The sequence below is a fragment of the Synchiropus splendidus genome, chromosome 2 (genome assembly GCF_027744825.2).
Source record: "Synchiropus splendidus isolate RoL2022-P1 chromosome 2, RoL_Sspl_1.0, whole genome shotgun sequence".
In the NCBI taxonomy this organism is placed as follows: domain Eukaryota; kingdom Metazoa; phylum Chordata; class Actinopteri; order Syngnathiformes; family Callionymidae; genus Synchiropus; species Synchiropus splendidus.
The window spans coordinates 26,882,261-27,020,547 of NC_071335.1; the positions used below are offsets into that span (position 1 = coordinate 26,882,261).

A 138,287-nucleotide genomic window follows, 5' to 3' on the forward strand; every position below is an offset into this window, starting at 1 on the left:
TGGGAGCGTTTTCCTGACACGCCCCTGAGAGACATGCGGAATCAAAACAACTACTTCATGTGGATGAAAGTCTTGTTGTGTCTTGGATATGTTGACCTGAGTTCGTCGTGCCTCAGTCCCCAGCAACCACCGCCGTCGCCTCAAGAGTGGAACTTGACCACTTGTTGGCAGCACATTGCTCCTCAAACTAAGAGTGATAGACGACGGTAAGCAGCACAAGAAGATGAATTGTACCAGGAAATATCAATTGCTTAAGTGATGTCCAGCTCAATTACTTGAAAGGACTTAAAACAGAAAGAGAATTCCTGACTCCGGGGGTTGAACAAGCGGCGTCTGAAAGTGGCATGAAATCACGATTCTTGCCGGAAGCAACACAAACACGAGCGGTTCAAAAACTAGATGCTTTAATACTGTTCTGAGACAAACATTCAAAGCAAAACAATCTCACAAGGTTGACGGCAACATGCTTGTTGGAGACATTCCTGCTCCTTCACTGCCCGAACTTCAGGTGCAATCATTCCAGTTCATCTTGTGGAAGCGTCGGCTGCTTTAGGACAGTTCCAGAGTCTAGTGCACGGCTTCAATTATCAAACAGGAACATTGAAAGTTGAAAACAAAAAACACACCCACACACACTCTCACACACACACGGAGCTGAACTGAAGTCACCCAGTATTATTAGATAAAGATAATTGACTCATTAAAATCTCTTCAGCGTTTCATCCAAGAACAACGGCGGGTTTTGTGGAGCAGCGATGAGCTGCTCTTTGACCATTGTATTTCCTCGCCCCAGCTGAGATTTATAAAGACGAAAACAATGAATTACAAGTGTGTGACCGAAGGGGGGGGAGATAAACACTGCAGTTCATTTCACAGTCTGGTTGGCTGCTAATGACCAGTGACCGCACAAACCAGTTAGTTGCTGATGAGGATTCTTCATTCTGGATGGACCGAAACCCTCTGACAGAGCATGGGAAGGAAGGGGCCGCTCCAAACAGGGGGCCGAGGGGACTTTGTGTCTACAGGGTTCCGACACGGCAAATGACTAAAGGGACAAACAAGATTAGTAAAATTTAGCTTGTATTTCTAGGAGGAACATAGTTTTACTATTAATATCTGTTAGAATAAATACACATTTTAGGGGCGTTTCACCTCCATGAACACTGTAACATGTAGGGACTGTTTTATGTTGAAGCATCAAAGGGTGCTCAGCCATTACATCCCAGTTTTGTCATTCTTTATTTCAAGATGCAGCAACCTGTTGCTGAAAAAGAGGAGACACCCTGGAATCGCTGTGGGCCTCCTTCACATGTCTTAGGTTGGTTTAAATTCGGGAGCCTTCAGGATCATTTCTGAGCTGGGGCCCCAGGGGCAGACGCTACATTTAGGGGCCACCCCTCTCAACAGAGACCACAGCAGGTGTGTCAAACTGAAACCCATATAGTGCCAAACTGTGTTTGTTCCAACCAAATAAGCAGCACCAGACTGACAATCTTGAGAGCCTCAGAGTCCTGGCTGGTTAAACTGTGCGCTCCTGATCAGTTAGAACCAAAACCTGCTTTCAGTTCGAGACCCCTGTACCAGAAACTAGGGCTGCAGGAGGTGGGAGTGTATGTTCCAGGCTTGGTACAAATGGAAATAGGCACATAGATTCAAAGATTCTTGCTGCAGCAAGTCCCAAAATTCTGAACAACTGGATCCATAATACCGGATTTTTAGCTGGGGCCAGTTCACTAGACCAATAGTGAATCGTTCACAATCACAAATGCCGCACATAAAAACATGTCACAATTTCATACCACACAACATTGTCCAGATAAAACACTTGCAATTCAGTCCGTTCATCATTCACAGCAAATTCATCTCCCGTCAGGTCGGAGGCTTCTGGGTGCACAGGTGGATCTGTAAACAACTGAAGACTTTAAGCCATCGTCTGACCCTCCAAGTTCACTTCCTGTCTTTCACCATGAAGCTGCAGGCGGGTCTTAATTCCTCATGACCACAGAACGGATCACCTCCTGCCCAGATCCAGCAACAGGATAAACGCTTGGGAAACTGAATAATCGCTCGGGTCAATGCAAAAAGGCACTTCCGTTTCAGTCCGCTACTAAGACTTGAGAGTCAATTGCACTTGAAGTCAAAGCCCTCGGCTCGGGCTGCCTTCTGTAACCAGCATTGTCCCATGGCAGCTTTGGACCCCGGTACGATTTAAGTGCGTGCAGTTTGTACACCAGTCCAAACAGACAAGAACCTTCCTGCCAGAGTCAGTTTTAGTTCATCTCAGAAATAAGACGGTTTTATTGAAGCTATGTTGTTGTTTGAGGAGGAGTGTCCTTGCATCAGGGGCACCTCATAGTCCAAAGTCCCCCCATTCTGCTGCACTGATGGGCTTTGCTTCAGGTTCTGAGAGCTGTCGATCTCAGGGTGTTTCTGCTGCAGGGAGCCATTCCCACTGTTCTCCAGGCTAACTTTAATTCCATCCAGTTCCACAGGTTCCTGATCGGCGGAACCGAGCTCCACCTCCATGTCCACCCCTCTTTGCTTTTTCCTACGCAGACAAACAACTACACCCACCACCAGAGACAGACCCAAGACCATAGTCAGACCTGCCACTATAGGTATGAGGGTGTAGAGAAGCTGGCTTTTGGTCTCAACAGTTTTCTCTGCTGAAGTATGCGGCGCCGCGGAGGTGCGCGCCTCAGTACAGGACCCTGCTTCTAGAGAGCTGTTCGTCCGGGAGTTCGTTCTTTCACCCAAAGGACTTGCACAAACTGAGTAGGTGCAGTTGGGTTTCAAACCACGCAGCGTGTACTCTGGGTAGGACGCTGGTACGTTGAGAATGTTGGGCCGGCGATCTGGCCCCGAGAGGTTCCGGTAGGTCAGTCTGATGCCACGGATGTTTGGCCTTGCCTCGATGAAGCGGTGCAGGTCAAGAAGAATGGATGTGGAGGTGACTTGGCGTGAGCTGATGGAGTCCAGCAAGGCGGGCACAACTGAGTTCACCATTTCACCGTCTGTCACGGACGGGGCCAGTAGTTCTGGGACCTCTTCGATATTTTCGCAGTAGGTTCCTGAGGTTCCCGTGGGACACACACAACTCAACTCCCCCAGCAAGTCAAAGTGGCACGTCCCACCATTAAGGCAGATGTTTGGCGGACAGATGTGCTGCTCATTTTCTCCACTGGTTGAGCTTGGTACGACGGGATTGTCGGCATGTGGCAAGTAGCTGTCTGTCTCCGACAAAATGGTTCCCTCGGTAGCAGGGGGAGGGGGAGGGATGGCGTTGGTGTGGGTAGCTTCAGGAGGTGGGGTGGGCACTCCGGAGTGGGGAGTGCTTCTGTTGGGGGAGTCGATCACCATCGTTGTACTACGTGGACATCCGAAATCTTCGTACTCCAGCTCAAACAGCTTCTTCCCAGCGTTAACAAGGGGAAAGTGGCAGCGTGTCTCCTCAGGTCGAAGGAGATCGACGCCGCTCTCTTTTAGCCAGGCAGGGAACCAGGCTAAAGGACACATGCAGTTGAAGGGGTTTTCAGCAGCCGTCAGTGTAGCCAGCTTGGGGAACGCCTCGAAAAAGTTCTGAGGAAATTCCTGCAGATGAATTCCTCTGATATCCAAATGTTGCAGCCCCGTCAGCTTCTGGAAATCTTCTTTCCTGAACTCACCAAATGGGTTTCCCTTCACGTTCAGTTTAATCAGACCTTTGAGAGAGTCCTGCTTCAGGGCCTGTGGGACTTCGCTCAACTGATTCATGGAAATGTCTAGTTCGTGGAGGTTCCCAAGGGAGGCAATGAGCTCCTCATCCAGGAAGGAAAGTGCAAGAGATGCCAACTTTAGGGATTCCAAGTGGGGAGTTTGGAGATCAGATGGTCCTATCAGAGGGATGTTGTTGTGACTGAGGTCCAATAGAAGAAGGCTGGGAAGACGGAGGGACGGCAAGGACGTCAGCTGGTTTTTCTCCAGTTTGAGCTCTAGAAGTTGCTCCAAACCGTTGAAGGCGTCCACATGGATGCTGTGGATGCGATTCGAAGAGAGATAGAGCCGCTCCAGCTGGACCAACCCCGAGAAGCTGTCTTTGGAAATGTGAGTAATGTGGTTGGTCGACAGGTCCAAGTTCTTCAGACTTGAGAGCATCTCAAATACCCCGTCAGGGACCTCCCCCAACTCATTCTGACTCATGTCCAACATCTGTAAATCCTTCAGGTGTCTGAAGTCACTTGGGGTTAAAGTACGGATGCCATTGTTGAAGACGTACAGCTCCTGGGTGCTGGCAGGAACGGCGGGAACCGCGCTGTCCCGTCGGTTAATGCAGAATATTGACATGCTGTCCATGCAGGTGCAGTCATCTGGGCACTGAGAAGACAGGACCAAGCCCGACAGCAGGAACACCAGTAGAAGATAAACCAGCATCGTGGCGGCGGGATGGAGCGCCTGAAAGAGAAAGAGAACATAGCTTTATTGTTTGCTTGCTAAAGTGGTTCCATAAACTTCGGCGACGTTTCCCATCCTGCATCTGAGGTTGCTCATCGACGTGGGCAGAAACTGAACGTGGGCGTCCACAAACACAACAGAGTCTGATGGTTGTTGACTCATAATGTGTCCACCTCCTCGATCCTGAGCCAAAAATCTGCCACGTCCCGGCAGGAAAAAACACAACAGCTTCAGCAGTCACATAACTTGAGTGTGGCAAAACCAGTTCTCTCGCATGAATCATAATTAAATTTGACTTCACAGGACTCACTCGATCCTCAGCTATTTGTAAGACTGAAGACACCAGCACCTGATGAAAGACTAGCTTGGCCTGTCGGAGTGACGAGAAGCAGGTCAGCGTGGGCCCCGGACCTGTGGAGCAACACTCCACTCCACTCACACAGGCAGCTACAACACAGCTGGATTCTCTTACCCACAAGGCACCGCAGCCAACACGCACTGCCAGAGGGATCGAAAGAAGAACATAAACCTTAGGCCCCTGCGGTGCGAGGAGCAGCGAGATGCAGCCAGAAAATGAAGGAGACACTTGTTGAGTGTCAAAAGGTGTATTTCACAATTTCATCTAAATGATTCTGTTCTATTACATTATTTGCTTCCTTTCAGCTCAAAATCAAGTTTGGCAGCAACATCGAGGAGACTGAGGGAGCAGCTTCCTAGTCGTCTGTTATGGATAGCATTTTTCAGTAGGTTGGATTTTTTGTTGTTGTTGATCAAAAACCGTTTTACACTCTTAATTTATATCGTACTTTGACAGGACAGTTCAGAGTCGATCATTTTTCCACAGTTGCAGACTGCAAATGTACTCAGGTTACTTCCACGAAAGAGTCGTAGAACAGACAGGAAACCAAGATGGGGTTCGGGCGCACGTCACCAGAACACTGTTCAGTCACGTCATTGAATCTTTGGCTGGACACGGTTCAGCTTCCACAGATGTCAATGAACTAAAGGTTTCTCTTAAAAGCAGGGCTGTTGACACAATCCAATTTTTTTAAACTCCCGATTAATGACAAACGTAATTAAAAGAAAGATGTTATGAACAGCAGAAGAGACTAAGTTACGTTACAGATAGAACAGATTTTAAAATGTGTAATCGATTGACATCACTAGTTAAAAGGTTTTTGTTCCTGGCCAGGAAACGTCTACGAGACGACCGGACCTTAAAAGGAAAGCGTCAAGTCGTGGCGCTGCCTCACCAGAAAGTGCCCTTTGTTTTGATGCTTCCACACAGTGTTTTCCCAGGTTGACTCCACTTTAAAATCCAGATTACACCAGAAGAGGAACAGAGCCGAATCAACCGTATGCACAAAAACCTTTCTGGGCTCCTTTCACAAAGGTCATAAATCGTGCCGCTCCTCTGGGAGATGATTTCATTATCCAGGCGGAAAACAAAACCTCAAGTCAACTCCTGCTCTGCTGGACTTCTTCAGGGTGGAGGATCGTCTTACTTCAAGTGTTGAAAAACTTTGGCGGCAGATCTCTGGTTAAAGACTTAATTCTCTTAAAGAGTCTTGGCAGGAAAACACACTTGCTAATGTCATCACCATACTTGTACTTTTATTTGTTTCATAAACACGTTTCCTTCCTGCTGTAGAGGCGGTTAAACCCTGTTAGAAGTAGGAGCCACCTCGTTCCTCTAGATGTCAACAAGATGGCCGACCTGCCATTGTCTGCGCCTCGGTCTCGCGCCAACACACAACACTCTCTCATAGCAAACACACTTTGATTTGAAGGAGGTCATGTGACAAGGAGTCCCCCGTCAGTCTCTTACGAGCTAGTGAGTCTCCAGTGTGACCATCAGAACTTCAGCACAGCAGGAATGAGAACTGCAAAGTCCATTGTCCTTTGACTGACCATAAACGCTGACCATAAACGCGTCTGTGGCGCCTGAATGACAGGTGATGAGCAGCGATGAGGAGCATGTGGTCTTCAGGTGAGCTGCTCTGTCAAGATCGCTCTGCCGTGATGCTTCATCTTCAAGATGCATATTGAAGATGATAAACTCTCCGACATGTGAGATCGCCTCAGATTCTGGGGGTGTGAGGTTTCACATGAAAATATATGGCAATTCAATGAAAATGTTATTCAAGAAAAAGGTGAACAAATTATTCATGAAAAAGGAACATCTTTATTTATTATCGAAGTGAACTAGCAATAAAAAGCAAAGCAATAGAAGCAATAAAACAATGTCCAATTTCATATTTCATTATTTATTATGAAGTCTTCATTAATTATTGATTTCATTTTCAATAAAATATAATCATCATCATTATTATTATTGATGTTGCTGTTGGTGGTGGTTTAGTATGAATATATATATATATATATATATATATATATATATAAAACTATACTATTATTTACATATACTATAATATACATAAAACTACATAAATATTTCACTTCCATAGAGACTTACAAATAAAATACATACATATTAAAAATACATAAATGTGGTACATATATATATATATATATATATATATATATATATATATATATATATATATATATATATATATATATATATATATATATATATATGTACCACATAATATACATACTTACCATACCATAAATGAACTCCTTATTCATATGTATGTTAGCAACATATAAATATATAAAGTAGTAGAAGTATAGTAACATATATAGTAGTGGTTTGCTGCTTTTTAAGTACTAGTAGTAGTAGTAGAAATTAAATCATAATTTCTCAGTTAATGCAAAATCCAGTCAGTCAAGCAAGTTCCCTGTGTGGTCTTCCTGCAGAGAAGATCCAGGTTGACATGGTGGGCTCCCACCTCCATGCTGCTTACTACAGTAGCGATGCTGCTTACTACAGTACAAATCTCTGGTCAAATACTTGGTCTTTGATTCATGCCAATCCCGTCTTCACCTGGAATGCACCCAGCAGCCCGGTATTCTCCGGTTCTGTGTGGTGCTTATCTGAGCACACACTGTAAAGAAGACGTGCGGCGATAAAAAGTGAAACCCGGCGAACACACAGACCTGCTGCTCCGACAGGTCGCTTTAATCCCTGTGACAACAGCATCAGCGTCTTTCATCGCTTGGAAATAAACATGTCACCTGTGCTGAAGGTGCGGCGGGAGGTTGTTGGACGTCCCTCAAACCTGCCCCCCTCTTCTCCTCCTTTCAACGACTGTCAAGCCTCTCGGAGAAACACATTTCATGGAGGCGATGGAATCTCTCCTTCAGTGGGAGAATAAACAAGCATCTTTCCACAGGTGTAGCAGTTGGTTTGAGACGCGTCACTGGGACCTGTCAGCTCCTGCCCTGCGTGATCCTCCTGCAGCGTTTTACAACTCTCAAATCCACCTCCACTGAAATCAGAGTCCCGACGGCTGAAACCAGTTCTGCACCAGTTGATCATCTCATGCTGCCAAACGGCACCCAGACCTGAGCCGAGTTCTCTCTGTGACTCGAAGTTAGGACTGCAAACTCAAAACCAAAGACACTTTTATTATTGTCAGCATGGATCCTCACTTCTGTAAAATACAATCCAATCATTTCCATATCTACTCATGATCCTATTTACTTTTTAAAATTGTGAGGCTTTTATAACAAATGTGTTAAAATGTTGTCTTTTAGTCGCTTTACACAGTTTGGCCCCTAAAATTTGACACTAACTCTGCAGTTTTTCCTGTTTCAAAAGCTGCAGCTGCATCATGCAGACGTATACAAATACAAATATCTGTTTCTTTTTTTTTGTTTTGTTTGTTTTTGTTTATTAGAACAAAACACAAAATTTAACAGTTTCAATGAGTCAGTTCAAATAACTAAGAACTGAACCAAAAAATATAAAAACCATCTCATCATAAATGTAATATTTTGCAGCCTGTACAATGCATGAGGTGCACAAAAACTTTTTTCCCACTCCTGTAATGTCCATCATTAATTCCACTCAAGTGTAATCTCAACATTCATTTTCCCTCAGAATTTGCACAAAAAAATTTAATTTAATACAAGAATTTCAGTTTTTAATCTCAAATATAATCGTAGCTTTTCTCTATTAATAGTTTTTAAATATCATGTTTATTAAATAATAAACAGTACTTTTTTAACATGTCTTTTTTAACCTCATGATGCTTATTACTATATTATTATCCTGTTAACTCCCCAAACTCCTTTATCTTACATGCTTTTTATGTTTTAAAAGCAACTTATATCTTATTTATTTTTAATTCTACTTTTAAGTAACATTTGAGTCGACGTGAACAGAACTTTTAAATACATACATATTTTATCAGAATAATATCAATTCTTTTTGCTAAAAATCTGTATTGGTTTTCATGCATTGTAATGTATTCAACACTGTATTGTGTTGTATTTTTTTAACTGCTTTTTGTCACATATTTTTTCTAATTGCACTTTCATATTCATAAATACCTTTTTGTATCTGGAAGTGCACTGCTTCATAAGTTATAGCTGATCTGGTAAAAAAGTTTTGCAGCCAAACAAAATCATGAAGGTTGGCAGTATTTCATGACTTGAGTTATGAAGACCAGCTTTTGAAATCACACTTTTGTTTGGCTCAAGATGGCCAGAGAGCGACTTGTGACCACCACTGGGACCTTGCTCCGAAAGCGAGGGCCCCTTCATGCCTGCGTAGCCGAGCTGTCACTCAAACTCTCCCTCTGCCTGGAAACAGGTCACCTGGACTCAGCACAAGCGCAGTCAGGACTTGCAGCGCTACGACGGGCCGCGTTTACACGCACACCATAGTCTGACCGCGGCAATATCTCAGACTCTGTGTCTATAAACTAATGCTGACGTAAAGAGGCGTCCTGACTCAACAACCTCTGCTTAACATGAATCGCTCTGTTAAGTAAGCGCAGCTTTGCAACTTCCTGTTTCGCTGACCACCATCTTGAAGGTGGAGGACTGGATGGTGGGTTTACTTCTGCTGCAGCACTCAAACAGCCACGCGGAGAGGTGCAGGTTCGACATCATCACGGGACGAGGGTTGAAACACTCGAGTCATCGGCGCCGCAGATTTATGACCCAGTCAACCCAAAGTGGAAAATGGGCCATTAGTCCCGCTGGTCAGAATCTGCGGTTTCCGAACGGCAGCCGTGATTTAACCTCCACAGCAAAGTCAACACTGGGAACAGATGCAACACAAAGTCAGATCTTCTGAATCAGTCGCTTCATCTGAAGGAGAAGGAGAAGGAAATGTCACAGTGGGGGAATTCCGAATACACCAGAGCGCATTCCTCCGACCGCAACACAAATAACGGTCAGCATTATCACCGAACGATCACAATTTCATAAGGCAACACTGACTCTTAGCAAGCGGAAAACTAGTTCCTCCGTAACAAAACTCCGTAGGAAAACATGGACGCCCTTAGCACACCGTCAGACGGGACTGCGAGCGGGGATTTATTATTCGATCTCTCAGCAGGAAGGAGTTACAGTTCACAGCGAGAAGGTTCTGGATTTGAATCCCGCTTCAGGCGGCTGACTGCAAACCTCGCAGCCCGGAGACACATGGGGTTCCTCCCGCAGCCCAAAAGCATCCATCACTATTGACGGCGGTAAATTGTCCGTCGGCGTGAGTCTACGTGTTTGATGGATGGCCACCTGTCCAGAGTGTCCCCAGACGCTCGTCTCCTGAAGCTGGGATCCACTCCAGCCCACTGTTATCCCACTGTATAAATGAATCTTGGCAAGTAAATTTGCGGTCAGAAAAGGGGAACTTCCATGCTTTGGACTCTGTCCCAGGACTAGGACTGCAACCTCCGACCACCTTCACGATGACTTATCATAGACGTGCAGCTACATGGACACGCCAACACGTCTCATTGTGGAGGTATAAATACATGTACATGTTTAAAGGTTCTATAGTGTTAAATGGTGTTTTAAAACTGTATATTTGAATTGCTCAAAATGTCACATGAAATGTTCGTGTCCTTTGATGTGTGAAATGGTTCCACATATTCAATGTTTTGGGTCCCACAATCTCAGCCATGTTTCCATTCACAATGGATAGTACCAAGAAAGTGATGACATCATGACTAACTAACCAAAGAAACTGTCAGCGACCAATTTAATGGTCCAATACGGGCCACTAAGTTGACTAGTTGGTGCAGCTTTCCCCAGAAATTTGCCCGTTTTGCTCAAAAATGTAGGTGAACTAGCATTGGCCTTGGATTGGAGCCCACATGGAGAGGTGGGTTTTCTTCCAGACTCATGGCTCAAACACACAGCAGGGGGTAAAATTTCGCTGAGTCTACTCGCCTCAAGACGCAGGAAAATAAGTCAACATTTGGAGGTACAAAAAAACACATACTACAGTAATGCTGAGCAGCGTCAAATGGAGAATTGCTTCCCCTGGACCACGGACACGCTGAGGCGGTGTCCTCTTTCTTCTCAAATAACTGGTCCACGCATCCTGCCCCCAGCAGGTCAGAGTGTGCACTGAAAAGATGGGATGCAACCGCGAAGGAAGAGGAGCGGCGTGGAAGACTGTTCCAGTTACCAAGCCAGAAAACAAGATGGCGACACCAACGAAAACTATTCTCGCGTTTGACTTTGAATAAGAGCAACTTCTACATCCACGCGTTTTTGCAACTACAAAAATGAATTTAATGGTCGTTGAAACCACTTTGAAGCAGCTGCTGAACAACTCTGCTCACATACACACAAACGTTCGCCACCTTCACCTCTCAGACTGCACCCATCCAAATGTCTCTGAGTCTCCGCCCTCGTGAGGAGCTCCGTAACAAAACAACAAGCGCTCACTACACGCTGGAAACCACTCACGGAACATCGTCATAAAACAGATGCACATGTTTCATCCTCATTTTTTATGGAGCATCTACATGTATCTATTTATTTATTTGGCGCGTGTGTGTTCTTTGGACTTGAAATACTCATTTTGTTGAAAATATGGGGAGCAAAAGTCACCTATAGACTTCCGCCTCATGGGACCTAAGTCAACAGCAACAGGAGTCAATGGAGAGATGAAAGTTGTTTTCTGATCTAGCTTGAACTATGCCATAGATCTCACACACGATGTCTGTGAATTTCAAAGGCACTGTGAGAAAACTGATTTTCAAAAGTTACTACAGTTTTTGTGTGATTTGAACTGTGGTAGTGAACTACAATGCTCATCGCAGGCTCTCACTCGGTAGTCGGGCGGAGACAGCCAGCAGGCAGGACGAGCTTTACTGGGTCACAGTGAGTGTTTTACCATGTCAGCTACTGTTTGCTAGCTCCTACCTTTGATAGTTTAATACCTTTAGCATCTGCCTCAGCAACGGAGCAGTCGGATTCTGCTGTGACGTCAAACATAAATTACACAAAAAATGTATTTATTTATTTATATTTATCATTCAAACTGAGGTACAGAACATGTGTGATCCAGGGCATGAGGAAAAGTGGACCAGAAAATAGCTTTGATCCCCCAAAAGACTACCAATGACTTTTTTTTTTTCCAATCTTAGGTCTCCTATTGCAGCCTGGAGTATTTTTTAGGCTAAAAACTGACACTATTTTTCACAAGATAAAAGGCAAAGGTCCTTATTTCCTGTCATGTTCTTCCATGACCAAAAACTTTCACCACAATAAAAAAAATACGTGGCAAAATCAGGCATTTTTGGCCACAACGATCAAACTAAAAAAATGATAAAGACACTTTCCCGAGCAGTGGAAGGTCTGGGGACCTAAACTAAGGACAAAACTATACAGATGATTTTTGCAGTCAGCAGAAAAACAGGTTTAAGTGCATCCCATAATCTTCATGAAACAGTCGTCACTAAGAAGATTTGACTCGTAAGCAGCCAATGCTACGCTGCTACTTCTCTTCTCTTGACTGGCTGATGGTGTACAACCGTGGCAACTTGACTCCCAGAAACACACACACTTGCATTCATCCACATGTGCTTGGGGGAAACAGGCCGAACGACCTCTGCTGACTGACCCCTGCTGCTGGATCACCCCATTAACCCAACGTTCAACCGAAGAAGTGAGGATGGATTTATCGCTGAGAGAACTTTGAAGGAGGCTGGCGCACATGAACACACACCTCTCACACACACACACACAGCCCTTTAACTGGATTACATCCTGAAAAACACACGTGTAATGGTGAGTGCACCTCGTGTGGAGGAGGGAGGAACAGCGCTGCGCTCGGTCGGCGTGTAAGTTTACTTTGTCACTTATCTATTTACTTAAACTCCTCACGCGTCCTCTTGAGTCAACACACACACAAACACTGGCTCTTGTTCCTATTTGAAAGGGGATCAATGAGCGCAGACTGAACTGTGTGTTTGCACGACCTCGGCTGGTTCACGACCCAGAGACAAAGGCTGCATTTTTAAATCGCTGAGAGGGCGTTTTTTTTTTTTTTGTTTGTTTTCAACATTGGAGTCAGGACATTTACTGTCACAAGATGCTTCGGATGAATGAGTGCGTTTCGAAAATAGCTCCTTCTGGGGTCAGATGGAAGCCACTGGGCCGCAAAAATGTGAAATGATTGGCATCAGTCATCAATCATGACTCAACACGCTCCTTAAAAGTTACTTCAAATGCATCTAGTTATTCCAGAAAAGAGTCAACTGATGGTGTTTCTGCACGACATTTATTGTTTTAAAACGTTCTTTGGTGGACAGGACGTGAAACCCAGCTGATCCTAGCCACTCACTTTCCACCACAGGAAGTCATATTCGCTGCATCATTTCTGTCTCTTCATTCTCACTGAGGAGGCTGAGGTCGATCCCAGCTACATGGGGCGAGAGTGTTGGTCGCACACGTACAGTGCTCTCCTCAGAACTATAGCAGCATAGGGGCTCCCTCCACTGGGGGTTTTCAACAAGCCTTTTAAGGTAGACTCTTAAGGAGGACCAAGAAAGATGCACAACACGCTCTGTCACCCGTCCACTTTTGCCTCCACCGAACTCAGACATACCTTCCCCTTACCAGACTCTGGTTAGGGGAAGGTTACCGCAGAACCGCCCCCAACAACGGTGGTTAAAAACTCCCATGGAGAACCCTGATGAAGATGAACAACCATGCAACACAGTGGTATTGTATCAATTCACCACTGAGCACTTTAGGGATGAGGGAGGAAACCAGAGTGCCCAGATGCTGAAGCACCAACCATCATATCACCACAATGTAGTGCGCTCCTTTTCTAGGCAAAAACCTGCCTCATACAGTTGGTGCTCCAGGATTCAATAGTGAAATTTGGGTCTAAGGACCTACTGATATTAAACTTGATAACAAGAGCAAAGTGTCATGTTCCATTGCCCTGCGTTTACTGAGAGTGTTCTGTGTCCCGCTGGGTCACAGCTCCCTATATATCAACCAGCCTACGCTCTCAGGCACGCTAACTGTCGCTCCTTTACTTTCTTCCCACTCCAGCTTTCTACGCAGATTTGTCTAGCGCCACCACAGTTTATAACAGTTTGATCAGTGGGAAAATAAATAAATACATCCGAATAATGACACGCAGCAGTGAAGTCTAGTGATGTTCGATTCCACAGATTTCCGCATAATATTCAGGCTGGTATCGGTGATACCGATACCGATATCATAGCTTCCTTGAATGCAAGGATGAGTCTGAAAAAAAAACATTAATTTTTAATGCCTTTAATTATTAAAAACCACTATAAATGTAATTCAACATGAACATGAAAACACTGAATATGTGTTTTATATTGTCACTGTCGACCCCTCACTCACAGGTTTTTGTTCAGGAACAATCGCATATTTACTGCCTCACATTTTAGTCTGTTCTGAAATTGCTTGTAAAATATTTAAACAAATAATGCCACAATAATAGTTTAGTTATTATTCATCGTCTTCCTGTTAGGAATGTACATTACCTCAAAATAAAAGTATTGAAAGTATCAATATTTAGTTTGAGAATCGATTTTAGAGACCCAAGATCTGGTTTCGGAGGTATCGATACTTCAGGATCGATCATCACTGGTCAAGTCCAAGCGTCTGCTGTTGCTTGGGGTCGCTGTGTTTACACGTGCGCAGGCCTGGCTGCACAGCGAGTGGTGAAACCGATAAAGACAAATGTGCAGCCCTGGCCGCAGCACGCTCCGCTGCACACCAGCCGCTGACACACGACCCCCCCCCCCCCCAAAAAAAAGAAAAAGGTGCCTGGGGGCTCGTGGAAATGTTTGGAATGGGGGAAAAGAATGATGTTGTTGTGACACCCTGACTCTCACACACACTGCCCTGATTCGGTGTTAAGCTGAAGCCAGCGATGAAAACGGTGGAACTCTGAAATGATCTTCTCTTAATCTGAGCGCTGCTGGAATCAAGGGCAACAATACGTGGAGACAATGTGAGGCTGGAGCTGAAGGAGCCGGGGGGAGGTTTTGCACATGATAGTGAGGCGTGCAAATCACTAAATGTGTATCTGCTGTGAGATCAAACCCCAGATACGGTCAAGCTAGTGTCGTCACATTAGCGGCTAATGGGGTGAAAACATGGAGGTATGCATGTACACAGATGCGGCGCAGGCACAAAAGCCTTTTCCCACAGACGCTTGCCGAGACACAACCAAGCGTGCAGAAGCTTCGGCCTGCTGCAGAAATGCTCCGATAGAAAGATCCATCCTTGCTTTGTTGCAGCGAAGGCACCACACATGTTATAGTGGGGCATCGAGTGCATTCTTAAAGAATCAGAAAAACTTTATTGCCAATGTCAGTGAGGATCCCAGTAAGTAGGGAAGTGCTTTTAGTACATCGAAAGAAAAAAATAAATCAATAAATAAAATAAAGTAAAATAATAATGAAGTTATTCATAAATGAATAACCAACAACAAAGAGGAAAACAGGATCAAATGAAGTGAAGAGTTCCTTTCCATATTGTTCACACTCCGCAGAGGAAGGAAGAGCGTGTGGCCCAACAGCTCGATTCGCTGTATCCAGATTCACGGCCCGCAGGCCATTTGTGGCCTGAAGGATGCAGTTTGGTGGCCAATTACAGCATGGGTGTGGTCCCAACAGGACACATTGTTCTTCAGGTGCATCTAACGCTTAGGTTGATTTCAACACAGCTGTACTTTGAAGACAAATGCAGAAGAACCTCACTGTGAATGTCATTGAACTACATGCTAAAGGTGAAACAGAATCACCAATGATGGGCAGCGAAGACCAGCCAGAAGACCCCTCTCTCCCTCCGGTCTGCAGCCCAGCCTCAACAAGACTTTGCCTCTAATGACTCCCAGTCAGTTGAGTTTGGGCCGACACATCTAGAGCGTCCATAGTCACAGCGGTTCAACCCAAAAACATCAACAAGTCAAGCCACGCTATTAGTCACGTGTAACCAAAGAATTTGAGTTTTTCAAGAAACGATTTGGTCACGGTGAGTTTCAACTCGAGAGAGCTGAGAGAGAAAGAAGCTGTTCCCACATTAAACACACAAAAACTCTTCCATCTCAATGTGATCGGAGGCGTTGAAAAGGAGAGGAATTCATCTCATCATTTCCCTCCATTTTCCAATGTCTTTTCAGACTGCTAACTCCAGGTGTTATGCGGGTACAAATAAGCAGGTTAGCCAGGTGAAAGTCAAGATGGTTCCCTGTTCCCACTGGCTGACCTCTTGGCAAAATGGATCAAGAATGGTGCCTGTGAGCCACCTAGAAGCAACTTGCCACAGCTCTAGTCCTGCGCGGAGGAGTGCTGTGAGGATGGAGGCTTATGCTGCATGAACTCCGAATGGGCAGTAACTTTAGCGCTGAAAACACTCCTCACGATGCGATGACTCCCATAAACACTAGTGCATGGCGAATGTTGTGCTTGCGTGTTACGCACTATAACATACACGACTATAATACCAGACTGTGAGGGCGCCCCACACTGCGAGTGATGCAAAGCGACTTGGAAGGACTTGGAAAAAGTGTGCACTGCCCCCCCACAGACATTTTCCGCGGCTTGTTTTTTTGTTGTCGATATGTCAGTGTGAATCTCAATGACACTGTTATCTCATCTTCAATCATAGTTTATGGGGACCATTAAAGAGGCCTCCTAGTCGACCCCTCCCATACTTCCTGTTTCACTGTCGGGGGCGACAGGGGAAGACACGCCCTATCTTGAGGGGCGTTGACATTTAAACTTCTACCTAATTCGGGACAAGTAATCTGCTGCCTCAGTCGTACAAGCAGAAAATGTTTCCGTGGTCATGTGACCTCGGGGTGCGCCAACATACTGCAGATTTAAAGTACTGCAGACGCCTACTGGCCATATGAATGGGTGATAAGGAAAAGGCCCACACGATCAACTGAAGCAGAAACCTGGAAGACATCTTCATACAGCATCAGTGGGGTGGAGGAAGTGCCTGAAACCACACAACAAATTATTCCTCACTTACTAATACCAGAGCAAATGAACCTGTCAATCAGCACAAGTCAATATGAACCACTCGACTGCCAGCGCTTGTCGCGGCGAATGCTTCAGTCGCAGAGCGTTCCAGTCTCATCTTGAAAGAGCTCTGATGTTCCCACCAAGTCTTTGAGGTGGTTTCCCATCCGCTGACAGGTTTTCTTCATTACACACACCACAAATTAAAAAGAGAGGGGGAGCCGTGCCGCGCGGCTCAAAGAGAATATTCCTTCACGGTGCTTTAATAAACAAACCAGTAGGATTTTCGACAAATGAAGAGACGCTTTTAGTCGCTGCAAGCTGAGGCCACAATAAAAGTGTTGAGAGATTCACCAGAGCTTTGACAGACAGTGGTTTTATAGGCTTCATGTGTTCATGTCTGTTTGATGTTCTTTATTTTCCCCTAGCTCTGTATAATAACACTCAGCTTTGCACGCCATTTCATATTCAGATTTATTGTTTTAAGAGCAACTTTTCACCCGCAGACCGTAAAGTAAGAAGGGAATCCTGCTGCACTGTCTGTCCTGCAGTGAAACCACGAGGTCACACGAGAGGAGCCGGAATCTCTGTTTTCTCTATTGTTTTGTTCTTAATTATTTCTTTTGCATTTTCCATTTTTGGACTGCAGTCCAATTTTTATTGGCCTTTCAGCTTTAGTTAGAAAGTTGAATCAGACAACTCTCTCTTAAAGATCACGTCCAAAAGTCTTCAGTTCAGCTGCAGCTACCGATTATTTTACTACCGATTTATCGGTTAGCAATTTTTCAGACTAATCGAATCAGATTTTTTTAATGTGTTTTTACTGTATACATCTTTAGACTGTGTTTGTGGACAAACTAGCACTAACTTCTTATGGCTGTTAAGCTGGATAAGAACTGTGTATCGAACAGAACGGAGAGGTTTCAAAGCATGTATGATGTCATCACCCCGCCTCTCGTTCTGCAACAGCTAACTGGAAATATAAACAGAAAACTTCAGTTCCACTTCTTCTGTCATGTTTGTAATCATTTTTTTTTCTTTTTTTTAAAGGGGTTACACTGCCACACACAGGCCTGGCATGTTTACTACATTGTTTTTTTAGTGAGGGCATGTTTCCTACGTCGTACTTTGTCGGAAACATCAGAGAAAAATCGACGTTTTCAGCTCAAGAATTCCGCTAACCCGAACCAATCTTTGTGACTGGCGTTTCGCGATAGGTTATCAAAGCGCTCGCAGGGTCACGTGAGTTCACGTCAAACCGAAGGCGCACAACACATTCCGTTGATCTCACACCCTCCGGCTTCTCGATCATCTTCCCGCTGTCAGACGATTCATTTCACACACGTCGGCTGTAACCGACACTGCCACTTACAGCATGGAACAACTTCCCTTCTCACCTTGGCAGGTATTTTCAGAATAATGCAGGTTCAGACGTCGACCCCTTTGAAATCTTTTGTGAGGCCCTGCAGCCCCTCCGAGGCCTCAGATGAGTGATGTTCAGTGTGGATAAGGGTGTGTGTGTGTGTGTAGCCTCGGGAAACGGGACAAAGAAAAGAAAGACCTGCAGGTGGGTTTTCCCTCATTCTCTTTATCCGAAACACAAGCGGCACCTTTACCTGAGATAACGTATGACAACGGACACATACACGGTCAGACACACGCATGTTTGTATTTCTATCCCGGTGGGGACACTGTCGGGTTTGTCATGAACATGACCCTTTCCCCAGCTTCTCACCCTACACCTAACCATCTAAAGCACATGGCAAACCTGAACCAGGACTCTGAGCCAAAGTGAAACCCCGTTATAATGACCCACTTATTTTGAAGTCTTCGTCCTCAAATTGAGGCTTAACCTTGTGGGGTCCAGCCCATTGTCATATGGTCCCCACAAGGATAGGTTTTTGTTAAGAAAGTAGGATAAACAAGCCCACAAAACCCTCTCTGTCAGCACAAACACCACAACACACGTGTGTGTATCTCTATTCTTGTGGCGACCGCTCATTGCCATCACCCTTTCCCCAGCCTCTCACCCTAAACCTAACCACCTAAAACAAAAGCCCAACTTCAACCAAGACTCTGAACCAATCCTAATTATAGTGACCCAGTTATTTTGAAGTCTTAATCCTCAAATTGAGACTGAGAATTGTGGGGTTCAGCCAAATGATCCCCACAAAGGCATAAGGTCCTCAGAAGTAAGGCTAAAGCAACTAAGAGACAAACACTGCAAGCACATTAACAGCACACTTTTCTACTCACAAACAAATGCAAAATCTGAGCGTCCCACTCCAGACAGACACATACCAACACACACATATATACACTCCTCATCGTAACCCATTAAACAGCACGTGTACACTGACAGACACACAAACAAACACACAATCGTATGAATTTAAACATAGAAATGAAGCAGACGACAGTAGATGACACACACACACACTGGTCCCTCAACACCCTCGACACATACAGCCACATCACTTTTCCTTTGTTTGTCTCCACTCGCTCCACAACAACAACAACCACACTAATAATAGCATCCTCTCTCCTGGTCCCACTCTGGAATGTAACCAGTTTTATGTGCCACGCTCTTTACCTGACCGCTGAACCGCGTTTACCCTGTGAGGATGAGCGGGGGTCGGGACGCACTCCGCGGGTTAGTGATGGATTTGTGATCCCTTAAACCCTCCCCGGGGTCTCGGACTTCTGAGGAAGTGGAAGTTCTCCTCTGCTGAGCGTGTAAAGGCTCGACCTAACAAGAGGCTCGAATTCCTCAGGTGTCGGGGAAGCTTGTAAAAGTGAAACCTGAGTCTCTGGTTTTAGAAAGAAACAAAAATGAGCCACATTTTGTGTGTTTGCCAGCCTTTCTTCACAGTCACCATTTACTCATCACAAGACACCTTTCGCTTGAAAGACGTCGTGTCCATCTGGTGTGACATGCTACCAGGCTGAGGTTGAACATCCAGAACAAACAAACCACCCCATTTTTCATAAAGTTGGACGGTGGATTGTGGAGACGGACTCTCAAATGAGCTCGTACTACAATTTCCTCCTACAAACTTGAGGCAAATCACCTTTTTTTGGATGTTCTGCAGGCAGCTGAGATGAAGCCCTTCCCTGCTACACTGTCCTCGACTAGTCCCCAAATCCCACAAAGTCACAAAATAGCCACTGTTTGTTTTGGACTGTGGGAGGAAACCAGAGCACCGGGGGGAAACAAGCATCAGGAGGACCGGCTGGCTGCTGACCAGTGTTTCACAAAGACAAAGACCAAAAACTACCCTCAAACTAACTGACTAATGACAGTCCATGTCTTGAATGGTGGTTATTACACTCACCTCTTCACCTGGTGCCTCCAACTTCCTTCCACCAACTCCAGCCTCCCTCCTTTTCACTTGTCATGACCCCGGCACTTATTAGACAACCCCGGGGATTATTCCAGGCTGGATACAGGCAGGAGTCCCCCCCCCCCAAGAAAAAGAAATCCTTAATGAAATCTCTGAGACACCAAGTGAGGAATGTTTGCACGCGCCTGCCTCTGCCATCCCTTCTCCTCCTCCTCCTCTGTTTGCTTTTCACAAACGCGTAACTCTGCTCAGCCATACCGACACAGTCTTGATGTCCCACCGACAGTGAAGGCGGCACGTCACTAAGGCAGGTGTCGCCAGCAAACAGCGCAGGGCAACTTGCATATCTGCGGATTGGTCTAAACAAACTTGAGCTCGGTTGTCATCCATGGAATGTTTAGAAGTTGATCGACAGCCAACCTGCGTAACACCGATTCGATGACACTGGGAGCGAAGTATGAATAAAAGTCGCTGACTCAGCACGTCGCCATCTGCAGCATTTTGGTCACATGTCATCTTTCAATAATCTTCTTATGTTGCATTAAATTTTAATAATAAATTTGTCATGATTTCACTTCATGTAACTTTTTTTCTTTTAAATTGAGTTCTAATTTTACAGTTGACTCCTTTCAAAACATGGGCGCCAAACTCAATCACAAAGGACCAACATTTTTAACAAATAATAGTTCTTGTCAGGGAAAACACAGACTCCATCCAAACACTCCAACAAAGCTCAAACACTGATTCCACAGGTCCTGGTGGTATATTTACTGCTCTTGACATTAGCACTGAACTGAGCAGAATATTTTTGTTGCAGGAGAAATAAAGTGGCCAGATTTGGCCCTCGGACCTTGAGTTTGACACAAACTTTTCGTGTGTGTGTGTGTGTTTTACATATAGACTCAAAGAAAAAATAATATTTTACAATATAATTTGAAATAAATTTAAATGGATTTATGAATTTTTCAAAACACTGCAAGACAAAATGTAGTGTTATTCGCAAGTGTTCGACAGCAGGGATCAGAAGATTAGAGCCATGACTGCAGGTCTGCAGAAACATCTGACCGACAGCGACGTCAGATCTCAGACACAGGATCAGGTCCGCGCTCCGTGCGTCCGGCGGTGCGCCGCATTCACACCCGAGAAAGTCGCTTTACAGCCGGTCAGTCCAGGCAGAAAGTTCCGCCTGGACCGCCAACTGTCAGTGACTGAAACGATCCGACTCAACGTCGACTGCTGGCGTTGCACCGTGCGTAAAAGTTAGGCGACTCATCAATCTGTTGGTTCTGAGATTTGAAACTTTCCGAGACTCACCTTTCCAAATCAAGCCTCGCTCCACGCTGGAATACCTGGCTCCCACTAATCCACTGTCTGAGCAAATCCACAACTCCACCGGGGGGATCGAACGACAGAGTGGAGCGCAGGGAATCAGAAGTTGAAGCTCCCGCACTGGAGTGGAGCGCGCAGCCACTAACAATAGCGCTCATTGACGCTGAGGAAGAGGAGGACGAAGAGGGAGGCGCCACGCGGGATCGCGCTGCTCGTGCGCGCCGCTTCACCTGGATGAGAGAGAAGAGATTATTGCCACCACGAATTCACAGAGAATTTTATTTCTTCTTTAAATCATTTTTAATGAGGTTTACGTTACGTTAATTTGCATTAATATTTACAATAATTCGTATTTTAAGAGTTTAGAATTAAGGCATTAAACACAGGTTATTTTGTGTCTATACATAATTTATTTAAATAATATATGTTATATATTTTTATTTGTTTTTAGTCGTTTTATTTAGATGTTGTTTGTATCTTTGATTTTATTATTTTTATTTAATCGAAAAAGAAAAATGACTTGTGTAGTGTACTTCATTTTACCTATCAGAACTTGTGGTGCGTACACTAGTAATGTTTTAGTAATAAGCATTATTGTGTTGTCAAACTTTCATTTTTGTGTCATTGTTGCTGCTCAGTTTTTCACACTGCACTTGCGATCTATTTCCAGCCGGAGTATTTTTGGAGCCTTGGGAACATAGCTGCAGGTGCAGCACTAACAAAATACTTCCGTTTGTCACCTAAACTGAGAACGAGCTTCAGACGGAGACACTAAATTCTACGTTTAGGAACCCGACACTCTCAGTATTTGGGGCTCACCAAGAGTCTTGATTTCCATGGTGGCACACGGACGGACTGGTTTGGGAATTGAGCAGAACGGGTGAGAACAGATGCCTGCATTTACACATGCTCACACACTGTGAGATATTCCAGCATCTAAAGCCAGATGTCCCAGCAAGTGAGGACTTGCCGGCGTATACTGTCCCACATGACTAGGTCACCATAAGGACGAGGTGTTGGCTAATGCTGGACGTCAAAATACACTCTTCTGTTTTCATCTGGAGAGAAAGCTCACTCGCAGGTTGTTCAAATCTATCTATCTATCTATCAGGGTATAGCAAGGCGTTTCAAGCCAACCAAGAGGCATAATGGTCTTGGGTCTGCCCTGGGGCCTCCACCTAGCTGAGCATGCACGGAATACCTCACCAGGCATCATAGCTTGCACACTGTATGCAAACTATTGTTGATGTGAAGTGACAACATGTTCTCGCTCTGAAGGCAAAACATACTGATGTGGACTTTTGCGTCATACATTCACACACTAGGCTTTCAGTTGAATCGAATGCTTTTCCTCCTGATGTCCAATAAGAATGGTTTGGCTAAAGACCCACAGGGTGACGTTATCATTGCTGCTTTAAGTGACGTGGCGTGACAAGGTCACATTAGGTACAACACAGAGTGACATGAAAATATCTCCTGAAGGCAGAGCTTTAAGGAGCGCCCTCCTTGTTTTATGATGGACCCTGGTCTACTCGCACAGGGCGATCTTCTCATACACCTTTGCACAAATGCCACATGAAAATGCTCATTGAAAATGTGACTTTGCAGAAAACACTTCCAGAGAGGTCTGGATCACTCAGTCTCTGACTGCACTGAAGGAAGCTACTGTTCCCATGATAGAACATTAGTGCCGAATGTCCTTTACCAAGTGGTTGAAGATTCTAGGTGCTCCACTCTCTTTGGTGAGTTGGACTTTTGTTCTCATGTGGAACTCAATCGTCAGCTTGAGACTCAGGGTAGAACACTTACTTTTATGCCTTGAAAAGGCGAAACCTGCACCAAGACAAAGCTATGAAAGACAGACAAACCTTTTTGAAATCCCAACCGCAACAAATTTAGTGATTTAAAATGTGAGAAAAAAAAGAAATAAATTGCCAATAATGAGCATTTAAAAGTCAAACAATGCACGTGACAACATGGACCTCCCCCAGTCCTGGGCGCAGGGTTCAAAGCTGACGTGGGATGAGCTGAGTGTTTGTGTGGCGACTGTAAAAGAGGAAGAGACTTTAACAGGAGTGCGGGAAAACAAACAGCGTGACCCTGATCCATCACTCCCTGTTTGCTCTTTACGCTTTACAGTGAAACTGGACAGTGGCGTTTTCTCATGGGAACAAATGAAAACATCAGACAAAGGGAAAGAAGAGATTAAGGCGTATCTTAGTTGTGATGAGTTAATAAAGTGGAGATAGAAGAACACAGCCCGGAAAGATGAGGCTTGAAACGCCCTCAGTTTCCTCCAGTGGTCCGGCATATGCGCCCTTTGGTTTATCAGAACATCAGCTGTCAAGGAAGACAGTTTTTACCCCATGGCAACCTTAATTCTCAGTCGTAGTCTCAGTTACGTGTCTGTACCTTGACCTTTTCTTTGCCTATGTACGTGACAGTCAATGACTTGGCTTGCACTGGCAGTCTTGGTCTTGATGCGAGAAGATGCCCTTTTGCATGGACAATAAAAAGGAAAAGCAACTAGACGTTTTCCATCTACTGTTATTAACAAAGCATTAAAATAAAGGATAAAATCTTGGTCTCGATTTGGGCCTCTGGTTTCTCTCCACCTGGCTCTGAGTGAATACTGTAACAGAGTGAAGGGTTTCCCTTTCACTGCGCCTCTCACTTATGGAGCTTTTCCATTGCCAGATCTAGCAAAACTTAACTTGGTTTGATTTGGCTTGCCTTGTTTGGTTTTCCATTCCAACCCGTAGCATCTCAACCTCAGGAGTCCACAGTAAAATAAAATAAAATTGACGGTATAATGAGAAGTTTGCATTCCATGATTCATTTCTATCTGACTATGGAACTCAAAAAAAGTCGATATACAAACTGGCAAGCTCCTTAAACCAAGTAGAACCAGAGTGAAACGACAGTGTGTCAGTGTGACATTGTGTTCCTGATGCAGTTCTCTCTCCACTCCATGCCTCCGAAACATCTAGTCACTTTCACTTGTCTCCAAACACAGACATAAGCGGGCGTGAAGACGGGCGAATCTAGGGACCATTCACTCGATCCATCTCCAATGAAGTTGGCGCTTGTTTGTCATCATATCCCATGTCATTTGTTAAGAAGGTTGTTGCTTTGACTTGTCTTGTCTTCAATGCCTCCAAATGGTGTTGGAGGTAGGAAGGTTTTGCCAGCGGTGTACGTGCATGAAGGCCCTCCGGATGCTTGTACTGTGGGGTGAGAAGGGTGATTATAGGAAGATGTACCTCACTGAATGGAGTATGTACACCACATGTAGTTTATACTTTGATGGTTGCAGTTTTTTTTAACTGTCGTGCAGTGTTTTTGCTTCTTCTCCATTGGTCCATCCAGGTTTGGGATAGCAGAATGCTCTTCGGTAGTCTTAAAGCTCAAGTGAAAACCACACTCATGCAACACGGTGATGTAATGTCTAGTGTTTTTGTTGCTCTAAACAACAGCAACATTTTGGTTTTGCCCTCTTCAACATCAGAGGAGTGTGTAGACGACCAGGTCACGTGTGGGAGGAGAGTTGATGTGATTCACACAGCCGCGAGCGTCGAGGGCCTGACCCTTCACAGACCTCCCAAACACAGCGGAAGTGACTTGTGTGTCTCTCTCCGACCCGTTCATCTGCTCTATCGGTCGGTGAAAAACCTCACGTCCCAGAAGAACAAACATCTCAGAAACACAGAGGAAGTGTTAATGTGACTGACGCCGTGTTTGTGTCATGCATGTTTTCTGCAGAAACTGTTTTCTCGACTCGAGGTGTTCGAGACTGCAGGAGCAGAGAACAGAGCGAGAGGTGCATGTCTGTGGTGGAGAGGAAAACGTGAAATAACACAGAGGAATTTGGGCCTGGAGTGACTCACCCTGAAGGAGCCGGTCAGACTGCAGCCTTGGTCCTGAGCCAGGAACAGCCACCAGATCACTGCGTGGAATTTTTTCTCTATCTGCTGCTGTGGACAGTGACTTCACAGCCCCAACTCAAATGAGTCTGTCTTTCATTGATGTCACCAGAGTTTGGAATTTGGAGCGTTTTCGGATGGAAAAAGGAGGTTAGTTAGGCAGCGTGTAGCTTGAACATGGACAGGAGGGTTTCACCACAAACTCTTCTTTCTCCTGCTTTTCAGCATGAGAGTTTGTCATCTTGCATATTCTTAACCCACAGATGGCCTCATCTCCTCTCGGCTGAACCACTAAACCTCTTCTCTTGGCATTGACCTATGAAAGTACTGACCATGTCCTGCTCTTTTCCTTGGGTTAAACGCTCTCTTGATCTCTATAGACGTCCTGTTATTACCTTAATCTCAACCCTTGACCTCTAAACCGATTAGTCTGTATTGCCCTTCTTTGTTTTCATCTGAAAAAAACCTGTCTTTCATGCCACTCCCGCACTCCCGACCTCCTACAGTATGGCATCATACTTGACTCCCAAAAATATATATTAAGCAAAACTAAATATCCAGCAAACGTCCCATCCACTAGGGCTTTTAGGATGTTTCGCTCGGGATTTTTCAGTAAAAAACATGCAGAAAACCACCATAATCATGCCCACCTCCAAGATGCCTGTTCTGTTTTCAACTTGCTTCGATGTTTCCACTTCATTTTACCACATGCGACCATAAAATATTTCATCTTCTAAAACATAATTCTGAAGGCATGGCGGCTTTTATTTTGCTGTGGCGGTGCACCACACCCTGTTCATGACTTTGTCAAAATGGCCGCCACATGACCTCCTTGTTGACTTCCAGTCATTGCTACATTAATAGCTGAATTTTTTTTATATAGTTCATTTTATTTTTAAATGAAAATGGATGCCATTATTTCTGCTCTACTTCCCTGAATGTATGCAGTTCATTATAACAGAGACAAACGTGAGTTATAGCCTCTGTATCTCGAGCTCGGTTTGGCCCCTATTATCTGGACGCCATGTCGTTGCCCTGAACTCCTGACAGTCTTCAAACCCAACATTGTGCTTTGGCCTCTACTTCCAACTCCTCTTTAACAGTGTGTTTTATAAACCCTGATGACTACTGCGATGAGGACGAGGGTAAAAGTCACCTGTTTGTGAGTTGCTCCCCTCAGCTGACAGTCGACACCACCGACTGTGCCCTGTACAAATATGTCGCTGCATTCAGGGGTCACAGGGTCGGAGTTTCTGAGAGCTGTAATGTGAGGGTTCAGACACACAACCTTGGGAATGGAAGTTTGTCAACTATCTGCAGATTGTCACTCTGGTGAAGGTCAAAGGGGACAAACAAAGGGGACTAAAAAAACGGGGTGGGGGCAGATGTCTCAGCGTGAAATCTTCAGTCAGGTGGAGGGAGTGTTTACTGAAGTGAGAGGGGAGGAGCTGCATCTGTGGAAGAGGAGGAGAATCGCTCGTAAGAACAAGGTAAACAGCGAGTGAGATTTAATGAGGGACAGTGAATGAAGGGAGGAAAGAAAACAGCAGGTGGGGAGGGGAGGGAGAAAGGTCGTGGGAGGAGAGGGGGCAGTCATGGGAAATCTCTCTGGTCGCTGTTCTTGTTGTCAAACGGTTCAAACCACAAACATGGTAACAAAGTCACAGCCAGATGTGAGTTACTGGTGTCTTTTTACATGATGCTACACCCTGAGTGTTCACACAAATATGTATAGATCTCTATTGAACATGAATTTGGAAGTCACATCTGAGCTGTTGCATGTATTCAGAACAGAGAGTACTCCATAATACTGTTGGAATAAAGCCAAAATCTGGATTTAAAAGTTTGGTATTTATGAGAAAATGAGGCTTGGTTTGTTGCTGAGCATCCAGATTCCATCAGAGCAGGTGCAGGAAACTGTGCATGTAGATCTGCCCATTGTCATTTGACGGAGGAGAAATCAAAACCAGCTGTTATAACCAGGAGCAGATGGAAACTGAGTGATGCATTTAAGGGGAAACAGAGGACATAGTTGAGCATGGCTGCATTGAATAACAATGAAAAGTGGTAAGTCTTTCTTCCACTAATCCGTTGCTTCTCCAGAGTAACCTGGTTCCAGATGCCTCCTCAACCGGCTTGACTCCAGAGTCTCGGTCTGAACTCGAAGCTCGTGATCGCAGGTGAGAGCAGGGGCGACCTTTGCCTTTTAGCTCAGCTCTTTGGACTGACTTCTGGGGCTGAAGGTGCTCAACCACAATGGCCATCCTTCACCTGAGCTCCTCTCCAAAATCTGAGATCCTATATGCACAAAACATTCCAACCATCTCCCTTGTGTTAGGTTTGTCCCACGCGCTGCAGTAGGTTACAACACAGACAACGTGTGGCAGTCAACATATGTTGCGTGTTTAGATGCGTGCATGAATCTACCACAGTCAGAGTCCTCCGGCGGCCAGCGTTCCTTGGTCTCCTCCAAGTCTGCAGTTTCTTTTTAACCAGTTTCATGAGAAATTAGTTCTCGTGGTTTTCCCAACAATATGTTTGGTCATATCTTCTGTGCATTTCAAGTCTGTACGTGATGATGAAATCACACCATTGGGCCTTGTGTTCATTTTAGTGTCTTTCCAAATTCCCTGCGAGGTAAAAGTGGATTCTTGGAAGTTGAACACATATTGTTTATAATAATAGACGTTGGAGAATCGAAACATAAATCGTAGTTTCACAAAAAAAGTGTTTAAAAGCTAATAATTTACTGGTGGAAAAAGATCACTCAGATCTACTTGATCGCATGCTGCTCCCGTCTGGTCATTCAGAGAACTGCAGTCTGATCACCTGCAGTCTGGAAAGCGAAAATACATTACAAATATTCAATTAGTTCTTGGACTATTGCGTTGACAAAACAGTCGGGCAACAGTTTCTTCTCATCTACGTTGATTTTTATTTTTATTGGAATCAAACCTCCTTTGATAGTAACAATGAAAGGTGGAAAAGTCATGTACAAGGCGTAAATAATGAAAATATGTCGTTTTAACTGTAGTTTGCAAAAGGTATAATTATCAATGATGGGAACAATATTGTATACATTTGGTAATAACTAGTGCTGTCATTTTAACGCGTTAATACGATTAATTAATTACGCCGCAATTTAACGTAATGTAACGCAATTAATTATGAGTATCAACGGTTCTTCATTTTGCCTCATTTAGGGGCGTGTTATACTTCTATTATTCATTTTTGAATTGCTATATTGAGCTTAAGTGCCTCTTTGAGACAGCCTTATTTAATTTCTGAATTGTATTTATTTAACTGAAACGCTGTATTTGTATTACATTTTTCAAAACAGCCTTATTTTATTTATTTCACTGAATTGCTGTATTTGTTTTCCATTCTTGAATAATGCACCTGGCCTCACTGGTAACCGTACCGTACTGGTTTAAAAAAAAAGGTGAATGCTTTGACTAAATAAACTGTTTTGTCTTTAGTCCGTGCCATTATTTTGAAGGGCCGTCGAGCGTTTTTCTGCTAGTTTCAGGCAGCTAACAGCTGCTTGTTGCTAGACGACTCGCCGAGTCACTTGGCGACACTGGTGGGAAATAAATCACCATAGCTCCCACAAGACGGCGTCAACACAGGTCCTTATTCCGTCCACTCGGTTTTTACACGCTTTTCCTCTCATTGTTTTTACGTTTTTGTCCAGAACAAGTCGCTGGTGGTCGTAAATCTGTGCAGAAGCGAAGCTAACATGCCCGGTGTTTACTCGCGCTGCTACTCGCAACAGGGAGAAAGATTCAAATGACGAGGAAGCAGCGGATACAGTCAACTTCTCTGCCCTGTGAACCTGAGATAAAAGAGTCCTGGAGATGATGAGCGGGACTTCTGCTGTGCAGACGGATGAGGACTGTGTGGAGCTGGTGAGTGTTTAGCTTTAGCAGGTCACCGACTTCTGATGGCTTTTTTTATTATCGATTATTCTATCGATATCATCGATTTAAACGCGTGAAGTTGTTGTTTTAGCGTCGTAGACACGTGTTCACATTCATAAATCCAAAACACATCACATTGAAATACAAAGAAATATATATACACCTACGTCTGACTGATCATGTATTTGTTTTTCAAAAAGTCCAGAACAATTTGGCTCCTTTTTGATCAACATACTTGAACTGCTTGCGAAGCGATTCTTCATTCACTGAAAACTCTTATACTGCAGTTATTGAGCACCGGTTAATAAGTGGCTGTGACTTGTACACTCTGTCTTGGAAACCTCTTGAATGACAAGTGTCAAAATCAGCTACAGTTGGTTGGGATTTTTTGAAAAGTGACCAGTTAACCAAGTGCGCATATTAATAAACAGTTGCTTGTGTTTATTAAATGCATATTGAAGTACGCAGATTGATCCTTTTGTTTCTTAAACAGGATGAAGATGGCTTTGTTTTCTCTCCTGACATTTCTGAGAAGGTATGACACAGACGGTGATGTGGCTTGCAACTTGTAAATTTCCTTTTAAACAATGTTCCGCATTGGTATCTTCCGACAGTTAACCAGAAGAAATAGGTCATTTGGAAAAGCGTGTCCAAGTAAGATGCCCTGCCTGCTCATATTTACAAATGCACTGTTGGTTTTCCTCTAAAATGCTTGTGTCTGCAGAGTCTCCCTACCTTTCTAGTCTGAATATGAACACCAGGAGAGCAGCAGTGGCAGCCTGGAGGCTCCCGAGGGCGTCTTTAGGGGACACAAGAGGAGACCTCACTGGGGAGATGGGCTTTAGTTGTCTGACATCCCTCAGCAACGGCCATGGTAGGCAGCTGACATCAGACACCGCAGCTTCACAAAAGCCAGCTGAAAACCCTTGGACTGTCCTGTGTTGTTTAGCGAACTCTGACACTTAGATTTTACTGTTTAGATTGGTCCATTGATGGGGAAAAAGTAGTCTGCAGTTTCACTAGTTTGCAAACACTGGTCTCTTCTGCCTTTAAGTGTGACCATGATAACTAACCAGATGCTACTTGAAGCTTTCACAATGGCAGCAAAACACATAGACTGTTCCTCTCATTTGAATACAGTGTACGATTGCTCTTAAATAGCTCTTCTAAGACACTTTAGCAGAGGCACCCAACACTTCTACACCTCTTTTAAGGTTATTGAGTATTGCTGATTTCTTCTCCTTGATCTGTTTCAGATGTGTCACACACCCTGAGGTCAGAGTGTGATGTTGCTCAGGATCTTCTCAGGGACACCTGGAGGAAGAACAGGAAGCACCCCAGCATGGCCTCGAATGGTACGGAGGCATGGTACAGAGAAATCCTGAGACCCTACTAAAAAGATTAATAAGTACTCCTGTTTCAATGAGCTCAACCTCACACCACATTTGCATTTCATTCTAGGAAATATTTCCACCAGAGTTGCATGACACACAACAGCGAATCACAGTTAGCTAACCTAAGGGTTTCAAACCGAGCGATGGCTCCCAGGTGGTCGACATGTCTGAGGTGAAGCTGGGAGCTGAGATTTAAAAGTTAATGAATAATGTTTCAAAATCGATTCTAAAGCACACAGGAAGTGCAGAGACACTTGAACTTCTGAAAGTTGTCTAAAGACTGGGCCATTCCACTGGTCTCGTTGTCCAACAGCATCTAGTACCTGGGAGTCTCTGAGATGCTGTGACTAAGAGCAAGCATGCATACATGGTCAGTTTACCACCGCTCAGTGGGAGGAAACCGAAGTACCCAGTGACAAACACGAGCACAGGGAGAAAATACAAACTGAGAATCCAGAGCTGGAGCTTCAAACCATTGTGCCGCTCTTAGGAGAAGCTACTGAACCTTGTGGTGCACCACAGTGCTAAAGCAGATGCGCTTTGACTCTGAAGGTTCTGTAAGAAGATGGGATGAAAACAACCTCAGTTCTGTGTCCTTGTTGACAACCAACAATGTGATGTGTTCCTCATAATTGAAGTTTGAAAGTGATTGTTGTGATCGTGACAAAAAGACAAAAGAAACATTCTTTTGTTGTCAACCACACAACACAACAAAGACTTTGCTGTTCTCTGACGCCTTTTGTTTGGGATGTGTTTATAAGACTCCTTGTGTCTTCGTGTTCCGCAGGTTTCAGTTCTGGCGCAGCGGACTACAGAGAGAAGGAGGACATGTATGATGAGATCATTCGCCTCAAGAAGGTGAGCGTCAACAAACCTCTATACGGATTAAATCACTCACTTCACATCTGAACTGTACTCATATTGAAATGAAGGTTAAGGAACACAGTCTATGATGAATTCTTTATTGTGTTTAATAAAACCTTGGGACTTAAATGTTTTAAATTTAAACTATCTCGTAAAATATTTTGCTGGCTTGTATTAAAAACCTCAAAATTTAAGTATGACAGCTGAATTCAATGTCAACAAAGGAACAGATGGTGAATCCACGTGGTCGTTTACGTCAGCTGCGCGAGGTACGCGATTAATGTTGAAGTGTTTTCCACAGTATTCTCCACTAGGGGTCGCCAGAGTCAGGCGTCCACCCTAATTTATCTCGCTCTCTTGTCTCCCCAAATCTCATCACGCTTGTTCTGTTGCACATTATTCTCAGGTTTTCCTATTTTGTGTAGGAACTTCTGACAGATGACGCTTTGGACGTTTAAGGGGAAAAAAAGTTAAATCATCTGTTGATGAGTTGTAAACAGATTTGCAAAAACAGATTTTTGGAAGCTGAAATATAGTTCCCAATGCTGTTCAAATTGTGAACAAAAGAGTTTCAAAACAGTTTCCTGGTCATAAATAATAGGAAGTGAGTTAGTGCACATCTGTATCATGTTTCATGGTCTAAAATCTAGTCTAAAGCAGCATAAATTTCACACCAAAGGGATCGGAAAGTGCGCTTGTCTTAAGTACTGTAGTTAAAGGCCAGGATTTCAGTCCTTACCTGATGGACCTCCTTCCACTTAAATCATTGCACCACCCTGAACATGCCCTTTCAAATCACTATAGTAGCTTGAATTCAGGGATCACACTGCACATACTTCATCATAAAATGTCATGTCTTTACTCTGACATCTTCAGCTTTTATATGAAAAGGCATTTTGCAGGAGTAGAGTGACATTTTTTGGATAATTTTTTTGTCTTGAGTACTTCAAATCACTAATCGGTGGTTCTCCTGATACTCAGAGTCTTCACGTGCAGAAATCTGACAACCGAAAAATGCAAGCCAAACTCCGACGGTTGGAAGAGGACAATGCCAAACGAGAGAAACAGCTGGAGGAACTTCTGGATCCCACCAAAGTAGGATTATCCGGCTTGTTTAACACAATGAAGTACGCTAAGTTTTGACTTGTTGCACAGGGATCTGAATACACTCGCAGTTTAGTGGATAAGAAGAAGGAGGGCAGTGTGGTGAGTGCCTCGTCTTGTGGAGTTTCATCCAGGACAAGTTTTAAAGTTGGTCTTGTGTTGCTGAAGATTCTGAACGGACTGAAGCAGAGGATTCTTAAACTGGAGCAGCAGTGCCGAGAGAAAGAAAACGCTCTGAGGTGAGAAGATGAGCCACATCTCACCTCGACCATCAGAGTCAATTGATGTTTAACCCCACAGCAAGCTGCAGAGCGAGCTGAGGACGACTAAACTGGAGGAGCTGAAGATGACTGTGAAGACCTACTTTGAGGAGGTTTGATTCTGTTCAAGACGACAGCAGTTCGTTGACACTGGTGGTGACATGGGAATGGCACTGTCTTTTTCTTTCAGATCCAGAGACTGAAAATCCTGCTGGAGGCAGCCGAGAAAAGGTCTGATATTAAATCAAATCTGGATAGTTTGTCAGGTGCTGTGGCATCATCAGTGACAGGCTTTTAGCTTGGAGTGTGTCTGGGACATAAAGGATGATTTTTTTTTTTCTCAGCAGGATGTCCTAAATGCTCATTTATGTTGTTTATTATTGCCTGTATAACGCCCTACTCATATGTCATCACACTGGTTTCCATGAAAAGGATTTTTCCTGCCCAGCAATTTTGCCAAATATCATCAAAATTTGCAGGTTCTCGACCCTTTTGTTTTTATAAAAAAGTTATTTTTGTACAAATAGAACTTTTCAGCTTGTTTTTTTTTTTTTTTTTTACATAGCAAGTTGTTAAGTCAGTCATTGACATGGTGTGTAGGAAGATGAACGTGCTGGGGGCGGGGCTTTGGACACCCAGTTTCAAACTCCTTGCTAAAAGCCTGATCTGTGAGGTGATGTGTGTGTTAGGTTCTGTAGCAGACCCTCTTTGTGGGAACACTCCATAGTTGTAATACACAACATAAACAAATATATCTCCAGAACGGTGCACTTTTTGTGGGAGCAACCCCCATACTGGGCTCACAGAGAGGTAAATGACTTGCTCTCCTTTCTTTGCTTTCACACTCCGTTTTCTTGTCTCCGGTCTGCAGCAATCGCACTGAAAGCAAATGTTCCCAAAGACAACAGAAAGCACTGAGCTCCACAGTTGTGCGTCTGTCGGAGAACGTGAAACAACTCCAGCAGGAGAACATGGAACTCAGAGAGGAGCTGGACACAGCGAGTCCTGCTGAAGGGAGCAAAGGTTGGTCCACAGAAGGAAGAGCTGATGTTGACATTGGTCCAGGTCATTTACATTATGTTAGCAGGGCAGCAAACTTGACTTGGGGTCTCGAGAATGCGCCCCTTTAAATGCAGAAGAAACTCTGAGGCTATGTTCACATTGTAGGTCAATTCAGGTTTTTTGCCCATATGTGACATGTATCAGGGTTTCTGATGTCATTGTGAACAGTAGAATTTATTTATTTCAAATCCCACCCTGGTCTCTTTGGTACATGGAACTAAATCGGATATGTGTCTGATACGACCGGGTCACATTCAGTCGACAACAAGTCATCAACAAGCGAGAGAGTTATAAAAGGGCAGGCACTCACAAACGTACATAAATGTTATTCTGTACTCTTTATGCCATGAAGTTATGAATGGACTCCTTGTTACATTTATAAAAAGGAAGTTGGCTGCTGGCAGTCTCCTGTAATGACTCCTAACAGAGAGGCAGCTCCCTTCCCACATCCTTGCATCAAACATGTTACTTCTGTTTCTTTTTGTGTCATGTCCGATGTAGCTCATACAAGAATGTAACATCTTCATGAATATTTGAAGCACATTTGCAGCAAAGGCATGATAAACGAGACCTAACAGTGCAGGTGGACAATCCATCCCATAATATGCTTCATGCCCAGGTTACAGAGAGTGGAGTAAACAGCGGGTGCTGCGGCGGCTGCTTGAAGTTGAGAAAGTAAGATCAGAGTAAAGGGCTCCCAACATGAAAGCGCACATGTGACAATAACAGCTTTTCTATCCGCCAATCAGAGACTGGCAGACGCCAGGAGACACGCCCCCTGCTCGGAGAGCAGCAGCCGATTGGACCGGGAGGTTCAGACCTCAACCAATGAGAACCAGGACAGGCTCGCCATGGCAACAGAGGCAGGGGTATCCGTGGGAACGCAGACGGAGGAAGACGATGAGGTTGATGTTTTGAGAGAACGTGTCAGCCAATTGGAGGCGCAGAGGGTGGCGCTTCAGGATCGGCTCTCAGCAAAAGAGTGAGTGAGCCGCAGACTTTGAGATCCACAGGGGAAAATCATTTTAGTGCCTTGTCTTTGTGTTGTTTACAGGCTCAATCTGGGTTGTCTTTTCTTTTTAGTGAGGAACTTCAGCACTTAAGAACTGAGCATGAGGAAGTGGAGAAGGAGAGGGAGAGGTGGAAAACTGAGGAGAAGGCTAAAGAGGAACAACATGAGTATGTTTTAAAACATTTACACATTGAACTTGTCTATTTAGTGGCACATTTGTTCCAGTGTTTTATACGCATTTTAACACAGATGATAATGGTAATAATGTACTGGGCATCAATCGTTGCTCTGAAAAAATCTGAAATGCATCAGGTTTCCAGGTCATGAGAAAGTTCTGGAAATAATGGTGCAGTTCTGCAGTCTGGCTTGGTGGCTGTCGTTGCTAGAAACTGAATTGGAAGACATGTAGCTCACGGCAGTGAGGGAGGGGTCTGTGATCAGAATTTCAAAAATAGCTGCTAATAGAACTGCAGCAGCACCGAAACAATGACAAGTGTTTGAGTAGAATTGTGATGAACAGATAAAATCATCGACGGTCAGTGTCCTTGTGTAAAAAGACATGTTCTTGTTCTCATTCTTCAGCCTGTTCTTCTAGATCCTTTTCTTCTACTGCTCTTTTTGTTCTTCTTCATGTTCCTTCTCCTTTATTTTCTTGCTCGTCTTCCTATTCTTGTTGTCCTCATCTTGCTTTTTCCTTGTTTTTGTTTATGTTTTTATTACTGTTCTTGTTTTCTTCATTTTCTTTTTCTGATCTTGTTCTTCCTGCTTCGCTCCATGCCCCTTTCTGTGTTTCTTCATCTTTCCTTGTTGCTGTTCTTGTTTATTTTCAGGTTCTTATTCTTCTTTGTTTTTCCCCTTCTTCTTCTTGTTCTTCTTCCTGTTCTCATCAGAGGTCACAGCAAGTCAGCCTCTTCCTCCTCGAGCATCACACATCTGCTTCCATGCCCTCCTTCATCCTGAACCTCATTTGTTGTCTTCCTCTTCATCTCCAACATACCAGTGCCACCTCTGCCTCTCCTCTTCACAGACCATCTGACCTCCCAAACTTTGTCTCCCACCTTCTCCATGTCTGTCAGATAAAATCATTTTTGAATAAACAGCGTCGGTATCTTCATCTCTAAGCATACATCGTGTCATGTTTTATGTGCTGAACAAAGTGAAAAACGGACATGATCTTACTCCTCAGTTTTATATCTATAGTCATCACTGTGGTCGTCGGTCACATGTGCCTGTACTCCTCAGACTGGAGCTGGAGCGGTTACATGGAAGGTTACGGACTCTGGAAGAGAACCAGGTGAAACTCTCCCCAACAGTCGCATCACAAGAAGACCAGAGGGGCGCTGAGTGTAGAAGTGTGAAGGAGGACCGAGCACCAGAACCTGCAGGAGATGATGAGGTGCCAGGAACCAACGTGTCTGAGACCAGACAGCAGAGGGAGAGAGACAAAGCAGCAAGGGTCGTCCAGAGGAACTGGAGGAAGCACAGGACGAGGGTGAGTGATCATGTGAATTGTGTGGTGGACATGTTCAAGCGTCCGTCGTTCTTCAGGCGGTCGTGAAGCTGCAGTCGGCCTTCAGAGGTCACCTCTGCAGAGAATCGGCTCTCAGGCTCTTGAGAAGAGACTCACAGAGTCAGGTAGTGGAGGAACTTTCTCAAGTGAACTTCATTCCTACGTTCCAACCACGTGGTTTGTTTGGACGGTTTGTTCTTCCAGGCTGGATCACACCACGGTGATTCATCTGTAGGAGGTCCGGACGTCGTTGCCTTGACGATGATGCAGTCGGCATTCAGGGGACACGTTGCACGCTGCAGACTTGTGGAGAGGTGACTCCGTTCTTCTGGGATTATTCCAGATAGAATTCCCAGATGAAAATGGACCGTGTGTGATCACTGAGTGTGTGTTTGTGTGCGGACAGAATGTCATCACCAGGAGACAGTTTACCAGCTCCGGCACTGACAAAGACTGACGCCACTCTCGGAAGAACAGGTGAGGTCCACTTTCTGGAACTTTCTACCTCAATAAACTGGATTCAGTGTGAGCTAAATCCCTGCAGATTATGCAGCAGGTATGGAGGAGAAAAGTGGAAAGGTTTTTTTTTTTTGCTAACTTCCACTCTGAGTCTCGACCAAATGAAAGTGACATCACCACCTGCTTGGATTAGTGCCAGTCAAGAGTGGTCAGAGGGAGGGGAGTTTGTGGAGGCAGCTCCAGATCTTGAAGGCATTGCAGAAACTGTAGTCGGCCATATTGTTCACGCTTGAATGTGAGAGAAAAATGGACAGTTTTCTGAAGGTTTCTCCTCCCGACTCTGGTTTGATGGACTGACGGTAGCTGGATTTCCATCACTCCTGAAACACCCCTTAATAGAAACGTGTTGAAAACAAAATTATACATAAAAATATGTCTTTCTTTAAATCTGTCTTATTATTATTAATATGGTAACACTGGAAAGAAACGCTTCAAACTTTTGCCAGTCAACATTGTTTTAGGTATGTTTTTACCCAAAAGAATTTAATCTGAAGGAAGAAATATTTGCTAATATATTTTATGTAGACTGAACAAATACCTGTCCTTCATACTCAATTGTAGAGTTACAGAACCATCTGCAGTGATCATAAACCAGTTCTAGTTGATTCAAAGGCGGCCCAAACATCCTGCTGTGATCCAACATACCAAGCTACAGCAGCTCATTCCTCACACTGCACCACCTACGGCAACATGCCATGTTGTATTGGAGTTCCTCCGGTGTCAAACAAGGTCGACCACGGACAATGCACCATCCATCATCTCAGCTCCTTGAAGAGTCTGATGGATCTTTCTTTCGCTTTAATCTAATCCTCGCGCTCCTCAGACCGGCCTCTATTAGATTATCATGTATCAGCGTTGTTTCTGCTGCACCTGACACCAGGAGATTTACAACCTTCTGGACCTGGAGGCCACCCGGTTTCACTGCATCACTTCCTCATTTATTCCCTCAGAGTTTCTAACAGACAGGAGACGACAGGCAGACCGCCGGGTCAGTGGGTTTTACAGCTGGATCATGAGCGCTAACTGAGATTTGCTCCGCGTCTTCATGGTTTATACTGTGATCCAACACCTGCAAGAGGAGTGGAATTCTAAACATAATTCAGCAGACAGATTAGTTGCCTTTCAGGATTAGCATATAACGCTTTTATTTTCCCTCCTCACACCCCATTTTTCCAGGGTTTATTTTAGAAATCTTTCAAAGTTTCTGGCTCAGAAAAGACGAGTGTTTTTCACGACACTTGAACCTTCAGACCATCAAACGCACTTCTGTTGTTTGTGATGATTATTTTGGATGAAACTTTTCATAACTGCTGTGTCTCCTCAACAGTCCGAGCGGAACCATCCTGTTCCCCAGATGAGACGGCCGAGGCTGAGGACTCTGATGATTCTGATGACATCATTGTGTCTCCGTCACGTCCAATGAGTCACTGGTGTTCTAAAACATGGATCCAGCTCACGAAGAAGTGGGTTTGAAGGATGAAGAGTCGATTCCTGACAGATGCACTGTGGAACCACACTGTGATAAAAGTACAACTCCATCTGCTGCAGTTGAGTAATCAGCCATATTTGTAGTTTCCAATAAATGTGGGTCGATCAGCTGTTTGTCCCATTTTTAATTAAACTTTTTTTTAAACTGTTTCCTGTTTTTTTTTGTGTTTTTTTTCCGTATCATAAAGCTTTTTAATGTTAGGCTGAAATCCAGAAACTGCTTTTATTTGAATTTTTTGTGGTTAAATTGCCACCTCAGAATTTTTATTATTTAATTTATTTTATTACTGATATTATTTGTGGCATGAAAATTTTTCTGAGGATGTGCTACTGTCCAAATTTGATCCGACTCAGATGACTTTTGTCTTTCGTCTTTATTTTTTTAACTCTTCAATCCTTTTGGAGGATTGTGTTTTTCTTCCGCGAGACTCCCGCGAGACTTTTTAATGTCTTACTTTGAAAGTTTTAAACATTGTATTCATGCCACAGTGGAAATTAGGTTGTCACAGCTATTATAATAATAATAACCATCGTGATAATCACACTTTCCATCAAAACTACTTCCGGTACAGAGCCACTATTACGTTATTATTATTGCCTTAATACTTTCATTTTGATCCATTAATGTCAGGGAAAAAAATTATCTGTGGCAGAAACTGAAGAATGAGTCCAATATTAAAATGTTACCATTATTAATTCATTATGAAAACATCAGTTGATTAGATGTGTTAAGGACCACACAAACATGCATCATATATATTTCATATATATATTTTTTGAGATTAACATGGTTAGAATTTCCAGCAACTGTGTTTCTACTCCAGTGAGATGTAATTTATTATTGTACATTAATTCATTTATTTTTTCAGGAGGAAAGTGGTGGTCAGTTGAGGGTTTTTTCCTGTGAAAAAAATCAAACATACATTTTATTTCTCAATAAAACAGTAATAAAATAAAGGTAACTAAGGTTGTTAATATAATTCAGTCTTTGGTGATGTTTCTACTATTGTTCCCCTGTTTTTTTTTTCCTGAATGAATCATTTCGTGAGTTACCTTGAAGCTGGATAGTTACCCGCTTCTGCTTACATCACTTCTAGAGTGGGGAGCTACAGCGCATCGTGACGCGGGGCGCAGGCCCACTCTCCAGCCTGCACTGTCGTGACTCCAACATCAGGGGGCGGCCTCCGCGCATTCGCTCCATCCCTCCACACGGTTGCGGAGCTCAGCTGCCGCAAAGCCTCGTCCTCCGGGGCTTCGAAACGACGCCGTGTCGTCGGCTGTGTGTCAGCCGGGGCTTGAGCGGCAGCGTCGGGCAGGAGCGTCCGTCACCAGGCGCTGAAACGGAACCCCTTTCTTCTCCAGCGGACATCTCGGCACATTGCGGGGTTTTGTTTTTAACCCCTTCCTCGCCGCGCCCGAAGCCGTTCGTGTGTGGAGCTGCCGAACCGTCGGACTGAGATGTGACCGCGGTCCCGCCACACTGCAGCGCCGCGGCTAGCTCGCTCATTCCGGCCGCGTTGATGCCGCAGCAGCCGGCCGAGCTGCACCAACCCGCCGCCGCAATTCGGAAAACCAAACCGACCGGACCTGTGCGTCCCGAACCTGCGCCGAAGCCAGTACTTTGACCCGCGTCGCGAGGTAAGCTAACGATGTGGTGTTTAAATCCCCGTCGTCCTGACGACTCCTCGGTCTGCGGTGTTTTTTTGTTTTGTTTTTAACAGGCAGCTGGATAAAGACAGCCAGTCCGAGGTTCGCTGACAAACAATAGGCTGCCGCTATTTTCAATAAGACAGTCGCAACGTCTTGAGCAGTTTGACCTACATGTGCCTGAGATATCAATTTAACCTTCAAGTCAGAATTCAGGGAGAAGCGGGCTCCGACATGCTCCGTGTTCTTCAGCAACATTTCATCCAACACGGATGAGGTCATTTCTGTCGGGTGCCAGCCATGTTCGTGTCAGAGTACGGTGTCATAGATGGGCACATTTGCACAGTGTTGATGGATGGCGAATCATTCTTTGTTGTTAACTCCTGCTGCTTATATGAGCCCATATAACGGGTCATGACTCTGGTTAACTGCCTTCAATCCTGTCTTCCATTTAGCATGGAATTATTGTTGATCTGCTTATTAATGCTATTGTAATGTACAACTGCATGGGCTCCATCATGAATGATAAGAATATCAAATGGGATTCATTTCTCATGTGATGTTTTGAGGCTTTCCTAACGTTTGTAATAGCATTGTAATACCAAATACCATCCAAATAAAACTCGACAACAGCATTTTCAAATGATATACTTGCTTTAATATCTAGAAATGAGCACCAATATCAACTCAAATAGGCCACAGGCTGGGGTACATATATATATATGAGCACTCCACATGGGTCCGTCCACACGAAGACGTGTCCTTGCAACTTTCTGAGATCCAGTTCCAGAGTGCTGGTGGTTCTCACATCTTCACCCAAGCTGCTGCTTTGTGAAGGCGGTGATGTCATAGCCGCCTCTCTAACCTCATTCGAGCTACAAGAACATTGTTGGTTGATCGCACAAATACATCTGTGCACCAGTCGCTTCCAGATTGTTTAGATCATTTCCTTCTTTCTCAATGTGTGTTTCCTCACATGTTTATATTTTGGTCCAGATAACTTGCATCTGGACTCTGAAGTTGAGCGTGAAGATCTGGCATCTCTTTTAGTGGCCTGTGAAGTTTATAAATGAACATCAGAGGAGACGTAGTCAGGCTTTTGTTTTCCTTCAGTGTCCGTTTTTAAACGCCCAGTCACTTGTTTTCGGTCTTGTGTACGTCTGTTGACAGTGTTCGTGATCCAGTTTCTCTTGTCTCTGACTCGCCTTGACTCTCCCTCTTGCTCCTTTTATGAACTAATTCATCTCTTTCATCCTTTCTTGTACTTTCATTCAAACAGCCCAAACTCCATCCTAATATTTTGTGACGTATGGTGTTCAACACAACGGCAATCCCTCGTCTCCTCCCTGTTCTCCTCTTGTGTCCTCATGATTTTGTTCTCTTCAACAAACCGGGATGTTTGTTTTCCGCCTTATAATTATGGTTTTGTCAAGTAAAACAATGAATTTATTTTTACTTGAACGGTCTGAGACAAGGATTCGCTGCGGGCAGGATGAACCAGGTCGCCCCTGGTTTAATCTCATGCTGTTCTTTGCAGGCGAGCCTGGGGGTCGTACGGGAAAGAAATTGTCTGGAATAAATTTCAAATCTGTTGTTTATAATGGCTTATATTAAAGAAAATGGCGTCCTAGATCTCAGCGTCCCTTCAAGTGGGGTGAACTACCACTTTACACAAATTTAATAGCAAGGGTTTTCCATCCTTATCACCCTATGCAGCTGGGATAGGATTCAGGCCAGATGACTTCCACAGACGTAATGTGGTCATAATGTTGTTACCGAGTTTTAAATTGTCTTGCTGATGGTTCTGTGTAAAAAATAGTAGAGTTGCCCAGCTACAACTTTATCTATTCCGATACGATACCGATGACTACTAGCCGATACCAATATTGTTTATGTTTTTTTTCCGGCAGTGTCTCAGTGAGGTGATTCGTCTAAGGGTGAGCGAAAGTGGATACAACAATGGCCGCCGTCGTCAACTACTCCCCACCCTGGTGGGTCAATCTGCTGCACCGGTTGCCTCACTTCAACTTGGAGTTCCAGATCGTCAGCAGCGACTTCCAGCCCGAAGACCCTGAGTACCAGAAGGTAAGTCACGCTCAAGAATCTCACTTTTCGGTGGCGCTGAGCCACGCAGCAAGCCAGCTGACCACGTGGTGACCGCGGCAGCGGGGAGGAGGATTCCCTGTCGGCATCGATCACCGCTGCGAGAGCAGGTAGCGTCCTTGATAGAGACCCTGACCCTCCAGCGGCTTCATCACTCTCTCAGATGGCTTGAGTGCGGAGACTATTAGACGACTCATCGATCGTTCACCGCTCTCCCAACTGGAATTTAGGATGCTGAAAGCCTGCAACATAAACATGATGAATAGCACGGTATAGTGCTGCTGCAGTCATCTTACCTTCTCGACTTCACCTCTCTGGAGAGTCAAACTTTATGGTATCGGTCGTATTTGTTGTCCGCTGGTGTGTTTGTTTAAGGGATTTAATGTTGCTTATTTCATTTGGGGTCCACACTGGGGTGGAGCCCATCAGGTCAGGGGACGTTTCACCACATGGTTGTGTTAGCAATTCTGATCTGACTCTGGGCTTCAGTGCATCATATCGCTGAGTACATGGATGTCTGTTTTTAGACTCCCTGTTTAGTCTGGTTCGTTGTGGTTGTGTGAAAAGCCAACACGACAGTACAGCTGGCTGACATTGTCCTCAACGCAGACGTGGCAACACAGATTGCTTTTCTTCAGTGCGTTGCATCTCCAAATTTTAATGAGTTACAGACTGTGAATCATCACCGTGGCTGCAGTTCATGGCGTTGTGTATTTGTTTAAGGAGACGTTCAGATTTTATTAGAGGTACACTTAAATTAGGGTGCTCACAAATGGCTTGTGGACCGCCGTCCACCATATCTGGGTCTGGAGACCAGAACTGGATCATCGCACCTGATGTTAGCATGCAGCATTGATTCCCACAGTGTGATTCAAATGTCAGTCCAATCTGCTTTTACCTCCTTCTGAGAGATTTGATGCTTCTCATCTCTCACTCTGCCGTCACACTGTGTTGCTCCAGAGGTGAGGATGATTCGAAGACGATCTTCTCAGTCACCTTGTCAACCAGAGTGTTCCACACGTGGATCATACGAGGAGAGAGACGTCAGACATCTGTGTGTCTTGTCGGGGACTACTGAAGTCACATCATGACTAAAGAGGGTTTTGTCCTGGACAGGCCCAGAAGTTGTCTCTTTTGAACCTTCAACTTGGCCCAGCTGCTGGAAACATTCACCCCGAAAGGCTCCTTCAGATGTTGACCGTTGCCAGTATGTTTGTCTAAATGAGGCTCAGTACCAGAACGCCGGAGCCCAAACCGCTCTAGAAATTATGGTCCGACTAGCAACATCTGTTTGTGAGTAAACTGCCATGTAAATTATCGTGATAACATCAAAACTAAGAGTCCACTCCTCACAACTGCTAGTTTGACTTCGGGTCGGGAAAAAGTCAACCCGGAGTCTACAGTCGAGGGTGGTTCCTAAAATAATCTCCTGTATTGAGAAAACGTCTGGAAATAGGTGACTTCCTTTACTGCTTATCAAAGAAACCATGTGACTTAAATAGTTCCGTAAATGAAAATCCTCGGCAGATCCCTAGTCAGTTCCTGGCCATTGTAGAGGTGTAATGTCTCCACCTACCGCGTTGACACCCCTCGGGCACCCTCATACCATGGTGACCTGCACGGACCCTCGCTAGGTAGATGAACCACCTCAACAGGCTCCGTCCAATGTGGAGATCAGCTCTACTCTGAATCCCAGGCAGATGCCAGAGCACCTAACTCTAAGAGAGATGCCTGCTTGAGGAAGCTCATGTTGACTGCTTGTGTCATGGATCCCATTCTTTCAGTCATGACCTAGAGATCATAACCATGGGTCAGGGTTGAGGGCTGGCACCAAAATAGACTGGGAAATAGAGAGCTGTGCCTTCTGGCTCTTTTCGTCTCCACGGTTCTAATCCGCAGCTCCGATTCCCAGATTGAGCTGTTGCCCGCGTACGACAAGACTCTTTAAATACTTCTTTCTTAGGACCATGGTATCTGAATTAGAGTCACCACTCCTCATTCCTGCACTCGAGAGTAAAGTTGTCTAGCGGTCACCGGTAGATGAAGCCCAAAGAAAAGAGCCACATGATCTGCAAAGATTAAAAGGATGACAAAGTATTCTGTAATACTTTGCAATGTCCTAAAAGTGGACCAAACATTTCAAGTTGGCTACGGGAGACGCTACCCCGACCCCGCGTGCCTTAGTGGGCAGCTGGGGTTCGGATAAACTTGTGGCTCCTCCAAAAAAGCCTCAGCTTCGATCTTCCGAGTCAAACCAAGACTCATCACTTCCAATCCCACGTCTCGTGCGCAGCGGTTGCCCCTCAACCAGAGGAGCGGGAGGGTGTGCAAGTTCAAGAGCCGAGCGTGGGAAGGCGCCCACAGCCTTCAACAACAGAGAAGCGGGGAGTGAGAGGAAGAGAAGTGAAAGAGATAAATAGACCGATTGGAGGCGAAGTGAGTGTGAGGGGTCGCTGAGCCATGGGAGGTGCGGCTAAATTGCCAATAGGCCACTTCCTGCATGCTATTCAGAGTGTAACTAGGAGGCTTTGTGTGTGCATGTGTGACCACTGGAATCTTAAGGAAACCCCGTTTTCCAGCGCATCTATCTGCACCTTCCTTTAAATCATAAGTCCCTACTGTCTCTAGGTTCTGTGTCACATACAGTGTGTTCACTTTCTGCGCCACTGCGCATTTAGAACTCCCTGTTTGTGGAGGTGAGGTCACAGGACGCCCTGAGGGTCTGCACTTGTGTGTGTGTGTGTGTGTGTGTGTCATTGTGTTTGTGTGAGGGAACATAGGGGTCCCATTCAGGGTGAAGTCATTAATTCTGGCTAGACGATGAGCGGGAGCGGGTGGAGTGGGGTTGGGGGGAGATGGTGAGAAGAACAAGAAGAAGAAGAAGAAGGAGGCTAAATTGGAGGGAGAGAGGGAGGGAGGGGGAGAGTGGGAAGAACGGGGGGAGTGTTGTGAAAGAAAGCTCTCATTCTTTTACTCTTTCACTGGAAGCCGTCTTTAGATTGGCTCAATGTATCTGTCTCAAAGGCTTTCATGCGTCCACTCACCCAGCTGAGAGAATCACAAACAAGTCGCTCTCACACACACGAAGTCGCAACACACAAAATAAAGAAGCTCTCTGTCTGTAGTTTGTCTCTCCAATATAAAAACGCAGTTCAGCACCATTGTCCTGTTAAGTTCTCCATCATGTTAGCTCTCTGAAGACTTGCTGACTCTGGGCCTTTTTTTTTCTTCGAGAAACAATTTCTTTTCCTGAAATCTGAGCTTCCATCCCCAGTTTCCTCTAGTCGCTGGAACAGACTTGTGCAAGAGTGTTTTTGATGGATGTGCTGCGTCAGCTACCAGCTCCCTGTTAAACAGCTGCGGAACATTACAGTCGTGTCATGTGACCCGCGTACGCGGTTGCAGCTGGGGACAAGTGTGTCGGGAGTTGGGAGTAAAAAACGTTTCCATATGAGTTTTAAAAAGACAGACTTTTCTGGATGGCCTGGTGTCGCTGCGTGATGGCCGTGGTTGCTCTGGATTGCTAGTAGATCCTGCTTTCATTTGATGGCCAGCTCCTTAAAACGTTACTGCTCCTCAAATATCACGTCCTCCATGTGTTCTGTACATAGTCTTTAGCTTTACTTGGATACTTTCTTTAAACTAAGTGGACACACTGTTTCATCGCCAACTCAATAGATCTCAGTTTTGTTCCTTTTGGGGTTTTGGAGCCTTGCAAATCTTTGAGTTGCGTCAACCTGAAAGCACATTTGCTGAAATCACTGGCTTCTAAAAATAGCTGATAAATGTCAGATTTAATGCCGCACGCTCATCATGACTTTTTCTTACCGCCAACGCAGAGCAACTTTGCATTTTTAAAAACAGTTTGATGAAGAGCCAACTGACAGAGGTGTCAGACAAAGGTCCAACTGGCCATTGTGAGTGAGGCCTAGGTGAACTCTCAGATTAGGATTCCCAGGTCTTGACCGGGCCTACACTCCTTTCATCCAACTCTGATGCTAGATCAAGGGTGAGTCAAGTCTGAAGGCGTCCCATTGTTCTGGGTTCTCTATCTACAATGTAGGGCTATGAAATTACCGGTCACAAACTCGTTCATGACTACATCGGAACAACGTGAAAAAAGCCTTGCAATAAACAGTATCTTTATGGACCACAACTTGTGCCACTGCTGGCAAATATTTCATGGACGCACCGCACTCCGCCACTTGGTGCTGCTAAACTCTTTTGGGGGCCAATGCCAAACCTGAGCCGTCTCCTGCTGGTCCAGTCTCCCACACTGTGTGGCTCTCATTCCTGTGGTCTTCTTTTGCTCATGTCCTCCAGTGAGATCTTTATCCTGTTTATTGCAGACAGGCGTTTGTCAGATACCATGCCTCCTCCACGCCCAGCACCTTCCACTGCCCCCTCGAACACCCACAGACTCTGACTCAGTCGCCCAACAAAAGTATCTTCCTGTTCCAGTTTGTGACTTGCAGATTGCTTCTACGTACAGTGGGGATAATAACGGTATGCCAGATGAAAACTTTTTTCAGAAGTCAGTAAAAGTAAGTCGTAGTAAAAAACACTCTATGTCACATAATCAAGCTAATGCGAGGACATTTTGTTCAAGGTTGAGGGACATATTCCCTATTTAAAAAAGGCATCACCTGAATATCTGTCTATGTGATGCCATTCACCAACAGGCAACCTTTGACCCAGTTGTACAAACAGATCGCGACTCGTTCAATTTGAGATACTAAAACAAGTTGAGAGGATCCCAACAGCGAAAGTGCAAGGACGACTCGCTGAGGTGGAAGTGATTGATCCTGTCAGTTTACGTTCACACACACACGAATAAATGGACAGATTGAAAGTGGATCAGTGTGCCTGGCAGAGTAGCGGCCCCTCCCCCAGCCAGCCTGCTGATCTCCAGCTCATGCACACACACACACACACACATATGTACACTCTGTGTACTTATTAGTAGCTAATTGATCCACACTTAATCTGCTTCACGGTTTGTCAGAGGCGCCGGTAATCTTACCGCCGTCGAGCACCACAGTCCGCTGCATCGTCGGCCCAGAATTAAAAGTTGATCTCTGGACATTTTCGACATCAAATCAAATGCAGCTGTGTTTCGCAAGCAACATAAATAAACAGGAAATACAGTACACAGAGGTCTGCACTTGTGAGGACCATCACCTCGCATTTATGGGGCCGTTATAAACAATTCTCCTTGATGTATCCATTCGTTTGTGACCCACAGATTCTGTCTGTGGGACGGCTTCCGTGCAAACATCAAGTGTAACATCCATAATAATATACTTAATGCATGACAGGCAGTGTTTAAGCCCCGTCAGTGATTTCGCTGTTTAAGCACACGAGGTCAAACAGTGCATTAATGGTACAGAATGTGTCTCATCCGTCCGACAATCAAAGCCTCTAAGCCTTTAGATTATCAGAAAGGATGATGCTACTGACTTGAAAGCTACTGGGCTTATCTGTCTGTTGTCTGTGATCAGGATCAAATCCGTCCATTGGTCTTATTTTCATTGTCAATGAAGCTGACAGATTAGTCCTGTCCGGTCTGCGAGTGTCAACGAGCCGTTTTGGTCCTGGAGAAATACCCTCTTCCCTGAAACCCCCTTCAGGGTGTCTGAAAGGTCACTGGTGGAATGCCTCAGCAAGGAGTCTGCCTGGATGAGTCCTGACCTGAAGCCCTGCCTCTTCAAATGACTTGAAAATGGAAACTTTTGACTCTTCCATTGTAACTGCCCAATGACTGAAGACACCGTTGGATCCTGTCAGGGGTCGCCACAGCAAATTAGGCTCCTCCACCTTCAACTATTTTATGCATTCAACCTTGTCAAAACTATCCTTTTCATTACCTTCTCCTTCAACACACAGGATTCTCCCCAGCACTTTAGCCACATGGGGTACGGGGGCCCTACCCTGGGATTTCCCCCTCCATTTTCCCAGCGTAGGGGGATTTTTCAGCACTTTTTTCAGCACTTTTTTTGGTATGTATTCAAGTGTCAACTGCTAAGACAGTTCATCATCTAACTCTTTTTCTTTGGGAGGGCCGATAAGAAGTACTATGCCCTCAGCCATTCTCCTTATCAAACCCCCCTCCCTCCTCCGGTCATAAAACTCTAGCACACCGAACCCTGTAGAAAAATCCTGGGGAGCACCTTGCCAATTATTCTCATTTCTGATCTTGTCCTTACGACGTATTCCCACTGGCCACACTTCCGTTTATGTCTTTGTAGACTGCCGTCTTCAAATTGGCTTTCCTCTTATCCCTCTACAACTTTGTGAGGAGCAATTACAAGCAGCCCAAAGCAAACGGACAATGGCTCCATTACTGTGTCGAGTATGGTGAACGCACTCCCTATACAAAAGGAAGGTGTCTATTGTGTGATATTTTCAGGAAGTTCCTCCATTTGTCCGTGTTTTTACAGCTGCCCTGTTAACTACTGTTACAGCCGTGACTGGGCTGCTCTTTTTTTCTTTAGAGGAGCGTGTCACCAGCCAAAGATGCCGTCCTATATCCCGCATTCTCTGCTTTTGATTTGAACAGCAGCTGGTCTGACACACTGAGCCGAAACCACATGTGCAAGGAAAAGACATCATCTTTCCCTCAAGAGGTCAGATGACCTCACTGCAGGTTACAGAAGACCACATCTATAGAGTCGGGATGGTTGGATGTGACCTCTTGAGATCTGACACACAGCCTTTTGTCAATGATGGTCCAGAGCCAAGTGGCAGAGGACGAGAAAACAGTGATGGTGGGGATGAGAGTTCAGCTTCTTCTGAGTGGCATGGATTCACTCCTTGTTTAGAAAGAATTTAAACAACTAATATGTCTCATTAAAACTGCCATGTCTTGTTCTGTTACGAAAACCCTCTTGGATTGTCACTCTGTCTGTACATTCATCCTATGAGTCATCTGGGGCTTCCAATGTGCCATGACTTCCCCGCAGAACATTGCGCTTCATCTTGTATATGGTGCTGTTATCTGTGAATAATTGTTTGACACAGTTGTATTCTGCGCTCTACTTTTCTGCCATTGAGATCTTGTCCGAGCTCAGTCACAAATGCTGTCAGAATTTGGACGTTCGTAGAGGCCTTCTCAAGCTTGTTTGATGTGGTCAAAGAACCCCAGCCACGATGGTGGGATGTGCCAGATGCTCGGGTGCTGCTTTATGAAGGGTGACCAAGTCAAAGAAGCACAATGGTTCACTTCCCTGACAGTCCATGGTTGAAGGCCAGTTCAAGTCAGGTATTTCCCATTCACTCTGTCCTTCCAGGATGAGAGGAAATCTATAGCCATAGCTGGGAGTTTGTGCAGAGTCTTCCTCAGAAAGCACTAGCCTCATCTAACCCTCTCCCATGTGCCCTTTGGGTATGTTCAATTTAAAATCCTTCTCCACACTGGGATGGTGTCTTCCCCGGGTGTTTTTCTGTCAAGACCAGCATGAATCTTCCTGGTCATGGTCCTCAATGAGCCTTTCTTCTGAGCATTTCGACATCCTGTGGACGGAACACAGAAGCTTACGGAATATAAAGCAGCTGGTCCTGGTTTAAATGTTGGATCCATCTGTCTCAAACGTCTTAGAGCCGTAATTGTATTTGAATACAGAGGAGGTAAAAGTATATTTGTGTTCATATCTTGGTTAAATGTGATGTCACCCTGGTAACAATGCTGCGTGTCTACTGTACGCGTGCAGTTACAGTCGACACAAATTGCTGAAAAAATTCCTGGCAAGCGGCAGGGAAGTAAAAATAGGTCAACAGCGCTAACAACCAGCCGTTTAGAAGCCTGCGAGACTCTCGGGGGCGGAGCCAGATCCTGCTATCATCCGTGTAGGAGACCCCAGACCCTCTCCCGTGCTGTCCTCTTGGCTGCTGCGCCGTCTTTGTCTTCCATTTGATTGTCTGTTTCGATTTCTGGAAGCCTGAAGTGGCCTTGGCGTGTGCCTGCCCATCAATGACTTTTCCAGATGATCCCTGAGGGAAAGATAAACAGAGAAAGCAGCGGGGAAATTGCTGCCTTCGTTTCTCGCAATATGTCTCTTTTAGCTTTCACATCATCGCTTTGTGCGTCGCCAGTCTATTTATTTTCATTCCAAAATCACTCCCCCATTCGTCTCCTTCATCCACTCTGGCCTGATTTGAAACTTCAAAGCACGTGTATGTGTTTTTATGTCTGTGTGTCAAGGGATGTCTAAGTGTGTTGCTGTGTCTGGGAGATCCGACCATGTGTCCTGTCCCTGAATGGTTATGCCGTGTGCACTGGTTACTTAGCTATTGCCTATTTTCTTCCCATCCCCTCATCTCTTCCACATCTTACTCGAGTTTGCGTCGCAGGTGCAACAGTCGTTCAGACTGCCTTCTCCCTGAAATTCTCCTCTAGCTCTTCTTGAGGAACCAAGGTGTTCCAAGCCTCACGGTGTCCAGGGTTTTACACTGGGTCTCCTCCCGGTTGGACACGTCTGGAGTATCCCGCCAGTGAGGCGTCCATGGATGCCTCAACTGGATTTTGTTCATGCGGTTGAGGAGTAGTTTCACACTGAGGCTCTCCCAAATGCCTGAGGTCCTCATCCTATCACTGTGAAGAAAACAAATTTGACATTGCCACCAAACTTCATTGCCATAAATGAAAATAGGAACCAGGCTTTTAGCTAGGGTTTTCTCACAAGGATTCGAGACAGTTGAGGGGAAAAACAGGGCCTCCTGAAGGTGTCCTGCTTGAACGTCCCCAGGCCCCATGGATTCCCTGGTAGGAACATAGATGAGCTTAGTGTCTTTGTCTCTGGGCTCAGCACCATCTGAACAGTGAGAACTGAATGATATCCCGAGGCCACCACATTCACAGCCACTAAACTGACTGGCATGGTGCCACATTTTCGGTCAAGTCAAGCTCACAAGGTACTGGTTATACTGTGTAAATTATTTTCCCCTTAAGAAACAACACCCCGGGTCTCAGTCCCTTGCCTAATTTGATCATGTTTCCGGCCAACGCTACCTACTGTATGTCAAAAAATGCAGTGGGAAAGGAAACATTTGCTTCCATTGCACTGTCACCATGCAAGCTGCCTCACGCTGGGACTGAAAAGTCCACTTGGCTGCTGTCAGGGCGCCTCAGGAGTGAAGTCTCCATGTCCACTTAAATCTCTCCTTTCCATTCATTTGTATGTTTGTTTTCTGAATACATGCATTCGGATGCAGGTGAGCACTTTATTGCATCTTTCTGTGGGAATGAAAATAAAGACCAGTCGGTGCTTAATTTAAGAGGGGAAATAGAATCCAACCTGTCAGTCAACAAACTCTGGAGCCAGTGAGATGTTTCTGCTTTTCACCTGTTGATATTGAACGCTGGTAACAGTGTGAAAGTGCTTCGAAAGTTCAAGTGTGTTGTAACAGGGAGCGTCATGTCTGGCTCTGTGGCTGCATCAGCAGTTCACTTCCTGTTCTCCGAACCCGCTTCCCAAATGTGCTCTTCATTAAGATAAAGAAAAGCTCATGAAAGGTAATAGTGAAATCAATCCATTCTGTAATCTCTCCTTCACAGTCGGTGCTGCTGCTGGGCGCGGTGGCGCTGGTGTGTCTGGGTCTGGACCTGCTCTTCCTCCTCTTCTACTCCTTCTGGCTCTGCTGCCGGCGCCGCAAGAGAGACGACGCGTCACACTCTCACACGCACTCGCAGCAGCCCAGCGCCGACTGCTGCTGCACCGCCTGGTGTGTCATCATCGCCACGCTCGTCTGCAGGTACGAGGCTTCCCGCCGACAGATGCTGAACGCTCCTGATGCTCTGTCGTGCTCACAGATGAGAAGGGAAGATGCGTTTAAGCACCTGTCGGAAAACACAGTCCTCTTTGAGCGTGAAACCAGCTCGGTCTCACTCAACTGTTTGTCTTCCTGTCGTGCTCGCGGTCACTCTGATAACGTTTATTTAAAGTCCTAATCCTGGACTCTGCTCTTGCACAGTCACATACACTCACATTTTTGTTTTTCTGTCCTTGTGGGGACGTTGTGGGTTTTCTCATTGCCATAACCCTTTCCCCAGCCTCTCACCCGAAACCTAACCATCCAAAAGAACCGGCCAACCTTAACCAGGACCCAGTACCAACCTGAAACCCAGTTATCTCACGCTTCCTGAACCTGAAACATCACTTGAGAGTGTGAAATTTATTTGTTTCAGAGACACCAACTGCACATATTGACATTTCATACACCTAACTGTCGCACTTTCATAAGACTCAAAAGGGAAAAACACAGATTTATAATTACTAAAGCACACAATTGATAGATGGATAGATAGATGTAACACTCTACTCAGTCATCTAAAAGTATCAAACCCACTAATACACATCCATACACAACAAACTACAACTCAGTTACTGAGTTTACTTTACTTCAAAATCTTGGAGAAACACACAGAAATATCACACTTTCATCCTCAGTGACAGTCGACACATCTCACATGCGGCGACTGTCACTGCATCTTGTCAAATGCAGACAAGCTTTGATTCCATCGGCATCTGCACGCATTTACAAACACACACACACACACACACACCGTCATATGGTCGATACACAAAACGGTCCTCCTCCTGCCTCCTCTGTTATTTATTATTTGCTGTTTGCTGGCCTAGAAAGGTTGCCATGGAGACAGATGCTGCGACGGGAACCAAATTTTACAAAGTGCATTTTTGTGCGAGCTGGAGCCCAACATTTTTGGGTTTCAATATTTCATGGTTGCTATAATATTGCCTGTTGAATATTTGATATGACCTTCGTATGACGGTGCGCTCATGCGGGCTCCAGTCCAAAATTAAACATGACTCCACGGCATATTTTTGGCTCTGGGAAGTGGCGTCCGTCCCTTCGCGTGTGGGTAGAAACGAAAGTTGTGACTTCGTTCCCCTGATTTAAACAGCATCACCACGCACTGAGCTGATGGAAAATTAATAATAAAGGGTGTCAGTCATGTTTATTTCCAGCTGCCTTTGATGCTACAAAAAAGTCACTGAATTGTAGAAAAGAGTTCTGGACTTTTCATAAGAAGAGCAGGACAGGAGCTCTGTCATCCAGGAGAGACTCTGAGTAGGACCTCTGCTCTACCAAGGTAAGCCAGATGATCCTTTCTGGGCCCTTAGTGGTGAGATGCCCAGCTGGGTGGAGGCCCCGGGGCAGACAAGAGTCTCCAGGTTGGCCTACCCAATGAGACACATCCTGGGAGATGCAGATTGATGGTGTGAGATCTTTCACAATAGATACACAATAATCCGATCACAGATTCGGAAATGATCCATAACAATCCGATACACTATAAACAATAGAGCAACAATAGCCAGGTTACACATCAACAGTCAATATATTAGTTTTATACGGGTGGGTCCCAAAGCCAGACCAGTTGAGAACCACTGCTTTATGCCCAAAGCTCATGACCACTGAGGTTTGGAACAATGACCAACCCGCGACCTTTGTCTTTTTGTTCATCTCATTTTCACTGTCTGATAAACTGCCTTCCTGACTGCACCAGTTCAATTGCTGAGCTCACACTGCGGAGACATCTGAACCCCTCTTCCGGGGGCTGAACCTCATCGCAGAATGTGGCAGTCCACCACTGTCTCATATTCGCTCATGCCCTTTGCCATCCTGCCCAGCTTCGCCACTCCCGGTGACAGCTCCCTAAAATGAGGCTGTTATCCATGTGGCTGTCTTTTCTGCCTCTGTGAGTTGTACCATAAGTTGCTGGCCTGGAGACGCAGTGAACGCTCCGACAAAGGCTTCCCCTGCTCAAATCTTGGGCCGTCACTGTGCAGACACGGTGCCGGTACAAAGAGTGCACCACACACATGCGCAGATTATCGCCGGCTCCACACAAAGGGATGGGAGCGGGCTGCAGCACTTTAGCAGGGCGAGTGAGGACAGCGGGTGAAGTGGGGGCTGGTATTTGGGGAATGAGATGGATTAAAAACATCATGCAGTGCTGTTCGGGGTGTGTTTTTGGGGGGTGATTGTGTTGCAAGAGCAGGTTGAAGTGAGGGTGCTCCGATGTGGGGCGGAGATGCAGTAGGATTGCATTATATGCCTCTGGTGATTCAATTATTGTGTGTGTTTTGTGTACAGTACAGCTCAGTGCTGCCCACTGTTGGAAGCTACTGGAACTGCAGTTCATTCTGCGGCAAGTTTTATTGCATTAAAGTGAAGCAATTAATGTTTTTTTCCGTCTTTGCTCAGCGCTGGTATTGCCGTGGGTTTCTATGGAAACGGGGAGTCGAGCGATGGAGCCAGCCGTTTGGCGTACTCCCTCCGTCATGCCAACCGCACCGTGTCTGGGATCGAGAAACTGGTCAGTCAGCTTTTTTCCCCTTTACCTTTAACACCAATGCTGGATGCTCATCTTGGCCTGCCGGCCCTCAGGTGTCCGACAGCGCCGTCGCCTTAAACCAGACGGTGGAGGAGAACCTGGTTCAGCTGGAGACAGCCTACCAGGAGCAGACGGACTACGTTTCCATCACGCAGAAGCTGCAGGGCCAGCTGGACGAGCTGGTGAAGCTGATGGTTGACGTCCCTTTCTGGTCCAACACTGACATCTCCCTGGAGGATTTGGCCCGTAAGACGGAGGCCTTCGATTTTTACAGGTCAGTGGCGAAAGCAGAAGAGGAGGACAGCCGCGTCGATGGCTGTGACTTGTGTGGAGTGGTTTAAGAATGCTGACCTTCATTGATAGTTGAGTTTGCTGACTAACAAACAGCAGACGTGTGGTGCTCACGCTGCCAACTGTGTGTCACAACTGTTAGATAAACTCATCACTCGCTGAACCACTAGAACATAACAAGTCTATTGATGTCTGCCCAAAATCTCGCCATGGTCTTTGACCTTCCTTGACGTGTCGTTTCAGGTGGTTGGGGTACCTGAGCCTGCTGCTGTTTGACGTTCTTATCTGTCTCCTGGTCTTGTTCGGACTCATCCGCAACTCTCGGGGAACATTGATCGGGTACGTATCGAGACTGTTCAGTGCTAGCCTGCTGTCACGTAGCAAAGCGTGACACCAAGTCCTTCAACTCACTTGTGCTTCCAGTCCGAACTAGGGCTGCAACAACTGGTCCACATCGTTCTTCATGTTTCTAATAGACGACGTTATCGCTTTCTATGTTCGCGAGCTACAGCTGAGGCACCTGAACTTTAGTTTGAAATAAAACATCAAAGACTAAAGTGGGACGCAACAATTATGAAACAAACTTTTTAATCCCCATTAAAATTCGAGTGTATGTTTATTACATTTTCCCGTCCTTTTTCAATTACTACTTACAACCAGACTAGTCAGCTGTTATGGTGACTGTCAAAATAGTTTGTTTGTTGCAGCCCCAGATCAAAGCTCCTTTATTTCTGAACATATGTGGTGTACATTCTCCACGTGTTTTTGCGTTCTCTACTGGAAAAGGCTTCGTCACATCCCCAAACTTCTCTGTCCTTCAGCGTCTGCTTGTTGGGGGTTCTGACTCTGATCATCAGCTGGGGCTCTCTGGGCTTGGAGCTGGCTGCCGCTGCTGTACGTGTTGCCATGGTAACGCTGCCGAGCTCTCCGGCTCCGCAGTGATGTAATCTCTTCCCAGCGCTTCGGCGACGGTCCGTGCGGACCGACTTGTCATGTGTGCTCCTCTTCCCACTCACAGTCGGCCAGCGATTTCTGCGACTCCCCTGATACCTACATCACCCGGGTGACCAAAGAAAACGCCGTCATCAACCAAGGTACACACGACTGGCCGCCATTTTTTGTGCCTCCCTCATAAAACGGTGTGCGATCCCGCAGGCTGATGAGTGAGCATCCTGATTTCATTCCCGCCCTGATATGCGGCGTCTATTTTAAGAAACAAGAGTGTGTGTTTTCAAGTGTGTGTCCAAAGGGATTGGCTTTGATTGGCACTCTCGCTATCTAAGAGCTCCTCTCTCCTCTGACTGCAATGCATCACTGAGCCTCGACTCCCAGCCTCGGCTCGCTCACCGCAGCCTCCGATGTGTAAAAACACCGGAATATTCCCAGGCCTTTTCTCTTTGGCCATGGTCTCCAGACATCAAGCTGCATCTCTCTTAACGTCCCTCAAGACGTCTCTTCCTCCTTCTTCTCTCACACTTGTCTTTTTGTGCCGAGCTAATGAGTTCTGCTGTCTGTCAGTTGTTTCCGCTCTGCCTGTCTGAACAGATGTCGCCTCCCTGACACACACACACACACACTCACATACAATGGGAAGAACAATCCCTGGCACGCAAAAGACATAATTACACTCCTAACAGCACAGGATTACTTGTAGGCAACAACACGTTCACTGATGGACACACAACCTTACAAAGAGAGAGTGTATAGTGACATCTGATACAAAAGCACACACACACGATAGACAAGGATATTTCATGCATGCAGTATAGAAGGGATTTGTGACGCACAACTTCACCTGGTCGCTCAAATATTTCCCTGCAAACACATGATTTTTGCAAATACACAGCATTTTATGGACACACAAAATTCATGCTCATGTTTCAAAGACACACAATTACACCTCACCATTCAGGGCCATACACACCAGGCACACACGATGCATGCTGGAGTCTAAAAGACTCACAAGGTTACACATACTACAGCTAAATTCCCAGCCGTATTCTGCTACACAGGGCTCCGCACAGAGATAAACAACACGCGACCATCGGACCTCAGCACAGGGAGAAGCTTACACGCACTAGATGAACACAAAGATACCCTGTGTTGATGTCGACATAGAGAATTACACAAGCCTCACCGAAACAAAAAGCCGGCACACAAATACAGCACAACTTAAAGACAGGATAGGTTGATGTGATGTTTTGTCATTTTGGCCCATAATATTTTGTCGCCTCCAGATATCCTGCAGTACTACTTGAGGTGCAGCGCCGGCCAAGTTAATCCGTTCCAGCAGGTAACAACCGTCTGTACTCCTGTGGTCTGGTCTTTCTGAGGTAGAAATATGATCAACTGACCTCTGAATGATTTGTGGGAGGAAACTCACACATGCATGAAGGAGACGCACAGCCGGCCTCTGAGAGCTGAGAGTTGTGACCTTCGTGCCATATGGCAGTCGCCAAAAAGTCTCGCCAGCTTCCCTCACTCTATAGCTACGATGACTGCCGAGCAGGAAGTCATGGGATCAAATCCGAGTGTTGTAACCAGTGTGGGCGGTTAGGAATCACGACATGCTGAGCCATTGTTTGTAGTAGATAGTAGAGACTGAAAAAGAGACTTGCATCGCTGCAAAGAGTCACCGATGTTTAAGTAAAAGTACAGACCGTAGATGGGCAGATTTCAATGTAATGAGACAGCATTGGTGAGTTTGTTTCATGAGTCAGTCTCCATGCTGGCGTCTGTTTTCAAAACTAGTTTAGAAGACATCCTCATGCATTTTATAGCACCACTGACCTTTCTACGGTGCAGACAGCACCATTGCACCCGCAGCTTATGTATGAACAAGCTCTCTTTTCCTTGTGCTCTCTATAGTCCGGAAGTGACAGTTATTCACATATTGAAGTCTCCTAAGTAAGTTGGTGGAATAAAAAAAATAATAAAAGCACGGATGTCCCATCTGTGTTGCAGAGGCTCTCGGGCAGTCACAAGTCTCTGGTGGAGATGCAGGACGACGTGGCGGAGCTTCTGCGATCGGCAACGCGCGATTATCCCAACACCAAGGTGTGTGTTCGTGAGTGAGCCGGCGATGACAGGAGGCCTCCGTTTCCACCTGAGCGGCTCCACATTATGACTGTGATGAAAGTGGCTATTAATAATGAACCAGCTGACGAGTGTGTACCTGCTGTTCGGATCCATGCCGGGCGTGTAACCCGTGATTGATGTGCGCAGGAGAACCTGGAGCAGATCCAATCTGTGCTGAACTCCACCGAGGTCAGCCTTCACCAGCTGACAGCGCTGGTCGACTGTCGCAGCCTACACATGGTGAGTCAGTTTTCACTGGAAAACACTTCCTTCCTTCCTGTCGATCACCGAGGCCTGGGAATAAATGCTCGTCCGAGTAAACAGCAACACAACAGCAAACATCGTAATGTGTTTGTCATGACTTTTCATGACAATACTCAACATATAAGAATAAATTGTGACCGTCATGTTATATGTGAAACATAATGTTGATATATGGAGTATAATAATGTTGTCTGTATCTGATACAATGCACTGTATTTTACCATATTCGTTTCCGGACTATAAGCCTCTACTTGTTTCACACACTCTGTACTTGCTGCTAATATATTGGATTTTACGTGAAAACAAGGTTGATGTCTCCAAGATAGGGAGTCTCATCCCATCTGACCAGTTTTTGCCCCTAACTATTCCGGGTATTTGCGCCATTACTCCGGTGTTCCTGGAGCTCCGCCTCCACAGCCGGTCTCAGCTGCGGCTCAGAACACAAAACAAACACCCCATTAGATTATCATAAAAATCCCCAGCTGTTAGCGCCATCTAACCGCGACATTAGCAGCATCTGCATTCTCCTGACGTCCCCCTCTCATGCAGGACTACGTCCAGGCCCTGACCGGACTCTGCTACGACGGAGTGGAGGGGCTGATCTACCTGGTCCTCTTCTCCTTCGTCACCGCCCTCATGTTCTCCTCCATCGTCTGCAGCGTGCCGCACACCTGGCCCAGCAAGAGGTAACGCACCCCCCCCCCGTCCCGACACTCTTCTTTATTAAGGCGTCGTCCCTCCCCGAGCTGCCGTGTCTCCTCATCCTCCTGCTGCATCCATTTTCTTGAGTTTGGCTTCTTTATTTTCGTTCCTCTGCCGACGAGCACCAGTGTCTTTTTTTTTTTTTTTTTTGGGTTCCTGTGCCCCACTTCCTCCTTCTGTTCCTCCCCGTACTCTCCTCTCTCCCCGTCCTGATTTGGAAAATGCTTTGGGCTTCAGCGAATGATGGTGGATATTGAACTAATTCAGTCACCATATGGTCAGCAAATCCACCCGCTCCCCGCTTTTCAACTCGTCCTTAGTAGCGACAATAGAAATCCCAACCTCTGCCCGGAAACCCATCCACGATGTTCCTGAACCAGCGTTTTGTCGCTTTGTGTTGCTGCACTCGGGTTGAAATGGGGGTAGCGGCGCCATCTTGTGGTCAAAAGAGACGCTAAACTGCAGCGCGTGTACGGAAAACATTGATAAATGAGAAACCTTGATAAATAAATGTCGACTCATTTTCATAGGTTTTGAACTGAAAACGTGTCTCTGAAGTATAAAAAGTCTTTAGGAATAAAAAAAAAACTTTTTTTCAGCAGCATCAGCAACAAATTAAAAATGAATTGTGTCCTTTTATGACTCAGAAAAGGCATGATAATTTTAGAAACGCCGACCTAGACATTACACATTACATGCACGATGTATCCTGTCCTTTCAATTTGGGGTTTTTATTCACATGTCATTAAAAGTTACAACATACCCTCCATGCCAACATGGCAATCGCAGGAGGAAAGGATGAAACAGCACCGTACTGTCTCCGAGACCTTTGATATTTTATATTCAATTTAGAATTGAATTCTGAAGGTGCTGTAAATTCAACACCTTTTTTCTAAGGAAGTTCTGTCTGGGGTTTGGAGTCAATCTTTAAACTGAAACTGAGGTGCAGTCTATCAGTCAGGTGACTGAAGAGCTGAGCCAAAAGGCCAAATATCACCTTGAGATGCTGAACGGGGAGACGCGCTGAGTGGGATCAGAGAGGTGTTCTGGGCCTCCCTACAATCAAGTTTGTGTCGATCATATTCAAAAGCTCTAATTCAGTTCATTTCTGCAGCCAGAGATCCAACTTCCAAATCAGCGTCTCTCACATTCGAAGCTTCATCCTGTTGAGTTGCTGGACGATCGACATTTTTGACCATATTATCTTTCTGTTTGCTCTTTTTTAATTTATAATTTGCTTTCATGGCGATGCATGCGTCGGAACAGATTCCACACAATCTGTTTGAATCCGAGAAAGAGGCCGTCTGCCGAGCATGAGTGCAAAAGTGGACTGCGTGTTTCTGCCTGAGAGGAAAGGATTTTAACCTGCAAGCCGAAGCCGGTTTAGAGAATCTGGTTGTGTGTGTGTGTCCTCTCGATGACAGACCTGTTGAAGATGAATGCCGCCTGTGTTCCTCTTGTCTGCTACTTTGGTGCCGGGCGCATGGTTTCACCCGCTCCGCGGTATCAGGGGGCTGCACACGGCACAACTCCCCTTCTCCGAAACTCCTCTTCCAACTACTTGTTTACAATCTGTTGTCTCTCTCGGATCTCCCTCCCTTTACCCCCTCCCTTCCTCTCCAACGCGCCCTGTCCTTCGACCCGACCGATCGAAGGACGGACAACGAGGACGGCGAGGACGAGTCGGGCGCCTCGCGGGGCGGCGTGCACGATAACCTGTACCGTGTTCACATGCCCAGTCTCTACAGCTGTGGTTCCAGCTACGGTAGCGAAGCTAGCCTGCCCGCCACCGCCCACACTGTCAGCAATGCCCCCGTCACTGAATACATGTGAGTTAGCACCAGACGCTCGCAGCGCCAGAACTGGCCTGCCCCACTTAGTTTCCCCCGAGTGATACAGACTAGTTTGTGACTTGAGAGCTGACAGCAGCTCACTGGTCTCTCTTCCATTACAGGCACTTTATGAGCTAGATGAATAAGGTCATTTACTAAATGTCATCATAAAACAGACTCTCACTACTGCATGTGCACATAACGAATGGACCCCAGACTTCTGCCAAGGTTTGAGAGGCGCTCAATTATAACTCATAAATATTATTTGTTGTGAACGTTCAGGTCATCGTGACCGACTGTTTTATATTCTGTAAATGGTCTTCTGTGATCCATCAAAGGTGGTAACCCGGCAACAAGGTCATGTGGCCTCAAAGCACTTCTCCTCCTTTGAGTTATATGTTGCTGCAACAGGCCAGGAACAAGAGACAAAATTTGGCCAGCAAATGGACCATAGAAGCCCCGAACTTTACCTTCTGAAGACTTGTCTTAGGTAGAAGTAGTTGACGTTCACGTAACAAGAGATGTTATCCCTCTATTTCTTAAAATATTTCTATGTATTTTTATAAACTAATGTGGATTACATAGAAAAATATTGTTTGTGATTTGACAATCTATTTATGCTGCTCTCAAAGAGCTTTACTGAGTAGAATCCAAATGTATATAACTTCTACTGCTGAAAGTGAAAAGTTACTTGAAACTTCGCCTGTATTCTAATAATCTTTCATTTAGCTGTAGTTTTGGCTACAAGCAAGAAGTCAAGTGTCTGATAAGAGTTAGCTGTTATGCGTTGTGCTAACACACGCTGATGGCTGTTTGAAATATGCCCAAAATGTTGACCCTCTTTTCCACTTTTAAAGCATCAAAATTTCAAGTTTCTGTCCCTTCAAAACCTTGGCAGAACAATTAGCATCACAGTTACTTCAGTGTTATCTTTGACATGTGATCAGCACTTTTAGCATCACATTGAAGGTTAGTCAGGTCGCTGTTTGTGCTCCGGTGTGGAATATTGTGAGAGCCCCTCTTTTGCCAAGAATGCTGCTGTTGGGTCACTTCTTGGGTCACGTGGTTCAGCCAAGCCGTAGCTGACCAATGTGGGGATCTGTGACAGCTGAGAGGGTCGCGTTCTGGACCGGCAGCTGAGGACCAGTGCTCACTAGTGCTCCTTAGCGAGTTGCTGCTGTCAACGGATCAGAGAAGAGCCAAGTGACCCCGAACTGTGTAGGACTATTGGACCAGGCCAAATTCTTCAGTCCCTGAATCCGAAGTTGCTTCTCCTCCTTCACTTGGTCCCTGAACACCCCTGAGAGCTGCAGGCTTGTTGGCAAAAGTGGGCCCTTTCACAATATCAGGGTTGGTTCACAAGCCCTTAGAGAGCACCTGTTCCAGATAGTCTCCAGCTGAGAAGCAGTAGCAGGACGACCGCATGCAGTAACCTCTTATTCTATAATACAGGAGCCAGAACGCAAACTTTCAGAACCCCCGGTGTGAGAACACCCCCTTGATTGGCAGGGAGTCCCCTCCACCCTCTGTAAGTGCACACTCTTTAGACCACACTACTCCCTCTGCTGGCTTCCAATACCCACCGTGCTGCTGGGAACTAGTCACAAAACACCCAACCATTGTCAATTCAGTTGCTCACCAGAACCAAAGCATGCGGGTGTGGATATTGGAAGAAGGTCTCCCTGTCTCTACACCACTGCAAGTGTCCTCTCGTGGTCATGGATCGTCCTGATGGTCATTTTGGCAGCCTGGGAGACTTTAGCTTGAACATGTTGTCCTCTATTTCTGATGAGAACGGTCGGAAGGTTGAACCTCGACGCACCTCTCGTTCTGAAACTGTCCCTCGCCTCTGCGGAGTCGCTCCCGAACGGCAAAACATTTGAAAAGGCCTGAGCCCAAACTTACACCCCACCCACCCCCCTGTTCCCTCCTTTCCCTGTCCTGTCCCACACTGTGTCCATGTCCACTGTTTCTGTGACCCCCTTCACCCGACACCCCCCCACCCTTCCCCACCCCGAGTCTCACTTTCACAGCGTGGAGCAGTTGCAACGTCTTGACCCGAGGGGGAGCAGGCGGGTGTAAGCAGACTAACCCCCACCAGGCTTAACCCGCTACATCAGAACTAGAGCACTAACGCCAATAACAACCAACCATCACCCAGAGCTAATGGAGAAACCCGGCTGTCCAAATGACTGTCACTCTCTTCCTCTCCATCTATCAGTCTGTCTCCATCCATCCATCCTTTCCCGTCGTCCCTTCTCTTTACTTCACACCTCCTGTCCATCTGTAAAGGTCTGGTCTTCAGTGAATGCTGCAGTAGCCGCACTCTTCCTTCCAGCTTTCATCCCTCCTTTCTTGTCAGTGATGAAACTTCTCACCCACGTTCCATCACTTCAATTCTGATCCTCTCTGTCGCCCCCAATTCTGTCATGCCTTCCTCTGCTCACGCCTCTACTGTCTTTCGTCTCCTCAGTACACCTCCAGTATGAGGGCCAAGTATCTGGCCACCAACCGACCGGACCAGAACCGACGCTCCGTTCCCAACGACCAACTGGACCCCGGCAGCCGGCCACACTCTGCCGCACGACCACAATCGTCCGTCCACTAATGTCGGCCATTGTTGCTCCTCAACGACGGCCTCCAGAATCCACCGGGATCCCAAACGCCAATATAGCCCACTGCACAACTGAAGCGCCTTTGCTCACACCTTTTCCCTGCTAGGGTCCGTGCACTGCCCCCTAGTGGACAGTATTCCACATGACATACACTGAACAGATGTAAATAGTGTACTCATAAGTAGAATCATTACTGGTAACGTGGTGTGTGGTATGTCTATACTGTAGTTCTCTCTCTCTCGAGCTACGCTCACAACAAACGCGACAAGCGCTATCGCACGCAAAATGACTTCCCTCATCTCTCAAGCTGCATAGCACTGTCAGTCAGTTCTCTAGCGGAGATGCAGGGGTGGACATGAGCGCAGAGAGCTAGTGTTTAAATCCTTGCATTGCTTCCACGTAATCGCCACAGAAACCACACGCTAGTTGCAGCCAAAGCGACAAGCTTTGCTAGTAGGACGAGATTTACATGATCGTCAAACTCAACAGCAAGGGCCATTGTTTCGCTAACATTGCACCATGGTAGATTTTTTAAATATTCTGTTTGCTAGAATAATAACAGCACGTCAACGTGTGAATCAGTCGCTTTTGATGCGCGTGCATCGCGTTTGGTGTGAACGTACCTTCACACAGGCGCACAACAATATTTAGGACAAGCGTTGTTCCGACTGCACACACCTGTATAAAGAAGATGCAGTGAACCAGGAAGCCATGTTTAGCTAGACGCTCCATCATCGCCATCTAACTTGAATCATGAGCTTGACAGCAGTGCGTCCGCGTCTCTCCATGTGACATCCACATCTGTAACACAGGCCAGTTGTGAGTGTTTTAACAAACTGTGACGAGAGACGAGGAACACGAGAAGGCTCCATCTGTGCCAAAAGAACTCTTGCCGGGGAGGCTCGCCCGATCCTCCCCTTCTTACTGCCTCCACGACGTTTCCCTTCTGCTGTAAATAGGAACAAATGAAAGGGACGGGAGCGAGAGAAAGGCTGAGCCGTGGACCGAGAAACGGAAGGGACAACATGGTGCTACGTAGAAGCCAAGGGGGTGGAGGGGTCACGGGAAGGACTGCTTTTTTTCTAATTATGATTTTGCAAAAGGGATTGAAACCCTGAGGTTGTAACATATTGATTTATGTTCATTCATACTGTGACAAAACTGTAGTGATCTTTTTTTTTTTTATTGTTTCTTTTGACCCTGTGGTGGAGGAAAGCGGATACTTCTGTTGCACTGTTTACTCTGATATTCCAGCAGCTGAAGTAGCTGCGTGCAAGCCTTTCTGGACTCTCAAAAATACATCAGGATATAGGCTGTTATGGGAAATGTTCCTGCTACAAATTCTATTCTGGAATGATCTGGGTAGTCGGCGATGCCAACTGGGCTTTGTCTTCACTCCGCCTCGTGGTTTTTGTCCCGGAGTTCTGCGGCAGCCTTACAAGTCTGGTAAAAGTTTGCCGTAAGATGCCAGTTTACTCTTCATTCGGGGGGGAAAAAACATCTGCACAATATGTGAAGACTGCAGTGTGGTAGATTTAGTCTCTCTGGCCATAACGCCCTCATCTGGACAGAGTGGGTACTGAAAAAGGTGTGAGCTGTCGCGGCAAGCGCTGAATTGGAGTGGAGGCCCTCAATTCACCCTTAATAGGAAAACTTAATTGTGCCCTCCGTTGGGCGCCAACAAAATAGGTCAAACATGCGGGACAAGTCCAGAAGGATGGTGTTTATCAGTGGGTCAAAACTTGTTTGAGAAGCTTTTACTCTTTCATACCACAGTCATGCTGGTGGTGGTGAGCGATGCCTGCAGCCATAGCTGCCCAGTTACAGACCATGACCCCCACCATGAGGCAAGGTAGAGGCTTGGCACCGTCCTTCACATTTCCCGATGGCCCACTCACTTTTTATGGCGCATTGCTCCCTGCCGATAACCACACGCACCCGTACTGTAGCAGGCTGGATATCCAGAAAAGATTCCTTGAGAATCAAAGCAAACTCCATCAGAAATTATCTGCTTCTCTCCACCACAACCCCACGAGCACAAAAACGCTAGGAGGTGAGTCGGCCAGTGTGTGAAGGCAGCGGCGCCTGTGCGTAGGCGAGACTCCGCCGTGGCTGGCTGTCGCTCGATCTCAGTGTTACTGTGAGGAATCGGCGTTGGCAGTCATTTCCGCACATACACTTGTAAAATGGCTCTGACCTGCTTTTGACCTCATCTAGATGTGTCGCTGTGGCGTCAACCGCTGCATTGCATCACCAGTGGTGTAGTAGTGAGTAGTGCACCATTCCTGTACAGCATTTTAGATTCTTCAATGACCACTTCTCGTCTACGCGAGACAATCGGTGTGACTTATTAGAGAAATCTGAGCTACCAACGTCTGGGTCTCCTCACTGATCTATGGCCTTTCATAACGTTTTTAAGCGCTTCATATCACTTTTTTTATTTCCCGTCTTGTACAAACTTAAGGATACCTAGGTGTTTTTTAGATCACGAGGAGGCCGCGGTCCTCACTGACTAATTCATGGTGAATGATTCTGTCTTGCGATGTTTTAATACGACTATTCCAGTGTTGCCGGACCGACCGGTGCGTTCGATATCCTTCGCCCAGACGTCGACGGGACAGGAGCTCCGACGCACCTTCGTCCAGATTTTCTATGGCTGTTTTTATTTTCTGATGGTTAAAATAAGAACAATGTTAATGTACATGTCCAAACTGTGGTAATGATATACTTCAACCTGGAGTCAATGTTCCGAATTAAAGCAACTTTAACATACGCATCTGCTGTTTCGATTCTGAGAGTGCTGGGGATCGAGGGTGTAGCAGGGCCCCGCAGTTGGGAAGAGCTTTCAGTCCAGTGGACTGAGGACTGGTTCAGGGTTCAGGCTTAGGTTTTTGGCGTGATAAGGGAGATGTTCTTCTTGGAGCGATCCACTATCTCAAGTGCTAGAATATCAAGTGAGGCTTTGGCATTGTGCCACTGTGTTGTCAGCTGTTTTGGGAAGGCTACTTGGTTAGATCTACAAACTGTCACTGGAGAAATGTTGGTAGAACTATGGCCTAAAACTGCTTTTATATGCACATGACTCGGCGTTAAATGAGTCAACACTTATTAAAACCTAATGCATCACACACAATAGTGTTTGCTGTTCATGACAAGCTTGTTCCTCGTGTTGTCGTCCAGACCAGAGCATACAGAGACCACGACTTTTCCAATGATAGGATTTCAGTTCTTGGTTTTATTTGGGGGGAAAATGAGCACTGTTTCTTCTGCAGTAAGATCTAAGTGTGTGTGGCTACATGACTCGTAGACTTGTACTTCTGTTTGCTCTGGGTCTCGCTCTCACTCCCTCAGTGGTCTTGGTTTTAGTCCAAGTGCACTGTGTGACCCGAAGAGACGACATGGGTTCAGTACACATTTCTGAAATCGTGATAAACAGTGGATGATAAATGATATTCCTCTGAAATACTTGTCTCATTACAAAAAAAACGCAATAATATGGTTATTACATGAAACATTTTTATTATTATTTTTTGTGTGTGTAACTTTACAGTATGTGTGCTGATCAGAAACTTCAATACTGGAGATTTAAGGAGCAGTTTTCAGAACGTGACTCTTCGTCAAAAAGTCCTTTCATTTCCATTACTAAAGAGATTTTGCGCTGCTGAGCAAAAGTAGTAGTATAGTTTGTTGCCAGAGTTTTTTTAAGCGTTCCAAAATTTCATTTTTTTCGACTTAAATTACTTGAAACAGCTCTGAACATCAATGTAGTTCACCATCATCTAGTCCCCCGCACACTGGTGATACTGACTCAAGCTCAAGTGCAAGTCTGTTACTAGCTAAAAGCGTACAGCAGAGGGCGCTGTTGGCCTGGTAAAGGGAATTCCTCTCTATATATGACGTGCTGTCTCGTGTGTGGCTTCATGAGACAATCGTTTCTGTTTGTGTAATAAATGGTTTGTTGAATTTCTAGAATGAGTGTGTAAAACAAATGTCATTCCTTTGATGTGACGTTGTCTCCCTTCCTGTTTGGGGAAAGGTCACTCAGATACCAGAGAGGCGATAGAGGGAATGTGGCGTGTTTGACAACACACAACAGCTCACTGGCTTCAACACATTTATTTCACTTACTGTTTATCCAGATACTGGAAAGCACATTCGTTCAGTCGATACATCACTTCCTGTCAAAGGTCAATAGCGCCGACTCAATGTGAGTCATTTTACAGGCGTTGGACACGACTGGTTTGAAAAAGACTTCATTTACACCGAACGTTAGCTTGGACTTTTGATTCCTCTTGCGTTACACTTTAATCCAGGGGCTCGAAGCGTCTGGTCCCGACTGCACAAGTTGATCTCTTTGACCTGGAGGACAGGTCAATGTCCTGCCAGGCTGAAGGTGGCTGGGAGCACCACAGTTCGGGACAGACGTCAAAGACTGAACCGCTTCTGAGCAAGGTTCTTCCAAAAAGGCGAAGACCGTCCTGAGTGCTGAGGTCATGCCGGAGTCCACAGGCCTCAGGAGGTTTTCTGGGCCGTCGCATTTGCCTTCGTCTCTTCACACCTTGACATGCCTGGAACTAAGAGGTGCAGGGAGAGTCCCATATAACCTGTGACGTATTTATGTCAACCACTTTTATCTGCCGCTGTTTGCGCCTGAAAAGCTCTGAATCTGAGAGCATCTGGAGCAGTAAGGTCGAGGTCCACATCCTTCCTATTATTAAAGGTGCATCAAAGTGATCCTCCTCGTGAAGGATCCGTCAGCTGAAGTGGGTCCGTGATCCTGGAGGCCCACCTCTGCTGATCCCAGCAAAATTGCAACTATCAATGATGGAACTCCTTTGTTGTCCTGTAATGGACACGACAGGAAGATGCATGGAAGTTTTGAGGGCTGAAGAGTTGCCAGGGAAATCTCTGACACCTGATGGCGCTCACGGCCGTGAGAGGGGAGGTGCACCTGTTGTCCCAGCTCACAGAGAGGGGAGGTGCTGTCTGGGTCCCGGGCACCATGAGGTGTCTGGATACAGCACACAATGGACCGACCTGAACCTACAGAGAAGGAGGGAAACAGCTGTCACAATGCCTGGAAGCTGCCCACTGCGCTTTTCAAAATAAGACTCAAACAATGGCAGGAAAGGACTCCAGCTGAAGTCAGTGCTACTGAAAGAGCTTTGGAAAGACTTGCCTTGTGGGGTCATCACCTAATGAAAAGGGCCCCCTCAGGCTGACTGTGTTCCGACGCTCTTCACCGCCTCCGTAACTCAGCGTCACCTGCCAGACACGCGTTAGATTCACCTGCGGTTTCCTGCGAGTGTGCTGGTTCGTACCTGGTGGTGGACGTCGGACACCAGCCCCAGGTTCTCCAGGTGGGAGTGGAACAGCGGCGAGCGGGTCAGGTGGCCTCCCAGCAGCGCCTCCACGATGTAACCCACGGTGCAGTCGTCCGGCAGGCGAATGCGCTCGGACGTGGCCATGAAAGCGCCGTCGCTGTAGAGACCCGGACGGTGAGGACAGCTGGACTTATCGTCCTGAAGGGAGGTGAAGATCTACCTGGCCCAGGGTTGCATCTTCAGCGCCAGGCCTCGGCTCAGACAGAATCCAGCACCTCCAGTTGCGAACCAGAATCTCACCTGCTTCTGCAGTAAACACTAGGTCAGCGTGCTTCCCTTCAGTGAAACCTCAGAGGCTCAAGTCTCACTCACCGTCTCCGTTGAACCATGCATTTCCTCGGCATCGATCGGACGCTCCAGGCTCGGCCGACCGATGTAAACATCCTGTGTGTGGTGGTACTGCGCCAAAAGCCTCCTGAGGGCGCCGGTGTTGATGTAGTTGTCATCATCCAGGTGGCAAAACCATCTGTAAGCAACAGTTCCTCCTCTTACACAACGGCTCAATACAACGCTTTCATGTCGCTTTCGCTCACTTTGTCCCCGACTTGAGGAACATGTTGAACTCCTGCGACATCTTGCACGACAGAGCCTGGCGGTTGTGCGCTGCGGAGCAGTTGGTGTTGATCAGATGGTTCCCTGAAAATGAACCGGAGCGAAGACATTGATTTGCACCCCGTGCGGTTTCAGGAGCTTCAATATAAAATAAAAGCAACATTTTGATGCTTGTTTCTGACCAGAGGGGGGCGATAATGCCCAGTTTCTTCTGCCAGCAATAAAGACACCTACAACAGGCAACTTCAAAGGCACAGCTCCATTGTGTCTCCAGTTACCGACTGTCTTCCGTCACACCGGATTGAACGTGTCCGTACTACGGATCACTTCTCTTTTTATTTCTGCTTTGTGAGTTTAAAACCGTGTTTTCCTGACTCAGCTTCCTATCGTCTCCTCCAGTGTCATGTCAGAGATCAAAGGAGGCGAAGAAGAGAGTGCGAGCCTGGTTCATCCTCGGTGAGTCGACGCAGCATCTCGGAGGGAAGTGGCTCGTGTTCCACTTAGTGTAATTGGTTGTACTATCCCAGTCTTTTTTTTTGTAGCGTTAATTCCACTGTGATTTTACTGCACTTAATGGATTTCATATTGCTCAGTCAGCAGCGTGTGTCAGTCAGCATCACGAGTCAGCAGAAGGCTGGGCGTGTTTTTCTCACCCATCCTCTTCCTCAGCTCCTCATCCTCGGCGTCCGTGAACACGAAGGTCTGCGGGGGAGAAGAGCACATTCATCTTGTTATTCTCTAATAGAAGAGCGTGGCGGGGACAGGAAACACGGCGGCGCACGTGAATGTTATTACGCCGTGTGGCCAACAGTCATGCTCCGACACACGCTGCTGGGGAGGAGAGTCCAGAGCTGGGCTCGGCCTCCTGTCTGTCAGCAGCACAGCAGCTGTTCACTGTGTGGCTCTGTGTGCGTCCCTGTACAAGTGCGGCGGCACTGGGTGTTTATTCTGTGGCGAATGATGGGGTCGGAGGTCACTGTTCCACTCAGGGAATGGAGCAGACTTCCCACAGGAAGTCCACACAAAGCGGAAAAAAGTGAGTGTCAGCAGTCATGGAGGACATTGAAACCAGGATCAGGAACCCCTCGTCCAAGTACAGCGCAGTACTCTGCTGTAGCCGGGAGTGAAGCACAATGAAAAGTACAAATCTCTGGAAATAACCTTCATATATAATATTCACGCTTTTTCAGTGTGTGAGGCGGGAGTCAAAGCGTGCGGGACTCCCAGCCACACAGGGTTGGAGGCGCACTTGGGAGTTGTTTCTGGACAGAAGGAGGAAACACCAGACGAACTTGTCTGACACCAGCCTTGGGAGCAAGAGCTACCCACAATGCATTGTGGTCAGAAGGTGAGCTACAAACTTACTTAAACTCAAAAAACAATTATTTTAGCTTAGGCCCATTCGATTTGTATTTACCTCATTGTTGCATGACATTTTTTTCCTTCATTTTTCATTAGCAGCGTGCGGAAAACCCAGTGTTTAAGCTAGTTACAAAATGGTTATTTTTTCTGTGTGGTAATGCAGTTGTTATTTAGATAACAGCCAGTATGACATGCTATAAGACGGGGAGGGGAATGTCGTCTCCCGAGGCCACAGAGTCACGTGTTTGTTTGATAACTCTCACCAATAGTCCACAACAGTTTCAAAAACATGGACCGTTATAATAATAATAATATAATAATAATGTTGTGTTTCATTTCAGGGCCATCTATGAGCAGGGTTTTTTCAAGGGCTGTGTCTGAGCTTGAGTGAAATGCCGCCCCCTATAGTCTGAGGACGTGTCTGCAGTGACAGAGTGTCCCACTTCTAGGTCAAAAAACAGCCCTTAACACTGTTGAGGGCTACGAGGCTTGAGGGATGAGCTTGAGGGTGATGACAGGAACTGGAGGTGGCCCAGAGTCATTCCAATTTTTGGCCGGGTTTAGCATATTTGCATCGCCAGCTGGACTCTGATCTGATTGTGTCTTAACAGGAAGCCACATTTGGCGTTAACATTGGGTCTTTGCTCTTGGTCTTGACATAGTTTAGGGTTTCGGACTTGGACTTGGGTCTTTGTTCTCGACCCTGTCTCAGGTTAGATGTCTCCACTACAACACTGCTCTTTTGATATGAGCTCTTCAGTGTATCATATAGGTCAAGGTTCACCAACCTGTGAGCAACCACAAGCTCCTCCACGGACACTGTGTGACCTGAAGGGCTGCCATGGGTTCAGTACCCAGGCTGTTAGCTGGGGGGGCGTCTGGGCGTCTGGGCGTCTGTGAAACATGAAAAAATGGACGCCGTTCCTCGCCAGTTTGCGCTGGTAAATGGTATATGTTACAGTTGAGAATCGGGCGTCCATTTTGTCATGTTTTGCAGACGCCCAGACGCCCCCCCAGCTAACAGCCAGCACACATCTGAAGTCACGATAAATAATGGATGATAAATAAATAAATACTCCTCTCAAACACTTGTCTCATTACGAAAGAAGAGAAAAAAATCAAACATAATAAGATGTTTATTACATGAAAATTGTCATTGTTATTATTTTTTGTGTGTAACTTTACAACTTCAATGTTGGTGATTTAAGGTGCAGTTTTCAGAACGTGACTCATCATCAAAACATCCTTATATTTTCATAACAAAATGAGCGAGTTAGAGATTCTAACATTGGAGAGTAGACTCCAGGTTGTGATGCTCATGAGCATCACCTGGACACACGAGTCTCCTTCAGACATCAGGGGCTACGTTGACCTGACCTGCTGCTCTGCCAGGACTCTTCCACGGTCACTTTCTTCTCCTTCACTCTTCCAAACTCAAGGCAGCAGCCGACTGCAGTCTCAATCACAACCATCAACCGCGCAGCTTTAAATACTCTCCCCAGGAATTGCAACTGGATATGTCTGCCTCCACTGACATCTCGCCATCTTTAGTAGGAACACGTAAGGCGATAGCTGTGACCAACAAACCTCTGTCTTGCGGTCGGTGACTCCACGCCTGCCTCGCAGCACAAATTCAATAATAAATCTCTGCTCGCTGTGCTGTGTTGGAGGGAAAACTCCGGGCAGCTGTGTGTTTTTGTCATGCTTTTTTTTCCTCCCAAAGCCCCTGCGGAGTGAGCGCACGAGTGAGTGTGCCCTGTGAGGGGGAGGGGGGCCAGGAGAAATGAGGTTTTGGGAGGAAATGGTGGCAACAAGAATCAAAGAGCGGGCAGCGAGGGCGTGAGCCGCTCATGTGATCTGACACGCTCTCACTTCCCGTGAGAATTCAAGCCGGTTCCCAGGGCACTCGGGAAGGAAGCTCAGGTCGCTGTGTGTTGTGTTTCCATGAGTCAGCAGAGGTGTGTGTGGGAAACTGTGCGCCGCGCTCAGCTGATCCGTCTGCATGTTTACCATGCAACAGTCTGGATCCTGACCCCGGCGCAGGGCTCTGAAATGCTGCTGGTTTTCCCGGCCGAGTGTCTCTTTGGGATCAGGAGGCTCCACCAGATCGAGAGCTCCTGCATGTGATGTGGACAATCACCCCCCGCCCCCGCCTCCTCTCCCCCCGTCTGCATCATGTCAGCGCGCTGGCAACAGTCTGGTCCTCACATCTCCCGCTCATACATTACAAAGGCCGTTATCAGGCTTCCACAGGTCCCTGGCAGCCGGATCAAAGAGCCGCAGCTCCGGGTTTACAGCTCGCAGGGGTTCATATAACCCCGGTCTGACCAGCATTTACACTCCAGGTGGTCAAACCCTCACGCAACTCACTGGTGAGAACCAATTCTACACTATACCAGTGGTCAAACTCAAGGCCCGGGGGCCAAATACGGCCAGAGAAATTAAGTTAAATTCTCATCTGAAGCGTGACATCAGAACCCTCAGAGAGTTATGGTTGAAAATGCAATTTACCCGACATACAACTTTCTTTTCAGAAGTTCTGTCCCATTAACACTTGGACTCAAACATCCAGAATAAAGAAGAATAAACACCACTTTCTTCAGTCGCTAAACATGTCAAGCTGGAGGCCCAGGGGCCAAATACGGCCAGACAAAAGTCAGAATTATGATTATTCTTTTCCAGCTCCATACTCATTTCCACAGCGCCATCGTGACCCACCGACACCAGTGTTCGTTCGACAGGCTGAGTTCTAGTCCGGAGTTCAGACTCTGCTCTGACTGGGTCTGATCAGACTTCGTACACAGGACTCAACTTTCTTCTACTGGAAGTCCTGACCCAACACCTACGCTTTCATCCAGATGTGGAAACTGTTACATTTTTCAAATTGCTCCTGAATATTTCTTATAATTTAGAGGAACAATTCAAGCTCATTGACTTAAACTATTTCACTCAGCAAATGAATTTCTGGTTAAATAAACCAGGTCACTGAAAGGGCAAAGATACATAAACACACAAGAGGTCAAATGTTTTTTCAACAGGGTTCAATAAACTAGTTTTTATTTCATTGAACTTGATGTAACCTATTAAAAATGTATTTTCTCAGTCATTGATGTTGGTCCTCTTTATAAACACTATTTGTGTGCGAATGCAATGAACTATCGCAGTTTGTTTACCTTGCAACTCAGCTGAAAACCTCTTTTTACTCTTTCACTCTTTGGCTTTTCTGAGAGTTTCTTATTGTCAGGAACTTTCCAACTGGTGAAAAAACTCTGGCGCTCAGCGGGTGAACTGACCTGCCGCGTGTTCCTGGAGATCCATGTGTCCAGCAGCAGCTCCAGTCTGGGCCGGTGGAACCTCGCGGTGCTCTTCACCGCCAGGAACACGTCGTCCGGGGAGAGGCGCTCCAGCGGAGCCGCAGGCGCGTCGCTGCGCCGCGGACCGCTGACGCTCCTGCGCTCCCGGCTGAGTTGAGTGAAGTAGGCTGAGAACATCTTCCCGCCCGGGGACAGGGGCTTCTCCGTCTGTCCGAGGGTGACGATGAGCATGAGCAGCAGGCCGGTGACCCTCCGCATTTTAGTTCCACACACGCGCAAACAAGCGCCTCCAGACTCCTGATCCTCAACTTTCTCAGTGACTTTCATGAACTTCTCCGGCGGGCGGAGCGACGCCGTGCGCAGCCAATGGCCGGCTGGAGCGCCTCCTGCTGGGCGGAGATCACAGCTGAGAGCTGAGGGGGGGGGGAGGCGGGAGTCAAACCCTGGGGCCAAATCAGGTGCCCGCTGGTGGAATGTGTCCGTCACATGACGTCACAGTCGCACTTCTTAACTTGGAATGGTTCCTTCCACCAGACGCCACACATTTAGAGCAAAAGGTGATATTTTGGATGGTTTGCCAAACACACGCCCAACAACCACCAGTGCAAACGTTCACATTTCTGTCATGAATGGAGACTCACTGGTGCCGAATTGTCTGTTAAGAAGTCTATTATGCCCAGTACGCGTCGGCCAATCGCAGTATTCTCGTTGTCAGACCAGGAAGTCGAACAAAACAAACGACCTGCTCGACAAATTGATGCGTCGATGATGTGTGATGTTTGCTGTGATGTGGTGGAAAGTAGCATCGAATCCTTCATGAGAAATTGAATTCGCTCATACAAGAGTTTCCAAAAAATCTGACCCCGACCGCCGGACGAGAAGACATGTTTTAAACAAGGACATCAAAGCTTTTTCAACAACTTAATCAACTACTACATGAGTCACATAAGGGTTCATTATTCGACATATTGTGATGTCATCATTCACCTGGCATAATCCACCGTGAGGGGAGAAATGCCTCAATAGGTTGAATCGTATGGGACCATTTCACACAGGACACATCAAAGGACACATAGCTTAAACTTAGCGCCATTTTGTTCAGTTTATTTGTATTTTTTCCCAGTTCATTTCAGCATAGATAAATAAGTAGAGATGGGTAGGATGGAGACCCCTGCTTCTTCCTGTGCACAAAATGAATCAGGATTTGTTGTTTTTTCAGTGGAAAATCAAAGGAACGTGGAGTGGGTTCAGCTCTTTTGCTTTCAGTTCTGCCGCTGCTTCATCCGTTTCTTTGCCCAGCTACTCAGACACCGCGGGCAGCTCTCCAGTCCAGGGCGATGGAACGTTCCTGGGACACACACCCTGCCAGAGCGAGCCGGCAGCTGAAAAATGTTGGTGTCGTGATGAGGTTTGTGGCTCCCGCCTGCTCAGTGGAACGTTTCATCTCATTAGACGCGCAAGACTCGCGCAGCTGTTTTCATGCTCTTTCCCAGATGAAAACAAACTTTTCTGAAGTTTGGGGAGAGAAAAGCCTGCAGCATTTGAAGGGGACTTTTAGAAACGGAACCAAACAATGGGACTAAAGTCTTTGGCTCATTTAACGTTGCTTCATTGAACGGAGGAGTTGGGTATGTTTTCATGATATAGCGCCCCGAGTAGTCAGAGTAGAGCCACGACTTCTGTGTATTTAGAGAGCAGATCTGGGGAGGGTTGAGCTCCACTCTGGCTGAGGAACTTCACTGCACCGGCCCAGCCCCCACTTCAAAAGACAGACCCTAATGGAGGTGCGAAAAACAATCCTACATGTTCCAGAATTCAGCCTTATCTCCCTCCGTCACTCCATTGTTTTTTACCTTTGACTCGCCGACCTTGAGAGGAGCAGGATTAGGCAAATGAGCGTTGGTGTGAAGAAGTCGCGGGGCAGTAATGGCCAACTGAATAACAATGTAGTGGTCACTGTTGAAATGCTCCACAGCTCAGACTCCGCCCCAAAGTGCCGTCAGCAGGAGCCGACCGGGGTCACTATTGTTTCTTTCTAGTTACAAAACATGGCTTCTCTGTTGTGCTGAGTTCACAAAACACATCATGTATTCTCAGTGACACATTTTCCAACTTAACTTTTTATTGTGAAAATGTTTCTCCAATTTTATTGTACTTCATTTTATTTGTGATGTTTTATCTGCAATTGTTTTTCACCCATTTCTCCCGTTTCACTTTTGTTGTCAGTTAGTGAGGAAGTTTGAAGTTTGAAGGTTTTTTGAATTTCACTTTTATACTTTAGGATTATTATTTTATATTTTTATTATTTCACTTTTTTTGCTCATTATCATTTTAGAATTATTACATTTTTTTCAAGAAATGTATAATTTGAGTCAGAAAAAATTTACAAATGTAAATAATTTGAATACAGATATATATCTTTAAAACAGAGTGATATATCTTTTATAAATATATTTTTATACATGAAAATTTTAAAAATCGTCATCAATTTATTTAGATTTAAAAATATTAAATAAAATATATAGATTTCCGACTGATTTTTTTTCACATCCAACAACATCTTTAAGATACAATGTATTATAAAATACTTAAATTACTTTATTATTATTGACTTATTTTATTGGTTACCTTTTGTCATGATGCTTTTCTATTAATTCTGACTCAGTTGAGGACATATTTTACAAGCGATATTGTAATGGCGCAAAACGCAAAAAAATGTAAATTGATGGTAATATTTTCTCTGGACTTTGATATAATTTTTTTTGTGTCCAACAGTGATCATTTTATCGAGCCGCCGTCCTTTCATGCCAAAATCTGAGGGTGTCTCCCACCAAACTAGACCTGTTGACAGATCCTTGACTTTCACCCTGCATCAGTTTCCATTCCACCCATAAACCAAAGCGTAATAAATGGATTTAAAAAGAGAATCGGATTGTTATTTCAGTCCGGATATGTGAAGGTCTGCGACACGAACTGATGCTGCTCAGACCGGCGTTTCTCATCTGCTTCTGTCCGGTGAATAAAACCTCTCAGCGCAGCTTCAAATGAAAAGGAGCTGGAGCCTTTGATGAGAGTTGATCCAGAGTTGGACGCATCTGGAGCCTGTTGTGGTGCTGACTGGGAGTTTTTTGCCCCCCACCACCGCTCACTCGCCCCTCCCTTCACTTTCATCCCTGGAATCCATTTTTAATCTCATCTGTCTCTGATTTTTTCCCCCCCTTCACTTCCTGGTCTCCACGCCTCAGCTTTGTTCCAGCTTGTGTCGCAGGAGTCCGAGTGCGAGGTCACGATTTTCCGAGGCTCCAGTTGGGACTTCTCCCTCTTGAAGCATCTCAAAACTCCATAAACAATAAGATGCAGAGGGAAAACACATTCCTGTCGCGCTGTCAATACGGAGTCGGCTTCAGCTTCAATGTGGCTTTTCCTTGAAAAAGCAGAGAACTTTTATACTTCCATTGTTGCCGTTCCGAGCGTTTGCTGACAGACCACATCACGGAGACCAGGCTGGGGGGCGGGGAGGAGGGGAGCGACATGACTGCAGTGGCAGTATTGTGGATTCAGCTTCACAATAGTGTGGGATGTTTCCAATTTGAAGGGACATTTTTGAGTCCATGACAGAAGTGTTGGTGGCACACAATGGTATGAAGGCAGTAAAGGTAGAGGAAGAGATGGACATGCTTACGTTGAAGTACAGTTGGAGTACAAGGGTTGCACTCCAAGTATGCTCGTTGAAGCAGCAATATTGTATTTGCAATAGTACGAGCAGCTGCAGTACTGTCAGTAGTATGAACAATACCAGATACTTGCAGTTGGAGAAGTAGCGTGAAGCATGTTATCTGTAGTAGTAGTATTAATAGTAGTGGCTACAAGAAGCAGGAGTAAAACTTGAAGCCAAAAAGGTGTAGTTTTGGAAGTAGAAGTGGTATTAGTAGTAGTTTTTGGGCAGTCTGAGGTCGCAGGGGCAGCAGCCGGGGCAAAGAGCCCCAGACTTGCCTTTGCCTGGGAATCCTCCTTCAGCTCTTCTGAGGTTTTCAAGGTCAACCAAGAGGCGTTCCCCAGGTCTGCCCCGGGGCCTCCACCCAGGTGGACATGGAGGCGTCCAGGCGGCATCACGACGACGCTGAGATGACTCAGTTCCTCAGCTCAGATTTGAAGGAGAGACCAGTCACCCTTTGTTCAGATCTTTCAGTAGCATTAGCGCTAGCCATAGCGGCGTTAGAAGCGCTAGCCATGTGACCATACCATTAAAGAAGGTAGAAAAACACATCAGTGACAGTGAAAGTTGCAGTGATTTTGACGTGTTTCTATGTACTTTAACTGCAGTAGTTGCGCACTAGTATTGATGCGACGGTTTGTAACGTGGAATGTTGTGTGTCCCACGTCGTAGCACATTTTCAGCCCTTGTTTATCGTTGCTCATCACTTTGTCAAATAAGCCACTCCAGTTTTCACCTTCCTCTGTCGCCATACTGGCTTTCTCCGCCTCCTCGTCCTCCATAATGATGTTTCTCTGGAGACCGAAACAGAGTTCATGAAGAGGCAGCGGCTTCACGAAAGGCACCCACGACTGAGGTTCAGCTCTTCAGCTCAACATTAAATCCAGGCGCATTAAAGGCCTGTAAACAACCGACCTGTTTTCTTCTTCGATCGATGAACGCCTGCGCCGACAGTGGAGAAACTTCCTGGCTTTAGAAAGTGAATTCATGTTCTGTGTCTGGAGACTTTGCTTGTTGATCTCCAGACAGTTTTCCATCGGCTGCACGAGCGAACACATTTGTAAAGCCATTAAAGCCACAAACGGAGGAGGCTGTTGACGTCCCACAGAGAGAGTGATGGAGATCTGATAGACTGCACATGAGGAGGCGCTAGACAGACTCCAAATCGCCAATTATTTTTTACTCATCCAAAACAGATATTTTTCTCACAGGCATCATAGGCACCTCCTCAACTTTAGTTGATTCCGATCTTCTGCTTTCTGCTGGACAGGTCGCTGATGTCCGTTCCATTCATCTCGTCCCTGACTCAGATCGGGGAGACGACCAATAGCAAAGCAGCCTCAGGTCACATGCTTGCCTGACCTGGAAGCTGAGTGACTTCCACTGGCTCACTTTACTCTCACTGAACTCAGACGCTCCCAGGCCACTGAAGAGGTCTCATCCCTCCAGGGTCGACCCCTCAGCCTGCTCCCTGCTGGCCCTGCCTGAGACACCTCTAAAGGGAGGCCACCATGGGACGTCCTCATGAGATGCCACCTCAACTGACTCTTCTCAATGCAGAGAAGCAGCGGCTCTACTCCGAGTCTCTCCCGAGTGACAGAGCTCCTCACTCTATCTCCAAGGGAGACGGCATCCTGTCGAAGGAAACTCATTTCAGCCGCTTGGATCCAAGATCTCCTCCTTTCTGTCGGGACCTTAGGTGAGGATCGGGACCAACGTGGATCGGTAGATGGCGAACCTTTTGGCTCAGCTCAGTCTGGTAGAGTGATTGCCCCACCTATTTAAATTGTTGACAAAACTCAATGGCCTCATGCAAGAATGTCAAATAAAACCATAAACTATATAGTTAATTTACAATCCAATCACAATCCAAAAACATGACTAAAAAATGCACATACAGGATTCAAGAAGAGAGTGAGACACAATGAGGGAGATTACAAAACGTAGTTGAGTGTTTTCTTTACAATAAATAAGAAAAGAACAAGAACAGTTGAGAAGAAAAGAAATGACCTTCAATTTACAGGAAGATAATTATACATGAAAAAACAACAGATAGAAACAAAGAAAACCAGATCCCTCTCATAAAACTAGAGTTTACAGGGATATGAATGAAAAACAGAACAACAACAGCCTGGAAAACGGCGCATTTTAAAGACCATATTTTCATTTACATTTACCAAGCAGAGCGCTCAGAAAGAGCCAAAGAAGACAAGAAATGACACTCAAATATTGTTGAAAATCATCAAAGTGAAATCTTAAGAGAGAAAATAAATGAGCAGATTCTTTCGGAGGTCTCGTGAAAAATGGGTTTTAAATATATTTAAAGGTCAATAAGAAAATACGACAGAATCTAGATCTTCGTATCTTCAGTTCGATGAGTTAAACCTGATCAGAGCTTCTCATCTCCAGAAATGTCTTTGAGGTTGTGGAGGTCCGGCTGGTGAGGAGAGACTGGGACCGGGACTCGGACTCAGCCTTCCTGGTCGCACCACGCTGGCTCCATTAATGAGCCTTATGAACGTCAGGGGAGTCCAGGGGAAGCGCAGCATGAACATAGTCAATAACTGCCTTTATTTCCTCAGTGTGTGTGTGTGTGCTCACACTGACACAATTGAGATTCTCTTACCGGAGAGTTTGTCTTTCCAGGAAAGAAATGGTCAAAAAAAGATGCCACAGGGATGAAAAACTGCTCCCACCTTCTGCTCGGTTTGGTCTCGACTCGCGCTCGGGTTCAGTGGACTCAGCGGCCCTTTAGTTCCATCCATTTCTCGCACCTCATCCTCCCTGAAGCACCTTCACCTTCGTGGAATCGAACAGTGATTTGGGTGGGAGCCGCGGAGGATCCTGGCTGTTTGGATGAGCCTCCCTCTTCTGTGACTGCGGGGTCACTCCGGGGGTCTGCGGCACACAGGAGCCGCCGCGAGGGGGACACGAAGTGGCACAAAGTGAATCACCGATTCCTTTAAATGAGTTTGGCTTTTTGGATGGAGCTTGAATGAGAGCAGAAACTCAGGCGACGCTGGTGTGTGAGAGTGAGAAACAAGCGCTTGTCAATCCGCTGTGTGGCACCAGATGTTCAGTTGTCGACTCTTGTGATAGCAATTTCACTCCCTTACCTCTCCGACTGCGTTTCCAAAGGAAATCAGTTCCATATTGCTCCCAGGCGGACGCTAGCTTGGCAGACCAGATGGGCGAAACAAACGCCACTTCTGTTCTACACATGTTAGGAAGCTAAACATGAAGCATGTGGAGGATTCCTCTGTGAGTTCAACATGACAAGCTGACAAGACGCTTCACCTGTGCAGACGACCCTCCAAGTGCAGACTTGTTGTGTATCTTTAAAGTTGGATTTCATGGTGCTGTCACTGTTTGTCAGCATGCCAACCATGCTCCGTCGCTCAGTGACTCCACGTTAACCAGAACATCCTAAAATCCCTCAACGGAGGTTGACAGATGAGGTTAGACAAGAAGCCCCTTGGACCATGATGTTTGCAGATGACATTGTGATCTGTGGCGAGAGCAGGGAGCAAGTGGAAGATCAGCTAGTGAGGTGGAGGTTTGTCTTAGAAAGGACAGGAATGAAGGTTAGCTGCAGCAAGAGGGAATCCATGTGTGTGAATGAGAGGAAGCCAAGTGGACAGGTGAAGTTACAGGATGCAGAGATAAAGAAGGTGGAGGATTTGAAGTACTGAGGCTCAACTGTCCAGGGCCATGGAGAGTGTGAGGAAGAGGTGAAGAATCGGGTGCAGGCAGGATGGAATCATTGGAGTGTCAGGTGTGGTGTGTGACAAAAGGGTGTCGGCAAGGATGAAAGGGAAAGTGTCAAAAAGGGTGGTGAGGCCAGCAATGTTGGATGGTTTGGAAACAGTGGCACTGAGGAAAAGACAGGAGGCAGAGCTGGAGGTAGCAGAGATGAAGATGCTGAGCTTCTCTCTGGGAGTGAGCAGGATGATGATAGGATCAGAGGGACAGCACATGTGCTCAGGTGTTTAGGAGACCAAGTCAGAGAGGCTGGATGGAGATGGTTTGGACATGTACAGAGGAGAGAGAGAGAGAGCCAGTACATTGGTAGATGAAGATGTTGAGATGTTGGAACTGCCAGGCAGAAGGTGGAGAGGAAGGCCACAGAGGAGATTGATGGAGGTGGTGAAGGAGGACATGAGGTTTGGAGGTGTGAGAAAGAAGACAAGCTGGATGGAATCCGACTAACAGCAAGATATTTCACGGCTTGGAATGAAGGTGTTAAACTGAATGATGGAAAGCAACAATAAAGGATTCACATTTCTCAGTTTCACTCTGACAGTATTGAATCAGATCATAATTCACAAATGACACCGTTGAAGAGTACATGCTTGAATCTTTCCGAGATCGATGCATCATCTTTTTTTGATGCTACATGCCACAGAGGCGGAGCTTTCTATTCTGCAAAGCAGAACATTGTTGGAATGATTTGTGAGAACAGCGAGAAGATCATGAACTGCTCTCTCCACCCTGTTTGGTATTTTTTCCCAGCTGTGCTCCTTGTGTCAGCGGTGTTGATGGCACAGCTGCCCTCGCCAGTTTTGGCTCCAGCTCATGAACGACACCTACGTAACCATGACGATGGTGGAACCGACAGTGATCTCAGTGATACAGTTATAATAAGCCGCTGTATACAAGGATAAGAGATGAGCGACCACAGAGAGCAAATCCAAGGTCGGAGAGGAGAGAAGTGTCCTTTGATCATAGCTGTCAGAAGACCACTTTCAGCCTAGCTCCGTTCCCGGGAAAACCAAGGTAAATGATGAGATGTTTCAAGCTTCATTAGCCTGATGCATGGTGGGAGGAGTGGCCCAAATGATTCCCGGCATGGAGCCCCTGGGTGGCAACCGATGAGAAAACAAGGACACATTGAAAGAAGGCTCAAGGAAAGACAGAGGAGTCTTTGGTGAGCGCTCAGATCCACGGGCAGCTGAGAGGAACACAGACGTCAAACCTCGACTGAAGAAAGCAGGAAGCTTCTATCAAAGTCGGAGCTGATCATCGCAGGACCGGACCTGTCCCCACCGGAGGCCGTGACCTGCTAGAATCATTCAGCCTCAGAGTTCTGGTCTTGTTTTTTCACATCAGCGTCGGAACTTGGACTCGCACAGGTGCCGTAACGTTTGTCATGAATACAAAGGATGAATTTGAAAATGAGTTGATCCTCAGCTGCGATTGACCATGGATGGACTTCTGACAAAGCTTTTTGTCCATTTCAGGTTTGGTTGGCTCGGCTTCCATTTGTACGGCTCGATCAACTGCACTCACAGTGTGAGAGTGAGGATTTATGCCTCACAGTCAGACCACCACAGTCATGGTTCTCGTGTTGACAATCATCCATTGAAAAAAATATCAATAACCATCAGTAAATATTGCGACAGAAGCCTCCCAAATGAAAGTCTTTTGTGACGTGAGGAAATAAACCGTCAAGAGTGCCACAGGAAATTAAGGACAACAGGTGGGCGAGAATGAAAAGAAGCACCAGGAGGAAGATGAGTCAGAGCAGAGTCTTCTTGTCTGACTGTTTTCTATTTTAGAATTCCCAGTGTGTTGAAGACTCACACGGACTCATGAGTCAAGTCTGGCTCCAGACACCATCCACCTCTGTCAGCGTCCATTGGAAAATGGCGTTCGTCCGTCAATATTGTCTCAGAGCTCCTTGAATATTAGGGCCGACTCTTGCGCAGCAGGTGAAGACCGTCACCGAGGATCCAGAGGCGAGACAGTATTTCTGGAGGCGAAAAGGCGTCAAACCTTGAAGCAGTTCTTTTTTTGTGGGTCTGTGGAAACCCAGAGCTGTTGCCCATCTCCCGCTGATTGTCTTTTGACCCCTGCCCTTCTCCATCCATGAAACCCACACCGTCTGCTCTGACCTCGTCCTCAGCTGTGAAATCAGCAGCCATCCACCTCTGAGCCGTGACAAATTCAGTGGAGCCTCTGGAGCGCTGGAGCAGGGGGCGCCGTCCGGTCACTCGCTGACATTTGTGACTCGCAAGCACAGACAGAAAACAAGTCGCCCAGCAACCTCAATGTTCATAAAAAGATCGGAGTGTTAAGGAAAAAAAAAACGAACAAGGTGATGAAAGCGACTGGTGATGTCTCCTCAGAAGAAGACAGTTTTTCTCCCTCTCAGTCTCACTGCTCTGCTCCGTTGATGAAATGACACTCTCAAAATTCAGAGAAAGGGGCCGCAGGAGCAGCTCTTGACAGGTTTGGTTCGCTTCAGAGCAACGTGTTGTTTGATCCTGTCACCCAAATTGGTGAAGATTTAGGAGGAGAAATGACTGTTGCTCCAAGACGGTCACATGGGCAGGTTGTTAGTCATACGTCTCCCAGCATTGTCTTCATGTCGAGATCATCTTCGCAACCCCGACCTTCTGCTAGTACTCCTACCAGAGGAAACAATCCGTTCCAGACGGCTGTTCGAGAAACGAATTGTTCAAAATCTGAATGGATTTTTCCCATTACAATGAATGGAAAAAGAAATAATGCGTTCCAAACCTTAAAATAGTCTTTTGTTGGAGTGAATGTCGAGTGTCTGCTGCAGGTGGCTGTTCCTCTATGTGTGTGGCCGCTGCATGTGGGAGGGGTTGGCGAGTGAGTGAGGTCTCTCCAGAAGTGAAGAGGTGCCCGGTGCGTGTCCAGCTCTGAATGTGCGCTTCTGTGCAGTTTGGCTGTGACAAAGTCATAAACCAAGTCACGCTCTGTCCCAGACTCGCCTCATCCCTGTCCCAGCTCCAGCCCACAACAGGACATCAAACCCTGGAGTGAGCGCTCCAGCACCTCCCCTGTGACACTCTACCACGGTCCAGTGCGGAGACAGGAAAGGTTTTACACCTCAATATGAAGAGAAAACAGTCAGTAAATGTAGCTAACGGGACACGTCTGCATACAGAGGCTGCGTTCTACACAATAACAAAGCGCCTCGTGGGTCAGCTGATGGGTCCAGTTCTGGATATTTGTTCGAAATCCAAAGCAAAAAAATCTCAAAATTTTTGTTCAAAATCTAATTTGTTTGAATTCCGGGACGTTTCAAAACCGAGGTACCACTGAACATCTGAAAAACGTTTGAAAACTTTTGTTGTTCTGGCTCCTGCTCCGAGTCCCTGACGTCGTGATGCCACTAACAAAAGAGCACGGACGACCACGTACACAGGAAGTTATCAGCAAGAGGAGGAGGCTTCACACCCCACTGTGCCTCAAGATGTCGAGTGGTTTAGTGGCAGAGCAGAGTTAAAGATTTGGATCTTCAGCTCGGAACTGTTCCAGTGACAGCAGAAGAGCTCAGTCCGATGGAGCCAACTTCCCCTCTAGCTTCGCCCATCCAAGAAATTCCGTCCAAAAATATGGTGTAGATAAGTTCATCTGGTTTTGTCTGAGTTTGCGTGAACCAAGCACAGTTCATTTACTGTAGTGTGTGGCTGCGACGTAGTGAATGCAAGCGGCAGCAGCATCTACTTGGCTGCGGTTCTGAACCTTTGGTCTCATTGAATTTGTCATATTGTGAGTCATACGTTTCAACAGTGGTGACACAGGTGGGTCTCATGTCGACCGAGTTTGAGGGCTGGTTAGGTCAGTAGTGTCAGTGGATAAAATGTCTTCAAGCGTCGACTCAGTTGCTCAGGAGGGTTTTCAGTGTGTGTGAGTGCTTCCATGGGAAGCAGACGTCTATATAAAGTGAGGCTATAAATGTTTAAGTAATCCCCCTCATGTCAAAGTCAATGGTTTGAAAACAATGCTGCATGTTGACGTTCATGGACTTCACATAGGACGCAGCAGGCGATGCCTGGTTTTCTGTTGGAGAGGGACACTCACTTCTATGCTCATTTCCCATCTGGGGTCTCCACAGCAAGTCCTCCACCGGAGCCATCGTGACTCTCTTCAGTCACACATCCATGAAGCCCATTGGACTCTTCTTCCTCTCCATATGTCTTTGTCCCACTCTCAGTCTCTCCTCTCTCCACCTGACCTTCCTAACTTTGGCTCCAAACTTCATCCGATTTACTTCTGATCTTGTCCTTTCTTGTCATTGCCAATATCCACCTCGGCATCTTCATGACTCCTGAGCATTGCAGTGACTACAGTACTTCAAAGCTTCTCTTTCACCAGACTCCTCTTCCCCTTCGGATTCATCTCCTCCTTTGTTTGTCCAATCCACCTCCTGAAAACCAACCTGACAGCAGCGAGGGAGATGTTGAAAGGAATCTCCAAAAACTCTAAAATGTTTAGTGCAAAACCCAAAACAGAAACTCACCATGTTCACTTTTCTCTGATTTAGATTTTGTCCCCAGTATATAGAAATGAAACACCCAATTTGCATCATGGGATATTGAGCCTTTTGCTTCTGTATATTTTCGGCCGATGACTGAGACGCAAGAAGTACAGTGTTTTTTGAGTGTCATGAGGGTCGATTGGTTTCAGGGAGTAGAATCATGACGGGGGAAAGGTTGATCAGTTCCCACAGGATTTCTCAGATTTTTTATTTTTATTGTTGCAGCCAAAAAAAGCCTGGTTTTCTGACAGATTAAAATAAATTGATAAATAAATATTTTTTTTTGTGTCAAACAACATTACGGAAAATATGCACAAGTGAGTTCCGCTTTTTAGTTCTGACTATTACGGGAATTTGGACATTTACGTGATCCTTCATGTCCGAATCGCGACCCTTGGCGGCCATATTTGTGGGCAAATGTGGGCGTTTAGCGTCGCACATGACTTCCTTTCAACAGCCATGGAGGGAATACGATGCCGCGTCAGGGACTGTAAATGATTGGTGGTATTGGCAGGAAAGTTGCAGCATCAGAACTCCTCGTAACATCGGCATCTCTTGGAGGGACTGACTAATAGAACAATGCATGGTTTCTACTTCCTCCAAATTTCCTCAAGGCGCCGCGATCGTCAAGGTTTGCCGTGACGGATTCTACGGAGGGAAGAAGGTGAGGTGAAAGGGTCTAAGGAAGAGGATCTGGGATCTGACCAGCTTGCTGACATGGCCAGATGCCAGTCATCTCATATGCGTTTTGCAGCCATTAAATGAGGTTTGCGTTGCATCGTAAACGTCTTAGGAATCATTAGCATGACAACCAGGAGCCGGGAAAATGACACCCCGAGGGCTTACTCAAGATACCCTCTCCGACCTTCGCCAATTTATTCCAATAACATCCACAGCAGCTCGGAGAGCTTGAGGTGAACACGAGCTATTTCCACCTCACAACACCAAGACGCCCTGCCCAGAACCCCTCATTAACTTCCTGTCTTTTCCCTGAACCAGTGGAGGGCCCAGTGGACTTTGATGACTATGCTCTTTTCCGCCTCGACCGACCACATACGGCCCCGCAGGCACCAGCTGCCTATAACTGGCGATGTCCATCATCAGCCATGGAGTGTAGGAAGTGGCGCTGTGGACGCTCGTAACAGTCCGTCAGCTCGACAGGAGGTAGGGGTGAGTGGAAATAGAAAACTGCGATGGAGGTGCGACCCTGACGCACCAGGGGGCGCGTACTTGTTTGTGCCATCGCTCACTCGCATGTCGACACATGCACCACCTCAACAGCTTCCTCCGTCTGTTGGGTAGAATTGCCGTCATCCAGCCAAACATGCCTCCTCCAGCAACATCTTTCTGTGCAGCAGTTTCGACTCGCCATGCCTTTGTGTGTTTGTGAGATTATAGTGGCCAAAGCTCCAGCTATCAACATGAGCAGACGTTTTCTGCCCATGAATAACCTAAATCCACTGCTCCAGTGTGAAGCCTGCACAGCTTTTCCTCTCATTACGGCCCAGGCTTTGACTCTTGGAGCGAGGATTAGTCTGAAATTAGGTTTGACGTGAGTCAGGCTGACAACGGAAACTATTTTAGGGGCTTTAAGGACAAAGTAGGAGCAGAAGGCTGAATGGTGAGAAGTGAGTGCAATGGCGGCATTTCAGGACACGCCAAGTCCTTGTCCCAAGGATGGGTCATAACCTACACGATATCCCGCCAAACACAATCTCCACGATGACAGTTCTGCATCTCATGATAAATTTGCACGCGGATCACTCACTGCATTGGACCTGCACACGTGAACATCCGCGGCGTTTGACAGCCGACACCGGCGTGTGACAGTTGTGGAGAGTGAGGTGGACTTTGGTTCACCATGGTAGTTTTATACTTATTTTTAATCCAGGGAACCTTTGATCATGACACTGGTCGACTCTGTGTCTCTGGATCCCTGTTTCTTTGATGAGATGGAGTGGTCCTCATAGGTTCTCTGACGCGCTCCTCTGCCTTGGTTCACATCAACACATGCAGCTCTCCCGCTGCGCTGGTGAAAACACTTGGATATTGGATATTGGCGGCGGCGTCCTCTTCCACGTCCCCATTAGGTTTCACTGATGGAGGACACACTCTCACAGGCAGCGCTAATGCTACGAGCCGCCGTCAGTTAGGGACCATCAACAAATTCTAAAGCCTCAAAGTATAAGTGACATCTTCAATAAGGCCATGGAAAACAAGCATTTTAGAGAGAATTGTGCAAAGGTTTTTCATCACACAAGACAAAGGACTGACAGTTTGTATCATGATTTGGAGAATAGAATCTGACTAAATGATCATTTCCTCACCTGATTTCTAATGTTTCTTCAGCAGCATCTAGGAACTGTGTCCAGACTGCTCCATAGTTCAAGTCAACTGTTCAGAGACATGAGATACAGCAGACAGACGGCTCCATTTAACCCCTAAATAAAGCTGGCAGAGCAGCCTGTCAGACACCAGCGGCTTCTACCAGAGACCTGAAACATTCAGTTTCTCATCTCTGCACTGAGTTCACTGTTCTATTGAAACATCAACAAACCATGATGTTGGAGACAAACTCCACTCATGAGTTTCATCATAAAACTCAAGAGAGAAAAATAATTATAATTATTGTTATCCTGAAATGACAACATTTATCGCGATAACTTTTTTGTCCATATCGCCCATCACTACCTCGTCCAAGTCTAAATCGCGTCCTTCCAACAGTCAACATCACAGCTCTGTAGCTACTGGTGAACTCAGGAACATGGGCAGACACTTTCATTGGTTCCTGGTCAGGAGATCAGAGGAGCCTCACGACACCAGCGCCCTCCAGGTGCAGAAGATCTGAAAGATGAGCTACAAATAGCTGGACGATCACCTCCCGACCACACACATCTCGACATCGGTGCGGTCAACAAGAAGGTCCCGGCTGTTCTTGAGGCCAAGAGACGAATCTAAAATCTCACTCAAAATTAAGTTGCCAAGTCCCGAGTCTCACCCATCACTTCATGTTCCCATTCAACAGGTAATTGAAGTTGTCTTTCTCCCCTTCTTTGACCTCCTACTTCCTCTGTCCAACACGTCCCTCTGTGTCTCCCAAAGCATCCTGCAGTTCTGGGTGTGAAGAGAATCAAGTGTCTTGCTGTCCGACTCATCTTCGTTTTCAAGTTAATATCTACTGAAAATATATGATGTTGATCTGATTTCACACACTTCTCCAAGCACCTTCTGAGTGACACCACAATTACCATAATGCACGGCAACAGTTGAACCCGAGTGTCTTCTGTTCGAGGAAAGTTTTAAGACAGTTTAAATAAGTTACCACTAGATGGTGCTGCCTCATCTTAGTGGTAAACTCTTTTGGACGTCTGTCAGGGAGCGTCTTGACCCCGCGCCAAAGACGCAGCGTGTAGATGGATGGTTCATACCACGGTGGAGGGGGGAGACTGTGTTGTCCTCTCATCAATCTGCTCCATGAAATGAGCCCGGGACTCATCTTCCGAGTGTCAAAGAAAATCTCAAGTGTAAAATTAATTGTGCTGAAGCACAGGGACTCTCTGCACCCCACCCCACCTCCACCCCAATCCCCCCCTCCTGGCTGTTTGTGTTGGAGAAATTGCCTTGTGAATTGAGCCAGGAACCTGGAGGCGCCTCAGGAGATCTGATCAAACATTCTGTCAGGCGGCTCTTGTGAGGGGTCTGAAGACGTGATGAGGACAGAGCAACCCAGCCACAGCAGCAGGGTGGAACAGGACGGTCGTCCAGGAGCGGGAGATGAAGATCAAACTGTGTTTCTGTCTGCAGGACATGCAGCACGGCGCCCAGTTCTGATGGTTGAAACCCACGTGAGTTTGGAGAAAATGTGTTGTTCCTGTGTTGGAACAAGGCAACTCCATGTACAACACAACATTCTGCACCTGGAATGAGTGCATCATCTGTAAATCTGTGGAGTGGCGTTGCTTTAGTTCACACTCTCCTGCTGGTTGAGCTTGTGGTCAAGTGTCACCTGATGTTCATTCTGTCTTCTACTCAACAGTTGGAACACCATATCTGACTAGTTCTGTCCACTGGGGGGAACCAGGGAACATCATCTGGCAGTGCAACACTTCACAAACTCTGGAGGTAGAGGTGAAACATTGGCCCTAAACTTAACATGCCTTCTCCCCCTCGGACCCACAATGCACCTGGGTACATTTAAAAAAAAGTTGTTGGTACAGATGAGGACGCGAAACTTGTCCGCAGTTTCCAAAAGTTCCTGGTTGACTGACTGGAAACACACAGAACTGAACCTGCTCAGATTGAACCCGAGCCTTCGAGGGGACCCGGGGCCGGAGCCAGTAATGTTTCGTCAGAGGTGGCCACCACGAGAACGTGAGAGAAGCCACGAAGCCCCGCCCCTGAGCGGACCCTCCAACCTTCATACAGCAGTTGACTCGGGCCTGTATTCTGAGAGAGTCTGTGAGTCGTCCACACTTAGATTTAAGCAAATGGTGAAAATGAACCAGCTAGTTATCGATGACTTCAGGTGAAAAACAAACTTCCATTGCATGACGTTCAGTGTCCGCACTATTCTTTCTTCTTAACTTAAGCGTTATGATCCTCCGTACCAACATTGTGGGCGGTGGCACGACCAAGAGCAGCGAGAGCTCGCAGCAGTTACGATGAGGCGACACGTACAAGGTAGCCAAGAAGAAATCCAATTCTCCACCGAAGGAAAACTTGGTACTCTGGCAGCACTCGTGTGCGCTGAAGAGCTTCTGTGAAGTGGACCTGAGTGATCCCTTCATATTCGCTGACTTTTCTTAACCGCGGCATTGCAGGAGAAAATACTCTGGTGGGCGAGAAAGCAATAATCCTGCCTGCTAAGGAGGCTTGAAAAGATTCCGACAACCCACCAAACTCAGAGGGGAGAAGCGTGGACCTGGTCATGAGCGTAGCTCGAAGCCAGGCTCGGACACTTTTCCAACAGACCTGGAACTGAAGAGAATGGACTGCAGAGAGGGGCATGATGGGACACGCAGATGAGCTTTCCATTTCTCTCCAATCGAGTGGTGAAACTGAGCAGGAAGAAAACGCCACTCTGTATTTCAAGTCAACAATTGCAACAGAAATTGTTTTGTTCGGGGTGAACAGATTTTTCTGCCTCAGTCACATACCTGTCAACCTCTGCCAATAACTCCCCCAGTATCACTATTTACGTCACAGCAAATGATAACAAAGATAACATATAAAAGCTATTACATTGACCATGTGCGGCGTGTTTTTAAATAAATCATTCTTCCTTGTACTCTTCTCTTCTTACTAGCTGGTAATTCCCATTCTTCACTGCTTTACTTCTATGGTTTTTCTCTGAATGATTCCTCTTGCAACACAATTCAAAAGAACGGATGTGGGCCGCAGTGCAACGCGAACACAACACTTCTATCGTCAAAGGCGAAAGCAACGTGAAAAATAAATGCGCGACTGAGGATAAGCTACCAGCGAGACCACACGATCCGTTTTGGATCCGAAATTGGCGCGTCGATATCGGTCTGGCGTGAAACATCGGTGGGGATTTTTTTTGTTCTAAATTATAATAAAATTTACGAAATAGTAAAAAAAAACGTATAGAATACGGGGCAAACAAGTTGACAGGTATGCAGACAGACCAGTTGGAACTTGCGAGGGGTACCAGCTAGATGTGTGTGAGGCGTAGATACGAGCAGCAACTGTCGACTGGAGGGTCTTGCACGGCGTGAAAATAATCTTTTACATTGAAGGGAATGGATTCCTTCATGGAGCAGACTTGTACCGTACACTTTCATAGAAGTGTGACGGGTGTTGTCCAGCCGTCAGTGACGTTCTCAGTGATTTATTTTCAGTAGTGACAACACTGTGAACCGTCAGCTCCACCACGTGTTTTCAGTCGGCTAACACTGAAGCTCCTCAGCAGCGACAACGCTAACTCAAATACCAACTTGAACATCACTGAACAAAACAGACCAAATGAAGCAATAAAACATACCTGTTCAAAAGAAATAAAACACGTGAACCGTCAGCTCCTCCACCGTGTTTTCAGTCGGCTAACACTGAAGCTGCGACACACATATAATACGAATATGTTTACAGTCTTCACTCTTAACAAGTTTTATTGAACTATGAATTACATTTATTATCTTTATGGTATTCAACAGAGCAGAACACACACACACCGACCTCCTCAGCAGCAGCAACCCTGAGGGAAAGCCCCGTTCACACGTGCGCAAAATGACTTAAAGTGACATTGCGGTGAAACCAACATGAAACACTCAGCAAAGTAAAAACAGTGAAAAGTAACACACACAAAGATGGATTTGGTGAATTTCATCTGGAAGAACCTGCTTACAGAAGCAAGTGAACATTTTGTGACAAAGTTATTAAATAAAAAAAAAATCTGAGTGTGTGTGTATACCTTACACTTACGGAAACCAATTCTTGGAAACACACCTACTTGTGAGGACATTTTACAAGATAAAGCTTAAACATTTCAAAATAACCGGGTCATTATAACTGAGTTTAAGTCAGGTTACGGTAAGTCCTGGTTAAGGTCAGCCATTTGCCATTGAGAGGACCCCACAAAACATCTATGTCTGTGTGTGTCTGTGAATGAGAGCGTGGCGAATACAGCATGTTTTGGGGCCTGAAAAAGCTCAGCAAGCATGACATGTGTTGGAGCCATTCACTGGTTTAGCGGTCACCAGTGGCCCTTGCGCTTCACAGATGAACAGACTCTGCAGCATTTCAACTGCCTTTAATAGCTTTCACTGTGAGTTTGAGACGGCCGTATCCCTGGAGGGAGGTGGGATCCCCCATCGGACCTGATCTTGGTGCAGCAGACCCCGACTTCCTTTCATAATGGCAGCGCACACCAGAGTCAAAGAGTCAGTGGTGCTCACTGGCCTGATGATGTTCCCTTGAGCAGAGCAGAAGCTTGTGGAAACATGTGCCACTTGCCTGAGGGATAAGACCCCAGGACTCCCGTCTTATCTCGAAGCCGAGGAAAGGGATTTTTCAGCCCTGGACTGACTGACCTGGCAACACATCAAGGGCTGTGAGAGAGTGATGGAGCAGATCACAATCCTCTGTGACCTTTCTCAATGGCAGCTTTGTGTACATTGTACATTTCTGGCCAAATAAAATGTGCGATTTGGTCTCACAATGTTCCCAGAAGCCTGATGTTGATGAACTGCAGGAAGGTGGCGAACAAAGGGGATTTGAGAAAGTGCTCTGGTGGAAGGAAACTCGCTGTTTGTTTTAGCACCGGAGACGGGGACAATGGGAGTTTGTGCGCAGGTCACACGGAGGCTGGAGGTGCACCTCCATGTTCTGCTGCGACCTCTCACGCCGCTTCAATAACAAGCCAGCGCTCAAACTTTGGACGGCTCCATAGATTTACTCACCTGTCGCTCACCTGCTGAGCACCAGCGGCGCCATCTGTGTTGCCTAACCTTTCCAGGAGAGGACGTCAGCCCATGGGAGGACACTGTTTTACTGCTGCCTGCAGTCAGACTCACTCCAGTAACATAAGAGTTTAGACTATTTCAGTTGGTAACGTCAGAGGACCGATAGCTAGATAGCATCTGGTGCTAGCAAAACAGTTAGCATGATGGCTAACTGCCGCAGTTTCACCAGAAGCACCAGCTCCTCAAAAGATGAGCAGCACTGAGCTTCACTACTATGATGGAACCAGGAACTTCCACTCACGTCAACTGTCTCCAGGTCGCTCTAGAAACAAGTGTTTCACTGTAAAACACAAATCTTCCAAGAGGAATTATTGAATGCTGTCAGCAAAAAATGCTGAAGCAAAAGTCATGACTTAGACTGAGACTTCCTTTATTGTCATAGCACAAAAACATATCACTGTATTATGGCAACGAAATTTCGGTCTGAGGCCTCCGGTTTCCAAAAACAAAAACTATATGTCCAAAATAAATAAATAGCAGATAAATACTAACAAAAAAAAACAAAAGTATATATATATATATATATATATATATATATAAAATAAACACATAAAAAATAAAACATATATATACTAAATATAAACAAATAAACAGTATTGCCGCTATTGTCCAACGTTCAGCAACCTGACGGCACCAGGAACGACACCGAATCCTGAATCTGGTGGTTCTGCATCGGATGCTACGGAACCATCTGCCGGAAGGCAGGAGCGACACAAGAAACAACCTGCTACAGTGTGTGTTGTCCAGACTTGTTGTGTGTAATTGTGCACACTTATTGACCCGTTTGTGTTATAAGAACGTCTTTTCCACGTATTTTTCATAGTTTAATATACGGTTTGTCCAGTTTAGCCGGCTTCTTTATACATGCTTTAGCAAGTCAAAATACACAATTGTAAATTGGAATACGCATTTGCACGTTTAATGTGTATTTTGCCTCATACTAATTCATAAATCAAGGCAAATTTATGAATCAAAATAGGGACTTGTGAGTCAATGTATCAGCTGGAAGTAAATAAATACGACCTCAAAACACACGAACACAGTTAGCACCTGGAGCAAGACGCAGACACAAATCTGTAAACTTAATAACACAGTCGAACTTCAGTGCGAAATGCGAGATGAACGAACAGCGAACTCCTTACAGTCCTGTCTCTGTAAAGGTCGTGCCACGAGCCGACCAGCGCTCTTCAAAATAAAAGCATGCAGCAAAATAACATCTGGTCAAATGAACAATTCAGAACCGTATACATAGAAAAAGACTGATAAACATTTACAGTGAGATATGCATTTGTAAACCACGGGTTGCTGACGCACTTGTACATTTGCAGATCAAATACCTACATACGTTGCAACAACAGTAGTGCAGCGCCTCTGCAAGCGTCTGGTCCTCGCTCTCTTCCACGTGGATTATTGGACCAAATGTAAATTATTGTAAATTGACGTTGAGAAAAAAATAAAACAAGTCTGAATCTTCCTCCAGGACAGAGGTCTCAAAAACATGGGGGGCCAGAGGCAAAGCCGCGGTGAGCACCTGAGGAAAAGCAACGCCGGATCCGTGAGTGAAAATGCAAATATATAGACGTAACAAAATGAGTGAATCTCAATTAAATGCACTGGAGAGGAGTTAACTCACGATTAATGTCGAAATACCCACACGTCTTCTGTCTGTTCTAAATGCACCTGAAAGGAAGACGTTACATATCTAGTGGCTGCCATAAAAAATTGTACTATATTAGTAGGGCATCAGCATATTTCCAAGACAAACCATCTGAAAACACACAGAGAGAAGAGCCCTGTGGATGGGACTCATCACCCAGTGGCCGGCTGTAGAACTGCATCCTGCGCTCAAGGGGAAGTCCTCATCAGGTTACGGTGACAGTTATCGCAGATAAACGCTCCAAGAAATACCTGTCGGCAGACTTTCATCTCAACGCCAGCTAGCTATCGAATCCTTGTTGACCAACGACAAGGGCAGAATTCCCCGCCAGCGAAACGGAGGGTGGAAGAACCTGAATATTGATGAGAACATGCGCCTGGGGCTCCTTCAGCCGCATCTTCTCGTGTGGAAACCATGATACAAATGCCTCCATCACAGGAGCATGAATTTATCATGACGCCTGGTAGAATGTGTGTGTGTTTTCTGAAACACATGTCTGGGTGAAAAGGTAAAACATTAGCATGAGAAGGGATTCGTGACATTTACAGCCGTATAAATATTAAACACAGCGCTGTATATAATGGATGGCTCACTAAAGCCTGCCCCAGGAACATGTCAAACCCCGCCCACCACAGAACTCCACTCATCATGGTGTCCTTTAACCTCAGGGCCGGGGCCCATGGTTGGGCCGCGAGCGCCCCCTAGAGGGCCGCTAAAAGTGTTTTGGTTCACATTTAATACATGTTTTTGACTTGACAGCTGCAAGTTTGTGATAGTTACCTACTATGAAGAAGCTCTTGAAAATGATAAAGAAAGTGAAACTGTAAACACTGTTCACCTGTTGGAGCAGTTTTTTAAAATGTATTAGAACATTTTATGATGATACTTTCATTGACACTTTACTTATCTTCTTTAGAGTTCATTTATGAAAAATATTTTTTAATGATATTTAGATGTATATTTCTTTTATTCAGAATTTCATTCATCCGATTTTCTCAACAGAACATGACTTGCACCTGCTTCTGCTGCTGGTCCAAGACAAGTATCTTTGTGGTGATCACATGGTTTCATGTCATTTCTCAAGGTTTTGGTTTGTTTACGTGTATATGGCTATTGAATACAAGTGAAATCAGTAAGCAGTATTCACAGTAATGAGTCAGTTCTATTCCTTGAATGGGCCCCGGAGCCATTTGTTCTGGAAAAGTTGGCCCAGAGATCAGAAAGGTTCAGAACCCCTGCTTTTAAGAGGCTTTCTTCAACAGTGGCCCTGATGTTCTACATGTTTTTGACCCACTGACCCAGATAAGAGGCTAAAGGAGTCACTGTCAGGACCAGCTGCTTGGTCCAGCTCTGACTCACAGGAAGATGCTAAAAGGTGTTTGACTTGATGAACGTGCCTGAGGTTGGTGGAGGAGGAAGACGGATGGTGCAGTGGAGAGTCATCACAGCAGGAAGGGGACTGACTTCTGGCACACGACCATGATGTTCTGATCCTTCCCAAAGACTGTATCAGCCTCAAATTTGATTAGAGCGCTGTTAGCATCTCTGTTCCGGCGGCGTTGATAGAGCGGCGGAAATCCCTGAGGAGAACAGACAGACCTCTCTCAAGCCGTGACAAAGCTTCACGTGAGGGGGGCGGGGGGTTTGAAAAGCTCAGTAATGTTACACAAAAACGACACAACGTTGAACTTCATGACGGGCTCCTTTCACTCTGCAGTCTTTTCTACATTCGAATTTGGTCACATGCCCAGCCCCCTGACTGAAATACGGTTTTTGTTGGTCTAAAACTAGTCTATATTGTTGTGACTTTTTGTCAACTACAACATGGCAGACAAAAACAATATCTGAATGACTGAGGGTGACAAAGTCTGTGTCCCATTTCTCACCCTAACACTGGGCTCCGCACGTCATGTGTCAGTGTGGCGTGTTCCACTCCTCCTCACTGGCCGTTCACCACTTGAAATGATGCCTTCAAACCCAGGGAGCTCCGGAGCTGACTTGAAACCAAGTGGGAATATGAAGTGTGGAGAGATGTCCAGGAGACCAAATTTCAAAACCATGTTGGACAGGACAACAGGGACATGTTAGTAGCCAGGACCACTCTTCCCTTTGTTGACTTTCTCTGGTGTCACATGTCAGCGAGCCAAATGCTCCACCGTGTCCCACCACATGAACAATACAACATGGATGTTCAACAGTAGGTTTGGATTTCTTCTGAACAAACAACAGTGGGCTAGCATCCAGGCTAACGTTAGCATCCTCACACCTCTAACACATCTATCACCGCAACATAGGCTCTACCCATTTCTTCTCTGTTGCTTTGGAACAAATCGCTTCTCGAACGGCCGTCTGGAACGGATTGTGGTCGAGAACCCAGGCACCACTGTACTTGTGTTAAGTGCTACAGTTCTTCTCTTGTGATGCAGATGCTGTCGAGGAGCCCTGGAGCAGACTTTTAAAGGCCGCTCCTTCTGTTATCCATGGTTACTCAGCACCCTCTACTCAAACAGCTCCTTCAGAGATCCCCAGCATCCTCACACTCTCTGTGAACCCGCTCACATTCAGGGACAGACAATAAGCCATAGATCACCACACTGGCTGCACATGCAGGTCCTGATGGAGCGCAGCCTGGACCTGTTTCCACCAGATTATCCTCCGATCTAAACCAGAGATCCAGGCACCACAGGGAAAATGAAGGGCATTTCAATGGTTTATTTGAAGGCAAAGATGTTTACGATGGAGAACGTGCGTGTTTGAGAGAAAGCACCAGCCTCAGGAAATGCAGCGTCCTTGAGCTGATAGCAAAGGCTCGGTAAACACAGTCAAATTCAATTAATAGAAGAAATGAGACCATTTGTTTGTGTTGTGTTGTGTGTGGTGACTGTGTGCGTCTCGTCGTGTGAGAAGACGAATCGTCCTCCTTTCACCACCAGCAACACGCTCTGATGATTTTCATTCCCCAACATAAACAGGAGGAGCAGCCCGGACGGCAGCAGGAGCTCAGGTGGCCCCTGGCTGCAGGAGCTCAGGTGGCCCCTGGCAGCAGGAGCTCAGGTGGCCCCTGGCAGCAGGAGCTCAGGTGGCCCCTGGCAGCAGGAGCTCAGGTGGCCCCTGGCAGCAGGAGCTCAGGTGGCCCCTGGCTGCAGGAGCATCCGCCACTCGCTTTACCAACACGGCGCCGTGAATATTCACTGAGGTTAGAGTGCACTTCCTCTCCTAAATGACTGCCGTGTGGACGCTCGCTGCAGTTGGTCCATCAACCCCTCATACGACTCACAAACAACCACATCTGACACACAACTTCCTGTGACCTCGGTAAAGTTAGCTTCCTCAACCGCTGGGTATGAGGCATCAATACGTGCGACTCAGACAATATGACTCACTCACTCACAGTGTCACACACGCTTCTGAGAATAGACGGGTGGGAATTGAGAAGACCAACAGGAGGTGTCGAATGGTGTCAGAAGTGGGATCATCCACGGATCATAAGCAAAGGAATCTACGGCCGTCCACCGTGGACGCTGAGGAGAGTGGAGATGGAAGACTCCATGGATGAGGCTGGTGATGGTGGCGTGAGTGGAGGTGCACTCACTTCTGTCACATCAAGTCTGAGTGTAACTACAGGTGAAATAAAGTCGGTACTCACGTTGATATTTAGGAATCAGTGTTGGGGTGGGAGTGGATTTTTAAGGAACAAATGTGATCCAGGGAATAGTTCGACTGTACGCCACTTAAAATCAACTGAATACACCAAGAACACAACTCAAGTTCAGATCAGAAAAACACAACAAGTTAAACAAAGTCGATTTGTAATAGACACACGATACGAGGAATATTTTGACCACATATTTCTGTGGGTCACTTGTTTATTAGTTGTTTTTATTTCATTATGATTGATTTTTTTTTTATGTTTTTTCAAAGCACTTTGCTAGTTGTTGGAATCCCCACTGACGATGGCAATAAATGTGATTCTGATTCTGATATTTGAAAACTGAAATCTGCCCAAACTCAGCAGCTACTGATACGATACGGGAGTTTCTCCTGTGAAAATAAATCCATTTCAAATGATGCTAATGTAGTTTGGAAAAATGTCTGCGTTTTACACAACGATGAATGGACTACATTTTGGATCCAGAATTTTTGCTAGATATTTCTACGACAATGGGTTTAGTGAAAATGTTTTTTTTTTTTTTTTTTAATCTATAAAGCATCAAAAAGACGTTGAGAGTCAGCTGTCAACCACTGGCAGGATTTAGCTGTCAGTCAAAGGCAAGCAGGAAGTGACTCTGGTTGGTTGCTCTCTGCAGTAGATTGAAGGGCAACCGCAAAAAAACGTTTGCCATCTCCACAGCTTTACTTGCAGGACGAGTCGGGAAAGTGAGCTCTTGGATCGAGCAATATTAACATCTTCAGTGTTCATATTTCGATACGGAACATGATAAGTAGTTGGTTTTGCAATATTATCTTGAAGAACCATGTCTAGATTGTTACAATAACAATATATCTTTCAGCCTTACAACACATTTGACCTGAATTCCACTGGAACTCAACATGTTCTGCGGCGCCTTCAAGTCGTGACACAGTGGTGAACGACCACCATCCTTCTTCTCACAACCTTCAGTCAGAGTGATGGTGACTCACACCGGTGAGAACCTGCTTCAACCACTCCACAGAGCACAACAAGAGTCGGATAAAAAAAAAATTACGGAAGCATCGGCCGTGGCGTCTCATCGGAGAATCTACCGGGGACTCTCTCTCTCTCTCGCCGTGACATGTAATGGGCTTAAAATGATTCTTATGTAAGTGTGAAACACCAGTGGGGAACAATAACAGCACTCAATAAGGCCAGTGAATGGAAGAGACGGATGGACCTCAAGGCGTGATTATTTTAAGTAGCAGTCAAGCGTGTGTACCAGTCAAGTCATTACACAGTCAGAAAATCGGCATAAAAATGATTTTAAGAACATTTCATTGCCTTCCTCAGGAGGCCAGCGGGAAGACGGGTAGACTATGTAATTACGGAGGGCTTGTTACGTGATCATGACAGGCCGTTGAGTTCTTCTGTCTCGACGTCGATTCACACCGAGTTAACAAGCTAAATGTGTTCAGAGCAGACGCTTGTCCTTTAATGTTTGCAGCTCAGAGCTATTCCTACATCAGTACATAGTGGGACGTTGTCTGAACCAGATCCGGAAATAAACAGCCCACCCCCATTCAACATGGGGTACCTCAGAGAAACTGTGCTGAAAGGAGACCCAGCAAAGAAAAATGTGTAGTACTTTTGTCAAGTATTGACGTTTCAATATGTTAACAGGGAGTACTTTGAGAGATGTCCAGCAAACCTCCGGCAAAATAAAACCAGTAGTGAACGTCACAACACGAACTTTAAACCTGAAGTTGAAGTGAATCCTCTGACTTTAGAAACCTTAAAAACCCTGTCCTGAGCCCAGACCAGGTTCTGGTTCTGCACTCTTCAGTCAGCAGTCACTGCCCACACACCACAAACCATCCTCACTCCCACTGACTTTGGGAAAGTGGACTTTTGAGTCCTATACTAGCCACAAAGGCAGCCTTCGGTGTTGCATGTTGACGCATAGGCGTTGCAATGGGTTTTAAGAAAATGTTTTACTTCTTGTACAGCGTCCCAAGTGGAGTGCGAGGAGCAGTGTGTCAGGAGTGGGAGGGGTGTAGACGTTGAGCGAGGGACAGGGAGACGTACTGAAGCTCTCTTCACAGAATCATAGTTTGGTCAACGAAACTATTAAAACGCACTGCCGTAATTGACACATTATTACACATAGAATGACTGGAGCGCCATCCCGTGCCTTACCTAACCCCAACCTCTGTCACTAAACAGAAAATGAAAGAAGCGCCTCACCCAAACCTACATCTTTGGTTCTAAGTGTCGTGCTGCTGTGGAAGTTGAAAATGTAACACAGCGCTGAAGGCTGCCTTTGGAGTCAGTATAGAACGCAAACGTCAACTTTCCCTACAACAATACATTGCGCCATGGGAGTGAGGTCACACAGACCTTATGGATGGTCTGGCAACAATATAGTGTTAACACAATTCAAGTACTCCTCAACATAGTATGACGTTACAAGAGGTAGCTGTCAGCTGAGCAACTCACCTTCCAAACAAACTCTATTGTGTGATACTCGGCTACATCCTTGGGTTGGCGTTTGACTTGACGCTGGTAAGAAACCGAATGCATCCTGGCACTTCAGGTGAGACTAACTGTGGTAAGCTCAAACCGACGGGAGCCGATAAGCTGAATGTGGAAGTGATGCGAGCAGAGTACTGCATCCTTCCCTTGTCGTGAATCACAAATTCTCGATCCCATGTCCGAAATGTCCGGAACTTTTCTGTCCATAACTTATGCTGCACACAACATGGCCTGTGTCTCTTCAGCTCACATTTCAGAGCGGCTGCTATGGACGAGGACAGTTGGAAACCTGCTCCTGCCGAGGAAGAGGATGGGAAAGAAGTATCAGATGAATGTGAATCTAACAGATGTCAGCACTCCCACATCCCTTGAGTTGTTTGTTTTCATGGTGACTGCGAGGGTGTTGGTTTTATCAGACAGCCATATGCGGCGCTTCCCACCAATGTGGCTGAGATTCACAGAGCTGATCAGCGCTTATGTCAGCGCTTTTATTGGCCAGTCTTGATCTTGTGCCAGGCTCTTAAAGCTCAGGCTTCCTCTCCCGTCTGATCTAAATTGTTTCCCCGAGGACGGACGCAATAATGAAGCCAACAAATGTGAACTCATTTTTGAGGTCAATGTTTGAAGGACAAACTGAAGACACGAACGCTGTCCCGGCAGAACACAACACTGCGATCAAAGTCGTAAAAGAAAAATGGAACTTGTGTTTGAATTTAAAGCAAATCTTCCAGACACTCTGGCGTACAGTATTTCTCTGGTGTATAACAAAGGCGGCCTGTCAGTACACAGACTTGCTGTCGGCCCGTTGGGAATCCTGGAACTTGACTTCAATCGCTGAGCTCCACAGGTCTCCATATGGAAGCAGATTAAGATCGCTGGACGTTTGTTCTTTGCATCCCACGCCAAAACACACCACTGCGTTTCTGATGTGAAATAGATTTGTGTTGTCGCAAGAGAGGAGCGAATACAGACTCACCATGGATCTGTTCACAAAGCCTTGACTGACACGTCTGCTTTTCAAATGGCTTCAGATCACATAACACCGGAACACGGTCGACGTTCATGTAAAAAGACTTGCTGGGACGGTTCTTTCTGCTGGCACAATTGGCTGTGGTGTCGACATGAAAGAGTGTAGTTCCTACTCATGTGCCAGGGACTCATTAGAGGAGTATGTGAGGGCTGGACAGGAGAGTTAGACAGCGACAGAAGGATGCAAGAGGTATCACATCTTCGTATTTGTGGTGGTGATGGACAGACTGATGGACGAGGCGTGAGAGGAGCCTCAATTTGTGGTGAGAGAGAGGAGGAGTGAGAAGGAGGCTGGGGGTAGGCAGTAGAGGGAGTGAGAGTTTCTGAAGGTGAAGGGAGGTGAAGAAGAGAGTGGAGGCAGGGACGGCCATGGTAAGGACTCAGGAGTCAGTTAGGGCTGTCAGGGATGAAGATACGGAGGGAGTCAGAAGGACATGTGGAGATGTTTAGGAGGACAGATGGTTTGTGGAGAGGGTAGACTGTGTTAGAGTTGGCCATGGAGGACAAGACAGGTAAAGATGGAGGATTCACACCTGCAGCCAGTGACGGAGGAGGTCCCGGGGCAGATCTAAGACACGTTAGTAGACCAGGGAACACCTCACCCAGAGGAGCTGGAGGAGGTTTCTGGTCAGTACTGCTGCTCCCCCCCAACCACGACCCGACCACAGACGAGTGTTTGGATGGATCTGGTTCTATTAGTTTGCCTCTCTCTATCGGGAAGAAAACCATTCTATCTCATCCGACAACCCAGTGGCAACAGGTGCTTTTGTTCCGAGCACTGAGAGTCTAAAGCAGCTGCTGAAGTGCTAAAGGTGAAACAAAACCAAGACAACAGTTATCTCCCAAAACAAAAGTGTCGAGGAAAAGTGAAGTCGATTCATGATCTGATGTAAAGTCGGCAGAAGTTCTCTTCACCCTGAGCGGCATTATTCCATCAGCCTTGACGTCCAGCTCAGTAGAGTCGCACCAACTGCTATCATTGCTATCATTACGCTCCAACCAGGATCCGCGTCTGCCAACAGGGCTCCCGGAGGCTTCAAAGTGGTTTTTGTCGCTGCACAATGGAACTTCTTTGGACTGACTTCACTTCGCTATACCAGTAACAAGCGCTAGCTTCCCTACAGCGGTGTGATGGACGTCGTGGCTGCCAGCAGGAGTGGTTTCATAGGCGACAAGAGATGAGGGACGGTGGCTGTCAGAAGGGCTGCAGAATGCCAGGTCTAAGCTCCAGATCTGGGAGCTCAGCCCTGTTCATTTACACACTGGCCTTCAGGACACGATAGTAGTGATGTGCAGATTGATCCGGAAATATCGACCCCTCCAATACTGGATCTTGATTCTATAAAATCGATTCTCAAACCAAAATATCGATACTTTCGTAGGTAACGTATATCCTTAACAGGAACACGATGAGAAGTAGCTAAACTACTGAGAGAGACACGCGGTTGGTGGGAACAACTTTATCAGTGCTCATGAACGGCCGACCGTAGGTGGAGCCGCGTGTGGAGCAACTTCAGTGCCACAAACAACTTAGATGCCGTGTGCGACGTCTGTCCCAAAACAGCTGTGGCAACACAACAAACATAGTGAAGGTGCTTCACCACTGAAATAGTCTCAGCCATCTCAACATTATCCTAGATTAGTTCATGTAAGGATTCCTAGGTTGTTCGCCACTTAAAGTACATCTTTTACATGATACAGTGCAATGACAATAAAACAGTCTTGGTGAAAAATGCACCAGAAAAGATGAATAAAGCATAAGTTTAGCTACCAAATATTGTATTCTTTTCAATCAAACTTAACTGTTAAATTCATATATATAACGTGAATTAATAATTTATATTACTGTAACAGTGCACTTATTGTGGCATTATTTGTTTAAATATTTTACTAGCAATTTCAGTTAGTAGTTGCCGGTGTAATAATTGCTTGTACGCCCTTGTTGTAGATCACTGAAGCTAATAAGATGAAGTATTCAGTGCTGAGTCGTCCCACACTTTGTTTTTCAGTGAGATACCTGGGAACCAAATAATCCATGAATAATATTCACAAATAATTCAATATTTTTTATTTTTTATTCAATATTTTTTCAGAGTAAATAAATAAACAATTTATTCATCCTTGTGTTTTTAAGGAAGCTACGACTAGGTGTAGTCACATAAGTATCGGTATTGCCGATACCAGCCTGAATGTTACTCGGTATCGGATCATAAAGGAAATCTGTGGACTCCAACATCACTACACCATGCTCATCCAGCGTGCTGACAGAATGGGTCTCACCGACACAGCTGTTGAGGATGGAGCACCTCTATAACAGTTCCTGACCTTTTCAAGATCCCCCCAGACAAAGGGGGGCTGGTGGGCCGTGTCAGGTCAGTTGACTCAGTATTGGACGGTCAAAGGGCAGGAGATTGCCAGTGCCACTCTTGACCACTATTTCCAGGGACGATAAAGCACAGAAGTGAGGGCTGGGTGAAAGTGGGGTCAGTCCACTCACCACTGCTCCGTCCTCCTGCCATCATGGGTGCCGCTTCCTGCGCGGGCTGCTTGCTGATATCGCTGACAAACAAAACACGAGGCTAAGGAACGCTTGAAGAAAAATAAATCGGACCACACTGTCTCAAATTTCAGTTTCAAAAACACCTCTAGGTCATGGCGATACATTAACCCTCCACATTTACATTTGTCAAGCACCATATTGCTACTACCTGTGGTTATTTTTCCAGACTTGGCTTAGTCTCATGAACTTTATTGTCATCGTTCCAGGGTAAAATAAGCCAGATCCTAAGATGACCTTGATCATGACCCTTATAGCAGGGCAGGCCAACCAGTCCGAGGCTGAGAGCCCCGTGGTTTCACTGTGTAGCTGAACAGAGCCACATGCTACCAACATGTCAGACTGTGAGGCTTCACCTGAGCAGCTGGTCACGTGACTTGGCGGCAGTGTAGCGGTTAAAGCTCATCCCTGTGTGTCTCAAGGTTGCTGGTCCGGCGTGTTCAATTCATACATTTTACCGTGAAATGTGTGCGGCATTTATTTGACTTCTCTATTTTGGGACGTGGCTCCTGCCACCAATAACGTGGCCCTGGTCTGTGTGTGTGTGAGCCACTCTGCCGACTGGAGCGTCTCATCTTCACTCCACTGAATTCAACAGACTTCACCACCATCAACAATGAATCATAGGTGAAACACATGCCACACCTTTAGTTTAGGGAAGGGCAAAGTCAAACGTGGAACTAAGTCATGTCAGTGGTGTTGATGGTGGATCTGATCAAGTCTTAGGACCGCGACTCACATCACCATTGAACATGCGGCGAGGCTTATTGTTTATGTTAAAGTGAAGTTAAATGCAAGTCAAAGTCTTTGAACAATATTTTGACATTTTGCCGGAATAGCTCTTACTTTTACGTCTTATTTCCTGTATAAACCGTCATCTCAACAGCAACTTGACCAACATCGCAGCCAGTTCAGCGGCTCACTTGGTGAAGAGCCACATGAAACTGTCTTTATTTCATCCGTACGTTTCCACAGAGCTTACGGAAACAGAGCCGTACCACTGGAAACTGTGGTACTGTTACTACCTGAGACGTAACTATAATGAGACACAAAGAAGACAAACTTGTACAAGCACAGACTGGTTCAATAGAAAGCACCAAAGTTCTGAGAATCCAGGACGGCACAGGTTCCTGAAGGAGAACCGTGCTGGTGTGAATGGCCCAACAGAAGAGGAGCGGAGTTTGTTCTGTACAACATACTGCTTCAATGTATATATGTACGTCCTCGATGTTTGGATCATAAACCGGACCGGCTGCTTTCTTTGGGCCTCCTCACGCCGCCAGAGTCTCGCTCTCTTAACATTCTCCGTGGCGAGACCAAACAGTAGCTGTTGGCACGATGAGTCCGGATCATGAATCAGCCTTGCTGCATTGCAGCCCACAGACACTTTGCTCCTCACAGGCTTCGAATATTGCCCCCTTCTTTGTCGTGAAAGAGAGTCGAATGGGGCTGACTCATTTTAAAGCCCTCGATGCTCTCAGCCTGACTTGTTTATCACATCCACTTCCTCGCTCTGATTCTCTGGAAGTCCCTTTTTAACAACGCCACCCCTAAAAACCTTCAGACACTTAGCGAGGAAACAAACTTGTCAATTGATGGCTTTTTAATCTGCCTCTTGAATTTTAATAGACAAGCGGCTGTAATTGAACAAATACATTTCTATTTATATGGACTGAAACGCAACTATGAGTCAGTACTGCACCAAAAAACATCTTGTTTTTCAGGTCGGAGTGTTTAGTATTGCTGAGCTCTCCTGGAAGAGAAGGGCTGCAACTCAGGATTGTTTTAAGAAACAATGAATCTTTTACTTTATGGATATAAGAGTTGGTTTTATTGGACCGAGTGTTGCCTCTGAGCATGTCTTCAAACTGACCAGCTGCAGTGCACCTCACCGTTTGTGCTGAGGCTTGGAGCGGATTTAAGATCATTTAATCCAAGTCTTTCAATGTAAAGCGAGTTAGTTTGGACCCGACAGGCATGAAGACTAGAAACAGGGATAATTGTTTGACGTACTTATCTGGTCTGCATCACCAGTTCACAGGAACAGAGTTCAGATTCTCAACTGCTGTGACATTTAATGTAAATGTTTTTCAAGTGAACACCACTGTGTAACAACTGCTCGAGCTCAAACGGCTCCATAGAAGTAGAAATGTCAGCAAGCAGCCGGACATCACTGCAGGAGTTTTACCGTCTTGATCGCAGTATAAAAAGGTCTTACAGCAACAACACAAAGCGTCTTTTTTCCAAGCTTTCAATAAAAGATTTTTATCGATTTTATCAATTCGTTGTTGCAGCACTGTGAAAGAGATCGACAAAGAGCACCAGAACACCAGCAGCAAGTCTATAGATCCAGGGAGAAACGTTTGTGCTCGCAATAACAACAAGAATAACTCTATAACTCCAAGAATTTGTCGCGGCTTGAGAAGAGGGCATCGTTCTCATCACTCAGTTGCAGCATTGAACTGATGTCAGGAAAGAAAAGAGCTGTCAGAGTCAGCAGGAAAAATGGAGAGTGTGACGCTCTGAGAAACATTGACGGATGTGTGGATGTCAGCAATTCATCTTTGTGACCGAAGTGAGATCGACTTGCCACTGCGAGCCAGTCTCCTCCACCTTCACCCATCTTCATCATCCTCCTATTTTCATGCTATCTCCTCTCCATGTGTCAAAACCACCAGAGTCTGGCCTTTATGAATGATCTGCAGTGAACTTAACACCTTTGAGAGCAACATTGTGGTATTTAAACAAGCCAAGCTGCAAATATGGAGCCTGATGTAGTTACGATTCACCCCAGTGGATGGCACACCACAGTTTCAGTCAAACGCCTGTTAGCTCACACTAGGGCAGGTGTTGTTACGCAGCAGGAGCAACAGAGAGCAATAGAGTGAATTAGAGTGACTCAGATTCTGCAGAGGAATATTCAGGGCCTGATGAAGATCATACAGGGAGACCGAAAGCGAGCAAGAAAATACGGATACGCTCAAACATTGCAATACTTTGTTGTATTGATATTGTATTGATATTTTTTCTGAAATATCGCAATACTTGAAAGTGTGATATCATCTAAACTTTACTGCACAGTACATTGCTCTGCATTATTTAATTTCTACGGTGGCCAGGAACGATCACAGCAAATACAGAACACAGCAACAAATGCAAACACCAAAACACAACAACATTAACTCGCTTATCACGTGTGCAAAACGCGCAACAAATTCTGACTCTACAACACAACGGCAGAAAGCCGCAACATTACTACACAAACCAACTCGTTGTTGTGTTTCGGTGTTTGGATTTGCTGTGAGCTTTTCTGGCCTCCGTAGAATTCCCCCCTTAAAATAATGGCTCTTGTTAACCAGCATCAGAATATATTGGTGAACATTTAATAGGGAAAAAACACGCGGTCTAAAGGCTTAAAAAGTCCTTCTGTGTCCTGCTGTTGCAACCAATGAGATCACAGTGCAATGTTATTGTTTCAGCCCGGGGCATCACTTTGCCCCCACGCTCACAGTTTCAAGAAACTTATGATGTGCTCTTGTCTTAAACGCTGCAGTTGCTGTTGATCTTTATTGCCCTGTTTAAGAGCCCTCAGTTCCTCCTCGCTGCACCTGAAAGAGCAGTGAGTCACGAGGAGTCACCCGTCGACCTGCCTCACCGCTGAGTCAGAGGTGGTGCTCTTGCCAGATAAACCAAGAATTTCTTTTTTTCTTTACTTTGATTTTCATTCAGCACATTCACGGTGATATTTTTGACTCGCATGTCTCCAGGAAAATCAAACACGCCTTCACTCAGTTCCTCAGTTCGCTTATTTCTTTCACAAGCAGCTGAGTGCTGAGCGAGAGATTGTACCGGCTCCAAACGCAAATGTTCAAATGACTGAGGTGATGCTGATGAAAGAAGCAATGTAGAAGAAAGCAAAAGGCTTAGGGGAACACACACGTGGGCAGGAAGGAAGCCACCAGAGACGTGAGGAATGCGAAACTTGGAGCGTCTCTCCTGCCCACGTTGTGAAATAATGCCCTGATATTCGCGCTGAAATCGTCAGGTTTCAGGATCATTTCACCTTGATGGCTTCTTCCGGAGCCGCTCCACTCGGTGGTGCACTTCTGACACCAACCTTTTCTTGGATGAACAGCTTCAGTGTGAACTCCGGGACGTCCCATTAGTCACACGGCTGAACACCTGACGTGTTGTCGCTCAGATCCCAGGGAGTGTTTTTGCCTTGTCAGAAAGCACACACGCTCTACTGGGTCGCGGCTGTCCAGTTGCGGAGCTGCGTTTCGGAGATGGTGCCCAAAGTAATGGAGTGTATCTTGTAGACTTGTTTCTTCAGCTCCCAAGCTGCCTCCTGACTGACAGTTTGTCCATCCCCAGAGGGGAGTCGTGCACCCGACCGTCTGGCATTTTATGGGGCTGGACCAGGGACAGCTTACATTGGCATTGAAGTAAAAATGGCCTAAAAAAAGAATGTAGGAATTAAAAAAAAGAATATTGGCTGAAAATTTAAATATAGAAATAATATATAATAATAGCATTCTACTGTTCTACCTTTCGACCTATACATTTTTTAAGTTAGTTAGCAGGCATGGCCCACCTGAACTAGCATGTTTCCTCCAGAAACGTATCTTTAAAACTGCAGTGTTGCATACATGAGAGTCAACGCAACATCTTTGATGGCGCATATGAGCGTCAACAAACACTGTCGAACACCAATATGCAAGTGCAGATCCAGTACAAACCCTGCCCCCTCCAACCCCCCCATCATCCCCTCTGCCGCCTGCACGCTAAAACAGTGTCACCTGAAAAACCGAATATTGGCTGAAAAGAAAAAATGTCCGGAAAAAATTCAAACGTAAAAAAAAAGGGGTAGAAAACTGCGTTAGAATTAATAACAAGAATATATTTGTATCTTTATTATTTCAGCCAGTATTCTGTTTTTCAGTGCCAGTGTGAGTTGTCGCAGGTCCAGCTCCATGGCATTCAGTCACCATGTCGTCCAAGAGCCTGAAGCCGAGACTTGCCAAAATGTTGCGCATGGCTGTGCAAAAGTTGCATTCAGTAACAATTATCTGGATAATGGACATTCAGATTTAGCCGCAGAGCAATTTCAGAGGTGTGAAAAGGTTCAAAAGTGAGGCGCTGAGACACAAGCCGGTGGATAATAAGTGGATAAGTGCGTGGCAGGCTGAGGTGTGAAGAGGAGTGAAGGCAGCGTGAGGTGGAGGCGAGGGACGCCGCTCGTGTCCACGCGTCAGAATGGAACAGAAGATTCTGCTGCTGCTGTTCGTGTCTTTAGCCTGGCACACGGCACAGTGGGGCGCTGTTGTTCACCCCATGAAATAGTGATGATCGCGCATTATCAACCGAGGAGCCGCGCTTCTTCCAAACCCTCCAGGTCGCTCAACGGACGCTGGGTTTACAAACATAAGACCATGTTTTTTCCCCTGTTCCAGTGAGGCTTGAAGACAGAAGGCACGCATGAGTGTAATAGGTGTAAAAACCAAGTCACGTCCAGACAGACAGACTGGTGTGACACTGACCACATATCAACTGAATCAAATTCAGATCCTACCTCCGCTATCGCCCCAGTAAGTGAATCAAAAGGACCTGTGATGCGCCAGAGTCTCACGCTGTGCCCTCCAATTGATCTGGGTTTGCCTCCGGGGCAAACAGGGAGGGAAAGAGAGGGAAAATACGTTTGGATTCTAGATGTTCGAAAACATCTTCATTCACCAACGCGGAAAAGGAGACATCGATCAAAGGAGACGCTTTTGTGTGCATGCACACACACACACAGTGCAGTCAATTCCACTGGAGGGCTGGCCAGGGTTTTAGCTAGGGTTCTGAAACAGGGTGTCCAACACCCCCGCCCCTAACCATAACCCCGCCCTCTCCTGACACACCATGTCAACGACTGAGTAACAACTAAAAAACTCCGCTGTAAACATCTATTTGTACCACAATAACTTGATAAACAACAAATAAACAACGTCGACAGACATGCACTCAGTAACTGTTGCCACGGTAACACGTTGAGATGCAGGGTCCCCTGGGCCATTGTTTCGCTTGGCTGACCCTGATTCATAAAAATAATAATAATCATAATAACAATACAAGCATTTTATAATGATTCTCTCCCCCACTACAAGCCATGGTGTGTACAACCTTGTGTCTCCATCTTTTTTCATGTATTGATTCAAGATAAGCAGCTGTATCAGCTGTGATGGTGGCAACCACAACATTCATTCATTCAAACAATACATACATAAAGGCTTGTCGCTTGGTTCGACTCGAATTTTGATCCCTGTGACGCTATTTTGCTCTCATTCTGAAGGGACTGTGTGTTTGTTCACTCGCCGCTGGGATGCAGGGGGGTGGGGTGGGGAGCGTCAAATATTAGAAAGCAATGAGTTGTGAACGATTGTTTAAAGTTTGGAACTTATCTGCGGTTTCATCAGCGTCAGAGGTCCCATCAATAGCAGCGCTTCCATGCTGCGAGTGTCGTGACTCGTGAGATCACAATGAGATTACGGCGGTAAACAAATATGGCTTGCGAAAGGTTCAAGAATCTGCAAATTTGTATCATATTCGGCGAAATTACCGGGCGGAAACACAATTGAATGTAAACCAGTGAGCTGACACTACGAGTCGGGCATTATACAGGCACTGATAATACGTTTAGGGCGTCCTGCAGAGGAAAGAGGGCGTCCGGTTTTGAGTGCCGGAGGGCGTCCATTTTTTACCATGTTTAATGCTAAAGACTGGGGTTGGGTGTCCTTTAGCTGCAATGGGTCACCAAGTGGGAGTCGCTGAGAACGATTTGAGGACTGGATCAGAAGACGGAAAAGATCAGGTCAAGAACCCACATTTCTGATTTTGACTTAATATAGTTGGAAAACAATCTGAGTGAGCGGTACGCTAGTTAGCAACATGGCTAACTTTAATATACATTTTAAGAACTCAAGAGTTGCACAAACATATTCAGTTAGACTGTGATGAGATCATCTTCAGTTCCTCCTGAGACAGCTGTAGTGTTTAGACACATTTCTTTGTCTTTACCATAAATCTCCGTCTCCAACACTTAATGTTGATGCTCCAAAATCTTTGCCTTTGCCTTTTGTGCACAATAGATGTCCAAGTGCTCCTGTTCAATTCTCCTTTGTTGCGCGCAGACTTCCGTACACAAACACTTGTACACAGCCAGGAGCGGTGAGGGATGATGCTTAAGACGAGCAACGCGCAGAGTCGACAACAGCAGGCAGCTACAAGAGCAGCGGCATCACAAGAGAGAAAACAAGAGAAGGTCGATACACGCGTCTGACGGCGTAGATAACAGCAAAGAGGCTACAAAGTCAACGTCCTTTATTTACACCGGCAGTCCTCCGCTGGCGTTGCCCTCCGACTTCTACTTAACTAAACGTTTTGGGACGTTGTTTGTGAGGACGAAATACAAAACGCATGCTTCCTCTTCTGATTCGACTACACTTTAATACCGGCAGCGTGAAGTTGAAGCAGAAGCCCGAACATATTCCTTCATCGCCCGTGTCCCTGTCATTTAACTTGTTATTGGACTTTGGATGACTTCATTCCAATTGTCCTCGGTTTTTTAATAGTACAAAACATGTTTTTCTTGATTTTTGTTCTGGGCTACATCTGTTCTTTGATGATATGCATGAGTGTGTAGCTGCCTTTCCAGGGTGTCCCCCGACTTTGGCCTCTGTTTATATAGAGCAGAATGGATCGCTCCGGCCGTGGACGGAAAGCAAAGTGGATCAGGAAAATCTGCACACTTTGTGCTGAAGTGGCACTGGACAGACCCGCCTTGCTTGACGCTTGATGCCGGACAACAAAGGAAGGGATCAAATAAAGAGCAAGCGTTGTTGAACCCATCCTGCTTGGTCATCAGATCATCAAGTCACGGGCGCCGCCTGACTGGTGGAGTGGGTCGCTGGGTTTCTGCCGGAGTTGGCTTCGCTCCGGAGTGTGTTTTTGTGTTTCAAATCGCAGCCTTTTCAATTGTAAATTGCATTCCATTTCATGACGCTGTCGAGTTGAATCAGGTGATGTCATCCAGGCTCTTGCTGATGCTAACAGCTCCAGACAACTGGGAGCTAACTCGGGCATCCCTGGGTCGGATCTGACGGGAGCCTTTTGATCCACTGGGTCATCGATTGTGGTGCATCTGGCACGGCCTCCAGGTGACGGCGCTGAGAACAACAAAGGCCAACAAAGCCACTCTCTTAAAAACAGAGCGGTTTGAAGGGTGAAGGTGAGGTTCCTCAGAGTGTTTCATGAGCGCTTGCAGAGAAAGTGGCTCCCCACCAGTCCGACTTGTACTGTATGAATGATAGGAGCCTATAGAGCGTACAGTACTTTCTTGTCACCAAAACTGCTGCAACAGCCAAAGTCTCCCCACTATGGGTTTAATAAAGGTGATCTCATCTAATCTAAAACAGAGAAGATATAAAGTGATATAAAGTGCACAAGAATAATGATAGATGAGAGTGTTGACTGCTGGAAGGTCAGGTGGAACAATGGCAAGTGGGATATTTGTCACTATTTGACAGTGGACAGCTTCGTCTTATCGAGATGCAGCAGATGTTTCACCTCTTGCTCTGAATTCTCCTTCATGTCCTCTGCATGTTCAGTAGTTTACAGCACATGACTCGACTTTCATCTTCACTTTGTTCTGTTTGCACATTTGAAGTGCTAATGTTGAACATCAAAAGTTATTGTTGTCATTAGAAATAAACAAATAATAATTCACAGTATCAAGGACAGTCCAGTCGGTAAGTGGAAAAAGAAAAGAAAAGAAAAACTTTATCTAGAATGTTCATGTTCACAAATTCCTTCATATTTTCTTCCTTGTTACTGCTACTCTTTTGCATTGTTATGAACTCCACAGGTCCGCAGTCACACACCACTTTCTTTGTGTAGCAGTCTAACCATCATCACAAGCATCTCCAACAATCTCGTCTTTGCACGTGGGAGAGGACAAGTTCACAAACCTGTATTTCATTTTATTAAGCTCTGTATTGGCAATGGATATGCGAGTATTATTATTATTATTAATAATATTATACATTTCCTGGAAAGAACATATTGGCACCAAATGCATGTTAAAAAATGGAAACGCATGATGCGCAACACCGACTCTGAGCGCCACTCGCTGCCGGTCTCGGGGTTTATAAGGTGTCAAGGGTTCGGTGGACGCCGTCGGCCTGAGTGACATTTCATATTTCTACAGTGTCGCTGAGGTGCGCGGGAGGCGGCGCGTCCGCTGCTCCTCCCCGCTTCCTCCGTCTCATTGACTCCTGCAGAGGAGGATGCGGTCATTTCGGATGGATGAGACGAGAGCACCGAGGAGCGCGCAGAGAGCTGAGGGATTTCCAGAGTCAAGGATTTCGAGAATCCGACTGGAGCAACTTGGGTTGGATGTGTCTCTCCGTCCTCTGCACCACCCGGAGTCAGAGGATCAACTCACGGTCAGTGGAGGTTTTACTGCAGCTTCCTTCATTTTTATTTCTCCTCCAACCTTTCATTAGTGCATCAAAAGACAGTAGTTGACCAAAAGTGTTTCTCTCTTTTCCGCTACCCTTTTTTCCTTCTGGACAGTATGAGTGGTTGTAAAGTATCTGCGCTGCTTCTAAAAAGTGATTTAAGGCTCCATTCAGTCATTCATTGCTGTTTGTCTCCCAGATGTGACTCGATGACAGCCACTATGAGCAAGTGGGAGGTGATCGCAAACTTCACTGACAGAAGACTTCTGCTCATTTCTTTGAACAAAGGAGGATGAAGTCTTCACCGTCTGTGGTTCCAGGATCTTAGGAGCGTTGGAGGTCTGTTTTCACAGCGTGTGGTTCGGTCTGGAGGCAGCATGGATGTTTCCCAGCTTCAGGAGCAGGACTGGAGCTCCGCTGTTCCGACCCTCTCCTCCCTGGAGGGAACCACCCGCACGACTCTCACCGCCCTGAAGCTGCCGGAGACAGTCACCCCCCACAACGCCTCTGTCCCTCAGCCCACTCTCCCGACCAACACGCTCAGTTCTTCCCCGTCTGGTTTCCCCATGTCGACGTTCTCCACCAATGACCTGGCAAACCTGGAGAACATGCTGCTGTGGTCGGTCCAGGAGCCCCACACCATCATTTTGACCGTCATGTACTGTGTGTCCTTCATTCTGGGATTCATTGGGAATTTGATGTCACTGCGGGTCCTCACCAACAGGCACAGTCGGAGGCTAGCCGGCGTTAGCGCCACGCGCAATCTCTTGGTGAACCTGGCGGTGTGCGACCTGGCGGTGGTGTGCGTGTGCATGCCCATCACCATGGGGAGCCAGATCTACACGGCGTGGGTGTACGGGGACTTCCTGTGCCGGGTGGTGCCCTTCACGCAGGCGGTGTCAGTGTCGGCCAGCGTCTTGACCCTGACGGTGATCAGCGTCAACCGCTACTACAGCGTCAAGTCGCCGCTGCAGGCCCGCTCCATGTTCACCCGCCGCAGGATTTTGGCCACCGTGGCCACGGTGTGGACGGTGTCGTCCGTCATCTGCGCTCCAATCGCCGTGATGAACCGCCGGCGGGAAATCAGCATCGGCACTTTTGTCATCCTGGTGTGTCAGGAGGAGTGGCCGGAAGCTCGCCTGAAACAAGGGTAGGTTCACAAGGCAGCGACAAGCTTCCACGTCTTCATGAGCTCACATCAGCTCCATTCGGTTTGTCCATTCTGTAAGAAGAGCATGGACTCAACCTGCTAGCACAGTCGCGCTAATGCCTACATGCACAAACAGCCTTGGCGTTTTCACATGACGTAGTTGTGGCTGCTTTAACTGGGAAAAGACAAAGTGGCGCTAACGCTTTCATCTGTGAGATGCAGTATGTAAATAAACAAACCCTTTTAGACACACAGAGGAACCCAGTCACTATGAATGCCTTCACTGCTCATGAAGCGGTGGGTATCTGACGGTGAATATACACTATGTTTGGCTAGGTTGTTGCTTCACAGCTAGCTAGCCAGTTCCCTTCGGAGTCTCCTCCCATTGGGTAATTTTCTCAGCTATAAATCGAGGAGGAGGTCAGTTAGCTAAAAGAGGAAACCAGAGTGCCAAATTGAATTACCCACACCCCACTGCAAAAACAAAGTCCGCTGGCTTTTTAGACTTTCCTGCTGCTACGTAAACACATTTCAAGCTGAGTCTACACTCGAAACAATCTCACCTCTGTTCAATGAACCGTACATTAAAGTGACACAGCTTGGTCGCTCTCATGGCTGGCGGTACAGCAATACTGCCAGGCACAGTCGGCCACCCCCAGACCACACCTGACCCGTCCGTGGGTCATCTGGGCCCCTAGTTATTAGCCTTATTCCTCGAGGGTTTGTCCTATGTACCGTACCATCATGGCAGAGTTATATTCATTATGTATTTATAGAACACTTTAAACAGTAGAGGTGAATTAAACAAACATCCAAAGCGATGACAAAATGTATTGAATACAGTAAGAAAACTAAAAACAAAAACCTATTTAAAAAAAAACAATCATTTCACAGGGTCGGCTGTGTGTTTTCAGATGGTAAGATGGCAGAATATATCGTGAATTCCATCATCATCTGACAGTAATATTCTGGCTCTGGTCAACATCTTTGCCACCAAATCACAGAGCAGCTTCCAGTGTTGCCTCATGTTTCTAGAGTTAGTTGGTTCCTGAATGGTTGCTGAGATTCGTGACGTTCACATGGTTTCCTTAAAGCAGAAAATGACACACACACACAGAGCGGAGTTGACTTCTGGTCTGCAGCGTGATTTATTGGATGTTTATTACATTAGAAATGAGTTGGAAAAGCATTTCAGTGAGGAGGTGAGTTTGGGAGTGCTGTTTCACAGCTTCAGTGCTGGTCTCGCTGTCAGAGTCAGTGAGAGAGACCACCAGGCTGCTCACTCCTACCCAGAAAGGACACCCAGACTCTTACTGTCAGTTACTTATGTACTTTTTAATGAAACTGTTTTTAAACGTTGGCTGTTGATGTGTATTGAATAACTAAGATAAAGAAAAAAATCACATCAGGAATGAGAAGAAGAATGGACTAAAAAGTCGGCATGATTTTGCTCTCCACCTCAGACTGCCCTCATTCGAAAGGCCACTTCTCCCTCGTGAGCCATGGTCAGCTTGTATTCTCAAAGGTGCGCGGTCCCATTGAGACCTCATTCACTCAAGCCATCTCTTCAAAACTATAGACCTTGACCATTAGTTGCTGTAATTGCACGGCTGTAGACCATTGCAGTGGAGGTCTTTGTAACACCAGAGTGAGCAAACAGCAATCAGAACGGAAATGAATTCCATTGATCTCTGCGGGATCAGTACACTGCCATGCTCTTGTGGCTGAAGTCCAGAAATTCAATTCAGTTTCCAGCTTTCCTTTTGCTATTAGGGCCTGACTGAGTGCGAGACAGTGTCCTGGTGTTCTAGAGGAACAAAGCTGGACCTTGAGAGTTGGTCTCTGAGATGAAGGGCGAGGGCATCACTTGGACTTTTCATTTTTTAATGTCACTCACTTTCTTCTACTGAACTGTTGTGGAAAGAGTGTTTGCTTTGTGGGTCCCCGCCAGCTTCTGGGACTAGGATCAGCAGTCATGGCAAGTTGAGCCTCAGATCAGGCCGGAGCCAGAGCCAGTTCAGGGAGTGGAGAAGGTACAGGGGCGGCTCTGCACCACTGGGAAGTGGTTGGCCAATAATTGCAATAATTGTCGGTCTGATTCCAGCTCCAGCCATGTTTTGTTTTTTAGTGTATCATGCTTTTGGCCGTAAGAAAGCAAAGAAATAGCTAAAAAAAAGTACAAGACATTTTAGGAATAGGCGACAGAAGGCATCACCCAAGACAAGTGTAGACAAGTACAGTGACAAAAAACAATCTACCGTAAATTCTGGACTACCAAGAGCAACTGAATAAAAAATACAAAACAGGATTTTGTTCATTTACGAGCCTCATATCTGTCAGCCACAGGTACGATGTTGTATGCTGTCGAAAGGTCAATCATTTCCCTGAACCTAATTAAAAAGGAAATCATTTCTGAGCATGTTTTGAAAAAGGGCTCCAGCATTGAGACCAATTAGCATTGCCTCCACAGCAGAGGAAGAAACAGGGATGAAAAAAAAGTCAATAAAACCCCTGGTGAGGCTAAATGTATTGGTGGCACGACGCTGGTCAGCTTTCAGTTGCATCATTGCTGCAGGCTTCAAGGCATGCGCTAAAAGTAGCAGCTAATCGTCCGGAAACGTGTGATCAAATGTCCATGAAAACACTAGGCAGCGCCAGAAAATACATCCCTGGACTGAACAATGTCCATCGAGGAGGAATACAGAGTTCAAAACCGCAGGAGAAGAGGCGAGGCAAAAGTAAAGCTAGCACGTTGGCAACGGAGGAACAGCGCTCAAGTTCAGCTGGCGGTCGGTTAGGAATGTCAAACAATCCAAGGGCGGATGTGGAAACTACTTGTTTCTCTGTTATATACAGAGAATTGGACGTTTAGCTTAGCGTTCAGCATCATCGCTGTGCTAATGGCTACATCTAAGAAACAAAATGCATCTGTATTCTGAGACTTCCTGGCTTCTGATGAGAACATGAGTGTTTAACCTGGAAATAAAGGCGTCACCAATATGAACATCCATTTCCGCCACTGGAAGTTGTTGAGGGGGAAAAGGCTTCACTGTCTGACAAGACACTGGTGGCACCTCAAACTAGTCATCAACCGGAGTTCCAAGAATGAGAGGGACAAAACAAAAGAAGAAAATGGATGGGAAATATTTGCCTTTAATGAGACAGAGAGGCGACGGGGCAGCGAATGGATCAAGACGTGTATTTGGGGTTTATCTGCAGGTGAGCCAGGAGGTGAAACACGCTAATACGCCGCACAGCTCTGCAGATAGCTGTGATCGCGGCTTTGACCTGAATACAAACAGGGGAAACGAACAGGATGCTGGGGAAGCTGGGCCCACCCTGTGAACGAGAAACAGTGCAACCTCACGGCACGTGGTTCGGGATCCGTCTGGTGGTTTCATCCCCACGGGACGCTGCAAGGAGTCGCAAAGTTCCCCAGATAAGCCACTGCATTCTCACTTATCTGCAGCCATGTGTGAACCAAGTGGCGAAAGCAGCAGGGAAATACAGGCAGTGTGAAGCTTAGCTTCTGAATCTAAAACACTGGTTGCATTAGTCCACTCCATTTCCATATTCACCCATGTGAGTACTATACTGTCCATGTGGCCGGGCACATTCTTCATCTTAACCAGAAGAAAAAAGGGTTTTAGTTATGGGACAAAAAAACACCACTTTTTAAATTGTGAATGACAGATACTTCTAGTGAAGGGCTGCTTCTCTCTCACCATCGTGGATGAAGAAGAACCCTCATAACTCCATCAACTGAAAGGCTTTTATTCCGAATGCGTGGCTGTTCGGAGTTGATGATTCCAGTTGGGAACATTTCCCAGTTTGTTTCATGAGTCAGTCCCTGCTGGAGTCTGTTTTCCAAACCAGTTTAGAAGTGATCCTCAAGCGTTTTTAAGCACCTCTGACCTTTCTACGGTGCAGACAGCACCACTGCACCTGCGGCCTATAGGCACCTGGTTGTTTGAACTGTGTGCACTATTGACCCTCCAATGGATTCAGATTTTTATTTTTGTGTTTGGTGACCTGTCTTATAGGTGAGATTTTATTAAATACAGATTTTTATTCATGTTTTTTCTCTGTGTTTTTGACTGTTAGAACTGTGAATTTGCGTTGGCTTCACACGGACTTGTACTCGAACACTTGAGTTTCAAAAATCAGACGCCCACCAGGAAAGCGAAGTGTTGACTTGTTATTTGGTTGAAACGTGGCGACCCAATCAACCACCTGACAGAGTTCATCACAATCACTTCCCCCCGCGATGATGAGGAGAGGAAGGGGCGACTGGAAAGGTCGCTGACAAGTCGGAGGAAACTTGCTTTTTCTTTTGAGGGTTTTTTTTTTGGGGGGGTAGAAAATAGTTGCACTTCATCTGAAGCAGTGTCTTTGGCTGCCGCCCATTCAGTCAGCTGATCTCCTTCCAGCACATATGTTCCAGGCAGCTGCTTCTTCATACCTCAAGGTGAAATTCAAGATCATCCACCAAACTGTTTTTGAGCACAGCTTCCATGTCAGAGACAAAATTAGCCGGCGGCGAACGTCATCTTTAGCAACAGCAAATGTCTGTGGACATCAACAGGATCATGGCAGGATTAACGGCGCTAACACAGTTTTCTCTCTTCCGCAGTTACAACGTGCTGCTGTTCGTGATGCTGTACTGCCTGCCGGTGACCTTCAACCTCACCATTGGATTCCTAACCGGCCGACGACTTTGGGGAAGCAAGAAATCCCCTTTCGTTGACCTGGATCCAAGGAGCCAAGCTCTGCACATCTCGCGGCTGAAGACCCGACAGAAGGTGGCCAAAATGGTGGTCTGCCTGGTGCTGCTGTTCGCCGTCTCCTGGCTGCCGCTTTACCTGGCAGACCTCTGGATCGACTGTGAGCTGCGGCTGCCGTCGTGGCTCTTGCAAGCGCGACCCTTCGCTCAGTGGCTTGGCCTGACCAACTCCAGCCTGAACCCAATTTGTTACTGCTTCATCGGGGACCTGTTCCGCTCGGCTAAAGTCATTCGGACGCAGTACTACCAAAAAGTCGCGGCGCTTTTTGGTTCGGCTTCGTTCTCTCGCTCAAGTGCTGTGACGTCCAGCACCGCCGTGAGAGTGAGCAGCAAAGGGGCTACGACGGAGGGGAGACGCATCTCTGCAGCCGCGGCAGTGGTCTCTGCGTCCATCGTGACCATCCCGAGGTTCTTACACCTGACGAAAAGCCAAGGACTGAAGGCGCGAGACAGCACAGAGAGCCCACTGGGATCCAGTCACAGCATATCAGACTGGTGTCGCTCCAGTCCCATGGACTGGGAGCGCTCTCTGTTCCCCTGCCAGATGAAGTCCCTCACACAAGACTTTGTTCCCGCAAGAAGACATTCTGTAATGGAGGACTTCAGATCATTGCCTTTGCAGATGGCATCCACGGAAGTCGATGTGCTTCCTCTGAGGAGACATTCGGATAACAGGCTATATTCTCAGTCCACTGCTTTTAAAGGGCCCATTGCCAGAGACTGTCACCAGCGCTCTGGGCAACACAGCAGCAAGTCCTCTGACACGTTTGTTGGAGAGGAAGAATCACCACTTTGACAAGCCTGTGCAAACAAACTAACATGGAGAGGTTAGACGGGCAGGAGAAAACAAACCTCCATCCAGAGCCAATGTTTGTCTTTGAGATGGCTGTGAAGCTCCTTTTCAAGTGAGAAAAGAGGAGGGTGATTTTTGCTGCTGGCAGAGAGGGACTGACTCCAGAAGCGCGGTTGATTCTCGCCACTTGTTGTATTTGAAACGTGCATTAGAAAAAACCTCGCCGGGAAGGACAGCAAAATGTTTGTGTTTCTTGCCTTCTGTTGCTTTGCTGAATGAAGGAGGTGCAGCCTTGTACGATGTGACTCTTGATATGTGACGTGCGACTCATGACAAAGGCCGATGAGGACGGTGAATTAATATTTCAGGTGATTTCAAGAGACAATCGAATAAAAAAGGAATTCCATGTTTCATGCTGACTCGTCTGTTTTCATGCGTTGGGATCTATTCATTCTCAGAGGAAAATAGCTCAGACGGACCAATGAAAAAAAACAATACTGCTCATACTGTATATTGAGGATTGTCGAGTGGACCTTTGTGTCCCAGGGTGGCGAAGAACTCCCCTTTCCCTGCGGCATTCCTGACTCATTTTCGTGGCGTGTTTCAGATGTCAGTCTGACTGAGGTCAATAAACAGATTGACCACGTTATTAATCCCTTTGGGCCGTTCCCCCTGGGAAATCGAGGAAGACATGTCCTGCTGTACCTGACAGAAGCGCTTCCAGTCACAAAAACACAGAATGTGAAAAACAGGTCCAGGAAAACAAAAAGCACAGCAATAGGGCCTTTGTTTTGGAGACACGCCTACAACTGAACCCATCAGCCGACATGACCGTCGCCACATTTAGCAGAAAAACGGTATGGCCTCAGCGCCATCCTTGCTGTCAAGTGTGGTGGTGATAGCGTCATGTGCTGGGGTTCCTCTGCCGCAGGCACACTACACAAAACAAATGGCATCTTGAGGAAAACGTGGCTCAATCGAAGCAAGGGCTCTGGTGCAAATGGTTCCTCCAAATGACTCTCACACTGGTTACGAAGCGAGAAAAATGGATCCACCAATTCTGTCAGGAAAAATACAATAAAAGATTCGTGCAACCCTGGTGTCAATTGTTCGTGCACTACATATCCACCATATGGCAAGTGTCAAGAAACCAGACCAATCCCAAAATGATTAGCATATTTCAGGTTCAGATACATTTAGAAATTAGAAATTGAGAGATGGAAAAAAAAACACTTCTATTTCCTCCCAGGATTCCTGCCTGATATGCAGTTCAGTGGTATAGATCTGTCGGTCAAATCCATGGGGATACGTGCGTCCAATCCTTATCATTTAAAGTGTACCCGGAGGAGTCAGCCAGGCACTAGAGGAGACATCGGGTCAGCATTTATTGATCGAGTGGGTTAAGCTGCTGTTGTCATCTGGTTTTCTGTTAAGTGACTTTCTCTATCGCAGATGCTTGTCGGGATTTAGAGAAATGATCCAACGGCACAGAGACGTTCAAACACAACAACAGAGATTTCATTTCCGATCAAACACAATACCGTCTCAGTTCAGCTCATCTTCGTGAGCGTTTTATTAAGGAGAGTTTGGAAAGTCAGGTAACGCCATCCAGGTCCCGAAGTGGAGGCGCTCTTAGTGGATTCATGCGTCTGACGTGCCTTATTGACAAACACATTAGTGTTGTGCTGTGGTCAATCGAAACATGCAACTCCGTTCTTCCAGATTCAAGGCCTGAGAAGTCAATTCCTGAAAGCATCTGCAGCTGATTCTTCTATTCCCTCTTCCTTGGTCATCTACATCAGGCAGCATCATTTAACCACGGAAAACTTTTCTGCTATGTTTCGTGACTTTGAGAGGAGTGTGTTTAAATAAAGTTTTGGACAAATTTTAAATAAAATGTGAGCTGTTGAGGGGCGGCGGAGCCGGCTTTGGACAAGATGGCAGCATAATTCTAGTGCTCCCGATCGACACTCAAAAAAAGCCTTAAAGATGTTTTAATTCTAAACTAGCTTGACTTTTAACCAGTGATGGAAGGGACGACAAAAACAAAGACACGAAAGACGAAGCGAGACATAAAAAGGACCGTGAAAACGAAGTGGCTGAACGCGATAAGTGCAAGATGGAACCTCCGGTTTGAAAGACATTTGCAAAGAAATTCAGACGTTTAAATCAGATTGGAAGGAAGTGTTTTCGACTTTTAAAGAAAATATTAAAATGGAAACGCGGACAGAACTCGAAGCGTGACATAAATGGAAAACTGACCAAAACTTCCAGAGAGCTAACAAGCCAAAAAGATAGACTCCATGAAGCGGAGCAGAGAATTGCGGAAACAGAAAGGTGGAACTCCGTCGTGGAAGAGACGCTGCTCCACACTTTAAAACTGCGTACGTTTTTACAAGAGCAGCTGGCTGATCAAGAGGGGAGAAACCGGCGAAACAATATATTTGGACTGAAAGAAGGAAGCGAGGGAAAAGGTTAGACACAGAGCTTCACATCCAGCATGCACACAGAGCTCTTGCTCCGAAACCTCCAAGGTCTGTTGTGGTGAACTTTCTCCAAGATAAAACACAGGCTGCATTACCACCTGAGAGCCACTGTTGCAGCCTACTGTACACAGTATACAGTGAAAAACGCCATTCGGTGGACTGGTAAGTGACTGGTCGAGGTCCTTGATCGTGAGATACTTTGAAGACCCTTTTTATCCAGGCCCCTACTGTCATCTCCTCCTTACTCCCACTACACATCGACAACAACAACAACAACTCTGGGCTTGGAGCAACCACGGCTCTTTGGCTGCAGAGCCTGTGCGTCGCGTAGGTTTAATAGAAGTCTGTAAATAGTCCGCAGGTGTGCGAGTGAGTGGCTGTCTGCTGCGTCGCTCGCTCAATAATTGGTCTTATTGTGGATAATATGCTTCTGTAATGTGGTAATTACGGAGTAATTGCACAGCTCCAGTACCCTATCAAGGGCAAATGTAATTGCGACTGCGTGCAGAAAAGACCAGCTCTTGGCGTGAGTTATGTAAGTGACTGGGAATAAAAAGCAGGGGCGGAGGGCATTTATTTTCTTCTGCCTGTAGGCTGTCTGTCCCTGGCTCTGTTGCTTCGTCATCACTTGCAACTGCTGTCTGTTCTGACTCTCAGAAACATCCACACGTGAAAGTGAAATGGTCGACTCCTTTTGTGAGTCTTTCTAAAATCAATGGTAGCCTTCGTGTTCTCTTGCGATCGTTCTCTGAGGCCTGAAAAAGGAGGGAGAGGGGGAGTGAGAGATGAATATCTTCAAGGTGATTGAAAGAAAGCGGTGAAGTTTATCGACGATGTATCTGACAAATTGAGGAGGGATTTCATCCTTGTGATTTTTCGAAATTGGAAACCACAGTTCTACACTGCATTCATCCATCATCGGCCATTCCTTCATCCTAGACTCCTCTCTCCTCTCTTTTTTCCCATCAGGTGTTGCCGCAGCAAGTCGATGTCTTGCCACCTTAACCTATCTTGGTGTGCGACCCAGTTCCTTCCACAATCCTCCTTCGGTATTGAGGGATACCCAGAATCCTATGCAAATGATCAAAGATGACGTCGAAACCAAAGAGACTGAGCTACAAATGTGAGCAGTTTCTTTGACATAAAGACAAACACAGCTGGAGACAGCAATGTCACAGACCCTGTAATTGCTTCTTCTTCTTCAGGTGTAATGCTGCCCCCAACAGGTTAAGGAGAGTCCCATTTCTAGGAACTAGGATCTTCCTAAACCCTTGGTTTTGATAGGAATGAGGTTGAGGGTTAAAGAATGAAGAGAGAAGTTGAGGGTTAAGGAAAGAATTGGAATTCATCCATAGTCTTCCTTTCCAGCAACTCCTCGCCTCTTCCTCTACTTCCACCACCGTCATCCCTTGTCTCCGCCTCTCCGCGTGTCCACACCATCACCAAGTCGTCCACATGAGCTGTCCCTCTGATGTATTTTGGTCACTTAATACCTGAACGTCAACTCTGCCACTTCTTCCTGCCGTTGTGTCAGAGCATCGCGGCAGGTCTCACTGCTGACATCAACTCATCTGTCTTCCTGCCCAACCTTCTCACTACATCTCTATTAACATCCTCAGAGGAAAAAAGTCACCTGTATTGCTCGACATGAAAATCCCATGGCATCTTAATTTTGCTGCCACTCATGACCTTCAAACATTTCGACAAGTCCTCCTCCACCTTCTGACACAAACCACTTCAGTGTTCTGACTAGAAATAACTTTGTGAAAGGAATATTTCAATATGGCCAGCCAGTCATTGTGGGAATGGCCAAATGCCTTGGTTTAGTTGGAAGATTCCCGTGGTGACTGGGCCAGTAAAGGTGTGTCAGTGAGGGTCCATAGGGTTAATGGATGCACCGCAGTCCATCACAGGCGACGGACAAACCCTCTCTCTCAGACCCACATCAATTAACCTTTGTATACTTTGCGGCCACAGGAGGTAACTGATGCGCCTGGAGGAGGACAAGTGAACATCAATCTCCACACCAGAAGTGTCCAACCTCACGCCACACTCCGGCCCGAGCTGCCTCCAGCTAGGTTCGAACCCTTGGCCTTTCCGCTGCCAGCATGCACATGCAATCTGAGAAGGTCACCAGCAATCCATGGCTCCAATCCCAAAGTGTCGCTAGCATGAATAAACATCCGCGTCACCACAGAAAATGGGTCTTTTCTATTGGAGCCATCATCGCAATGTAGCTGGATCTACGGTATAGAATCAACCCCAGATAGAGCTCAAAACACTCTGACTGGAACTGAATGAAAATAAGCTTTCGCTCCCCCAAGGTACAAAACAACACCGCGACGGAATGTGTTTGCTTATAAATAAGAAATTTAGACACAGGAATCAAATCACGGCAGATCCATCTTTTTTATTAAATCTGCCTCAGCTTAAAGGAACAGCAATGTTTTGCTCCGCATTAAAAAGCACACCCTTTTCCAGTCCAACTGGATTTGACAGCTCATAACTTCATTGGTAAACTCCGACGCTTGTTTTGGCGTCCTAGCTCCTTCACCCCAGCGGCAGAATTAGCTGTCTAGACTTGTTGCTGGAGAGAATTTATGGAGGAAGAGCGCACTGTGATGCGGCGGAGCTGATGAGCGAGCAGCTTGCCTGGTGTTGCCGGGGACCTGCAGCAAAACCACGCCGTCGAGGAAGTGATCGCTGGGATTAGAATTAAATGTAGATGCATAGCAAATGACCACCAACACGCTAGACTGAGTCCACAGCCAGCGCTGACAACATTTGTTTACCAAGCACAGCTTCCATCCACAGGTGTGAAGCTCCACTGCTGAATGTGCTCATGCATGTGATGTGCATCCACAGCTCACAGCAGATTCTGACTCGACAATGACCCTGTGGACTTTGAAATTTGCAATTCACCATGGCGTACGGAATCAAACAGCTCTGCAGAGTCAGATTCCTAGGATTTTTTTTAAGTCCTCAACCCATCCAGGAAGCTGAAATGGATTCATTCAATCACGTCCCTGTTATATGAAACGCTAAAGGCGCGAGAAGCGAGATGGGAATGTTGGCATGAACTTTTTTTTCCCCAAGCCGCATAATCCACGTCCTGATGTCCCATGATGCTCAGCACTTTTAGGCACCACAAACAAATAAAAACAGGAAACTTTCTGTCAAAGAGATCAACTCAAGGAAAAAGACGTTGATGAATATCAGCCATTTCATTATGAATGTATTTATTTATTTTGTGCAGTCAACATTTTTTCACATATGGAATTCTCTTTCCAACAAACTTGCCCAAGATGCCACAGGCATCCATCCTCCTAAAGAAAGGAAGCTACAGTAGGAGCCAGCAGGCCAGAGGGGGCGAGGTACATTTTATTTAATATTTTTCATGAATCGTTCTTAAACATGGAAAAAAGTGCCCCTTCAGCACAGTGGCTCAGCCAATGAACTGCTGGCATCCATCCATTCTCCACCCTGGAATCAGGTGCCAAATACATCGCCCCAAAGTTGTGGTAGAGCTGAATTCTTCTGGGTCCAATCATTGCTAAAAATGATTTTCGACACTCACTTTATTCCGTTTCTTAACTGTTAATCCGGGCATTAAATGCTTACTCTGGCACAGCAGAGGTGGGAAATTAAATTTCCTAAAGAGCCACAGTAAAAATCAAAAGAAAGACAGCGAAGACTACAAAACACAACAGAAAAATATCCAAAATATATAGTTAAAATTGAACCTAAAAAGGTCAAACGTAAGTAAGGGTATTAAGAAGCCTAAATATGCCATGAAACCTATTGAAATATTTCATTTCATATGCACTTAATTTGAATATAAATCAACACAACTATGGACCAGACATTCCAGACAAAGAGGCATTTCAAATATATTTTTAATATTCCTTCAATGTATTTTGAGGAACAAGAAAAACACACAAAAATGGCCAATGAAAAGAAGAAAATTATAGTCAGAAAAATAGAACATGCTATATGTACAGCTGAAGTGGTGGAGGTGACTGAAAGAGTAAGAACAAAAAAAGACAGAAAATTGACAACATATCAATCAAACAAGGCATCGGGCCGCACTTGTCTGCCCGAGAGTCTGTTGGCCGTTATAAGTGGCCGATGAACACTGGCACGAGAGAAGCCCTACAGTGGAAGAGAAGATCCGGAAGGTGTTTCTTTTAAAACATGAATCATTTCTGGTCCTTGCAGAGAAGAGACTGAAGCTGAATAAATCATCCGCCTCCTCCAAAGACAATAAAGGAGTTAAAAAAAACCAAAATAACAACCTTTCAATGACTGACTAACTAGTGCTGGAGGTACAGGACCTTGGGATGCGGTCATGACACCCCCAAGTGGCTGTGATTCACCGCTTATATCGTTTCATTTTGAAGCGCAAACTCCAGGTGAGCGACTAAAGGGATTGGTGGGATTGACATAAAAAAGACATTGACAGATTATTGCAAGTACAGACCTGAATCCAGCGCACAATAAATCACCAACGTGCATCAGGTAGAACCTCCCCGTCCCCTCCTTTACTCTTGGCTCTACAGCGGACGGTGAAACCATCTTGTTGTTATCATGCATCTTTAACCCCGTGACATTTCCAAGTGCTAATTGGCGAGTGCGAATGTGGTTGCTATGCCTCCTCCTGTTAGCATTTATACATATTTATAGAATACCATCACAACATACACACAGAGCAAAGAACATTGGTGAGCGGATGTTCTTGACGTAAAACACGAGCGATGAAAGGGTTTACAGTACATCTCCAGCCAAAAACAACGACACCGTGATGCCGTTTCTTCACCTTGGAATTCCACAGTCTGGAACTGAGTCTCCTCGCCGTCAACACCCACTGAGGAGAAAGGAGAGGACAATGAGGCTTATGGGTGTGATGAGTCAGAACGTCGAGCTTTTGAACCTTAATATGGAATTATTTCATCTTTCGGCAATTGAATTCAAACAAGATGATGGTACTCGACCGAACAGCGTTTTGACTGGACATGGAGACTTGACTTGTAGGGGCAAGATGGGACAATGATTTGACAAGATGGGACTCGACCGAACAGCGTCTTGACTTGACATGGAGACTTGACTTGTAGGGGAAAGTCATCATTTGGTTTTGTCCGCTCATGACGGTCCACCAGGGTCTGGAGCAACACAGCCTACATGGGTTGGTGCTCCTCGGCACTCACACTCACACATTTGCTCCGTACCACTGCCCCAAACGGTGCCAGGTCTGGAATCAATTGAAATTTTGTCAATCGACAAATTTGAACATGGCAATAGTTTTATTTCAGCCATTCAGTCCAGTTTTGACATTGTCCACCTTCAGCTGCCGCTGCCTCCTGGAGAGGACTGTAGTGGGACATGAGGTATCGCAGTCACGCTTCACAGAATGAAGTTGTTTTCCCCCTCAACTTCCCATCTCTGTCCATTCACTGTACTCCGCAGTGATGACATGCTGTCAGCAGTGCTCAAGTGTGCCAGCCATTCATGTCAGCGTTTGAGGAACTCCATCTTCATTTCATATCATTTTCCCACCAGTTGGAGTCCCATCACATGGAGCTGGTGGAAGCAACGCTAAATAGATCTCTGCGCTAAAGAAGTTCTAAGAGCTGTGCACCACTTATCAGGGAGTTTCTCTTGATGGTAGCAAACAGGACATTAGTGCAGGGACCACATGAGACAGCTCTTGAAATTGAGTTTCGCCATCTATTTCATGTCCGCTCTGCTGTGATAGAAACCTTCGTCCCGCCTCTGCTGACAGCCGCTGTCAAACCAGAGCGTCTCACTGCACTTAAACCATATGAACTCCACACTTGGAGGTTACAATCTTTCACCGCTAAAGCAGCGCTTCCCCATCAGGCCAAACCAGCTGACTTGCACCGACCCGTCCCCGTATACTACTACTTCAGTGTTCTACTGGTGGAATGACTGAGACTTGGCTTGGTTCTGTCCCTCTCACTTCACGTTACCGCTCTGATCTGATGCAAAGAAGACTCATGAGTCTCATGAGGAGGTGGGCGGGGTCAGAGCTGCTGGAGTGACCTCTCATTGGCCGAGACGGGGGAGGGCTTTATGAGGCGTCAAGACGAAACAGCATCATGATGAGGGACCTACTGCATCATGGAGAGAAGGACGTCAACGTTTGAAACAAGTGAGTGAGTCAGGAAGGTTGGATTTGCATATGAGTTGCTCTTTCTCTTACGGTTCAAGATGGGGGGAGGGACCCAAGTGCATGAAAACTCACAGGAGGCTGGAGTGAGTCAATGCAATTACTTCATAACAAGATACAAAAATATACAACAAAAGGCGTCACCGAACCAGGAGAAGAAAACAGAAAATAAATGTCACAGAAACCGGGAAGAGTCCACAATGGAATGAGTCCAAACAAAAAGTGTAACCGAACCAGGAGAAAGAACAGTCTGTAACAAGAGGACACACACACAATGAGCAATAAAACACAAAATACAATATCAAGGTCGTCAAAACAAACGGACGAGTAGGGAGTAACAAAAACAGAGAGAAAACCAAGAAGCCACGCAGAGCATGGAAAACAAAGGGAGTCAAAATGCAAAAAACTCAGAGCACCAGGGTTTGGAAATAGCTGAGCAGAAGATAATTTAACGTTTGAATGACCCCTGGATGAGTACCGCAATTTCCGGACTATACAGTGCACTGGAATATTAGCCACACCCACTAAATTTAAGAAGGAAAATAGATCTCGTTCGTACATAGGCCGCATTGGTCTATAAGCTGCGGGTGCAGTGGTGCTGTCTGCACCGTAGAAAGGTCAGTGGTGCTTAAAAATGCGTGAGACTCTCATCTAAACTAGTTTGGAAAACGCACTCCATCATGGAGACTGACTCATGAAACAAACTGAGCAATGTTCTGAACTTGAATCATGGACTCCTCGCACCTTTTATTCACTTCCATCCTCATCCATCTCAAACATCTTTCTCACTGTGTACAAATAGCTGTTGGCTGCAGAAGGATTCCATAAACTTTGGCGCACTGCAGACTGTCCCCGCAGTAGTTAGTGGTCTGCTCTCTTCGAATCGGGGAAACATAAAAAAAAACGAGCAGATTTATCCTCCAACTGTTGTTGCATCCCTCATTAGCAGTTGATGACTTTGCCACCACAATTTCATCACGAGGGAAGAGAGGCTTTTTATTGTTTCGCCGCCTCTCCGCAACACAGCGGAGGAAAGCGTTGGCTCGGTCGCCATCATCCTGCGTGAGCGCTCCCTCCCGTACTGAACCTCGTGGGGGACGAGTGGATAAGCCGAGTCGTGGCATCACATGGCAAATGCTCATTTGTTCGTCCTGCTGTTGCACATCATAAACCACTCTCTGTGCACTTGGAGACGGAGGTGACGGGTTCAGTTCGCCTGTCAGGTCGCGGCACGCCACTGGTTTGTTCATTATATCCTGCACTACGCCGTCCACGACACATGGACAGGGGTGACCCACGCAGGAAATTGGAGACGATGCAGATATGAGGACTGTAATGTGCTGGACACCTAACTAAAGACCAATCTTGAAGGTGCAGCAGACCTGACAGGAATGACCACTTTATTATTGCCGCTTTATTACCAGCCTGTGCGATTGCCTGCTGACACGAATTGCTTGTCAGCCAATCCCTGCAACTCCAGCTCAGAGAATCACAAGAAAAGAACAGGGATTCAGGGGGCTTCGACCGAGGCAGGTGGTTGAACATTTGTAATGGGTCCGGGTCCATCTATGGCACCTAGGAGTCAGGAGCTGTGGGACCAAAACGGCCGAGATGATTGGTGGTTCAACATGTACCTGCAATGTGTACCTTATAACAAGGGCATTTAAGAGTGCGTACCTCTGGCAAGCAGCTCATTTCCCTTTCAATTGCTCTACGTTTATTGTATAAACACAATTGTGCACCAACAACAATGGGACTCGCAAGTACAATGCAATCAAACCTGGCAGTCGCCATGTTGCGTCTTCTGTTGACTATCGTAAAGGTTGTAGTTGTCTGATACAGTTGTTTTAAGTTGGTCGGCCTTGCTGGTTCAGTTAGCGCTCATTTCCACGCCATTGACGGGAATCTCAGGACTGCCACAAGCCTGAACACCTGATGGCGTAATGGTAGCAGACAGCAGGGGGCAGTAGCCTAACACAGTTCCGACATGTCCACATGTTACATTCGATCATGGTTTTCTAAAACTCTTATAAAAGCTATTTAACTGTTTAGCATATTTTGATTCCATTCCAACAAGTACTGATTTTTTAAAATTATTAGTAAGTACACTTATAGTGCAACGTACTGAAAATACCAAACATATCTTGAAGGTATCTCAGTCCTCTGGGGCCTCCCTCAGAATGGTAATTGTGAGGGGCCCGACGGACATGCCTACTTCACTCCGAGGCACATGCCCGCTTCACGCTAAGGCTAATCCGGCCCTGCCTAGTGGAGAGTTAGTGGTTAGTAACATTTTGAAATGGATTCAAAAACAGGAGCTAAGGCTAATATAGCATTTGTGACACGGTAAAATGACACGTATTGAGCTCAGATTTATGATTGAAAACACACTTTCTTGTCATCTGGCGAGCTTATTTGTATGTAAATAGCACGTGTACTGTTTCCTTCGGCAGATCTCATGGGTTTTCATGTCCCCACAGGGATTTATGTGTTTTTAATAGAAGATGAATAGCTTCCTTCTGTAAATACTAACATGCTTACAACACGTGTGGTGAGCACTTTCGCCGCACGCCCTGAACAAACACATCTTCATCTCCGTGATCTCCCTCCCCGCGATTCTTTTTCCAACACTGTCTCACCTCACCTGGTTCTAGTCTACACTGTCCCTGCTCCTACGCTGGTAAAGGTCACCTCTCAACTGCCTCATCTTATCTCTTTTGTGTCTTCCGCTGGTCCCTGTGCTTTGCTAGATTTTCCCCCTGTTTTCTCTGTAATATATATTTTTTTCTCTGTAATATATATATATATATATATATATATATATATATATATATATATATATATATATATATATATATATATATATATACACTGGAATTTTATGTTTTATTTCCCTGGAATCCCGTCACTTTCCACCGGCAGATATTATCAACAATCCTCTCCACGACAACTTGAAGTGATGCCATCTGGAGCGCTGCAAAAAATAGAACCGTCGACGGCGGACAGTGGAGTAGAGGTCCGCCACTGCGCCTTGCCTTGGGGAGTATGTTTATCACAAGACAACAGGTCAAGTGTGCCGTGACAAGCCTCATTTGTGTGAGCCATGTAAAAACCTGCAGCGCACTGAATCCTAGATGAAACGCCAGGGGACACTGTAGTCCAGTTCCACTTCAGTGATGCCACTGGTTTCCCCAGTATTTTCAACATTTTAATTTGCCCGCGCAGTTGAAACAGTGCACCACCTTTTAGAACCGAAAAACGAAAAAAAAACATGCCGATACACTTCTTGCCAAGATCGCGAGGCAATGATCTCTTCTGAGGCAGAAAATGTCAAAGTCTATCCCCACCCCCTCCACCCCACCCTGACACAAATTCAAGGACGCACGCTTCGTCCGCTCACTCCTCCTCCTTCACCGCTGGTTGGTGGGCTTGACTCTCTCGTGCCACGGACCTTGACTGAGGGGGATTACAGCTCAACTCTCCCTCACTGACTGCCACACCCTGCAAAAATTATCTGATGATCATAACTACACGTTTGACCAAATACACTTGCCATTTTTTTGGGGCGAAAGAGGCTTTATTCGCCTGTTGAGAGCTTGTGTTGCCATGTTGGTGAAACACACCCCGGACAAGCAAAGACAGATGTTTGGCTCCAACGTCCAGTGGAAGATTCTGCTGCACTTTCAGGAGTTTGGCTTCTCAGCGACTCCCACCATGCATCAAGTCAGGCAACTATTTCATTGAAAACCTTTCATTTGTTCCTCAAGGCTTTGGGTGAATCGAGGTGCGTGGTTATTGGAAAAGCTGAACTGATTGAAAACGTCAGCATGACTCATCTTTCTAATCCCCCAGCAAAATAATGAGGACAAACTCCATCACACACCGACAGCGCCTCATCTCACCGCCTTGAACTTTTGGTCCGAAATCCATTAGATTTGGTTTTCTTTTGCCGTTCATATTAGACTACTTTCAGACTACCTTCTTCACTTGCTTCACTTGAACTTTCATCTTACTCTCAGTTTAAACGATGTTCTTCACTTGCTCTTGAACTTTCATCTTACTCTCAGTTTAAACGACGTTCTTCACTTGCTCTTGAACTTTCATCTTACTCTCAGTTTAGACGACGTTCTTCACTTGCTCTTTAACTTTCAGCTTACTCTCAGTTTAGACTACTGTCAGACTATGTTCTTCACTTGCTCTTTAACTTTCAGCTTACTCTCAGTTTAGACTACTGTCAGACTACCTTCTTCACTTGCTCTTTAACTTTCATCTTACTCTCAGTTTAGACTACTGTCAGACTACTTTCTTCACTTGCTCTTTAACTTTCATCTTACTCTCAGTTTAGACTACTGTCAGACTACTTTCTTCACTTGCTCTTTAACTTTCAGCTTACTCTCAGTTTAGACTACTGTCAGACTACGTTCTTCACTTGCTCTTTAACTTTCAGCTTACTCTCAGTTTAGACTACTGTCAGACTACGTTCTTCACTTGCTCTTTAACTTTCAGCTTACTCTCAGTTCCGACTACTTTAGTGTTGTGATCAATACGCAGAACGGAACCTAAGTGCCTGAATGAGGGATTCGCAGGAGGCAGTCAGTGGGCAGAGTACAACAGTTTCATTTAACACAATAAAAAAACCAACGACAAAAAGCGTCACCGAGGAGAATAAATACACAGAAGTCGAAGAATGTCCAAAAACCAAGCGCATCACCGAACTGGGAGGAGTCCACAAAAAGTGTCACCAAACCGGGAGAATAAAACGAAGGATATCATACTGAACAATTGAAGTCGATCTGGCACACGTTGCTGGAGTCCAGGTGCTTAAAAGCTCTTGTTCAGGATGAGAGCATTGACTCCAGCCGTGTGCCATAAACCAAGGAAGAAGGGGGGAGACACAAAACGGAAGTTACGAGACAAAATAAGAGTGGATCATGACATTCAGACTACTTTCTTCACTTGCTCTTTTCGTTCAAGGGGTGGCGTTGGTCGGGGGAATCTGTCCAGCACACCACCTCTGGACCTGCGTCATGACTGGAGCGTACTGTCAGCAACATGGGAACCTCACTGTGTCAGAGCACCAGCCATTACCGCCAACAATTCCTTGACGTACAACAGATTCTGTTCCTACATTGCCTGTCGCCACTCAACTTCGCCTGCACCTATGTATACCCGCACCTAACATTCATTGTCTCCTGTCAAGACATATAAATGCAGTATGATGTTGTATGACTGTACTCTTGATGCATTATAGACCAGACCTTTAAGTAACGTGTCCATTTACGCCCTAAACTAGAAGCTCTTCTTCACCAATAACATACTATATTACGTACATACAACATCATACGCCCTGTCATCTGCTCTGCATCATTTCTCTAGAGTCCTGCCGATAGACTTCCCAAGCTGTTCAGCAGATGTGAAGTGGGCATCAACACGTACAGGTTGAACCGTCACCAATGAACCCCGGGTTACTATCGAATAACAACGAATCAGAAACATCCAACCATTCGTGTCGATACTGGCTGGTTTTGACTGACTGAATTGGAAATGTAAAACCTGAGGAGCACTCAGACAGACCCCTGAAGTGGGAGACACTGGATAACCTGTAATGTTCTTTTCACATCTGAGTAGGTGCGGTGGAATTAAGGAAGACAAGAGTGCGTGCAGAGAACACCACTAAATGTTCAGGAAGGAAGATTGCTGCGGTGTCTCCATGGACACATGCACTTACAGACCCATTCACGTTCCAATGTAGGCCCCGCTAATAGAACTGATGAGAGGTTCTTCTTGTTCGTGCGCTGCCATCGATTGAAGAGCTCTGCGAACGACCAGTGCTCTCCGACACACTACACCTGCTGTTTATCATTTCCAGCCCCGATTTCCAATCGCCGGAAGCCAAATCAATATTTTAAACAAATGCGGCACCAACAGAACCAGACAATCGTTTGCTCATCTGCAGAGGAGGTTTGGACTGCTTTTATGATCAGACAAAAAGCAGTTAGATTAGATAGATGTGGTCTGTGTCCGTAAGCTTTGTGGAGAAATGAACGCAGAGCACGGACAGAAGTTTCCGTCTCTATCTGTGTGTAACGTTGAGCATAAGAAGGCCTTTAAGATACGTCTCGAGTTTGACCTGCATACACCCAAAGAGCCGAAGGTGTAGTTTTGTATATGTTGTGTTAGTCAAGTCAAGAAATATACATCCATCCATCCTCATTCACTTATGCGTCACTGGGTCGCGGGGGCAGCAGCTTCAAAAGGTTGTCCCGGGCAACATCCACCAGCTCCAACTGGGGGATCCTGAGATGTTCCCAGGCCAGATCTCATCCCTCCACTTGGTCCTGGTTCGACCCCTCCTCCCAGCTGGACGTGTCTGAAACACCTAAAAGGGAAGTCCTCCAGGTGGCGTCCTCCTCATGAGATGCCCGAACCACCTCAACTGGCTACCTTCGATACAGAGAAGCAGCGGCTCTACTTCAAGTCTCTCCCGAGTGACAGAACTTCTCAAAGCCCGGACCAAAGTAATAACAATGAAAATATGTGCATTCAATGAACCCTCTCCTTGTTCTTCCAAAAGCACAATGTATATTTCAAACACGTCGGCCTCACACTCATGCTCACGTTTCTCTGCAGCATTCAACCCGCTTCACCTCTGCGTCTCTTTCTGCTGTTGCATCCTTCTTCCTGTTCTTAAAAATCACTGCACTCCTGCAGGTTTTCTGAGCACGATGTGGGGCTTTATATGGGCTCATCTCTCCCCTCCTTACTCTCACCGTATCATCAGCAAACATCATCATCCTCAGGAGAAGTGCGGTGTCTCTTTTCCTCCATCGAATCAGCTTTGTAGCTGACATTTTGTGGGTTCAAACATTCGCCTTTTCTGAGGAGATACTGGCCCCGAGGCCACTCAGCCACAACGGGAGCCATCCATTTCTCACAGCAAAATCTCACTTGATCAACAGTCCTGCCGCCTGATGTCCGCACGCACTGGTGCGTCCCTAAACTATGGATGCAGAAAATTGGAAGTATAACTGGATAAAATGATTGATGCGCCGATATGAGGGCATTTTATTTCTTTTTTTAAGATACACATCTCTTGGCCTCTAGTTTCAAGTCTCTATTGTCACACCTTAGAATGCACCTGATGATTTCCTGAACCTAGATAAACTAGGACAGGGACTGAAAAAGACTTGTAAAAAAATCTTCTTTCCTGAGATGAGTGAGAGACTTGCCTCTCCCTGGAAACCTCCTCCAGCTCTTCTCTGTTCAGATCAGTGCAAACCACCATGCTCCAGTGTGTCCTGCCTCGGACCTGCTCTTGGATTGGCATGCCTCACCTCAGCAGGGAGGGGCCCCTCTCCAAGCGTGTCTTCTTCAGATGCAGTCTGCAAAAATAAGTGTGAAAAAGTGGTGGAAAACTAAAGAAACCATGATCCTTGGAGCAACTACATGCCATTTCTTGAGGGTTGTTTTTCCGCTTAACCTCGACACGAGTGCTTAGTTTCTCTGCAGAGTCGCTCCTTCGGACTGTGCAGCCATTGTTCGAAGAGGTCAAAGCTCTATTAACCTGCCTCCTGACAGTGATGAATCTCGGGGTGCATCGCTAATCTGTCTTTAGGAAGTTCATTGCAGCGGTATGTGCTTTGATAAAGGAGCTGACTCCGGGAACTTATTCTGCTCGTATGTCAACTATTCGAATTTCCTTCAACTGCTTTCAGCGGTTTGTCAATTGGCGAGGTGAAGCTAACTAAACTTGAATGGGCCTCTCGTCCGTCTGAGCTTTGAAAAAAATAAACTAAAATAAAAAATGATCAGTACAACTGTGGTCATGAGACTATAACTGTCAATGCCAGCAAGGTTTTCTGTGAAAAGTGCAATAAAAATAGGATGATAAAAAACACCTTCGGGTATTAAGTGGATTTCGGTGACATTTTATTTGTCCTTTTTCTCTTTCTCAAAGAAAGCTGTTCGATGCAGGAGGTGAATTTTGAGGCCTGCTGGATTGAAGCTGACGGTGTGTGTCGTTTTATTGAGTGCAGGAGCAGATGAGGCCAAGCTGCACCTGAGTTTCATTTAGAGGCAGATGGATAGAAGCCCCTCATCATCATTCATGCCTTTTACGTTCATATACTCCGCCATCAACTGGAACCAGATGATACACAGGGTTTTGGGCGTCACTGCTGCTGAGACCCTCCGTCCTCCGCCGGCGTCAGTGCATGTACAATTGTTGACACTGCAGAGGTCGGAGGAAGCCGTGAAACAGCTGCGAGTGACTGGAGTCCTGGAATAATTCTGGACTCCAAATCCAGTCCAGGTTTGTCAGCGCATCTAACTTGGGCTGTTTTAGTCCTGATTTGACCTCTTCCTGACCAAGGACGGCAAATGCCCCTCCAGTTTATCTCTCATCAGGTTGTCCTCTGAGACTATCTGGTGGTT

The 138,287-nt window shown here is 46.1% G+C and overlaps 5 protein-coding genes across 10 annotated transcripts; 3 read left to right on the forward strand and 2 right to left on the reverse strand.

Moving 5' to 3' along the window:
* Window positions 1–419: 419 nt before the first annotated feature.
* Window positions 420–21,631, reverse strand: LOC128754793 (vasorin-like). Its single transcript, XM_053857675.1, has 2 exons — window positions 21,485–21,631; window positions 420–4,431 (listed from the first exon to the last, which is right to left on the reverse strand). Exon 2 carries the CDS (start codon window positions 4,408–4,410, stop codon window positions 2,281–2,283), a length of 2,130 nt encoding a protein of 709 aa, XP_053713650.1. The 5' UTR covers window positions 4,411–4,431; window positions 21,485–21,631; the 3' UTR covers window positions 420–2,280.
* A 7,347-nt stretch (window positions 21,632–28,978) lies between these two features.
* Window positions 28,979–39,749, forward strand: iqce (IQ motif containing E). 5 transcript variants are annotated; one of them, XM_053855131.1, is made up of 21 exons: window positions 28,979–29,051; window positions 29,117–29,330; window positions 29,836–29,877; window positions 29,957–29,996; window positions 30,067–30,216; window positions 30,599–30,697; window positions 31,524–31,594; window positions 32,582–32,695; window positions 32,756–32,806; window positions 32,873–32,943; window positions 33,005–33,077; window positions 33,155–33,195; window positions 33,836–33,987; window positions 34,646–34,701; window positions 34,776–35,008; window positions 35,110–35,205; window positions 36,281–36,530; window positions 36,587–36,673; window positions 36,753–36,862; window positions 36,955–37,025; window positions 38,395–38,704. In XM_053855131.1, exons 2-21 carry the CDS (start codon window positions 29,280–29,282, stop codon window positions 38,538–38,540), a joined length of 2,004 nt encoding a protein of 667 aa, XP_053711106.1. In that variant the 5' UTR covers window positions 28,979–29,051; window positions 29,117–29,279; the 3' UTR covers window positions 38,541–38,704. The 5 variants fall into 5 exon arrangements, 4 of the variants coding, with proteins under 4 accessions (XP_053711106.1, XP_053711105.1, XP_053711109.1 ...); XR_008413859.1 differs by adding an exon at window positions 39,653–39,749 and having other exon boundaries at window positions 28,981–29,330; window positions 38,395–38,614; XM_053855133.1 differs by having other exon boundaries at window positions 28,989–29,051; window positions 29,198–29,330.
* Window positions 39,750–39,804: 55 nt separating this feature from the next.
* LOC128753434 (protein tweety homolog 3-like) lies at window positions 39,805–66,326 on the forward strand. Its single transcript, XM_053855135.1, has 15 exons — window positions 39,805–40,193; window positions 42,113–42,287; window positions 51,859–52,055; window positions 54,534–54,645; window positions 54,717–54,937; window positions 55,198–55,293; window positions 55,776–55,848; window positions 55,973–56,048; window positions 57,192–57,247; window positions 57,919–58,011; window positions 58,180–58,272; window positions 58,846–58,982; window positions 60,654–60,827; window positions 62,283–62,358; window positions 63,304–66,326. The coding sequence occupies exons 2-15, from the start codon at window positions 42,162–42,164 to the stop codon at window positions 63,436–63,438; spliced, it is 1,665 nt and encodes a 554-aa protein (XP_053711110.1). The 5' UTR covers window positions 39,805–40,193; window positions 42,113–42,161; the 3' UTR covers window positions 63,439–66,326.
* A 1,228-nt stretch (window positions 66,327–67,554) lies between these two features.
* Window positions 67,555–74,342, reverse strand: LOC128753435 (beta-1,3-N-acetylglucosaminyltransferase lunatic fringe-like). 2 transcript variants are annotated; one of them, XM_053855137.1, is made up of 8 exons: window positions 74,037–74,342; window positions 70,035–70,083; window positions 69,363–69,465; window positions 69,142–69,295; window positions 68,990–69,069; window positions 68,767–68,926; window positions 68,625–68,710; window positions 67,555–68,488 (listed from the first exon to the last, which is right to left on the reverse strand). In XM_053855137.1, the coding sequence occupies exons 1-8, from the start codon at window positions 74,313–74,315 to the stop codon at window positions 68,410–68,412; spliced, it is 990 nt and encodes a 329-aa protein (XP_053711112.1). In that variant the 5' UTR covers window positions 74,316–74,342; the 3' UTR covers window positions 67,555–68,409. The 2 variants fall into 2 exon arrangements, with proteins under 2 accessions (XP_053711112.1, XP_053711111.1); XM_053855136.1 differs by having other exon boundaries at window positions 68,990–69,075.
* A 39,957-nt stretch (window positions 74,343–114,299) lies between these two features.
* LOC128754548 (neuropeptide Y receptor type 2-like) lies at window positions 114,300–121,472 on the forward strand. Its single transcript, XM_053857252.1, has 3 exons — window positions 114,300–114,440; window positions 114,655–115,605; window positions 120,239–121,472. Exons 2-3 carry the CDS (start codon window positions 114,833–114,835, stop codon window positions 121,182–121,184), a joined length of 1,719 nt encoding a protein of 572 aa, XP_053713227.1. The 5' UTR covers window positions 114,300–114,440; window positions 114,655–114,832; the 3' UTR covers window positions 121,185–121,472.
* The last annotated feature ends 16,815 nt before the right edge of the window (window positions 121,473–138,287 follow it).

Excerpts from the sequence above, each read along its gene's own strand:
- LOC128754548 (XM_053857252.1), top strand. The coding sequence starts at position 114,833 with ATGGATGTTTCCCAGCTTCAGGAGCAGGACTGGAGCTCCGCTGTTCCG. Across the intron at positions 115,606-120,238 it reads GAAGCTCGCCTGAAACAAGG|TTACAACGTGCTGCTGTTCG; the intron begins GTAGGTTCACAA and ends TCTCTTCCGCAG.
- LOC128754793 (XM_053857675.1), bottom strand. The coding sequence starts at position 4,410 with ATGCTGGTTTATCTTCTACTGGTGTTCCTGCTGTCGGGCTTGGTCCTG.
- LOC128753434 (XM_053855135.1), top strand. The coding sequence starts at position 42,162 with ATGGCCGCCGTCGTCAACTACTCCCCACCCTGGTGGGTCAATCTGCTG. Across the intron at positions 56,049-57,191 it reads AAACGCCGTCATCAACCAAG|ATATCCTGCAGTACTACTTG; the intron begins GTACACACGACT and ends TGTCGCCTCCAG. Across the intron at positions 58,983-60,653 it reads CACACCTGGCCCAGCAAGAG|GACGGACAACGAGGACGGCG; the intron begins GTAACGCACCCC and ends GACCGATCGAAG.
- iqce (XM_053855131.1), top strand. The coding sequence starts at position 29,280 with ATGATGAGCGGGACTTCTGCTGTGCAGACGGATGAGGACTGTGTGGAG. Across the intron at positions 30,217-30,598 it reads ATCCCTCAGCAACGGCCATG|ATGTGTCACACACCCTGAGG; the intron begins GTAGGCAGCTGA and ends GATCTGTTTCAG. Across the intron at positions 31,595-32,581 it reads AGATCATTCGCCTCAAGAAG|AGTCTTCACGTGCAGAAATC; the intron begins GTGAGCGTCAAC and ends CCTGATACTCAG.
- LOC128753435 (XM_053855136.1), bottom strand. The coding sequence starts at position 74,315 with ATGCGGAGGGTCACCGGCCTGCTGCTCATGCTCATCGTCACCCTCGGA. Across the intron at positions 68,927-68,989 it reads AAGATGCAACCCTGGGCCAG|CGACGGCGCTTTCATGGCCA; the intron begins GTAGATCTTCAC and ends GGGTCTCTACAG. Across the intron at positions 68,489-68,624 it reads TTAGGTGATGACCCCACAAG|GTTCAGGTCGGTCCATTGTG; the intron begins GCAAGTCTTTCC and ends CCTTCTCTGTAG.